The 121,896-nt window shown below is 43.8% G+C and overlaps 2 protein-coding genes across 2 annotated transcripts in view; both read right to left on the bottom strand.

Annotated features, from left to right (window-relative positions):
• LOC120926321 (leishmanolysin-like peptidase) overlaps positions 1–13,429 on the bottom strand; it is a 25,474-nt gene extending 12,045 nt beyond the window's left edge. The window contains exons 1-2 of the mRNA XM_040336132.1: positions 13,337–13,429; positions 10,392–10,489 (exon numbers count right to left, since the gene is read on the bottom strand). Coding sequence (XP_040192066.1) covers positions 10,392–10,420 — 29 coding nt within the window. The 5' untranslated portion in view covers positions 10,421–10,489; positions 13,337–13,429. The remainder of the gene's footprint in view (positions 1–10,391; positions 10,490–13,336) is intronic.
• A 31,686-nt stretch (positions 13,430–45,115) lies between these two features.
• On the bottom strand, positions 45,116–121,177 carry SLC15A1 (solute carrier family 15 member 1). The gene is made up of 23 exons (XM_040336133.1): positions 121,007–121,177; positions 109,727–109,746; positions 109,057–109,141; positions 107,823–107,964; positions 107,506–107,625; positions 105,999–106,098; positions 104,833–104,923; positions 102,039–102,122; positions 100,120–100,202; positions 99,763–99,849; positions 94,933–95,022; positions 93,856–93,900; positions 90,613–90,645; positions 90,031–90,119; positions 85,776–85,857; positions 82,457–82,597; positions 78,753–78,899; positions 77,399–77,445; positions 65,898–66,005; positions 61,075–61,171; positions 55,252–55,395; positions 53,086–53,193; positions 45,116–46,066 (listed from the first exon to the last, which is right to left on the bottom strand). The coding sequence occupies exons 1-23, from the start codon at positions 121,008–121,010 to the stop codon at positions 45,866–45,868; spliced, it is 2,148 nt and encodes a 715-aa protein (XP_040192067.1). The 5' UTR covers positions 121,011–121,177; the 3' UTR covers positions 45,116–45,865.
• Between the last annotated feature and the right edge of the window lie 719 nt (positions 121,178–121,896).

Here is a 121,896-nt window from a genome sequence, read left to right on the forward strand (position 1 = left end):
AAACTGCTTTTACAAGCAGTGGGAGGGAACATTCCCCCTCCCCCACCGTCTTCCATGGTATTCTCTGGCTCTCCTGTCCCAACAGGGAACCCGAGAATGCAGCCGGGGGTTCCGCCAGCTGACCATAGATTATACTGTAATGTTACTTTGTTGATCCAGGGAAAATCCGATTGCTTCTCAGGGGATCAGGAAGGAATTTTTCCCCCAGCTGTAGCAAATTGGATCATGCTCTGCTGGGGTTTTTCGCCTTCCTCTGGATCAACTGTGGGTATAGAATTGGGTATATGGGATTGTACGATATTTTTTATTTTATTCATTTTTTGGGTTAAACTAGATTGACTTGTGTCTTTTTCAACCTGACTAACTATGCAACTATGTAACTGTGTTTTATTGTTAACCATCATTTGCTTAGCAGGTACACCATTCAGCTGCAGCACTGATTTATTCATCTTGAGAGCAACAGCGTTTGCTCCCACGATACGTAAATTAGCGACTCCAGCACTGTAGAAGGTGATTTCACCATCACAAAAAAAAAAGAGCATATATGCCGAGGCATGGAGGCAGGGGTGGAGGGGCGATTTGGCCCTAACATTAGGGGCGGATTGCCCCCATGCTTCGGCATATATTTTTTAGACACAGATCGCGTCAAAAAATGTTTTATTGTATTTGCTTTGCAGGTATGGTATGTCTTACTGTTATACTGTAATGTTACTTTGTTTTATTGTTAACCATCATTTGCTTAGCAGGTACGCCATTCAGCTGCAGCACTGATTTATCCATCTTGAAAGCAACATCGTTTGCTCCCACGATACGTAAATCAGCGACTCCAGCGCTGTAGGAGGCAATTTTACCATCACAGTTAAAAAAAAGATCATATATGCCGAAGCATGGGGGCAGCAGGGGTGGAGGAGCGGTTTGCTCCTAACTTTTGTGGGAGGATGCCCCCATGCTTCGGCATATATAAATGGTGCATGTATGCCCATCATTAGAAGTGGGTGGATGAAGGGCGGTATTCTAATGGTGGGCATACCCACCAATCAATCTCTTTTTTTCGTTCAGCCCACAGGCTGCATGAAAAAAAAGAGCATTACAATGTATGCCCAGGGTAGCTGGACTTTGAGTGGTTATTCCAGAATGATGCCAGCGGGTTTAGGTATCATCTTGGTATCATTCTTTTCAGCCAGCTGTCAGCTTTCATGTAAAAGCAATCCTAGCAGCTAATTAGCCTCTAGACTGCTTTTACAAGCAGTGGGAGGGAACATTTCACCCCCTTCCATGGTTTTCTCGGGCTCTCCTGTCCCAACAGGGAACCCGAGAATGCAGCTGGTGGTTCCACCGGCTGACCATAGAGCTGATCAGAGACCAGATCCAATCATCTTTATGGCCTAAGAAACCGGAAGCTGCAAGCATTTCATGACTTAGGTTTCGCTGGATAAAAACAGCGCCATTGGGAAAGCATTTTATCACGCCAATCTTGGTCATACCCCATTTAAAAAAAGAAAAAAGGGGGAGTACCACCTGTCACTACCTATTGCTATCATAGGGGATATTTACATTCCCTGAGATAACAATAAAAACGAAAAAAAAAAAAAAAAGACAAAGGAACAGTTAAATAAACAAAAAAAGCAAAATAAATAATAATACTAAAAAATATATATTATAAAAAAAAAAAAAAAGAAGATTACCAAGCTTTGTTTACATCACGTCATCTGCTGTCATTGGCTGACAGCTGATCACGTGGTAAGGGGCCGGAAACGGCCCCTTATTCAGATCCATGATCAACCGAGTCTCAGGGACTCTGTGATCACAGCGTGTACCGCGCGCGAACTGCAGGGGGCGCGTGCAAAGCGCGGGCCCCTAGTGGTTAATCTGTAGGGCCATTGCTTTAAAAAATATATAGTGTTCGGGGGTTCAAACTAATTTTCTTGCAATTTTTTTTTTTTATGTAAACAAAAAGTGTCAGAAAGGGGTTTGTCTTCAGGTGGTTAGAAGAGTGGATGATGTGTGACATAAGCTTCTAAATGTTGTGCATAAAATGCCAGGACAGTTCAAACCCCCCCAAAATGACCTAATTTTTGAAAAGTAGACAGTCTGAGGTATTTAGTAAGAGGCATAGGGAGCTTTTTTTAATCTTAATTTTTTTAACCACTTGATTACCGAGCCTGTTTTTCAGATTCGGTGTTTACAAGACTAAAACATTTTTTTTTGCTAGAAAATTACTTAAAACCCCCAAACATTATATATATTTTTTTTCTAACACCCTAGAGAATAAAATGGCAGTCATTGCAATACTTTTTGTCACACCGTATTTGCGCAACGGTCTTACAAGCGCACTTTTTTTGAAAAAAAAAACACTTTTTTGAATTAAAAAATAAGACAACAATACATTTTGCCCAATTTTTTTTATAAATTGTGAAAGATAATGTTACGCTGAGTAAAATGATACCCAACATGTCAAGCTTAAAAATTGCGCCCGCTCGTGGCATGGCGTCAAACTTTTACCCTTAAAAATCTTGATAGGCGACGTTTAAAAAATTCTACAGGTTGCATTTTTTGAGTGACAGAGTAGATCTAGGGCTAGTTATTGCTCTCGTTCTAACGATTGCGGCGATACCTCACTTGTGTGGTTTGAACACCGTTTTCATATGCAGGCGCTACTTATAATTTGTTTACACTGAATTAAAAAAATAAAAAACATATCTCTTTCATTCCTATTACAAGGAATGTAAACATCCCTTGTAATATAAAAAAGCATGATAGGTCCTCTTATATATGAGATCTGGGGTAAAAAAGACCTCAGATCTTATATTTAGACTAAAATGCATGGTACAAATGGTACACATTGGATGGCTTTAAAGGAAGCCATCGATAGTTTACAACTGCCATGTGACCTGCTGTGATTGGTTACAGCGGTCACATGGTACCAGCAGTGATCAGTCATTGGCTGTGTCCAGTGGATGCAGCTGGTGACAGATCGCGCTGCTATGCAGCCCTGTGCGGGACACGATCGGGGAGGGGGGACTTCAATACACACACTTTGAAACAATGACATTCCCTTGAGCCAATCAGCTTGATCAGACAATAGAATTCAATTAACCTTTAAAACAATTATACACTCACACATAACAGCCTCCGTATTCTGAAGGGATTAACTAAACAACGGAGAGTCAATTAGCTATGTAAAGGGACTATTAGCATTCAACAGTGAAGAGTCCCTTGCATGATTAACCCTTTGAGCTCAGAATACAATGTGGTAAATCCAACTGTAACAAGTCCTGCAGTTATTATCAATGTCCAGGCAGAATAGTCCATAATCCGTTACACATGCTTACATGGCCTGAGAACTGGAAGTGACGTCATGACGTGCCTCCAGTCCTCCAAGGGCATAGAGCTGAGCGGTGGCCATCTTGCCATCACATATCTGTATGGGAAGACACTGCCAGCTCTCGATGGTTCCCGGGCTTAGTGATCGGTAACCAATGGGAAGTGGCAGGGGGAGGGGCACAGCTCCTGCTGCTTCTAAGGCTGGGTTCACACTGATGCGATGTGGGAACCTCAGCGATACCTGTGCAGTTCCCGCTTTGCATCCGAATCGCAGACCGTTCACATCGTGCTCTGCGAATTACTGCGAGTGTCAATATAAAGTTAATGACACCACTAAATGCGAACTGTGGAATAAGATGGAATCGGATCGAATGGGTCTGAACTAGGGCTGCAACTAACGATTATTTTCATAATCGATTAGTTGGCCGATTATTGTTTCGATTAATCGGATAATAGCCTTAAAAAAAAAAATTGCATTTTTACATCTTTTTTGGGCCAATTTGTTGTTGGGCAGATTACAAAACACAAATTGCCGCAAAAACACATTACATGCTTTTCTGCAGCTTCACCATTGAAGTATATTGAACCAAAAAAAAAAAATAGCACCGTTTTGCATTAAAAATAGGATTTTTGTACTCACCGTAAAATCCATTTCTCTGAGTTCATAGGCGGACACAGCCTTCTTTGACATTAGGGTTATGCTTCTTCCTACCAGGAGAGTTTAGGCAGAATTTAACAGCACTTAAAGTGTTAAAACCTTTCCTTCGTGCCGCTCCTCCCAGGGGGCGTGGCTCCCCCAGGCATAACCCACACCCTGCTCTAGGAGCCTCAGTCCGTAACAAGCAGTACAAACCAAGGAGGGGTGGGTGCTGTGTCCGTCTATGAACTCAGAGAAATGGATTTTACGGCGAGTACAAAAATCCTATTTTCTCTTCCGTTCATAGACGGACACAGCCTTCTTTGACATTAGGGACATCCCCAAGCAGTGTCAAAAAATTTGAAGGGTGGGAAAGTAACACAGCAAACCAGGTTACACCCCAAACAAAAACCGGAGTTGCTCAACAGAGAAATTCCAAACTTAAACTGCCGCCCGTAACACCCGCGGCTGAGGAAGGCATCAAAAGATGCACACACATCCACCTCGTAAAACTTTGAAACAGCGTGGATTGACGACCAGGATGCATCCCAACACCGCTGTAACACAGAGGCATGATGCCGGAAGCCCAAGAGGCCCCGATCGCCCTGGTCGAATGCGCCATAACCCGAAAGGGGGGGCGCACGCCCCTTTAGGGCATAGGCCTGAAGCACAATCCGTCGGAACCACCTAGGAACGGTGGCTGACGAGACTGCCAGGCCCTCTTGTAGGTCCAGCCACCGACACGAACAGTGAGCCCGACTTCCGGAACGGAACTGTAACATATAAGTACACTCGTAGGGCCCGAACCACATCCAGAGGATGCAAAGTGGCCTCCTCCTGGCATTTCGGCCGAGGACATAAGGATGGAAGAACAATGTCCACATCAATGTGAAAAGCCGAAACGACCTTAGGGAAAAAAAAAACGGCTGCGGCCGCAGCACCACCTCATCCTTACGGACAGGGCCATCTTTTCCATTGGGCATGCTGGGCAGTTGCCCGGGGGCCCTGCTTGCCTGGGGGGCCCTACCGGCTGCCCAGCAACTCCAGTAAAAAATTGTGGAGAGTGACGGGTTAGAACTGCTAATGCCCAGTTTGCGGAAATCACAGAGAAGATCCGATCCCCCATGAGTGCGGGGGGTTGCTGATGTAAGGGGGGAGTGAATGCAAAAATGTAAGGGGGCACTGATATAAAGGTTCCCCCTCCTATATTAGTGACCCCCCTTACCTTAGTGTATTTACTCTACGTGGTCTCTGGTCACCAGCGTGCCCCCCACATCAGAGTTCCCCTTTACATCAGAGTCTGCAGGATTCCCCCTTACAATGCAAGGGGGAACTCAGTCTGCGGACCCTGATGTAAGTGGGAAAAAGAAAGCAGTGGACTCTGATATAAGGTGGTCTCTGGTCACCAGAGCCCCCTCCACATCAGAGTTCCCTCCTTAGATCATGATCTTCAGCGTTCCCCTTTACATAAGAGTTCCCTTTCACTGTAAGGGGGATCCCTGCAGACTCTGATGTAAGAGGAAACTCTGTGCTGGCTGGGTTAGAGTAACCTGACCTCCATGTCAATGAAGACATTTTATAGTTTAAATACTGACATTTGCATTGTTCGGCACTGAAAACTGTAATTTTAGGTACTTTTTTTTGCACTGGCAGTAAAAAATGTGGTTCTGCCAGTAAATTTTATGATTTTTGTCAGTAAATTCTCGTGCGTGATTGTGTAGACAGGGCCCCAGTGCACTGGATTGCCCGGGGGCCTATAATGCTCTTAAGATGACACTGCTTACGGATGACCAAGCAGGGAGCCTTGCAAGACAGACCCGTCTGATCGAGGTAATCGCTACCAGAAATAAAATCACCTTTTGTGACAATAAAAAAAAAACTCCCGAATGTCCTCAAAGGGAGCATCCCGAAGCACTGAAAGGACTAAAATCAAGTCCCATGGGGGTAATGGAGGGCGCACCGGAGGGGCCACCTGCCAGACCCCCTGACCCAACGTACGCACCCAGGAGTGCAACGCCAAGGGTCGCTGCAAGTAAAAACAGCCAGAGCAGAAATCTGGCTCCTAACCGTACGTAAGGCGAGAGCCTGAACCACACCCTGCTGCAAAGACAGCAGAACCCTGTACACAACGCATGTACGAGAGTGCCAGTTCATCTCCCCACACACAGAGATGTAGGCCTTCCATGTATGAGGAAAAAACCTACGTGAGGTAGACTTCCGTGCACGCAGCACGGCAGAGACCACCGAGCCCAATAGGCCTCGGTCCCTAAGACCCTGGCTCTCAACAGCCACGCCGCTAAGGCCGGTGGCTGTGAAACAGGGTGGAAGATCGGACCCTGTAACAGAAGATCAATTCCTCAGGTCCGCGTACCAGAAGCGACGCGGCCAATCTGGGGCAATCAGGACTAATATAATCCCTACAGCTTCCACTCTGCGAGCACCTTGGCGAAAACCCGCCGAATGGGAAGGACACCAATTAAAAATGGTCCCCCCCGACCGCAAAGCACAGAAACTCTGGTGCTTTGAGGATACGCGAACATGTAGGTACACGTTCATGACATCCAAGGATGCCAGAAAAAAATCCCCCTGATGGAGTGCCGCTATTACCAAGTGAATCGACACCACCTGAAAGTCTGCACCTTGACAAAACAAACAAGGGACTTGAGGCCCAGGATTGACCGGGCCCCATCCTCCGTGGGGACACAAACAGAATGGAGTAAAACCCCTGAGACCGTCCCAACGAGGGAACTGGCACAATCACTCCCCTGACCAGAAGATCCTGGACAGCCCCTGACGGAGCCAACCGGCGAACCGGAGGAGGCCAGAGGGAAAAAACCTGTTTGGCAGTCAAGAGAGAAACTCAATCTTGTACCCCAAGGAAACCACTTCGCAACCCCAACGGTCGGAGAGGAGAGACCTCCACCGAGCCATGAACGTGCGAAGCCAGTCTCCCACCCGAGAGACGGGCAGGAGCAGACCTACAGGCAGAAGCAGGTATGTCCGCAGACTTGTTAGGCATGCGGTATCAGGTGCGCTGCTACCCCGCGGCGGGGATTTAAGCACCATGTAGACCTACCCCCACCGCACAGGGTGGGCGAAAAAACGCTCGGAGGTAGTCAAGGAGGGTCCTTGCACAGGGCGAGGTCCCTAGCCCTTCCCAGACTGTGGGAACAGCATGCGCTTAACACCCGTGGCATCCACAATGATGCCATCCAGGGAAGTCCCAAAAGGACCGTTCACCCTTAAAGGCCATCACCAAGGCCTCCTTAGAGGACTAGTCCGCAGACCAGCTCTTCAGCCACACAAGGCGGCGCAGAACCCTGCATAGACGGAAGCCCCGGAACGTATCCATGGCCGCCTCGCAGAGAAACTTCTGACCCTGAACTAATCGTTCAGCCAGGTCCCTAGAGGACTCGGAAGCGTCCCCTTCTTCCAGCTCCTGCAGCAGAAGCTTCGCCCTGTCAGTCGGGGCCTGACCAGGGCCCGGCCAGAGCCGGCCTCACTGCCAAACCCACCACCATGAATAGGGAGCGGGCCACGGCCTCCACTCTCCTATCAGCGGGATCCTGAAACGCAGGAGCCCCTTCCACAGGCAATGTGGCGGCCCTGCTCAGTCTGGACATAGGGGGTCCACTGGCGGAGGAGAGACACACTTTTTTTTTTTTAAGTCCCCCTCAAGGGGGTAACGGGTTGCAAAGTTATTTGACAAACTTTTTGCGGTGCATCCCATTCCTCGTATAACATATTGTTCAAATAAGGAACACAAGGAAACACTTCAGCGGTGCGTGGCGGTCTGCGGAATCCAAAAGGTACTGACACGGTGGTGTCTCCGCCACAACCTCAATTTTTAGAGTCCCACGCACCGCAGAAACAAGAGCTCCAACAAATGCAGCATAGACATCCTCACTATCCACGTGGGTCAAGCCCGCAGCCTCTGACAACCAGATTCCATGTCAGAGACATCCCCAGAATCAGGCTCAGGGAGGGGGCGCTTTTTAACCCCCCATCCGGGCACTAGCTGCTTCAAACCTGGCAAGAAACCCAGGATAGCCAACATAACAGATGTGGCAGGGGAAGGGGCGTTAAGGGTTAACTCAGGCCTAGTGGAGAGGGAGACCTGGCTCAGGTTCCATAGCGCCAGCGCTGAGTCACCCACCCTGCAAGGCAGGACAAAAAACCCCCACTGGTCACCTCCTTGCAGCTAATGCAGAGCATGGGGGCCCCTGGTACTCATCACCCCACCCAGCTGCAGAGAGAGCTGAAAACCTGAGGTGTGCTCTGATGTGCTGGCTGTGATGTGTCTGTCACCTCAGGGAAGAATCATCACAAGAGACCAGAGGCTGTGCTGTGTCTGTCACCTCAGGGAAGAAACGCAGCGTTTCACAGCACTAAAACTGTCCCACAGACCAGAGGCTGTGCTGTGTCTGTCACCTCAGGGAAGAATCACAGCGTTTCACAGCACTAAAACTGTCACAAGAGACCAAGAGATTTCCAAGATGGCCGCCGTCTGAGGTAAAAATCACCTCATACAACACAGCAGCACACAGCAGCACCCCCCAGAGTAACAACACAGTCCCCCAACAACACACGGGCCCCCGGTGGTAATAAAGAAAACCCAGGAGGCCCACCTTCACAGCCACCACCCAGTCAGGGGAAGGAGGGAGAGGAAGGGGAGAGAGGAAAGCAGGGCGGACCCTCAGTCGACCTCCCCAGGGAAAACATTCCAGCCAGACCACTTACCTGAGTAAGGGGCCACTACTTACCCATCCTGCGACTACCCGGCTGGAGGTATCCCAGACAGAACCAACGTCCGTAAACGGCATGGCTGTCGGCCAGACACACTGTGACACAGACATAGAGACCGGTCATATGTGAGCCCTAGAACCGAAGTTCCCCGGCCGCCCCTGGAGCAACGGGGCCTGTCGTGGATGTCCCAAAGCTGAGCTAAGGGCCGGCACACGCTCGATGGCCGAACATGGGGGGACTACAAGAGTCGAGGACCCAGCCTGTCACCCAGTCGGCTGTTGATAGAAGAATCGCAGGATTCAAAAATGCAGGAACAAAAAAATAAAAACGAGAAAAAAAATCGCCAGAAAAAAAACTCCAGAGTACAGGGACTCCAGAGTGCCTGACTCTCCTGTCGTTAGGCAGAAAAAGACTGAGGCTCCTAGGGTGTGGGTTATGCCTAGGGGAGCCACGCCCCCTGGGAGGAGCGGCACGAAGGAAAGGTTTTAACACTTTAAGTGCTGTTAAATTCTGCCTAAACTCTCCTGGTAGGAAGAAGCATAACCCTAATGTCAAAGAAGGCTGTGTCCGTCTATGAACGGAAGAGAAATGATCGTGTGTACACGGCATTATAGTGGTGACAATGAGCTACTCTGAAAAAAACTTGTAACGATAGAAAAAAATAAATGTTAAAAGAAGACAAAAAAAATGTTTCAAAACTAAAATATAAAATTCTTATTTATTTTTTTGCATGTTGTCACCAGTCAGTGTCCCCAATTCCTACCACACCAGTGGCGCTGTACTGCGCTGGTCACACTATGTACATTTTTTTTTTATAAATGTTTTTATTTTCCAAAAAATTGTGACAAAAAAAAAATGACAACTTGGAAAAACCCGCCATGCCTCTTACTAAAACACCTCAGAACTTTCCTACAGAATACATAATATTCATGGATTTGGGGGATTTTCACCCAAGAAATGGAGCCGAATACAATTTGGCCGCAATTGAAGAAATGACATTTTATTGGATATTTTGTATGGCGGTGGAAGCTCCTGTGGTCAGTGTACAGCGCTATGGTATAGGTGAGAGCCATGTGAGGTGAAAGGAAGTGGGAGATACACTCACTGGTCTATACAGGAAGTGGTGGACACACTCACTGGTCTATACAGGAAGTGGGGGGATACACTCACCGGTCTATACAGGAAGTGGGAGACACACTCACTGGTCTATACAGGAAGTGGGGGACACACTCACTGGTCTATACAGGAAGTGGGGGACACACTCACTGGTCTATACAGGAAGTGGGGGACACACTCACTGGTCTATACAGAAAGTGGGGGGATACACTCACCGGTCTATACAGGAAGTGGGGGGATACACTCACCGGTCTATACAGGAAGTGGGAGACACACTCACTGGTCTATACAGGAAGTGGGGGATACACTCACCGGTCTATACAGGAAGTGGGGGACACACTCACTGGTCTATACAGGAAGTGGGGGACACACTCACTGGTCTATACAGGAAGTGGGGGACACACTCACTGGTCTATACAGGAAGTGGGAGATACACTCACTGGTCTATACAGGAAGTGGGAGATACACTCACTGGTCTATACAGGAAGTGGGGGATAAACTCACTGGTCTATACATGAAGTGGGGGACACACTCACTGGTCTATACAGGAAGTGGGGGATGCACTTACTGGTCTATACTGGTGTCATAATGGATCATTACTCTAAGTTGCTGGTCGGCGTGTCTCTTCCACAGGTGGCGGCTCTTCTGCTGGACTTGGTAGATGATCTGAAAATGAGAGATGTGATCACCAATCTATACACAGATAACCAATGAGGAGGAGGATAAGGATGATGAGGAAAGGGACAATGAGGATAAGGATAGGGATGATAAGGATGGGGATTATGATAATGAGGATAAGGATGATGATGAGGATAGGGATGATGAGGATAGGGATGATGATAATGAGGATAGGGATGATGATGATAATGAGGATAAGGATAGGGATGATGAGGATAGGGATGATGAGGATAAAGATAGGGATGCTGAGGATAGGGATGATGATAATGAGGATAAGGATAGGGATGATGATGAGGATAAGGATAGGGATGGTGAGGATAGGGATGATGAGGAGGATAAGGATAGGGATGATGATGATAAGAATAGGGATGATTATAATGAGGATGAGGATAGGGATGATGAGGATAAGGATAGGGATGATGAGGATAAGGATAGGGATGATGAGGATAAGGATAGGGATGATAAGGATGATGAGGATAAGGATAGGGATGATAAGGATAGGGATGATGAGGATAGGGATGATAAGGATAGGGATGATAAGGATAGGGATGATAAGGATAGGGATGACAAGTATAGGGATGATAAGGATAGGGATGATGAGGATAGGGATGATAAGGATAGGGATGATAAGTATAGGGATGATAAGGATAGGGATGATGAGGATAGGGATGATGAGGATAAAAATAGGGATAATGAGGATAAGGATGATGATAATGAGGATAAGGATAGGGATGATGAGGATAGGGATGATGATGAGGATAAGGATAGGGATGGTGAGGATAGGGATGATGAGGATAGGGATGATGAGGAGGATAAGGATAGGGATGATGAGGATAAGAATAGGGGTAATGATAATGAGGATAGGGATGATGAGGATAAGGATAGGGATGATGAGGATAAGGATAGGGATGATGAGGATAAGGATAGGGATGATAAGGATAGGGATGATGAGGATAGGGATGATAAGGATAGGGATGATGAGGATAAGGATGATGATGAGGATAGGGATGATGATGAGGATAGGGATGATGAAGATGAGGATAAGGATACGGATGATGAGGATGAGGATAGGGATGATAAGGATAGGGATGATGAGGATGAGGGTAGGGATGATGATGAGGATAAAGGATATGGATGATGATGATGAGGACAGGGATGATAAGGATGATGATGAGGATAGGGATGATGATGATGATGAGGAGGATAGGGATGATGATGAGGAGGATAGGGATGATGATGAGGAGGATAAGGACAGGGATGGTGAGGATAAGGATAGGGATGATGATGATGAGGATAAGGATGATGATGATGAGGATAAGGATGATGATGAGGAGGATAGGGATGATGATGAGGAGGATAGGGATGATGATGATGAGTAGGATAGGGATGATGATGAGTAGGATAGGGATGATGATGATGATGATAGGGATGATGATGAAGATAAGGATAGGGATGATGATAGGGATAAGGATAGGGGTGATGATGAGGAAGATAAGGATAGGGATGATGAGGAGGATAGGGATGATGAGGAGGATAGGGATGATGAGGAGGATAGGGATGATGATGAGGATAAGGATAGGGATGATGAGGAGGATAGGGATGATGATGATGATAGGGATGATGATGAGGAGGATAGGGATGATGACAGGGATGATGAGGATAGGGATGATGATGATGATGAGGATAAGGATGATGAGGATAGGGATGATGATGAGGAGGATAGGGATGATGATGAGGAGGATAGGGATGATGATGATGAGGAGGATAGGGATGATGAGGATAAGGATAGGGATGATGATGAGGATAGGGATGATGATGAGGAGGATAGGGATGATGATGATGAGGATAAGGATAGGGATGATGATGAGGATAGGGATGAGGATAGGGATGATAATGAGGAAGATAAGGATAGGGATGATGATGAGGATAGGGATGATGATGATGAGGATAGGGATGATGACGATGATGATAAGGATAGGGATGATGACGATGATAGGGATGAGAATAGGGATGATGATGAGGTTAGGGATGATGATGATGATAAGGATAGGGATGATGATGAGGATAGGGATAGGGAGGATGATGATGAGAATAGGGAGGATAGGGATGATGATGATAAGGATAGGGATGATGAGGATAGGGAGGATGATGATGAGGATAGGGATAATGATAGGGATGATGATGATGAGGATAGGGATGATAGGGAGGATGATGATGAGGAAGGATAGGGATGATGATAGGGATGATGAGGATAGGGAGGATGATGATAGGGATGATGATGAGGATAGGGATGATGATGATGATGATAAGGATAGGGATGATGATGATGAGGATAGGGATGATGAGGATAGGGAGGATGATGATGATGATAGGGATGATGATGATGAGGATAGGGATGATGAGGATAGGGAGGATGATGATGAGGATAGGGATGATGATGATAGGGATGATGAGGATAGGGAGGATGATGATGAGGATAGGGATAGGGAGGATGATGATGAGGATAGGGATGATGATGATAGGGATGATGAGGATAGGGAGGATGATGATGAGGATAGGGATGATGAGGATAGGGAGGATGATGATGAGGATAGGGAGGATGATGAGGATAGGGATGATGATGATGATAGGGATAGGAGGGATGATGTGATGACACTTCCAGGTGTGTATTGCGCTGTGTGTGACATATGTACAGCCGGTATATAATCTATATACAGGAGAGGTCAGTCTATAGGGGGGGAGGGGCGGTATATATCAGAGTGAAGTATATACAGGGGGGAGGGGTCAGTACAGGTGAGGGGGTCACATGATGTCAGTGTGGCTCCTCCCCCTCACCTCCTCGGGTCCCGGTGCTCGGTGTCGGCAGTTGATGGCGGTGGTCGGTGATTGGCAGGTCAGGACAAGCAGGGCCCCCACAGTGAGCAGAGACCCCCCCTAACCGAGCTGCCATCTTCATCCATCCGTCACCCCGGCAACGTGACGTCACTCCTCTGTGCCCAGGAGCTGCTTCCGTACCACCTGACAGGTTACCCCGGCAACGGTCTTGTGACTATCTCTAAAGCCCGCTCCCTCCGCCATATTGCCGGAGCCCAGAGCGCTGGTTACACGGCTTCATCCGATCCGCCATATTGCCGGAGCCCCGCTAGTCCACAGGGCGTAGCCTGCGGAGTGTATGTTCTGTAGAATTCCTCCTGACCCGCAAATGACCCCGACTTCCTCCTGACCCGCAAGTGACCCCGACTTCCTCCTGACCCGCAGGTGACCCCCCGACTTCCTCCTGACCCGCAGGTGACCCCCCGACTTCCTCCTGACCCGCAAGTGACCCCCCGACTTCCTCCTGACCCGCAGGTGACCCCCCGACTTCCTCCTGACCCGCAGGTGACCCCCCGACTTCCTCCTGACCCGCAAATGACCCCGACTTCCTCCTGACCCGCAAGTGACCCCCCGACTTCCTCCTGACCCGCAAGTGACCCCCCGACTTCCTCCTGACCCGCAGGTGACCCCCCGACTTCCTCCTGACCCGCAAGTGACCCCCCGACTTCCTCCTGATCCGCAGGTGACCCCCCGACTTCCTCCTGACCCGCAGGTGACCCCCCGACTTCCTCCTGACCCGCAGGTGACCCCCCGACTTCCTCCTGATCCGCAGGTGACCCCCCGACTTCCTCCTGACCCGCAAGTGACCCCCCCCCGACTTCCTCCTGACCCGCAAGTGACCCCCCGACTTCCTCCTGACCCGCAGGTGACCCCCCAACTTGCTCCTGACCTGCAAGTGACCCCGACTTCCCCCTGACCTGCAGGTAACCCCCAACGTCCTCCTGACCTGCAAGTGACCCCAAATTCCTCCTGACCCGCAAGTGACCCCGACTTCCTCCTGACCCGCAGGTGACCCCCCGACTTCCTCCTGACCCGCAGGTGACCCCCCGACTTCCTCCTGACCCGCAAGTGACCCCCCGACTTCCTCCTGACCCGCAGGTGACCCCCCGACTTCCTCCTGACCCGCAGGTGACCCCCCGACTTCCTCCTGACCCGCAGGTGACCCCCCGACTTCCTCCTGACCCGCAAATGACCCAGACTTCCTCCTGACCCGCAAGTGACCCCCCGACTTCCTCCTGACCCGCAAGTAACCCCAACTTCCTCCTGACCCGCAGGTGACCCCCTGACTTCCCCCTGACCCGCAGGTGACCCCGACTTTATCCTGACCCGCAGGTGACGCCCGACTTTCTCCTGACGTGCAGGTGACCCCCCAACTTCCTCCTGACCTGCAAGTGACCCCAACTTCCTACTGACCCGCAGGTGACCCCGACTTCCCCCTGACCCGCAGGTGACCCCGACTTCCCCCTGACCCGCAGGTGACGCCCGACTTTCTCCTGACCTGCAGGTGACCCCCCGACTTCCTCCTGACCCGCAAGTGACCCCCCCGACTTCCTCCTGACCCGCAAGTGACCCCCCGACTTCCTCCTGACCCGCAGGTGACCCCCCAACTTGCTCCTGACCTGCAAGTGACCCCGACTTCCCCCTGACCTGCAGGTGACCCCCCAACGTCCTCCTGACCTGCAAGTGACCCCAAATTCCTCCTGACCCGCAGGTGACCCCCCGACTTCCCCCTGACCCGCAGGTGACCCCGACTTCCCCCTGACCCGCAGGTGACGCCCGACTTTCTCCTGACCTGCAGGTGACCCCCCAACTTCCTCCTGACCTGCAAGTGACCCCCCAACTTCCTCCTGACCCGCAGGTGACCCCCCAACTTGCTCCTGATCTGCAAGTGACCCCGACTTCCCCCTGACCTGCAGGTGACCCCCAACGTCCTCCTGACCTGCAAGTGACCCCAACTTCCTCCTGACCCGCAGGTGACCCCCTGACTTCCCCCTGACCCGCAGGTAGGGTGACCACATTTCCATACAGCCATTCAGGGACACCCCCCCCAGCAAGCAGCGGTCGGTGACATCACAAGTGACCCCCGACTTCCTCCTGACCCGCATGTGACCCCGACTTCCTCCTGACCCGCAGGTGACCCCCCGACTTCCTCCTGACCCGCAGGTGACCCCCAAATGACCGAAAATTTTGAAAAAATAAAGTTTTTTTTTGTTTCTGTTATAAAACATTGTCAATGGGACCTTTACTGATGGTACTGCACTGACGGGCACTGATAAGGCGGCACTGATGTGGTGGCATTGATGGGCACTGATGATGGGTACTAATATGCGCAACGGATAGGCGGCATGGATGGGCACGGATAGGCGGCATGGATGGGCACGGATAGGCGGCATGGATGGGCATGCCAAACAATAATGCCTGCCAATCAGTGATGCCCATTGTGGGCACTGATTGGCATCCATTGTGGGCACTGATTGGCATTCTTTTTTCGTGATTGTCATCCCTGGTGGTCTAGTGGCATACCCGGTGGTCCAGTGTGGGCATCCTCGGGGGGAGGGGGGCTGCGCTGATAATCGACAGATGCGAGTGAGGAAAAGCCGATTACGGCTTTTCCTGTTTACATCGTGATCAGCCGTGATTGGACACGGCTGATCACGTGGTAAAGAGTTTCCGTCAGAGACTCTTTACCTAGATCGGTGTTGCGGGGTGTCAGACTGACACCCTGCAACAACAATCGCCGCGATGCGCGCCCCCCAGTGGCTCAATATCCTGAGGACGTCATGTGTTGTCCAGTCAGGATATTCAAACCACTTTGCCGACGTCAATCTGCAATGGGCGGGCGGCAAGTGGTTAAAGGCACGCTGTGAATAGAAAGTTCATTTTTAGGGTGGAACTCCGCAGCTGCAGGATGTGTACAGGATGTGTAGCTGCTGACTTTTAATTTTTAAAGGGGCGGGCGGAACTCCGCTTTAAGAAAACCACTTTGTAATGCTTGCCAATGTAGCGTCTCCACTACAAATGGGAGCCATCTTGGCTGGGTCTAGATAAAGCCTGGAGGAGGATGGTGAGGGGAGGTCAGGAGTATGCAATGTACCACATCACTTACATACTTTAGGTTCAGGAGAATGTAATGTATAACATAGCGGAGTGGTCAGGAGTATGTAATGTACAACAGTGTATATTGCAGGCGTTAGGCATATAAAATGTACAATATAGTGTAGGGGTCAGTTGGATGCAATGTATAACATAGTGGAGGGGTCAGGAGTATGAAATGTACAACATCGCTTACACAGCTCAGGGGTCAGAAGAATATAACGTATAGTATAACATAGTGCAGGGGTCAGGAGTATGAAATGTACAACAGTGTATAGTGCAAGGGTTATAAATGTACAATATAGTGTAGGGGTCAGGAGAATGTAATATATAACATAGTGTAGGGGTCAGGAGAATGTAATATATAACCTAGTGGAGGGGTCAGGAGTATGAAATGTACAATGCAGTGTAGGGATCATAGATATGTACTGTGCTTGTGCAACATAGATTACACAGTGCAGGGGTCAGGGAAATCTATAACATAGTGCAGGTGTCGGCGTTATGTAATGTACCACACAGCTTACATAGTGTATATAGTGATGGGGTCAGTAGTATGTAATTTACCACATTGCTTACACACTTTGGGGTTCAGGAGAATGTAATGTATAACATAGTGGAGGGGTGAGGAGTATGAAATGTACAACATTGCTTGCACAGCTCAGGGGTCAGGAGAATGTAACGTATAAATAGAGGAGGTGTCAGGAGAAAGTAATGTATAAATAAAGGAGGGGTCAGGAGTATGTAATGCACAACATCACTTACCCAATTCAGGCATCAAGAGAATGCACATAATGTATAACATAGCGGAGGGGTCAGGAGTATGAAATGTATAACGTTGCTCACACAATTCAGACATCAAGAGAATGTACGTAATGTATAACATAGTGGGGGAGTCAGGAGTATGTAATGTACAACAGTGTATATTGCAGGCGTTAGGCATATGAAATGTACAATATAGTGTAGGGGTCAGGAGAATGTAATATATAACCTAGTGGAGGGGTCAGGAGTATGAAATGTACAATGCAGTGTAGGGATCATGGATATGTACTGTGCTTGTGCAACATAGATTACACAGTGCAGGGGTCAGGGAAATCTATAACATAGTGCAGGTGTCGGCGTTATGTAATGTACTACACAGCTTATATAGTGCAGGGGTCAGTAGTATGTTGGGGAGGGGTGAGGAGTATGAAATGTACAACATTGCTTACACAGTTCAGTGGACAGGAGAATGTAATATATAACATAGCGGAGGGGTCTGGAGTATGAAATGTATAACATTGCTTACACAGTGCAGGCGTCAGGAAAATCTATAACATAGTGCAGGTGTCAGCATTATGTAACGTACCACACAGCTTACATAGTGTATATAGTGCAGGGGTCAGTAGTATGTAATTTACCACGTTGCTTACACACTTTAGGGGTCAGGAGAATGAAATGTATAACATTGCTTACATAAGTGGTCAGGAGAATGTAATGTATAACATAGCGGAGGGGTCTGGAGTATGAAATGTATAACATTGTATTGTGCAGGGGTTAGGCATATGAAATGTACCATATAGTGTTGGGGGCAGGAGAATGTAATATATAACATAGTGGAGGAGTCAGGAGTATGTAAGGTACAACATCACCTACACAGTTCAGGCATCTCAAGAAAATGTACGTAATGCATTTCAAAGTGGAGGAGTCAGGAGTATGTAATGTGCAACAACACCGCTTACACAGTGCAGGTGTCAGGAAAATCTATAACATAGTGCAGGGGTCAGCATTATGTAATGTACCACACAGCTTATATAGTGTATATACTGCAGGGGGTCAGTAGTATGCCGTATACAACATAGCTTACAAAGTTCAGAAGTTGGCATTGACGAGGAAGAAACTTTAACTTAAAGTTCTTCAGTTACCCGATCAGCATGAATGTAATGTACAACACAGGTAACTGAGTGTATATAGTGCAGGGGTCAGGAGTATGTAACACAGAGCCCCTTGCATTACTGTAGTAGTGGTAGGTCTGGGGGGAGGGGGGGTGCTCCATCATTGGTGGGTAGGTCATCCTCAGTACTGTCCTCTTCTCTATGGTATAATCTCGGTAGATGCAGGGCTGTCTTAATGAGAGGGCACACATAGGCACGGCCCTGCCCTTTCCCCAAAGCAGCTGGTCCTTGAGCCCAGGCTGCCCCTCCACATCCCAGATATCCCCCCAGCACTCTGACCCCTCTACACCCCAGATATCCCCCCAGCACTCTGACCCCTCTACACCCTAGATATCCCCCCAGCACTCTGACCCCTCTACACCCCAGATATCCCCCCAGCACTCTGACCCCTCTACACCCCAGATATCCCCCCAGCACTCTGACCCCTCTACACCCCAGATATCCCCCCAGCACTCTGACCCCTCTACACCCCAGATGTCCCCCCAGCACTCTGACCCCTCTATGCCCCAGATATCCCCCCAGCACTCTGACCCCTCTACACCCCAGATATCCCCCAGCACTCTGACCCCTCTATGCCCCAGATATCCCCCCAGCACTCTGACCCCTCTATGCCCCAGATATCCCCCCAGCACTCTGACCCCTCTACACCCTAGATATCCCCCCAGCACTCTGACCCCTCTATGCCCCAGATATCCCCCCAGCACTCTGACCCCTCTACACCCTAGATATCCCCCCAGCACTCTGACCCCTCTATGCCCCAGATATCCCCCCAGCACTCTGACCCCTCTACACACCAGATATCCCCCATCACTCTGACCCCTCTACACCCCAGATATCCCCCCAGCACTCTGACCCCTCTACACCAAAGATATCCCCCCCAGCACTCTGACCCCTCTACACCCCAGATATCCCCCCAGCACTCTGACCCCTCTACGCCCTAGATATCCCCCCAGCACTCTGACCCCTCTACACCCTAGATACCTCCTACCTACTTGATTTCTGTTTACCTGCACTGTCTCCATCATAGGGGCCCCAGACCATTACTTTGCCCAGGGGCCCATGATACTATTAAGACGGCCCTGGGTAGATGGGGTGCTCTATCATTGGTGGGTAGGTCATCCTCAGTACTGTCCTCTTCTCTATGGTATAATCTCGGTAGATGGGGTGCTCTGTCATTGGTGGGTAGGTCATCCTCAGTACTGTCCTCTTCTCTATGGTATAATCTCGGTAGATGGGGTGCTCTGTCATTGGTGGGTAGGTCATCCTCAGTACTGTCCTCTTCTCTATGGTATAATCTCGGTAATCCAAACCAGACATGAGACAGACAATGCAGTGTGTGTGACTCAATAAAGTTTTATTGTAACCTAATACAAAGTACAATAGGGAATTTCAGAATACAGTGGCAGTCCCCAGGCAGTGCTACATATTCCCGGGAGGGGGGGGGGGGGGGGGGCTCTAACTTTTTATACTTCTGCTAACAGTTGATTGGTCTAGAACACCCAGAGTGGTGAATGCACGGTTCATGATTTCCATGTACAGGAGCTTTGCATGCTCCAGAGTTCAGTCCTCTTGATAGGGTGACCCCCCAACTACTGATCCTTACCTTCTTCTGCCTTCCTTGCCTACCATAGGAATGAGTGTAGTCACAGTGTAAGCTCGGTGTCAGAGCTTGCACAGATTTGTTGCCTTGCTCCCCTCCCCCATGTTACAGTGGTTGGGCTCAAAGGTTGGCCATTCAGGCCTGAGCAGTGCATTCTGGGACAGAGAGAATAAAATGTTTTTCAATTATATATTTAATACGTCTAAAGGAGGCAAATAAGAGAAAATTATTGTTGGCGTTCCTATATACTTTAACCACTTGACTGCCAAGAGACGATTATAAACGGAAAGCCAGCTACTGGAGTCAATGGCCTGGTATCGGGTTTAGTTCTGGTATCGGTTTAGGCCTGGTATCGGGTTTAGGCCTTGTATCGGGTTTAGGCCTGGTAACGGGTTTAGGCCTGGTAACGGGTTTAGGCCTGGTATCGGTTTAGGCCTGGTAACGGGTTTAGGCCTGGTAACGGGTTTAGGCCTGGTAACGGGTTTAGGCCTGGTATCGGGTTTAGGCCTGGTAACGGGTTTAGGCCTGGTAACGGGTTTAGGCCTGGTATCGGTTTTAGGCCTGGTATCGAAATTTCATGAACTCGGAAATTGGAAAATTCGAATTTCGGAATTTTGAAAATCCGAAAATTTATAAAATTGGAAAATCGGAATTAGGAAATTCAAAAATTCGGAATTTCGAGAATCGGAAATTCGAAAATTTGGAAATGACTGAATTCTGAATTTTCTAATTTTCGAAATTTTGAATTTTCTAATTTCCGAAATTCTGCATTTTCTAATTAACTTAATTTGGAATTTCCGAAATTTGGAATTTTCCGAAATTTCGAATTTCCGAATTTTGAAAACCCCTAAAATCAGAAATTTGAAAATTCGGAATTTAGAAAATCGGAAATTCGAAAATTTGTAAATTTTCTAATTACTGAATTCAGGATTTTCGAATCTGCGAATTCAGAATGTTCAAATTTCAGAATTTTCCGAATTCCCGAAAAAAAGCTAAAAAACGAATGAAACGAAAATGAACAAATTTTTCGGCAGTGCACAATGTCTAATGCCGCGTACACACCATCACTTTATGTGATGAAAAAAAACGACGTTTTTAAAAAACGCCAATTTAAATGACCGTGTGTGGGGGAAAACGTTGTTTTATGTCTTGTGAAAAACGACAAAAAAAAAATTGAAGCATGCTTAAATTTTATGTGTCGTTTTTCAAAACGTTGTTTTTTGTGTCACAGAAATTGACAGTGTGTAGCAAAAAACGACGTTTAAAACGACGTTTTTAAACCCGCGCATTCCCAGAAGCTAGTTATGAAGCGAGCTTCAATGGAAACAAGTGGTGAACGTAACCTCGCTTTGCTAGAGCATTGTGAAAAAACGATGGTGTGTAGGCAACGTCGTTTTTGAAAATTGAAGTTTCAAAAACTTCGTTTTTTACTTCACAGAAAATTTCGTTTTTTTCCATTGCATAAAGTGATGGTGTGTACACGGCATAATGGGGACGCCCTATCAAGAGAACCTGTCACTTTAACCCATTCTCTATAAACGGGTAACTTGCTATGCTTTGCTGCGGTCACTTGGTGAGGGTGATGAGGTACTCGGGGTAGGCCTGGACGTCATTAAATATGGCGAAGACGGTGGGATTGGTAGTGTCATCGGCTACGCTGTCATACAGGTCGGTGGGGTTGGCCTTATCCTTGCATGGAGGGACAATTATCTCTGAAGCTCCCTTACAGAAGACGCCGGTGAGGACCCGCGCCAGGTACATGTGTTTGTAGCCGCTGGATTGGTCAGGTATGGAGTACTGGTCATCTGAGGAATAAATTGCTTCAACGGCAAAGTACGTTCCCTTTCCGATCCTTGCATCTGTAAAATAAATAATCGTTACATCTGGTGAGTGTGTTATCCATGAACATCGAGCCGTCATCAGAAATTGCCACCGATACTCTCTTTGGTGCCCGTTCACCTCCCGCTATATTGCTCCCATGCTGCTCACCACGTGTGACATCTAGTTTCTCCTACTCTGGTCCTCCAGCTCTGCTGATCCTCTGCCGCTCAGTCCTCTCTCTCTCTCCGATCCCCGTTCACGTCCCGCTATATTGCTCCCATGCTGCTCACCACGTGTGACATCTAATTTCTCCTATTCTGGTCCTCCAGCTCTGCTGATCCTCTGCCGCTCAGTCCTCTCTCTCTGATCCCCACTCACTTCCCGCTATATTGCTCCAATGCTGCTCACCACGTGTGATATCTTCTAGTTTCTCCTACTCTGGTCCTCCAGCTATGCTGATCCTCTGCCGCTCAGTCCCCTCTCTCTCCGATCCCCGTTCACCTCCCGCTATATTGCTCTCATGCTGCTCAGCACTTATGACATCTTCTAGTTTCTTATACTCTGGTCCTCGAGCTCTGCTGATCCTCTGCTGCTCAGTCCCCTCTCTCTCCGATCCCCGTTCACCTCCCGCTATATTGCTCCCATGCTGCTCACCATGTGTGATATCTTCTAGTTTCTCCTACTCTGGTCCTCCAGCTCTGCTGATTCTCTGCTGCTCAGTCCTCTCTCCGATCCCCGTTGCTCCCATGCTGCTCACCACATGTGACATCTGCTAGTTTCTCTTACTCTGGTCCTCCAGCTCTGCTGATCCTCTGTCCCTTAGTCCCCTCTCTCTCTGATCCCTGTTCACCTCCCGCTATATTGCTCCCATGCTGCTCACCATGTGTGACATGTTCTAATTTCTCTTACTCTGGTCCTCCAGCTCTGCTGATCCTCTGCCGCTCAGTCCTCTCTTCGATCCCCGTTCACCTCCCGCTGCTCACTACATGTGACATCTGCTAGTTTCTCTTACTCTGGTCCTCCAGCTCTGCTGATCCTCTGCCGCTCAGTCCCCTCTCTCTCCGATTCCCGTTCACCTCCCGCTATATTGCTCCCATGCTGCTCACCACGTGTGACATCTTCTAGTTTCTCCTACTCTAGTCCTCCAGCTCTGCTGATCCTCTGCTGCCCAGTCCTCTCTCTCTATCCGATCCCCACTCACTTCCCGCTATGTTGCTCCCATGCTGCTCACCACTTATGACATCTTCTAGTTTCTTCTACTCTGGTCCTCGAGCTCTGCTGATCCTCTGCTGCTCAGTCCCCTCTCTCTCTGATCCGCGCTGAGTCCTCTCTCTGATCCCCGTTCACCTCCCGCTATATTGCTCCCATGCTGCTCACCATGTGTGATATCTTCTAGTTTCTCCTACTCTGGTCCTCCAGCTCTGCTGATCCTCTGCCGCTCAGTCCTCTCTCCGATCCCCGTTCACCTCCTGCTGCTCACCACATGTGACATCTGCTAGTTTCTCCTACTCTGGTCCTCCAGCTCTGCTGATCCTCTGTCCCTTAGTCCCCTCTCTCTCCGATCCCCGTTAACCTCCCGCTATATTGCTCCCATGCTGCTCACCACATGTGACATCTGCTAGTTTCTCCTACTCTGGTCCTCGAGCTCTGCTGATCCTTTGCTGCTCAGTCCTCTCTCTGATCCCCGTTGCTCCCATGCTGCTCACCACATGTGACATCTGCTAGTTTCTCCTACTCTGGTCCTCCAGCTCTGCTGATCCTCTGTCCCTTAGTCCCCTCTCTCTCCGATCCCCGTTCACCTCCCGCTATATTGCTCCCATGCTGCTCACCACGTGTGACATCTGGTAGTTTCTCCTACTCTGGTCCTCCTGCGCCCTTTATGGACGCACCACCGCTGGTTACAGTCAGCCCCCTACTTTTGCATCACAGTCCTCAGTCAACCCATTTGCACCATGGAAACGCATGGCATTGTGCAAGAATATGGGATGCAGCGCAAAACCGCACCCCTGAAGAGCCAAGAAAGGCACCCCAGGGTGTCATGGGAAGCGCTGGGTTAGGGGACTTGTGTAAAGGTTCAAACCTCTGATTGGCCCTTCTCTGCGCAGGCCACAAAGCGGTTGCATTAGGTTTGGATCAGCCGAAAAACCCAATTTAGTTCCCTGAAAAGCTGAAATTCACACAAAACCAACAACTTGTCTATTGTGGTGAAATGCTGAAATCAAATGGCAACTTTGTATCCGTCACTCACAAGCAGGGCCGCCATCAGGCATGTGTACATGCCTGTGTGTGTGTGTCATATTTACACATGTGAAGGGGGGCTGAGAGCGTACATGTGTGAGGGGGGCTGAGAGCGTACATGTGTGAGGGGGGCTGAGAGCATACATGTGTGAGGGGGGCTGAGAGCGTACAGGTGTGAGGGGGGCTGAGAGCGTACAGGTGTGAGGGGGGTAAGAGCATAGAGGTGTGAGGGGCTGAGAGCGTACAGGTGTGAGGGGGGCTGAGAGCGTACAGGTGTGAGGGGGGCTGAGAGCGTACATGTGTGAGGGGGGCTTAGAGCATACATGTGTGAGGGGGGCTGAGAGCGTACAGGTGTGAGGGGGCTGAGAGCGTACAGGTGTGAGGGGGGTAAGAGCATAGAGGTGTGAGGGGCTGAGAGCGTACAGGTGTGAGGGGGGGGGCTGAGAGCATACAGGTGTGAGGGGGGCTGAGAGCGTACAGGTGTGAGTGAGGCTGAGAGCGTACAGGTGTGAGTGAGGCTGAGAGCATACAGGTTTGAAGGGGCTGAGAGAGTACAGGTGTGGGGGGGCTGAGAGCATACAGGTGTGAGTGAGGCTGAGAGCATACAGGTGTGAGGGGGCTGAGAGCATACAAGTGTGGGGGGCTAAGAGCATACAGGTGTGAGTGAGGCTGAGAGCGCGTACAGGTATGAGGGGGGCTGAGAGCATACAGGTGTAGGGGGGGCTGAGAGCGTACAGGTGTGAGGGGGGCTGAGAGCGTACAGGTGTGAGGGGGCTGAGCGTGTACAGGTGTGGGGGGGCTGAGAGCATACAGGTGTGAGTGAGGCTGAGAGCATACAGGTGTTAGGGGGGCTGAGAGCATACAGGTGTGAGGGGGGCTAAGAGAGTACAGGTGTGAGGGGGGCTGAGAGCGTACAGGTGTGAGGGGGGCTGAGAGCATACAGGTGTGAGGGGGGCTGAGAGCGTACAGGTGTGAGGGGGGCTAAGGCACTGAAGGACTTGGTGGGACAGCCAGTGGGCGGGCCCTGGGGAATATTGGTGGTCAGGCTCGGGGGGGCCCAAAGCTGTGTAAGGGGCCCCACAATTTCTGATGGCTGCCTTGCTCACAAGTTGACGTTCATTGATCAAATACCACCAAAAGAAAGCTCTATTTGTGGGAAAAAAAGGACGCCAGTTTTTTTTAGGAGCCACGTCGCACGACCGCCCAATTGTCAGTTAAAGCGACGCAGTGCCGAATCGCAAAGACTGGCCAGGTCCTTTACCTGCATAAAGGTCCGGGTCTTAAGTGGTTAAAGGGGACGTACATGTACACCCTTGTGCCCAGCCGTGCCATTCTGTCGACGTATATTGTCGTGCGTTGGTCCTTAAGGCCACTTTCACACTGAGGAGTTTTTCAGGTGGTACAAAAATAGCGCCTGAAAACCTCCTGCCCCGCCTTCTCAGTGTGATACCCCCGAGGGCTTTCACACTGAGGCGATGCGCTGGCAGGAGAGAGAAAAATCTCTTGCCAGCAGCATCTTTGGAGCGGTGAGAGGAGCGGTGTGTATACGGCTCCTTCACCGCTCCTTCCCATTTAAAACAATGGGAAACCGCGGTAATACCGCCCGCAATGCGCCTCTGCAGAGGCGCATTGCGGGCGGTATTGACCCTTTTTCGGCCGCTAGCGGGGGTTAATACCGAACCGCTAGCGGCCGAATCCCACGGCAATTCCGACGGTATAGCGCCGCTATTTTTAGCGGCTTTATACCGCCACCGCGCCTCCACTGCCCCGTGTGAAAGGGGCCTAAGTGGTTATGCAGCCATTGTTACACTTGCTGTACACGGACAATTGCTGAACGATCCTTTAGATATAATGTATTATATTGGAGCTTTCCCATACTTAGAAAACGAATGTAGCCATTGCATCAATTTTTTTTAGACTTTTTTTCCTTTTATTTTCTGGTGATCTTGTACACACTTCCTGTCCTAGGATGATAACACTTCACTGTGATTGTGCCATGGCCTGGCATCCCATTAGTTTGGCTGAACTCCAAACAGCTAAAATTGGGACCAAACATGGGTTGTCTAATCCTGAGGCTCATCCCTTCTATATGCATGATATATATGTAGCGCCACCCCCGCAGGAGCCGCTGGTGAATAAGGGCTCAACCAGGCACACATCATTTTCCACAGCACTCTTGAATCAGGAAACTTGTAGCTTTGATTTTGTATTTTTATTAGGGTTATTGAACTTGGATGGGGTTAAGGGTATTATAGGATGTTCACTTGACTTTAGACAAACTTTTCAGGGACAACTTCTTCTCTACAGACTACTTACACCCTCCTCACCTCCTCCAGCACAACACTTGCTTGAAGCACAACAACTCCCAGGACCAGCTGGCACATTGTTAGGTGATCTGACAATAGGGTTCAGTCAGATTGGTAGAAAATGCCCTTTACAGGCAGGGACCGTGGGCCCCTTTGGTAGTGTAGACAAGTCCTAGTGCCCAGCTGTCCTCCTGTGGCTACTGATCCCACAACCACCTCTTCAGGCACTGCCAGCCCACCTGGCTGCAGCTGCCCCTTTTCTCTATCCCTCCTGGCTAAGCTTATACAGTCCTCCCAAATTGACTCTGCATCCATCTCAGACTGCCCTCACCCAGTCCTCTCATACCGCCTCTCAGTTCTCCCTAACTGTACCACTCACCAGCCCACTTGGCTGTGTTTTCCTTGGAGATCTCACTGGCACCTGTTGTCCTCACACATGCTCCTGTATCACTGGACAGGATTCCTTTTTGGGTTTTTGGAGGAGCTCCCAGACCTGGGCACCCAGACCCAAGGTCACCCCCCCAAGACTAGGGGATTACCCTCAAGGGTCCACCGACAGCCTCCTAGCACTCCATCTCCAACTTTCACCTGAACTCTCCTGCCCTGCTGGTATGACCCTGATTATTTGAGGGGGCCTTCCCCCTGCTAACCCATCTGTTGGGAATCGATCAGGGCCCTCATGAATACTCCAGGCAGCTCCTCCTAGCCTCCCCCCATTCTTCTGGAAGTTTCCAGCAGGTGCCAAAGGAACGGGGGAGGTACCAGACAGGGAAGATACCTTTAGGGCAGCCATACAGTATCCTAATAACACATAGCTTCAAAAGACCCAGCTACTGTGGCAAGCACGTCTCCAATTGCTACCAGAGGATTCTATTTCCAGTGGGATGCCCCCCTGTTACCTGGAGCTTTGGATTCCTCCATATATTCACCTGTATTACCAGAGATATCCCAGACTTCACTGAGAGGGATGCTATTAATTAGAATTAATGCAAGTATTTGTTTGTGTTGTAAACTATTTTACTGTACTGGTGACTCTCAGCTAGACTCTTTGTTGCTCTGGAGTCCATGTTTGTGCAGCTTTCATAAATTGTTTTGTATTCTGCAGAGTATGCATGCTCTTTGCCACCCTGAACCTGTTTTGCATTATTGATTCTACATTTGCAAGTGTTTAGTAAACTGTTATTTACCATTAGTTCCTATCTGATCATTCGGCAGAGTATCTACCCTGGTAAAGTTGTACTGATTTATGCTGCTTTATATTAATATCATATCACTCTGGCTATATAAAGTAATTAAAGAGTTGTGCAAGCACACTTGCATGGCTCTTCTAAACTTACAAGCCCTGTTCGTTGGCGGTGGCAAGCAGCACACAGGCAGAGATGTATTATGGCCTAGGCCGACAAGGCCCAGGCCTAGGGCGGCACTTTGCGGGGGGCGGCGAAAAAGCTGTCCCCCTGTGCTCATCCCACCCTGTCCCCCTGTGCTCATTCCACCCTGTCCCCCTGTGCTCATCCCACCCTGTCCCCCTATCCTCATCCCACCCTGTCCCTCTGTGCTCATCCCACCCTGTCCCCCTGTCCTCATCCCACCCTGTCCTCATCCCACCCTATCCTCATCCCACCCTGTCCCTCTGTGCTCATCCCACCCTGTCCCCCTGTCCTCATCCCACCCTGTCCCTCTGTGCTCATCCCACCCTGTCCCCCTGTCCTCATCCCACCCTGTTCTCATCCCACCCTATCCTCATCCCACCCTGTCCCTCTGTGCTCATCCCACCCTGTCCCCCTGTCCTCATCCCACCCTGTCCCTCTGTGCTCATCCCACCCTGTCCCCCTGTCCTCATCCCACCCTGTCCTCATCCCACCCTGTCCTCATCCCACCCTGTCCCTCTGTCATCATCCCACTGCGTCCCTCTGTCCTCATCCCATGAAAATGACAGGACGGGTCTTAAAAAGGAAGGGGTGCGTCATATATAGTAAGTAGGGGGTGCGCAAGTTTCACCAGGCCTAGGGCAGCACAAAACCTAAATACACCCCTGCACACAGGACAGAGAAAGAAGAGCTGGAGCAGCATGCTCTGATCTCAAGGCCACACCTTTTTTTCTATATGGAAAATGTATGGAAATCTGCCAAATTCCCTCTGATAATCTGTGCTAGTTTTTGTTTCACTTGTAAATAGAAGCTAGCGCCGGTAGACCGGAAATGGGTCTATCTGCTCTGTTAAAATGGCACTCTGTTAATTCCCTGGGAGGCATGAAAGCCAAATCACTCCTAGTAATGAGCCCAACAAGTGTGGGTCACTTGTCCATCTCCAGTAAAGTAAATTGTTTGTAAAGAGAATCACCTAATCAATGATATGTTCGATTTATTTGATTCTTCAAATTGCAGGCAAACTGTTTGGTCATCTAGAGTATAACGTTTACTTGACAGCAGGACGCTGCATGGAGTTTGTATATTATATCCTTATAGTTTCTCTTCATGCTTATATGGGGTTCCTCTTCATTTTCTAGATCTTTTCCCAAACACATAATTGAACTGTATGTATACCGAGTATTTTAAGTCTGACAGACACAACAAACTGTACATTCCTTTATGGACACTGGCTTGTGGCTACTGTTCTAAAAAGGTTGTGACCAGTTTTTGAATGCTAAATATGTACGTTTTTATTATGCTTTGTACCAGAATATTTTAATGTTATGTAAATGGGAAAAATTGCAGAATAAAATTTGTACTTTATAGCAATACATTTTTTTTTTAAATGTTTTTAAAAACATATTGGGGCAGATCCACGAAGAAGTTACGACGGCGTATCTATTGATACGCCGCGTAACTTCCATTTTGCTCCGGCATATCTTTGTTTTGTATCCACAAAACAAGATACGCCTGAAGCTGGGCTAGATCCGACTGGCGTACGTCTTAGTACGCCGTCAAATCTAAGGTGCATATTTACGCTGGCCGCTAGGTGGCGCTTCCGTCGAATTCCGCGTCTAGTATGCAAATTAGCTAGATACGCGAATCTACAAACGTACGTCCGGCCGGCGCATTTTTTTACGTCGTTTCCGTAAGGCTTTTTTCGGCGTAAAGTTACCCCTGCTATATGAGGCCTACTCAATGTTAAGTATGAACGTCGTTCCCGCGTTTAAATTTTACGTTGTTTGCGTAAGTCGTTCGCGAATAGGGCTTTGCTTAGAATGACGTTCACGTCGTAAGCATTGGCTTGTTGCGGGTTAATTTTCGAGAATGCGCACTGGGATACCCCCATGGACGGCGCATGCTCCGTTCAGAAAAAACTTCATTTACGCCGGGTCATGTAAAATTAACATAAAACACGCCCACATCTTTAACATTTGAATTCCACGCCCATACGCCGGCAGATTTACGCTACGCCGCCGTAACTTTAGAGGCAAGTGCTTTGTGAATACAGCACTTGCCTCTCAAAGTTGCGGCGGCGTAGCGTTAATACGATACGCTACGCCTGCCGAAAATTACGATCCGCTACGTGGATCTGGCCCATTGTGGCATTAATAGCCCTATAGCTGAAATGTGAAATGGTTCTGAAGTTTAGCGGTTAAAATGTTCAAAGTGCTGAAAATACCTCTATTGGGCTAGAGAACAGAAGTCTGTATGTAACTGAATTCATTAAAATGTTGCACATATTTGTAAATCTTACTAGTCTATCATTTACTTGTAGTGATCTTGGTTTAAATAAATTATTCTCATAAACAGACTATTTTTGTTCACAAAGTAGTATCTCTAATAAAGAATGATTTTGCTGCCACCTCATGGTGAAAGCTGGAACATTATCAGTCAACTTTATCAAATGTCAGATGTCCTTTTCAGAATGAGCAAGGGGGCATTATTAGTGCCCACAGCATGGGATTGTGGCCATCCCAATAGTAAATAGTCATGCAGTGGAGGTAGTTTGGGCGGGAAGATCACGTGTATTTGAGCGGGAAGCAGGTGTTCTTTGAGCGGGAAAAACACGTGTACTGCTTGCCTCATGCACGTGCAGGGAGGGGTATATAAACCCCCCTTGTGAGGGCAGGTTCAGGTCACTTTACCTTATAGGTTGAAGAGCTATCTTTGATGGTCTTAGTTTGGTGTTATTATTTATTAAGGTATGAATTGGTATGGCCTACATTCCCATGTCCATAGGGAAAAAAACAGGTGACATCATTCTTGCCTAGGCACAGAATGAGGATGTGGGAGCAGGTAGAAGGCAGAAAACCTACCAGTATGTTTTTGATGGTGGTATGATGATGGAAACCTGCACGACAATGTTGAAAAAAATGTAAATGCCGGTAGAGTCTATCCCTGTTTGGGTTCAAAACCATGACATGAATTGTAAGGAAAAGGTACTAAACCATTACCAGTCTTTTACAGATTTCATGCAAATATGTATATGTAGGGATGTGTTCTTTTGTACACCGCCTGTGAGGTTGTTTACATTCATGCCTATCATAGAGTTCTTATTACAAACGGATTCTTCCTGCTAAGAAGTTGTTTCCTGCCCTTGCTTAACCACTTGCTGACCGCCGCACACACATATATGTCGACAACTTGGCACAGCCAGGCAAATGGGCGTACCTGTATGTCCCTTTAACTTTGCCGCCCAGTGGGTGCACGTGCGTGCCCGCCGCGTGCCTCGCGAGTGTGCTCGATGTTCCAGGGTGGCCCGCGATTGCGGTCGGCAAAGGCAGAACAGGGGGATGCCTTTGTAAACAAGGTATTCTCCTGTTCTGCCTAGTGACATGTCACTTATCTCACCGCTTCCATGATCGGGGACGGTGATCAGTGATGTGTCACTGGTAGCCACGCCCCCTAACAGTAAGGCCACGTACACACGACCGGTCCAAACCGATGAAAACGTACCGAAGTCCAGTTTCATCGATCCAAACCGACCGTGTGTACGGCCCATCGGACTTTTGTCCTTCAGACCAAAGTTTTAGAACTTGCTTTAAAATCGAACCGAAGGACGGCTGACCATCGGTCAAAACCGATGCTTAGTACACAAAAACATCGGTTCAAAACCCGCGCATGCTCAGAATCAAGTCGACGCATGCTTGGAAGCATTGAACTTCGTTTTTTTCAGCACGTCGTGTGTTTTACCTCACCGCGTTCTAACCCGATCGGTTTTTGAACTGATGGTGTGCACGCACATCAGACCATCAGTCTGCTTCAGCGGTGAGCCGATGAAAACGGTCCGTCGGACCATTCTCATCGGATGGATCGACCGTGTGTACGCGGCCTAAGGCCCCATACACACGATAGAATCCATCCGCTGAAAAATCCCAGCAAATGGGTTTCAGCGGATAGATCCTATGGTGTGTACACTCCAGCGGATCTGTTTCCGTGGATATTTCTCCCCTGGGATGGATTCCAGCAGATCGAATATTTGCTGACATGCTAAACAAATCTATCTGCTGGAATCCATTCCAACGGATGGATCCGCTCGTCTGTATAAACTCACCGGATCCATCCGTCCGAAGGGATCCCCCGCATGCGTCGTAATGATTCGACGCATGCGTGGAATTCCTTATATGACAGCGTCGCGCACGTCGCCGTGTCATAATCGCGGCGACGGCGCGACACGGCATCGCCAGAGGATTTCGGCGCGGATTTCAATGCGATGGTGAGTACACTCCATCGCATGGAAATACGCTGAAATCCTCGAGAGGATTTATCCGCGGAAACGGTCCGCTGGACCGTATTCGCGGATAAATCCTCTCGTGTGTATGGGGCCATAGAATCACTCCCTAGGACTGACTTAAAGGAGTTGTAAAGGAAAAAAAATGTTTTGCTGAAATGACTGTTTACAGGGTATAGAGACATAATAGTTAACTGATTCCTTTTAAAAATGATTCAAAATAGATAAAAAATCAATCGTATATTGTACCTGTAGTCTCAGTTTCGTTTATGCATCTAGTTTCATGCTTCTGTGAAGTACAGAGCCAATAGAGGACAGTGATGGTTTTTTAAAACGAAAGTGATTGGTTCTGAGGGGTTTAAGACACACAGTAATCACACCTCCTTGATTGGTGCCACAGAGAGAAAGCTCCCATGACTTTTTTCATCAGGAAACAGACTGTTCAGAATAGAGAAGGATTACAGCAACATCATAGCAAAAACGAACAATGAGAACATGAAAACAGGACTGCAGTAAGGTAAAGGAAGCTATTTAGCTAAAAAGATTTTTTCCTTTAGTGATCCTTTAACCCAGACCTGGGCAAACTACGGCCCGCGGGCCGTATACGGCCCGGCGGACCTTTTAATCCGGCCCACCCCCGCCGCCGCAACCTACTGTTATCACCGCGGCGGGGAACATAACAGACAGCGTTCGTTTGAACAGCTGTTTTCCCCGCCGCGCATAGACACTCCCCCTTGGACGGATCTGTCCAATCGCGAGCAAGGGGGAGTCACATAGACACTCCCCCTTGCTCGCGATTGGACAGATCCGTCCAAGGGGGAGTGTCTATGGCATAGACACTTCCCCTTGGACGGATCTGTCCAATCGCGAGCAAGGGGGAGTCACATAGACACTCCCCCTTGCTCGCGATTGGACAGATCCGTCCAAGGGGGAGTGTCTATGCGCAGCGGGGAAAACAGCTGTTCAAACGAACGCTGTCTGTTATGTTCCCCGCTGCGGTGATAACAGTAGGCAGGGCCGGGAGGGGTCACTGTGCCCATCACACGCAGCACATGCAGCCACTTGTGCCAACACATGCAGCCACTTGTGCCAACACACGCAGCCACTTGTGCCAACACACACAGCCACGTCGCCACCATAAATTGTCGCCACTGTGCCAATCACACGCAGCCACTGTGCCAATCACACGCAGCCACTGTGCCAATCACACTCAGCCACTGTGCCCATCACACGCAGCCACTTGTGCCAACACATGCAGCCACTTGTGCCAACACACGCAGCCACTTGTGCCAACACACGCAGCCACTTCGCCACCATAAATTGTCGCCACTGTGCCAATCACACGCAGCCACTGTGCCAATCACACGCAGCCACTGTGCCAATCACACGCAGCCACTGTGCCCATCACACGCAGCCACTTGTGCCAACACATGCAGCCACTTGTGCCAACACACGCAGCCACTTGTGCCAACACACGCAGCCACTTGTGCCAACACACGCAGCCACTTCGCCACCATAAATTGTCGCCACTGTGCCAATCACACGCAGCCACTGTGCCAATCACACGCAGCCACTGTGCCAATCACACGTAGCCACTGTGCCAATCACACGCAGCCACTGTGCCAATCACACGCAGCCACTGTTCCCATCAAACGCAGCCACTGTGCCAATCACACTCAGCCACTGTGCAATCAATTGTTGCCACTGTTCCCAAAGACAGCCACTGTGCCAATCACATGCAGCCACTGTGCCAATCACATGCAGCCACTGTGTCAATCACACGCAGCCACTGTGCCAATCACACGCAGCCACTGTGCCAATCACATGCAGCCACTGTGCCCATCAAACGCAGCCACTGTGCCAATCACACGCAGCCACTGTGCCAATAACACGCAGCCACTCTGCCCATCAAACGCAGCCACTGTGCCAATCACACGCAGCCACTGTGCCCATCAAATGCAGCCACTGTGCCCATCACAAGCAGCCACTGTGCCATCACATGCAGCCACTGTTTAATCAATTGTTATTGATTAAACAGTGGCTGCCTGTCCCCAGCCTCTGTCCCCCTCCTGTGTCATGTCCCCAGCGTCTGTCCCCCTCCTGTGTCATGTCCCCAGCCTCTGTCCCCCTCCTGTGTCATGTCCCCAGCCTCTGTCCCCCTCTTGTGTCATGTCCCCAGCCTCTGTCCCCCTCCTGTGTCATGTCCCCAGCCTCTGTCCCCCTCCTGTGTCATGTCCCCAGCCTCTGTCCCCCTCATGTGTCATGTCCCCAGCCTCTGTCCCCCTCCTGTGCCATGTCCCCAGCCTCTGTCCCCCTCCTGTGCCATGTCCCCAGCCTCTGTCCCCCCTCCTGTGCCATGTCCCCAGCCTCTGTCCCCCTCCTGTGCCATGTCCCCAGCCTCTGTCCCCCTCCTGTGTCATGTCCCCAGCCTCTGTCCCCCTCCTGTGTCATGTCCCCAGCCTCTGTCCCCCTCCTGTGTCATGTCCCCAGCCTCTGTCCCCCTCCTGTGTCATGTCCCCAGCCTCTGTCCCCCTCCTGTGTCATGTCCCCAGCCTCTGTCCCCCTCCTGTGTCATGTCCCCAGCCTCTGTCCCCCTCCTGTGTCATGTCCCCAGCCTCTGTCCCCCTCCTGTGCCATGTCCCCAGCCTCTGTCCCCCTCCTGTGCCATGTCCCCAGCCTCTGTCCCCCTCCTGTGTCATGTCCCCAGCCTCTGTCCCCCTCCTGTGCCAGGTCCCCAGCCACTGTCCCCCTCCTGTGTCATGTCCCCCGCCTCTGTCCCCCTCCTGTGTCATGTCCCCAGCCTCTGTCCCCCTCCTGTGTCATGTCCCCAGCCTCTGTCCCCCTCCTGTGTCATGTCCCCAGCCTCTGTCCCCCTCCTGTGTCATGTCCCCAGCCTCTGTCCCCCAGTTTTCCAACAATGATATTTACTGCTTTTTATAAAGAAATACAATTGATTTTATGCAGTATTGAGTTTAGCCTTTTGGCCCGGCCCTCCAAAATATTTTTAGGTTCTCATGTGGCCCCATCGAAAAAATAATTGCCCACCCCTGCTTTAACCCCTTTAGTGCCACCTAGTGGTGTCCGATATTTTTGCCATAATGTCACAGTCACAATAAAAATCGCTGATCGGCCTAACCTGAGGAATTTTTTTTTTTTTATATATATATTCATTTTTGGGGGATATTTATTATAACAAAAAGTAAAAAAATATTGAATTTTTTTCAAAATTGTCGCTCTATTTTTGTTTATAGCGCAACAAATAAAAACTGCAGAGGGGATCAAATACCACCAAAAGAAAGCTCTTTTTGTGAGGAAAAAAGGACGTAAATTTTGTTCGGGAGCCACGTCACACGACCGCGCAATTTTCAGTTAAAGCAATGCAGTGCCAAATCGCAAAAAGTGGCCTGGTTTTTGGCCAGCAAAATGGTCCGGGGCTGAAGGTGTCAGGAGACCCTTCAAGGCTATGTATATGGATGTCTTACAGGAAGAGGAGGAGAGAGTGGCCAGACACATGCTTTGCAGGCCAAGAGTTGCTGCAGGCTGATTATTTGCTGTATCCATCCATCCATTCAGTCATCCTTCCAGACTGAAAAGGGACAATACAATATAGGCAAGTGTTACTGTGTAGCTCAATGTTTGTTATATTACTATCACTCCTCTGTGGGAATCAGAGATACTATGGGGCAGATCCTTAAAGAAATTACGCCGGCGTATCTCTTGATATGCCGCGTAATTTCAAATTTTGCGCGTCGTATCTTTGTTTTGGTATCCACAAAACAAGATATGACGGCATCTGTGTTAGATCCGACAGGTGTACGTCTTCGTACGCCGTCGGATCTTAGATGCAATTTTTCGGCGTCCGCTAGGTGGCGTTCCCGTCGTAATCCGCGTCGAGTAAGCAAATTAGCTATTTCCGACGATCCACGAATGTACGATCGGCCGTCGCATTTTTTTACGTTGTTTCCGTTCGGCTTTTTCCGGGATATAGTTAAAGCTGCTATATGGTGGTGTACTCAATGTTAAGTATGGCTGTCGTTCCCGCGTCTAATTTTGAAAATTTTACGTCGTTTGTATAAGTCGTCGGTGAATGGGGCTGGACACCATTTACTTTCACGTTGAAAACAATGACGTGGAGCAATGCACCCTGGGAGTTTTTACAGACGGCGCATGCGCAGTTCGTTCGGCGCGGGGACGCGCTTCATTTAAATGAAACACGCCCCCTACCCGCACAATTTGAATTCCGTGCCCTTACGCCGCGAGAGATACACTACGCCGCCGTAACTTACGGCGCGAATTCGTTGAGGATTCAAACCAAAGCCAAGTAAGTTACAGCGGCGTAGCGTATCTTACATCTGCGCCGGGCGCAGCGTATGTATGTGGATCTGCCCCTATATCTGTTGAGGCTTCTCAGATTCACTGAAACTTTCTATTTGCAGTGGATATAAAAAATCTACACATCCCTGTTAAAATGTCAGGTTTCTGTGATATTAAAAAATTAGACAAAGATAAATCATTTCAGAACTTTTTCCACATGTGGTACATGTGACAACAATCTCCCGTATTCCTCATATGTCTGGGTTATGGGGTAGAGTGGCAAGACAGATGCATTTTCTTACAAAGAAAAACATCCAAGCCCAGCTAAATTTTGCAAAAACACATCTGAAGTCTCCCACAAGCATGTGGGAAAATGTGTTACGGTCTGATGAAACCAAGGTTGAACTTTTTGGCCATAATTCCAAAAGATATGTTTGGTGCAAAAACAATACCAAAAGAACACCATACCCACAGTGAAGCATGGTGGTGGCAGCATCATGCTTTGGGGCTGTTTTTTTCAGCTGTGACAGGGGCCTTAGTCAAGGTAGAGGGAATTATGAACAGTTCCAAATACCAGTCAATATTGGCACAAAACCTTCAGACTTCTGCTAGAAAGCAGAACATGAAGAGGAAATTCATCTTTCAGCATAACAATGACCCAAAGCATACATCCAAATCAAGAAAAGGAATAGCTTCACCAAAGAATATTAAAGTTTTGTAATGGCCCAGCCAGAGCCCAGACCTGAATTCAATTGAAAATCAGTGGGGTGATCTGAAGAGGGCTGTGCACAGGAGGTGCCCTTGCATTATAACAGATTTGGAGTGTTTTTGCAAAGAAGAGTGGCCAAATATTGCCAAGTCAAGATGTGCAATGCTGATAGACTCATACCCAAAAAGACTGAATGCTGTAATAAAATCAAAAGGTGCTTCAACATAGTATTAGTTTAAGGGTGTGCACACTTCTGCAACCATATCAGTTATTTTTTTTATTTTTACTTCCCTTCACCTAAAAGATTTCAGTTTGTTGTTCAACTGAGTTGTATAGTTTGTAGGTCACATTAAAAGTGGGAAAAGTTCTGAGATTTATCTTTGTCTCATTATTTTACATCACAGAAACCTGACCATTTAAATGGGGGCGTGTAGACTTTTTATTACCACTGTACTTGGGCTATTCTCAAGTGTATTAGAGCAAAGCTCATTTAATTATAACCTATCAAGTGATTGATTTTGTGTTATCTCTCACTTCATTATTTAAAGCAACAGTGTCCCTTTTTTGGTCGGGGTTCCTAGCTAGTATTAGCCTAGGGGACGATAAACAACTCAGGGTAGCGATAACCTAGGCTTCCGATGGCGACTTAGATAGGTAGCGGTCCAGTAACATTGATAGCCCATAGTCAGGTTAGGGACCAAGAGATAGGCCGGATTTGCCTTGCAGGTAGCATGTTCCAGACTTCTTTGCCATTGCTGTGTTCGTCTGTACAAGCGTCCCCAGGAAGCCACCACTCCATAGATGCATCAGTGTTCGTCCTCTCAAGCCGGATTGTGTTACCTCTTGCAAGCCAGCTCATCAGGGGCCCCTGATGAGGTATTATTGTTGAAGGCCTTTAGTTATATATCCGGATATATATAGATAGATAGATATATACACTGTTCTTCTCTGAAAAAATGTATGTACATTCTTCCTGTTATTGCTTTGGTTGTATGGAATGCCATCACTTTATCATATATAAAGTTACACTAATCACCTGCTGGTATGTCTGCATATCTTTACTCTTATAAATATATGCTGAGTGTATTAGTACTACTGCTGTTAGTTATTTTTGTTGAGTTACTAGTTATTGTCCTAGAAAGGGATCATCTCTACATACACTGGAGAAGTGGCAGCTGGTGGGTTTTTCTTCTGAGGGGGCGGCACACAAAAACCACCCCCTGATGGCGCAGCACTGACAGCACTACCCCACCTGCCACCCAGTGGCACAGCATTCACAAAACCCCCCATGGGCGGTCTGGCACTTACCTGTTTGCCGGGCTGTGGTGTCCCCTCCTCCTCTCCCAGAGTGTGGGCAGCGATGGCGCCATTGTCTGCTCCTCCATCATACTGTCTCCTCTTCCGCCTAGTGTGAAAATAGCGAAAATGAATTCGCTATCATCACATAACTGGGTGAGATCAGGGTGCAGTGCCTCTGGCTCTAATCACGTGCTTAAAAAAACACTCCCCACTCCAGGGGGCCGGATGCATGGACAGGGGGGGAGGCGGTGCCCTGCACCCCTAATGCACGGGCCACCACTGCACTGCAGCCCTGTTCTAGATGGAGGCACTGCCAATTATATATTCGTAGTCCACTTTTCCTTTAGAGAAGGCTCAGTTAGTTACCTACAGGTTAGCCCCATAGCCTGTGTGGAGAGGGCAACTTCATATGACCCCCACCCCATAACAGGGCTACATATATGTAAATTTACTGAACAAATACTATGGTTTCTGAATCGTGTCCTATACATGCTTGCCAGTTAAAATGTCCAAATGTAGATAAAGGCAACATTATATTAAATTATAGTTACTGAATTCACAGATGAAATTGTATCCCTGGGAAAAATTTTAATTAAAAAAGTTTGGGGCATACCTGCAGATAAAGTTGAATAACTGCATTCAGTTTAGGGCAATCCCTACAAAGGATAACCAATTCCTGGGTTGTATTAAATGGTCCCTTGTGAGACAATATTCGAGAATATATCTACAAGCTGAATTCAGGGGAACCTAAGGAGGTCTAGAAACAGACACGGTTACTAGTATGAGGAGTGAGAACTTTTACTGTGCTGAAAGGTTATTAAAACTGGAAGTGTTTGCTTTGCAAAGCAAGCTCCATACAGGAGATCTAGCTTTTTGCTCATAGGGTTGAACTAGTTACAAGGGGACATTGACTTGAATGTATGGAACAAGCATTTTTGAGCATCAGCATTAAAAGTGATTTCACTGCAAGTGATTTGAGTGCTCTGCCAATGGAGTTTGTGATGCCCAAAACAATTTTAGGTGTTCTATATGCATCTCTTACTAGGAATGGCATCTCTGGATAGGTTATCAGTGGAGTGATGGATCCAGGCAATTAAAGTGATTGTAAAGGTATACATATTTAGAAAAATGTTAAACGTGTCTGTAGGCAGGTAGAGTTTAAGGCTGCCCCAGCTGGGAAGGTTAGCATTAAGTGTGTTTTTTTTGTATTGGCAGGCATTCCTGGGTCCGACCCACTGGTTCTGTCTATTTTAAAAAGGGACAGCAGTGGCCTATACCCAAACTGCTGGAGGGCTCACACTCACTCAAGAAGCTGTTGGTACCATTGCCAGACTCCACCCTGTTGGTCGGCTAAATATGCCAAGTCCGGAATGACCATTAAGGCACACTTGCCCTCAGGACCCAGCTATTGCCATGAAGATGCCAATCCTGGATACTACCGTCATGCCAATAATGGACTCTTTCCTGTGCAGGTATGCTGAGGCAGCCACAAGCTAGGTTAGGGACTATGGATGTTAGGAAGACTACATTTTATTTTGTTAACTTATTCTTTAGTAAAGCTTTTGAAACCTTGACTCTGGACCACAGGTATGGAAGAGTTAATTGAAGCGCACTCATGGAGTCAGTGCTTGATGCACAGCTGGGTCCAATACCTCTACTGGGAGTGAGGTAGTGGTGATATGCTGGAAGCTGGAAAGGGCAAGGTGGTGGTGTACATTACATCAAAAGAGTTTATTAGAGTTCAGTTGTCTGTGCAACTAAAGGTACCCCATGTATAAGGCAGTAACCCTGTACAAAGTGCCTAGCATAGCCCAGAAGAACCTACCCTAGGGTAGGCCTCTCATGTGACCCTAGCTTGGCACCCACCAAGGAGGGAAATATGAAGGACGTGATGACCACCCAATCACCCTACCCTTACATGCCATAAGTACTTGCTTTGTAAAATGCATTTGCACAGAGAAGCCTGGGTCCTTCTTCTAGGGTCCCCCACTGGCACTCCTGACTCCTTCGTCCCTTTTGTTTGAGCTTGATCCCGACCTGTTATGTGTCCATCTATTGACACACACAGCACAGCTTGGCCTAACCCCACCGCTCCCTTCCCAGTAGATTTGATTGACAGCAGAAGAAAGCAAATGACTACCACTACTGGCTCAATGTCCATTAAAGAGACAAAGTGCAGAAATGCTCAAGCACAAGGTTGGACTGCGATTGGTTTCAGGGGAATATATTTGGGGGGGGGGGGGGGGATGAGCACAGAAGTTTTTTTTACCTTAATGCAGAGAATGCATTGAGGTGAAAAATGATTTTGCCTTCACAACCACTTAAGTCTGACAGCTAAAGAAGAAATCCAGGTTTTTACATAAATTACATTGATCCAGCTTGGACCAATGTAACTGTGCATATGTTATGCCTCTGCGATCCCTTCAAAACACAGGTGTCAAGCACAAGGCCCGTGGGCCGAATCCGGCCCTCCAGGCCATTTCATGTGGCCCTCGCACCTCTCCTGCAGCTGCAGGAGAGCTCCAGCCCTCCTCTGGTCCTTCTCCAGACCCTTATTTTCTGCTTTCAAGCACTGTATGCAGCTTCTTCCCAGCAGCAGCATAAGGTAAGGGGGGTGCACTGTGATATAAGGGAGAGTGGGGGACTCAACTTCTGATGGTGGGGTGGCTCTTGACATCTAATGTAAGGGGACGGGGTTGCGCTGGACATCTAATCTTACAGATACAACTGGCCCTTTTAAGGACAATCATAATGCTGATGCGGCCCACAATGAAATTGAGTTTGACACCCCTGCTCTAGAAGATGAAAAATCACTGTAGTAAATACTGCTACTACAGTGTTCTTCACTAGATTATGGGTCCTGTGCTGAGCAGCTGTCCTGCTGCATTCTGATCAGACATTTGGTCCTTTGGTGTTCATACAGGCACCATTCAGAGAATGTGACAACATGAACTAACAGAAAAGTGTGAAGCATACATTTTGGAGTGCTGGTTACCTTTGTATTACTAATAATTGGGTTTGTTTTTAGCTTATTGACCTATTGCTTTGTAATTGCCTTTGAATCCCTCTATCCCCCTCTTGCACACAATCTTGCACACTAAAAATGCCTAATGTGGCTGTTGAAAAAAAAAAGGTGTAAAGTAGGATGGTTGACCTAAGATCATATATGTTTTGTCTCCTATTTCTAGCTAATCAGTATTTTATCGCACAAACATGTGGCAAATGGGGCAGTTGTTTAAACAGCACTTAAAAAACTAAGCAGAAGTCAGAAATGTGTCAGAAAACAGACCTAAAAACCCCCTAAAGTCCTAAAGAAATAGATATTGATTAAGAAAAAGGATCTCCTTCGTCTCTTCCTCTGCAAACCGTTATCAGGTAGCACTGTTCTCCGCTATATCTACTATAAAACACCTCCCTCTATGTTATGGAGAGGGGGCGGTGCTATATAGTTCTCCCACACACACTCCCTTCTTGGGTGTCAACACTGTTCCTCCTAGATACAGCACCCTGGAACAGGATGTGTGTTTCTGGCAAGATCACCAGATAAAATAAATAAATAATAATAATAAAAAAGGTAAAATTAACGCAGTCATCACATCAAAAGAAAGGCAGGCTGCAATACATTCTATTTTTGTTCTAGGGTTTAGATCTGCTTCAAGGTAAATTAAATATGGTATTGGGAAACCCCAAACTGAGATGTCTTGTATATTAGTGTTCTAAGGATGCGTTCATCTAAATATACAGCTTAAGCAAACCAATTCTCTGACATACCAGATCAAATTGATGCCTGGGTGCAAAAAATGCCAATTTTTTCTTGTCTAGAAAAAAACTTAACCATTTGACTGCTGCCTATAAAGGCATACATTTTAAACACAAACGTTGTTATATTATTTTCAGCCGTAGCTGGCTTGGCTACCAAAAGGCTATAGCAACCTTCCTTTCCTAAAACTGAAGAGCCTACCATCCTGGATGCCTGCCACAAAGGAACTACAGGAACCATCAATCCCAGGCTGGAAACCATCCTCTCCTGCATCTGCGCTGCACCCTCTAAAGAGATCTTCCTACAGGACAACCTACACTACGGAATCCCTTGTTGTCTACATTGAAGCCCTGCAAACGGATACGTAGCAATTGTGTCACTTGTAGTTCTATAGAAACATCTGCTGCATACTTACCACCTAAAACAATTGCTGATATCTATTATGACTTGTGGCTATTAACATACTTCTTGGGACTGACTGGTGTGTCTTTAGCTGTCGCTGCAGAGTATCTTAAAGGGACATACACTCTCAAAATACCTGTGCTATAGATGCCCTTTATATGCAATTACTAGTTGCTATCGCCAACATTTACTCTCAAATTACCTCAGCTATATTTGCCTCTCAAATGCAACTATTATTACCTGATCTATGGTTGCCACTCTTATGCAATTATTGGTTGTCGCTACAACTCCTATTTACTACGTGTACTCTCAACGGACTTGAGCTATATTGCCTCCTAGATGCAACTATTAGTTGTCGCTACAACTCCTATTTACCATGTGTACTCTCATAAAGTACCTGAGCTATATTGCCTCCTAGATGCAATTATTAGTTGTCGCTACAACGCCTATTTACTACGTGCTGACATAAGTGCTACTTGTTTATGGAGAAAAAGAGGGGGAGGGTGGGAACAGGGAAGTAGTTGCTGGGACTAAGCCTGCCCACCCAGTTGAATGAAGGGACTATCTCGGTACTGATAGAACACAATAAACATAATTGTATTTAAAAGATTTATTAAAAATTTAAAATTTAAAATTATAGTATGTACTAAAGATTTTAATGCACAACTGTACGCTAGTGATTATCAGTATTACATAGCGTCGTGCATTAGGCGACTAAGGGAGAAGGTATGAAATACGCCAACCCTTAGCATAGGAAGGTTTAGGCGAACATGTTCCGCAACTTAGGGCATAGGCCCATAAACAAGTGGCATGAAAAAGGTGTGAGTATGGCCTCAAATAAAATTAATAATAAGGCATAAAAACGTACCATCATGCCGGTTTGAAATGGAGAAAAAGGGGGGGAGGGTGGGAACAGGGAAGTAGTTGCTGGGACTAAGCCTGCCCACCCAGTTGAATGAAGGGACTATCTCGGTAGTGATAGAACACAATAAACATAATTGTATTAAAAATATTTATTACAAATAAAAATGCAAAAACAAGCAAATGTACACATCAACGATGTGTCCAAGTTTCGACTAGTTTCGCGGATTACCGCTTCATCAGGAAAAACCCATCTTCAAAATTGAATGATACAATAAGAACATGTAATATGATTCAGTAATAGGGTATGTAAAACATAAGAACAGTAAGCTTACCCGAATGAGCAAATTGCTAAGGCGCAGAGCCGGGCGGACCCATTGGTTCCCCCCGCGGCAGACAAGGGGGTGTTTTGGTCGTGGAACTGTAAAAATAGACATGTATAAACCCCATGAGACCCATACCATGGCAGGGGGGGGGAGGAAGGAAGGAAAAAGAAGGGAGGGGGGTTTGGGAAGGAGAGGGAGGGAGGGGGGGGAGGAAAAGGAGGGGAGGGGGGAAAGGGGAAGGAGGGGAGGGGGTTGAGAAAGAGAAGGGGAGTGGGCCACCTAATGAAGAAATGACGAGAAAGGAGGAGAACCAAATGAGAGGAATACATACAAACCAAAGAGAGGAGGGATGAAGAGGGATTTTGCTCATTCGGGTAAGCTTACTGTTCTTATGTTTTACATACCCTATTGCTGAATCATATTACATGTTCTTATTGTATCATTCAATTTTGTAGATTGTTTTTTCCTGATGAAGCGGTAATCCGCGAAACTAGTCGAAACTTGGACCAATCGATGTGTACATTTGCTTGTTTTTGCATTTTTATTTTTAATAAATCTTTTTAATACAATTATGTTTATTGTGTTCTATCAGTACCGAGATAGTCCCTTCATTCAACTGGGTGGGCAGGCTTAGTCCCAGCAACTACTTCCTTGTTCCCACCCTCCCCCCCTTTTTCTCCATTTCAAACTGGGATGATGGTATGTTTTTATGCCTTATTATTAATTTTATTTGAGGCCATACTCACACTTTTTTCATGCTACTTGTTTATGGGCCTATACCCTAAGTTGCGGAACATGTTCGCCTAAACCTTCCTATGCGAAGGGTTGACGTATTTCATACCTTCTCCCTTAGTCGCCTAATGCACGACGCTATGTAATACTGATAATCACTGGCGTACAGTTGTGCATTAAAATCTTTAGTACATACTATAATTTTAAACGCTAAGCTCTGGTCGCATGTTGTAATGCGTCCAAGCTCAGTAGCTCAACGCCTATCTTTATGTGAGAGAGAGATGATGTAGAGAACCCCAAAACTCCTGTTTGTGTGGAGTAACACCTGGTGCTTAATACTGAATTCTCACATAAGGAAGAGCATTGAAATCCTTGCATCCGCAGTTGTGGTTTACTCCCGTTCCCTAGAGCTGTTACAAGGGGATATTGTCCAATGAGGACACTATTTCTGATGACCTGGGGGTCCCCAAGGGATTCCGTAAATTGCAGGAATTACCTCTCACTTCCTTTTTTGGCTATGAGACAGGAAGTGAATGGAAATCTCCCCAATGGGACACAGATGGCAAATAATAAACTGACAGAGGTTATGTCCCTCCCTTACTCTATCCAAAATGCAAAACAAAGTATATAGTTCTGTGAACTGCATGCAATTGGTAAAGTAATAATATATTAATATATAATACAAGAAGCATAGAAGATTATGTATCTCTCTTTTACAGGTTTATCTGAAATAATTCATACAACTGATGAACTTTAAAGGTGCAATAAACATAAAACACAAGTTAGTGTAGAAATCTAATCATAACTTTTACAAATCAATGTTTTTTTTTAAGCTTGTTGAAATGAAGATATTTGACATAAAACTGTACAATGGGAGTTTTTTTTTTTTTACTTACACACAACAGACTTCCTTTTAAGAATAAGAAATAATTTTTAAGAAAATCATACTAAAGGACATAGGCTGGTAATACAGAAAATTAGCTATCGGCTGGCCAAAGACAAAAACAATTGTACATGGTTCTTTATTGTATCTTTATTATATCTGATTCTTTTTTCCTATAAGTGACATATAAAAACTATATTTTTTTTCTTTAAGAAACAGAATGTGTAAATAGCAATAACCACTAACAAATAATCTCTAGTTTATCTGACAGCAGTGAACAGAAATGTGATTGGCTGATGTGTACACTTCATCTTTGTTCTGCCCTACTAAAAATATTTTCTGAATCAACACTTGATTTGAATAACACGACTTGCGTTTAATGTTCAGCAGCCTTTCAATCTCCAGAAGTAGGTTGTTTCTCTTAAAGCAACTGACAAAGGATTGGGCAGCTTCCATCAGTTCTCCTTACTGTAAACAAATCTTGAGCAGCATCTGCCAAGGGTGTCATAGGCTTCTGTCCAGTGTCCTGAATGAGTACAACATTTACATAGCCAGACAAGGGCAAAGTCAAATTACATTTTCGTTTGTGACTGAGGTCCATCTCCAATTTCATAACCTAAAGCTTCTTTTTCCTTCTCCTTCTTTTTTTTCCCATCAGAATCAAACTGGGCTTCGATTTCTGCAGGATCAACATATGTGTAGAAATAGGCCATAACAGCAAAGATGATGCATACTGCCACTAACAGAGCAGCAAAGAGTACATACTCTGCCCACTGTAAAAACAACCAGAAAAAAATGAGTTAAGAAAGAGTTGAATATATCATAAACATAAAAAAAAACAGTGCCTTGAAAAATTATTCATACCCCTTGAAATTCTCCACGTTTTGTCATGTAACAACCAAAAACGTAAATGTATTTTATTGGGATTTTATGTGATAGACCAACACAAAGTGCCACATAATTGTGAAGTGGAAGGAAAATAATAAATGGGTTTCAAAAGTTTTTACAAACAAAATCTGAAAAGTGTGGCGTGCATTTGTATTCGGCCCACCTTACTCTGATACCCCTATCTAAAATCCAGTGGAACCAATTGCCTTCAGAAGGCACGTAATTAGTAATTAGTAAATAGAGTCCACCTGTGTGTAATTTAATCTCAATATAAATACAGCTGTTCTGTGAAGCCCTTAGAGGTTGTTAGAGAACCTTAGTGAACAAACAGCATCATGAAGGCCAAGGAACACACCAGACAGGTCAGGAATAAAGTTGTGGAGAAGTTTAAAATAGGATTAGGTTATAAAAAAATATCCCAAGCTTTGAACATCTCATAAAGCACTGTTCAATCCATCATCCAAAAATGTAAAGAGTATGGCACAACTGCAAACCTACCAAGACATGACCATCCTCCTAAACTGACAGGCTGGGCAAGGAGAGCATTAATCAGAGAAGCAGCCAAGACGCCCATGGTAACTCTGGAGGAGCTGCAGAGATCCACAGCTCAACTATTAGTCGTGCGCTCCACAATTCTGGCCTTAATGAAAGAGTGGCAAGAGGAAAGCCAGTGTTTAAAGAAAGCCATAAGAAGTCCCATCTGTTAGAGTCTTCAAAAGACTTGAGACTAGGGCGGAGGTTCACCTTCCAACACCCTAAACATACAACCAGAGCTACAATGGAATGGTTTAGATCAGGGATATGCAATTAGCGGACCTTCAGCTGTTGCAGAACTACAAATCCCATGAGGCATAGCAAGACTCTGACAGCCACAAGCATGACGGGACTTGTAGTTTTGCAACAGCTGGAAGTCCGCTAATTGCATATCACCGGTTTAGATCAAAGCATATTCATGTGTTGGAATGGACCAAAGTCCAGACCTAAATCCAATTGAGAATCTGTGGCAAGATTTGAAAATTGCTGTTCACAGATGCTCTCCATCCAATCTGACAGAGCTTGAGCTATTTTGCAAAGGACAATGGGCAGAAATTTCACTCTCTAGATGTGTAAAGCTGATAGAGATATACCCCAAAAGACTTGCAGCTTTAATTGCAACGAAAAGTGGTTCTACAATGTATGGAAAACCATTTATCATTTTCCTTCCACTTCACAATTATGTGCCACTTTGTGTTGGTCTATCACATAAAATTCCAATAAAATACATTTACGTTTTTGGTTCTAACATGGCAAAATGTGGAAAATTTCGAGGGATATAAATACTTTTTCAAGGCACTAAACATACCAGTGATTTATACTACAGTGTGACCCAAGTTTTTTTATTTTTAAAGATGGAACATTTTTAGGCTGCATATTACAGGGATTTTTTAAGTTATAGTGCATGTAAACCCTAACAACAAACTTATGCATGTTCATTAAATTATAAATGTAATAAATCTGCTCCATTTTAAACTGTTAAAGTGGTTGTAACCCTGGAAAAAAAACATGCTACAGACATACAGTAGGGATCGAAAGTTTGGGCACCACAGGTAGAAATTTGTATTAATGTGCATAACGAAGCCAAGGAAAGATGTAAAAATCTCCACAAGGCATCAAAATACATATTAGACATTCTTATAATATGTCAAAAAAAGTTAGATTTTATTTCCATCATTTACACTTTCAAAATTACAAAAAACAAAAAAAAGGCATCTGCAAAAGTTTGGGCACCCTGCAGAGTTAATATCTTGTACTGCCCCCTTTGGCAAGTATCACAGCTTGTAAACACTTTTTATAGCCAGCCAAGAGTCTTTCAATTCTTGTTTGAGGTATCTTTGCCCATTCTTCCTTACAAAAGTCTTCCAGTTCTTTGAGATTTCTGGGCTGTCTGTCACGCACTGCTCTTTTAAGGTCTATCCATAGATTTTCAATTATGTTGAGGTCAGGAGATTGTGAAGGCCATGGCAAAACCTTCAGTTTACGCCTCTTGATGTAATCCCCCGTGGATTTTGAGGTGTGTTTAGGATCATTATCCATTTGTAGAAGCCATCCTCTCTTTAACTTCAGCTTTTTCACAGATGGCATCAGGTTACCATCCAAAATTTGCTGAAATTTTATTGAATCCATTTTTCCTTCTACTCGTGAAATGTTTCCTGTGCCACTGGCTGCAATACAAACCCAAAGCATGATTGATCCACCCCCATGCTTAACAGTTTGACAGAGGTTCTTTTCATTAAATCCTGTGCCCTTTCTTCTCCAAACGTACCTTTGCTCATTCCGGCCAAAAAGTTCTATTTTAACCTCATCTGTCCACAGAACTTGTTTCCAAAATGCACCAGGCTTGTCTATATGTTCATTTGCAAAGTTCAAACGCTGATTTTTGTGGTGAGGACATAGAAGAGGTTTTCTTCTGATTACTCTTCCATGAAGACCATATTTGTACAAGTATCTCTTTATAGTGGAATAGTGTACCACAACTCCAGTGTCTGCCAGATCTTTCTGGAGGGATCGTGCAGTCAAATGTGGGTTTTGAATTGCTTTTCTCACAATCCTGCAAGCTGTTCTGTCTGATATTTTTCTTGGTCTTCCAGATCTTGTTTTAACTTCCACAGTTCCTGATGACTGCCATTTCTTAATTACATTCCGAACAGAGGATATTGACATCTGAAAATGCTTTGCTATCTTCTTATAGCCTTCTCCAGCTTTGTGAGCATCAACTATTTTCAGTTTCAGTTTTCTAGACAACTGCTTAGAAGAACCCATGGTGCTGATTGTTGAGGCAGGGTCAGATGAGTCTGGGCATTTAAAACCTTTGAGATTGACATCACCTGGTCTTCCCAGACGATGATTGAGAACAATCCATGACACTGGCAGGTCTCAGCTTTGCAAAGGGGGCAGTGCATGCTATAAATTCTGCAGGGTGCCCAAACTTTTGCAGACGCCATTTTTTTGTTTTCTGTAATATTGAAAGTGTAAATGATGGAAATAAAATTTAACTTTTTTTGACATATTATAAGAATGTCTAATCTGTAATTTGATGCCTTTTGGAGATTTTTCTTTCCTTGGCTTCGTTATGCACATTAATACAAATTTTTACCTAGGGTGCCCAAACTTTCGATCCCCACTGTATAGCACAGTGCTTTTGCCATCTCAACTGTCCCTTTCTATGTTGTACATTACCTGGCTCATCCTGCCTGGTCCTGTCTACCCCTCTGTAAACTGACCACGTTTGTTATGACTGCTGAAATCTGATAGCGTGGTCAGCTTACGCGCCTCTGTCGTTCAGAGAGCTATCTCCTTAGCGTCTCTGCATCGTTCTTCTCCTCTCCTCCCTGTGTAATTATATTACCTGCAGCTGCTCCAGTGCTTGTAAAGTAAAGAAACATGTACTGTATTAATTATTTTGATCCTCTCTGTTTTATGTCCCTGTTCGGTACAGTGCAGGGCTGGACTGGGACAAAAATTTGGCCCTGGACTTCATCCAGACTGGCCCACTTTAAAAGGTCTCTCCCACAGCGGCCGGACAACTCCCGCACCCCCCGACCACCCAAGCCCCCTCTCCCTCTTCACTAGCCACTAGCCGTTTTACTTTATTAGAGTAAAACGGCTGGTACTGGTACTCTTATAGGCAGTACCAGTGGGGAAGCTAGACATTATTTCACCCGGGGCAAAGAATCAGTTTGGTGCCCCCCCCTTATGGGACAAAATTAGGCAGAAGTGAGAAACTCTCAGGCCATTTGAGTCAGCTGTCTGTCCCCTCCCCCATGCTCCTCTGTCATCCCCCCTGCTCCTCCCCCTGCTTCTTTGTTCCCCCCCAGTTGAGCGCTGTGGGCAGGGTGATGAGGTGAGCGTTGCGGGAAGGGAGAGACAGAGGAGCGGAGGGGGGCGGCGGTCCGCTGTCACTGAAGCCGGCCTACTGAGCCATCGTCCCACCGGGAAACTCCCTGTAGTCCCAATAGCCAGTCCATCCCTGGTACAGTGTGTGTTTTTCCAAAATTATAATGCTAAATACCTTCTTTTCAGAGAACCCTGTTGTGCAGACACGTGACCTCCCTCTGCTAGCTTGCATTCATCAGAGGGACATCTCAGCCCCTCCCACTGTACTCACTTATTCGGGAAGGGAAGTAGAGGGAGGTCACATGACAGGACAGCATGGCTCTGCAAAGAAGGTATTTAGCATTATAATTTTAAGAAAAACACACACACACTGTACTGATCAGGGACTTAAAACAGAGAGAGCCAAATAATTAATTAATACATGTGACTTTGCAACCACTTTAATTATACAATTGAAAGTGTTTTGTTATATATGTTTGATTAGTGCAAAAATAACCGCTTAAAGGGGTTGTAAAGGAACCATTTTTTTCCCTAAATAGCTTCCTTTACCTTAGTGCAGTCCTCCTTCACTTACCTCATCCTTCAATTTTGCTTTTAAATGTCCTTATTTCTTCTGAGAAATGCTCACTTCCTGTTCTTCTGTCGTAATGCGAGGCTTTCTTCCTGGTGTGGAGAAAGCCTCTTGAGGGGGGAGGGGGCGAGCAGGATGCCCACTAACACACAGCTCCTTTCTCTATTTGCAAAGTAGATAGTGTCCTGACTTGCCTGCTTGCCCCCTCCCCCCTCAAGAGGCTTTCTCCACGCCAGGAAGAAAGCCTTGCATTACGGTGTTGAGTTACAGACAGAAGACCAGGAACTGAGCATTTCTCAGAAGAAATAAGGACATTTAAAAGCAAAATTGAAGGATTAGGTAAGTGAAGGAGGACTGCACTAAGGTAAAGAAAGCTATTTAGGGGAAAAAAAATAAATCCTTTACAACCCCCTTAATTTTGCTAGAATGTTAGCTGACAACATCCGGTGCTCTCTGCTGCACTGTTATCAGTTAGTATTGTTCTTATTTCTCTCATTTAGCTACAGAACACTCCCCCCTAATTTTACAGAGATGAGAAGGGAGATGCTTTCTGTAGTCTGGAGGAAAGAAGGGAAAGGGGGGACATGGTTGTAACCAGGGGTCAAGTCCTGGGGAAAAAAGTGTGGGAACTCCCACCCAAGATCCACTCCCCCACCAAAAAATAAAATTATACACTCATATGCATAATTACTAAACCGCATGTTTTTTAAAGCAAGTTCTTTCTAAATCCCGCAATAATTCGCGGCAGACCTCCGCAATGTCTCCTGGGAACAATGACAAAAGCTCCCAGGAGACATTGCGGCATCCAGGAAGTGACGGAATACCCGCACACTACCCAATGAATCCATATACAGGAAGCGGCCAGTAACATAAAGGATTACTAAGGTTTGCCTACCCCTGACAGTGACTTGAGCTGGGCATCGCCGCTTGGTGAAGGATTGGCTTGGGCGGCTCGGCTGCTCTCGGCTGCTCTAGTCCTGCAAAGGGAACTGCGTTCCTGCTGTGAAAAAAGTGCAGGAACTCCGTTCCCACGCGTTCCCGCAGGACTAGAGCCCTGGTTGTAACCTTTTAATTACATCAAGGAGGTGAATAAGGCTCATAAGGGCACAATTTTCAATATGAAGGTAAGATCAAAAACACAGGGACATGAGCTCAAACTAGCAGGAAGAAAGCTCAAAACTAATCTTAGAAAGTATTGTTTTACTAAAAGAACAGTTGATGCTTAGAATAGACTTCCAGCAGAGGTAGTGAGTCAACAGTAAACGGACTTAGATCTATACTTATACTATAGACAAAAAGTTAAAACAAATGTATAAATATAAAAAGACTAGATGGACCTCTTGGTCCTTTTTCTACCATCACTCTTCTGTGTTTCTGTTCATAACACTTCCTCTCCTAAGGTGCTTTTCTATAGTCGCAGTACCATGAATGAATATAATGACCACCATAAAGCCCTGTACACACGATCGGTCCATCCGATGAAAACGGTCTGATGGACCGTTTTCATCGGTTAACAGATGAAGATGACTGATGGTAAGTCGTGCCAACACACCATCGGTTAAAAAAACGATTGTGTCAGAATGCGGTGACGTAAAACACAATGACGTACTGAAAAAAACAAAGTTCAATGCTTCCAAGCATGTGTTGACTTGATTCTGAGCATGCGTGGACTTTTAACCGATGGACGTGCCTACAAACGATTGTTTTTTTTATATCAGTTAGGTATCCATCGGTTAAATTTAAAACAAGATTGCTTTGTTTTAACCTATGGATAAATAACCGATGGGGGGCCACACACGATCGGTTTGGACCGATGAAAACGGTCCATCAGACCGTTCTCATCGGTTTAACCGATCGTGTGTACGCGGCCTAAGACAGGAAGTGTGCTACTGGCAGGATCACTAGGTGAAAATAAAGGCAAAAAATCCTTAAAAAAGTAAAATGAATGCAGCCACCACATCTAAGGACTGGTAAGATGCAATATATGACATTTTATGTTCTTGGACTTGGATACCTTTTATTGATGCAAAACTCTACCATTTCAATGAAACTGACATTGAATTCTCCCTTGAGAAGAGATAATCAGGAGTCAAAATTAGATATATTCATAGCTGAAACCTGCTAACATAAATGTATCATCTCACTGTGTCCATGCTAATGGTACTACAGATGTTGGAATACAATTACCCCCTTGCATTGGAGTTTGGTGACTGAGCTGTATCATAAACATCAATAGCTGTCTACATGGAAGAATAGATAAAGAAAAATAGGAAGATCTTTGATTTGCCTTTCTACAGATTTAGCTCTGATTATTGTTTGTGGATCGAAAAAAAAACTGCTTTTTAAGTATCTTCACTATCTGAACTAAAATCTACAGTGGGAAAAAAAGATAGAATATTAATTATCCAGTACATTTTGTGGTTAAATAAAATATATAATAAATGCAAATGGATTTCTTACTTGTTCACCGAGACCTGCAGCTCCAGCCACAATAAGGACAATAATATTACCAACAGCCACTGTTAGTAGCCATCCTGCCTGGAGCACAGATTTCATGTTGGATGGAGCCTGCCCGGAAAAGAGAAAATGATCAGAAACCTTTCCATGGCACCCTGAAAGCCCAGTCAACGTGCCAGTAATCAGGGAATTGGTTGTGAGCTGTATATTGTATGTAAGTAATAACTACTTTTGTTTGTTGGAGATAGTTCTACTGTTCTATTTTAATTCAGTGGATAAAACAAAGTGCTGTGTTATAGTTACTTGTAGACAGAGCTTTTTTTCTCAGAAAATAGGTGCAGGAACTCAACCACGACCCCGTTCAGATTTCACAAACAGTAGAAGGGTCTTAAAGGGGCATTAAATACCAGGATTGCATTACATACAGAGTGCAGAGTTCAGGGGGATTACACACAGAGTGCAGCGCTGTCACTTATAAACACAGAAACCAGACTTCTGTGTTTACAAGTGATTGTGGTGAGCAGGCACCAAAAGGGTCTGAGCCAAAGGTGGTGGAACTGAGTTCCCCCAAGTTCCCCCTGAAAAAAAGCCCTGCTTGTAGACAAATATTTGTAGAGTGGCCCCCTCACTGGTGTGTTTTGTCATAGTTTACATTTAGAAACTGCAGGAAAAAAGGAAGGCCAACTTCATTAAATGAAACTGAATCCAAATGCAGATGCCTGCATTTAGCCTAAGACAGAGGGGTAACTAGAACCTTAAAGGCCCCGGGCAAAAAAACAAAAACACGAGGGGGCCCCCTAACCCCCAACCGGAACCCATCTTCCTGGGACCGGGGCCCTTCCCACTTATCCTCTGGCCCTTTTTCTCTACAACAGGACACCTTCACATGTTCTGCAGCAGGCCTCCTTCCTGCCGCCACTGGTGTCAGTAGTTTTTTTTTTATTATAATTTTTTGCCTTTTTTATTATTATTATTATTATTATTATTATTATTATTTACAATTTATGTTAGGAGCCCCATTTGGGAGCTTTGGTGAAATGTCAGGGGTTTAAACAGACCTTCATCTTTGGGACAGAGAAAGAAGATTGAGGACACAATCTCAATCTCCATCTCTGCAACCTCAGCTGCATAGAATGAATGGACAAGAACAGCTCTGCACAGAGCTTCTCATTCAGTCACAAACTTAAGTATAGTAAACACAATTTCAGTTATGAATGGACAGAGTCAGTAAATAGTACTGATTACTGACTCTGTACATTTAGAATACTAAGGGGCCAGTAAATGACATATTTAATGGTCCCTTGCCTCCATTTCCCTCCTGCAGCCACTGAATATCTGCAGGAGGGAGAGGAGAAGAAGCAAGCTTTCAGTAGCTGCAGGAGGAAAATGGAGGGGATTGGTTCCTCTATATGCCGCCTCTCTTATCAAGGTGTACAGGGGAGCCACATGGGTCCCACTAATATGGGCCACTATTCCTCTCATTGATAAAAGGAACCATTCCTTTCACTGACACCAACAGTGGTGAACTATTCGTCCCACTGACACCAACCCTAGGGTTCAGTTCTTTCCACGGACGCCAACAGTGGAGTACTTTTCCGCCCACTGACATCACCACTAGGGCATTGTTCCTCCAACTGACACTAACATTGCAGTACTGCTCCTTCCACTGACACCAACAGTGGAGCACTATTCCTTCCACTGACACCAACACTGGTGTACTAGTCCTTCCCTGACATCAATAGTGGGGTACTTCTCCTTCCACTAACACTAGTGATGGGGCTTTATTCCTTCCACTGATACAATGATGACCAAAGGCGCTATGTAATCTTTTTTACTCCCGCTAACCACCAAGCCTGAGGCACTGTCTACTCCTACTAATGCTGGGCAGTTTCTACTCCCACTGGCCACAGTCTGACCCTTCAAAAGTCTGAAGGACTGTGACCTTTTTGTTCAGAAATTTTGGAGACTCTTTTTTTAGGCATATGTATTTGTTGTATCAAAAAGGTTAACCGCGCCCCAAAGATGTATTTGTTGCTTTCAAACAGCACTTTAATTTCAACAATACACCCCTACAGCTATTTTTCTTCAGATAAATATTGCCGTCCTTATGCTTGTGTTCATGGGCACCACTTAATAATAATAATAATCATATAGGTTATTACTACCCACCTGAGAGTATGAAAACTCCAGCCCAGTAACCGAGAAGACTACCTCCCCAATAGTAATGAGGAAGTACTGTGGAATCTGAAGGGCCATGTGAATTGTGTTGGGTTGAATATCTTCAATGTACTTTAGGGTTGTGGATTGCGTACACTAGGTAGAGAAAAAAAAAAATATTACCTTATACTGTAACACCTAAATGCGCTCAGAGATTGCTTCTGTACACTGCCCAAGCAAAGAATTGCAAATAAAAAGGAAACCATCAATTGGTTGCATGGGTGGCAGCCACCCACACAACCAATTGTTGGTTTCCTTTATGCCTCCAAATATTTGATTGTATTTAAATTAAGCAAACCTTATTCCTACACGTCGTGCCTACTTCTTTTACATTTCCCCAAAATAAAAATAAGGAATCAGTTTCTTTTTCCACATTTCCATAAAAGAACATCTTTTTTAATACCTTATAGATTTTGTAATAAATACTTCATTGAATAATAAAATACTTGGCAAAATACATTTGGGTATACACACTCATTGTTATAGAACATGTTAAATAAAAAGCAAATAATACAAATGGAAAATAACCTTTGTATATGTACAGTATCTCACAAAAGTGAGTACACCCCTCACATTTTTGTAAATATTTTATTATATATTATATAACACTAAAGAAATTACCCTTTGCTACAATGTAAAGTAGTGAGTATACAGCTTGTATAACAGAGTCAATTTCCTGTCCTCTCAAAATAACTCAACACACAGCCATTAATGTGAATACTAAGCTGCGCTGCATGTGATCAAAGTGAAAAACAAAAGACTGAATCACCAAACGTGTACACAGATAGCCTGTGCAAACAAGACACTACACCTAAAAACATAAGTGTCTGTGATAATTATAATAAGTCCATATAGGGGTCCAAATTCCTGTGATGTTCCAATAAAACTCTTATGGAATAAGTGCAAAACCAGATCCAAGGAAACCGTGCCAGAAAGTGGGATAGATGAAACCTCCACCTCTTATCTCTTATCTGCTTACCGACTTAAATAAGATCATAGGCATGTATGGCTAGCAGCCCTGTTTGTAGTTTCCTGGGACCTCCTGTTCGGTAATCACCTGTGCGTTCCACCTTAATATTCACAAGGAACTCTCCCCATTGAAGATTTACTGACATAGTGTAATAACGTCTAAAAAATGTATTGAGTAAAAAACAAGTTGCACTCACATGGTAGTAGAATAATAATAGTGTGTAAATTGCTGAAGCCGGCCGGCTCTCACTATCCGCCCGCCCTTCCGGATAGCAGCGAGGTAAACTGTGGTGATGTCAGCACGCCGCTCCTCCCTACGCCGTTTCGTCAAACAACTGACTTCTTCCAGGGGCCCCTTGTTATCACAGACACTTACGTTTTTAGGTGTAGTGTCTTGTTTGCACAGGCTATCTGTGTACACGTTTGGTGATTCAGTCTTTTGTTTTTCACTTTGATCACATGCAGCGCAGCTTATTTTCTATTATATTGCTCTAATGTTCATATCTGACATTTTTGCTGAAGCAGCATGATCTGTTTCGTTTGAATAAGTTTTGCATTTCATGTCATCACTGTTATTTGTGACCAGCGCAGTATTTTTCCACATTAATGTGAATACACTCAATGTCCAAATTGGGGCCAAAGTGTCAATATTCAGTATTTTGTGTGGCCACCATTATTTTCCATAATATATAAATATATATATTTATATACACACACACATATATGGTGCATTCATAAAGTATTTAGCTGCTAATATATATAAATGTTTAAAAAAAACACAGTCCCCTGACATGACATTAAAAAAAGTATATGAAAATAATTATCACAGAAGGACAACCATCACTGCAGCTCTTACACTGATCTGGGCTTTCTGGCAGAGTGGCTAGACAGAAGCATATTCATGTGTTTTGCATGTGCAAAACACATGAAAGCCCGCTTGTAGATTAAAAAAAAAACACCTGAAAGACTCTCAGACTGTGAGGAACAAGATTCTCTGGTCTGCTGAAACCAAGATTCAACTCTTTGGCCTAATTTCTAAAAATTTTGTCTGGAGGAAACCAAGCGCCACTCATCACCTGCTCAATACCATCCCAACACTCAAGGTTGAGGGAACGCTGAAAGGAGCAAAGTACAAGAGATATCATCAATGAAAACCTTCCACAGCGCTCAGGACCTTAGACTGGGTTAAAAATGTTCAACTTCCAACATGAAAACAATCCTAAGCACAAAGCCAAGACAACACAGTAGCTTAGGGACAACTCTATGAATGTAGAGTAACCCAGTCAGAGCCCTGACATGGAGCCTATAGAACATCTCTGGAGAGACCTGAAAATGGCTGTCCACTGATGGTCTCCCCCAAAGTGTGCAAAGCTTGTCATGTCATATCGAAAAAGTCTCAAGGCTGTAATTTCTGCCAAAGGTGCTTCAACAAAGTACTGAGCAAAGGGTCTGAATACTTAAAGTGATTGTAAAGGCTTGTTTTTTTTTAATAACAAACATATCCTACTTACCTCCACTGTGCAGCTCATTTTGCACAGAGTGGCCCTGAACATCTTCTTCTGGGGTTTCTCGGCGTCTTTCGCAGCTCCTCCCTGCATCAGACAACCCCCTAGAAGAAGTGCTCTCCTGGGGGGGGGGGGTTACCTTGCAGGCACGCTCCCAAGTCCAGCATTTGCGTCCATAGACACTAATGCAGGGCTCGGCCCCACCCCCAGCGTTTGCGTCATTGGATTTGATTGACAGCAGTCAATGGCTGGCCTGCTATCAATCTATCCAATCAAGAGCCGGGACCCTGTGGAGAGAGGGACAACGCGTCCCCACAAAGGGAAATACAGGGCTCAGGTAAGTAAAACAGGGGGGGGGGGGCTGGGAGGCCGGTCACTGCCAGGTGTTTTTTCATTAAGTACATGTGATATTTCAGTATTTTATTTTTAATAAATTCACAGAAATTTCTAAGATTCTGTGTGTACATTATTTAGAAAAAACATATATATATATATATACACAATTATATATGTATGTATGATTGGTCACAGAAATCACATGGTACAGTGCCAGTTTCATCAGCCCTGTACCCCGATCTGTGATCCACTGTGTCCAGTAGCAATCACAAGCCATGCACAAGTGGAGCAGTAGTTCATCCTCCCAAATCCAAGATGCCACCACTTGCCCGTTTTTTTGCAGTTGCCGGGTGGGAGGTGGTTAACCAGTTAGCAACCGCCCTATAGACAAAATACGTCTACAAGGCGGTTGCTTAACTCTGGGAGGGCGTCAATGTACGTCCTCCCAGAGTCGCGCTCCCGCGCGCCCTATGGGGCGCGCACACGGGAGTCTCCGTGACCGCCGGGTCCTCCGGACCCGGCTGATCACGGATCACGGTAAATCGCCGCTGATAGCGGCGATTTACCACGTGATCGCTCCGTCCAATGACGGAGCGATCACTAGTAAACAAACCGGCGTCATGTGATGACGCCGGTTCCTCCCTCTCCTCTCTGTACCGAACGGTACAGTGTGAGAGAGGAGAGGGGAGAGAGCGGAAGCAGCAGCAGCTGCTGCTGCTGCTTCGGGCTGGATCTGTGACACATGCAGTCACAGATCCAGCCATCGATCCTTCCCTGTGCAATAATCTGCAGTACCAGCCATACTCTGCAATGCCCCCACACTCTGCAATGCCCCCACACTCTGCAATGCCCCCACACTCTGCAATGCCCCCACACTCTGCAATGCCCCCACACTCTGCAATACCCCAAAATACTCTGCAATGCCCCCACACTCTGCAATGCCCCCACACTGTGCAATACCCCAAAATACTCTGCAATACCCCAAAATACTCTGCAATGCCCGCAATACTCCGCAATGCCCCGCAATACTCCGCAATGCCCCGCAATACTCCGCAATGCCCCGCAATACCCCGCAATACTCCGCAATACCCCGCAATACTCTGCAATACCCCGCAATACCCCGCAATACCCCGCAATACTCCGCAATACCCCGCAATACCCCACAATACTCCGCAATACCCCACAATACCCCGCAATACTCCGCAATACCCTGCAATACCCCACAATACTCCGCAATACCCCACAATACTCCGCAATACCCCACAATACTCCGCAATACCCCACAATACTCCGCAATACCCTGCAACGTCGTCTATGGGGATTTTTAAGTAGCGAAGTTTGGCGCCATTTCACGAGCGTGTGTAATTTTGAAGGGTGACATGTTGGGTATCTATTTACTCGGCGTAACTTCATCTTTCACATTTATGCAAAAGAATGAAGAAAAAATACTAAATTTGCCAAATTTTATAACAGAAACAAAGAAATTTTTTTTTTTTTTACAGAATTTTCAGTCTTTTTTCTTTTATAGCGCAAAAAATAAAAAACCCAACGGTGATTAAATACCACCAAAAGAAAGCTCTATTTGTGTGAAAAAAAGGACGAAAATTTCATTTGGGTACAGTGTTGTATGACTGAGTAATTGTCATTCAAATTGTGAGAGCACCGAAAGCTGAAAATTGGTCTGGTTATTAAGGGGGTTTACGTGCCTGGTGGTCAAGTGGTTAAATACGTTTCTGTGTCATTGTGACCATCTGAGCACTAGAGGCTATGGAAGATGTTTATTCTTTTGAGACTTGCCTAAAACTTTGTTGATATGCCTCCTTATGACAACAAGGTTATTTGTTGAAAAAGTTATGTTGAAGTAAAGCTGTTAAATCGCTGGACATTCTTTGTAATGTGCTGGGATGAAGAGTGAGTGAGGTGGCTACTGGTTTCTGCATAGCTCCCAACTGTCCATGATTTCGAACAAAGTCCCTCTGTCCCTGTTTCCTCCTCATTTGTCCCTCATTTTGGTTTGCTCTATATTGCTGTATATAAAATGCTTGTTATTTTTCAAAAAGTGTTTCCCAGTGCTAAACCTTTTTATCCAATTTCTTAATTGCCGCACCTGTAAATTTCAAAATCCAGTATAAAGGAAAAGTAGTGGTATAATGCTCCTTTAAGGGGGGATGGCAGGGGTGTGTCCTATGCCTACATACGTTTGTTTATAGGTGTCCCTCGTTCCCATCGTTCCCAAATTTGGGAGGTATGGTTTCTGCAGACAAGAAGCAATTGATCTATATAAGAAAGGGCACTGCAGCACCATGGAGTAAAGCTCTTGGGTCTTTCATTAGTTGAAGTGGATGGAGCATTCATGGATGCAGCATCTCACTGGACTGGTAGAGCATTGGCCCCTTGTACAGTGCTGGAGCTCTCAGAAATACAAAGCCTTTTCGAGTCAAGGAGTTTTCCTTCTGATGTTGAACTATGTAATGGTGGCAGATATGACCTAGGTTACCGACCCTCTTGTATCTGGACTTTCTGGAAAGCCCTTAAGGGATTCTGAGGCTTAGCCGAACCTGCCACGAGGGCAGTTGCACTTCTAATGCCTCGCACTTCTAATGCCTCGTACACACAATCAGTTTTCCAGACAGAAAAATTGTGATGTGAGGTTTTTGACAGGAAAACCGACCTTGTGTCACACTTTTTCTGTCAGTTTTCCTGCCAAGAAAAGATTGAGAGCAGGATCGCAAATTACGACGCGCAAAAAACGAGCATGCTCAGAATCAAGCAGAAGATCCGAACTGCCTATTGAACTTCATTGATCTCGGCTTGTCTAACGTGTTGTAAGTCAACTCGTTCTTGACAACCGGAACGTCAGCCAAGATTTGAGTGACCGTTTGTATGCAAGACAATTTTGAGCCGTTTTCTTTTTTTTGCTCTACAAGATAAAGGTATATCTACTCAAGAAATGTAAGTTACTTACTTCATTAATGATTATTGTGTAAGAGCTTCCAAAACCAAACTTTATAGAGTCCACAGAGCAGCTATTCCCGATTTCGGTAATAACGTTTATTTGTTTTCTGTACAACAAAAACACAGCCAATTTAAGCACAAAAAATATGATATAAAACATTAAATCATAAGTAATGTCCCAGTTTTTCTTAAAGTGTAAATATGGACATGTATGCTACAGTATAATATTCTACACAGGATGGTTATTTGTGGTTTAATTCTTATGGGTAATGTTGACCTCTGGTGTCTGTTGTATGTTGCTGCAGTTCAGCTATACTGATATCATATATTGTATAATCAATCCTAATGGATTAATTTTACTCTTGGGGGTAGATCCTCGTACAACGGCGCATTATTGCGCCGGGCGTAGCGTATCTAAGATACACTACGCCGCTGTAACTTACTTTGTTTTCTTTCGAATCCTCAACGAATTTGCGCCTAAGTTACGGCGGCGTAGTGTATCTCTTGCGGCGTAAGGGCGCGGAATTCAAATGGATGTAATGGGGGCGTGTTTTATGTAAATACGTTGTGACCCGAAGTAAACAACGTTTTTTTTTAACTGCGCATGCGCCGTCCCTGGGGGTATCCCAGTGTGCATGCTCGAAATTTAACCGGAACAAGCCAATGCTTACGACGGTGACGTCATTCTACGCAAATTCCTATTCGCGAATGACTTTCGCAAACGACGTAAAAAATTCAAAATTGTACGCGGGAACGACAGCTATACTTAACATTAAGTACGCCACCATATAGCAGCTTTAACTATACGCCGGAAAAAGGCAAAAGCAAACAACGGAAAAAAATGCACCGGGCCGACGTACGTTCGTGGATCGCTGTAAATAGCTAATTTGCATACTCGACGCAGATTTTGACGGGAACGCCACCTAGCGGCCGCCGAAAAATTGCAGCTTAGATCTGACGGCGTACTAAGACGTATGACTGTCGGATCGAGCACAGATGCCGTCGTATCTTTGTTTTGTGGATACAAAACAAAGATACGACACGGGAAATTTAAAATGACGCCGGCGGATCAGGCGCCGGCGTAATCCTTTTGTGGATCTACCCCTAGGTGTGTAAAAACGTTCTATTAAATCCAGTCACATAACATTAAAACATTGTTAAATACAGTATATTTGTACATAGAATTAGTATGAGTCGTTTTGTGATGGATTAGGGTAAAATTTATATTTTTGAGTTAGGCTAATTCTTTATTAGAACCACTAAAATGTTTAATCTCTTTTATATTTTCATATTGTTTCTAGATTTTTTATTTTTTTTATATTCACTATCTATATATGCATGTGTGAAAAATATGTATCACAATAGTGTTTTATTATCCTTACATGAAGATTTGTCAGATATGATATTACGTTTTAAAAGTCTGGACCCAGATGTATTGCTTAGCTGCCTTTTCTGCAGAGAAGTTAAGAAACTGGCTGTGCTGTTGTGCTGTTGAGCTGGCTGGAATTCTGATTTAATTAACCTTTTCTAAATGTTTATTTATTATACATTCAGAAAAAAATTATAATATATTTTTGCTGAAATAAATGTGTGACTCTCAGCATTTAAGGTTAAGACTGTAGACTTAAAAAGGTCACTATAAACAACTACACAAATGAATAAGTACAAGCTCATATATGATTTAAAAAAGTTATTTAACCCCTTCATGCCTATGGACAAAACAAATCTAAATGCCTGAGCCAAATTTTGTCATTTTGACATGTGTTAGCACTTCTTTGTGCATCCAGGTGGATTATACCTTGTTTTTTCAAGACAAATTTTTTTTTTTTATTTGGTTGTAAATGGTAATGGATAGCTCCTGATTTTTTTCTTATTATAAAGATAAAATTGGGCAAAAAGAGCAAAAAAAAAAAAACGAATTGTTTGTTTTAAATGTAAGGCCGAGTACTCACGAGCAGACATGTCCGATGAAACCGGTCCGCGGACCGTTTTCATCGGACATGTCTGCCCGGGGACTTCTGTTCGATGGCTGTACACACCATCGAACAGAACTCCGCGCGTAAACAATACGCGGGGCGTGTCCGCGGTGTCGCCGCGTCGATGACGCGGTGTCGCCGCGACAATGACGCGGCGACGTGGGCGGTCCTGCCTTTTAAATGCTTCCACGCATGCGTCGAAGTCATTCGACGCATGCGAGGGATGGCGGGCGGCCGGACATGTACGGTAGGTCTGTACAGACGACCGTACATGTCGGGGGGACAGGTTTCCAGCGGACTGTTTTAAAGCAAGTCCAGGAAACAGTTGTCCGCTGGAAACCTGTCCGATCCGCCCGAAAATGGTCCGCTCGGGCCTACACACGGCCAAACATGTCTGCTGAAACTGGTCCTCGGACCAGTTTTAGCAGACATGTTTGGTCGTGAGTACGGGGCCTAACTGTATATTGCTTGCTACTATCATAACCTACCACCTAAAATATATTCTCCTGCTCCTGACGATTGCAGCGATACCACATATATGTAAATGTTAGTTGTTGTTTGTACCCGTAGTACAGCCCAGAATCATTAGTGTGCATTTTTCTTTTTTTAAATCCTACACACTGACACTAACTGGCACTGATACTAAATTATTATTATTATAATACAGTTTGCCAACAGTTTGCGCAGCGCTTTACAGCATAGGGGCAAACACTACATTTACAATACAAATCAATACAGGAGGGATCAGAGGGCCCTGCTCGTCAGAGTTTACAATCTAGAATTAAAAAAAATCCTGTCCAAAAAATACCGACCCCAACCGTTGACCTTGATCCTTGACTCTGACCTTGACCCAAACACTAACCCTGGCATTGACCTAGATAAAACCTTGATTTAGGTATTTTTTTAAAGTATTTTTTTATTTTATTTTATTTTTGTAATTATTCTTATTTTATTTCTTCTTTGCACACTTTTTTCCCCTCTATCTTTGCAAGGACAGAGTGATACAATGTATCTCTCTCGTGCATTCACAGAGACAGAAAACACAGGGGGCGGGCTTCACAGTGACTGATCACTGTGATAGCCAATCAGAGGAGAACACAGCAAACAGGACCTGGACCCAGCTGTTCTGGGTCCTGATTGTTAGAACGGGGTGTGGGGCTCTCGTGAGACCATGGTCACTGTGCTGGGGGCGCGCTCCCAGCACAAAGGGAGGTATGCAAATATTTGCAAATATTTTAGTTTTGACCAGATATACCAGTGTTTTTCAACCTTTTTTTTACCAAGGCACCCTTTAAAATCTGTCAGAATCTCAAGGCACACCAAACCAAAAATGTATAAAAAAAATCTCCATAAGCAACGCTTTAAAAAAACCTTTACAGGTTACATGTTTAGAGCTAAAGAGAATGTCTAGCACTAGTATTATTGCACTCGCTCTAATGTGCGGTGATACCTCACATGTGTGTTGTGAATACTGTTTACATATGCGTGTGCGTATCCACTTGGGGGGGTGCTTAAAAAAAAAATATTGTCTTATTAAACTTTTTTTCTTTTCACTGTGCCTTTTAAAAAATGTTTTAATATAATATACATGGGCTATGTGGGTTAATATTGATAATGATAACTGTATACTTCAATACTGCAGTTTGGCCACAGTGCAGGTGTAGCGCAGTGTACCTGCGGTTTTCATGTGGTTTCTCATAAACTTCTATTATGTAGTACATTTTTGGTACATGTTCTGAAAGCACACCAAAAATGAGGGACATAATAGAAGTCTGAGAAACCACATGAAAACCGAAGGTACACTGCGTTACACCTGCACTGTGGCCAAACTGCAGTATTGAAGTATACAGTTATCATTATCAATAATAACCCATATAGCCCATGTATAAAATATAACATTTAAAAAAAAATCACCATGCCTGCAATGAAATGAGGCAATGTGAAAGTGCCAACAGGTGTAATGTAGTTTCTTTTTTTTTTATAAACAATGCCTGCAGCCTGCAATAAAACTATTAAACATGTTTCACATTGAAAATGACAGTAAATAGACAGAAAATACTGTACCCGTGTCTCCTCACTGTTCTTCCACCTCTACTTTACTTGCGTTCTTCTTCCCCTCAGGGAAAAGCGCGCCAGCCAGAGTCCTCTAGCTGCCGCGGCTCACACGTCACACATAGCAGTGCGTGCGTGCGCCCGACCCTCCCATAGCAACCGATGACGTACTCGGTAGGCAAGACGCTTTCGGGAGGCCCGCACAGCCAGCACAGCTTCCCGAGTGCCTGTTGCAGTGGCAAATGAGCTTTACACAGCGGACCGGCACCGCTGTAATAACGAATATTAACCAAGTGGCTAGAAGTAGTTGTGACATCAGATAGCTGCCATAGCTGACATATTGGGGGTCATTTTGCCTCGGCACACCTGGGGACTCTTCACGGCACACCAGTGTGCCGCGGCACACTGGTTGAGAAACGTTGAGATATACCCTTTAAATAAACCAAATGTTATTTTATCTCTACATGTTCTATTGCTAAACTAAATCTCCTGCGCTCTAAAAATGATGTGACGACGGTGGTTGTTCCCCTCTCGGGGTCAGGGCAAACCCAATGTTAATACTGTAGAAAAAGATTGGTTTGTGAGTATATTTCCTTTCTTTTTATACCAATAAACAATACTTGGGTATGGTGCAAGGTTGGTGCGCCATCTTTTTTAGTTTTTCCTACAGTTTGTTCTATTGCTAGCATGGAGACTGCCATGTGTATCTTATTATTTTATTGTGCAGAAAAAAAATTATCATTTAACAAAAGAAAACTATTTTACATAGCTTTCAGTTATGCAGATCTAAAATGAATGTACTTACATTCCCAAATTTTGCATAGTGTAATTGGAAAAGCTGAACGGTGAAATGTCACCAATGCTTGTTTCACCCACTGTTATGTTGATTCTTTCATGAAGATTATTAATAAACCTGCAAGAACAAATTGTGAACATAATCTGTTAGAGGTGCTGCTTTAATTCCAGTAGGTACCAGAAGTTGTTCAACTGACATGTCCATGCAATGTAGTTCGACTTTTTGAGCAGAAAACCTATACATTATGATAAATGGCATATAACTGAACCTTTGTTGTAGATGTTATCATGTTACACATACATTGCTGTTTGTTTGCCTTTAAAGAATTGTGTCCGTTCCTCACTCCGTAGCTAGCAGATGCACTGTACAGTTAATGCCACTCTCCTTTGCTGTGTCTTTAGTTTCAGTTCGATGTACCTGTAATTGCTGAAGCTATACATATATGTTTTTTTGACCTATCTGATGTTCATTTGTCAAGATCTGCACAAGTTTTTGATTAAAGCTTTCTATGATCTACAAGATGTCATTTGGATTGTGTAAATGTCTGTCAATGCTACTAAGATTGTAAGTTATAGCTATAACAAAACAAGAACATAGAGATCACACTTGCAATATTAAGCCTGGGGAAGCAGAGCAGATGTAGTGAAGGAATATGATATTACCGCGCTACCAAAGAAGTGAACAGGGAAATGGGAAGGAAAGAGGAGGGAAGGGAAAAGTGGAAGTGGAGAGAAGGGAGTACTGCTGCAGCACTAAAGGTGTATCAAACCCAAAGTGATATGAAAGAATAGGTAGCGCTTTCCGCTGTAAAAATGGGAAAAATTTGAACATACAGAGGAAGTGTGATGGGTGGAACTCTATATGTGGAGAGGTGTCATAAGTGAAGACTGATAGTCACAATAAACATCAGAGTCCAATCAAAAATAAATTGTCATAGAAATCCAAATAAAAGTGCTGGGGTGCAAATATAAACAATAAGCATTAATTCAGAATAAAAGTGCTGGTATGTATACTAACATCAAAATCCTAAAATAGAGTGCTAAAGTGCAACTCAATAATAAAATCGTGCCCTGCTACCAAAGTAAGCATACAACGTGAAATGCACAACACACATATGTGATCGTGATGGACTAGACTGTCAAAAATGTCCATGCAAAGAAGCTACCAAAAAATAAATAAATAGAAGCTACCAAAAGTAAAATAAATGCTTAATGCAGAAAAAACATTCCAAAATAAAGTGCTGGTGCTGGTGCCAAATATCAACGTGAAGGTGGGTAGGGATTCCAATTTTCTTTTCAAAAGTGAGGATGTCCCCTTACCTTACTGCTGTAAGGTAACAGCATGTAAAATTACAACCAAGCGCGTTTTCCTATCGTATCCACATGTAATGTATCCAAATGGACTGCAACTGAAGAAAAGATCCCTCTCGGTTGTCACCTCCAATGGACGACAGTGACTCTCACCCAGGGAGATAAAAGTGCCAATAGTGCAGTATTGTATAAAATATTTATTATTTAAAATAATACACTAAGGTACTCACAAATCTACGATAAAAACAGGCATATAAAGTAAAAAGAGATTTTTAATACAGCTTACCTGTAAAATCTTTTTCTTGGAGTACATCACGGGACACAGAGCGGCATTCATTACTATATGGGTTATATGGAGTACCTTCAGGTGTTGACACTGGCAATCTCAAACAGGAAATGCCCCTCCCTATATAACCCCCTCCCATAGGAGGAGTACCTCAGTTTTGTAGCAAGCAGTATGCCTCCCAAAATGGTCCCCAAAAGAGGGGTGGGAGCTCTGTGTCCCGTGATGTACTCCAAGAAAAAGATTTTACAGGTAAGCTGTATTAAAAATCTCTTTTTCTTTATCGTTACATCACGGGACACAGAGCGGCATTCATTACTATATGGGATGTCCCAAAGCAATGCTTACAATGAGGGGAGGGAGAACATCTCCAAGACAAAAGGATTTAATTTAGAGATATACTCAAATCATAATAAATCCAACTTAGTTGAGAAAAAATAATCTTTAAATTTAACTCAAAAGGGAGCCCCCCGGAATCCGAGGGTCTCAAACTGCAGCCTGCAGCACTGCCTGCCCAAAGGCTGTATCAGTATTCCTTCTTACGTCCAACTGGTAGAATTTTGTAAACGTGTGGACAGAAGACCAGGTTGCCGCCTTGCAAACTTGAGCCATAGAGATCTGGTGATGTGCTGCCCAGGAGGCGCCCATGGCCCTAGTAGAATGAGCCTTTAATGATACTGGAGGAGGCAACCCCTTCAAGCCGTAGGCCTGAGTGATTAACTGCTTAATCCACCTAGAGATGGTGGACTTTGCAGCTGCCTGCCCTTTCTTGGGCCCATCCGGTAAAATGAACAACACATCCGTTTTCCGGATCTTCTCTGTAGCTTTAAGATAGGCCTTCATGGCCCTGACAATATCCAAGGTATGCAGCAACCCTTCCTTTCTGGAAGTAGGTTTAGGGAAGAAGGATGGTAATACCAAATCCTGGTTTAGATGAAAACTGGATATAACCTTCGGTAGGAAGGAAGGATGAGGGCGGAGAACGACCTTGTCCTTATGAAAAATAAGATATGGTTCCTTACAGGATAAGGCCGCCAGTTCCGATACTCTTCTTGCGGAAACTATGGCGACCAAAAATACTAACTTCCTTGTCAGTAAAACCAAAGGAATTTCAGCCAACGGCTCAAACGGTTGTTTCTGCAAACTTGACAGAACAAGATTTATATCCCACGGACAAAGCGGGGATTTAACTGGAGGTTTAATACGTAAGACCCCTTGAAGGAAGGTCTTAACCAGCGAGTGGGTGGCCAGCGGCCGCTGAAACCACACTGACAGAGCTGAAATCTGTCCTTTGATTGTGCTTAATGCCAATCCCTTATCCACTCCTAGCTGGAGAAAACTTAAAACTCTATCGATGGTAAACTTGCGAGAAAGCCATAGCTTGGACTCACACCAGCCTACATAGGCCTTCCAGACCCTGTAATAAATCACCCTAGAGACCGGTTTCCTGGCTCTGATTAGGGTAGAGATTACCTTCTGAGACAGACCTCTACCCCTGAGAATCAGGGATTCAGCTTCCAGGCCGTCAAATTTAGATGCCGTAAGGCAGGGTGGAGGATCGGACCTTGCGATAGTAGGTCTGGCCGTAGAGGAAGAGTCCAAGGGTCTCCTACTACCATCTTTAGGATTAGTGAGTACCATGCCCTTCTGGGCCATGCTGGAGCTACCAGAATGACTGGTATGTGCTCCACCCTGATCCTGCGCAGCAGGCGGGGTAGTAACTGGAGCGGGGGAAAAGCATAAAGAAGTTTGAACTGATGCCAAGGGCAAACCAGCGCATCGGTTCCGCAGGCCATCGGATCCCTTGAGCGGGATATGAACCTGTCTAGCTTCTTGTTGAGTCTCGATGCCATGACATCCACGTCCGGCACTCCCCATCTTTGGCAGAGTGCTTGAAAGATTTGTGGATGCAGAGACCATTCCCCCGGCAATAGAGTCTGGCGGCTTAAGAAGTCCGCCTGAAAGTTGTCCACTCCTGGAATGAATATTGCCGATATGCAGGGCACATGAGCCTCTGCCCATAGGAGAATCAAGCTCACCTCTCTCTGAGCGGCTTGACTCCTGGTTCCCCCTTGGTGATTTATGTATGCCACAGCCGTGGCATTGTCTGATTGAATTCTCACCGGGAACCCCTGTAATTTCGACGTCCAAGCCCTGAGGGCTAGTCGAGCAGCTCTGAGCTCCAAGATGTTGATGGGCAACTGCCTCTCTGGCTTTGCCCAAGTACCTTGGCGAGTGCAACCATCCAAAATTGCTCCCCAGCCCGTCAGGCTGGCGTCTGTGGTCACTATCTTCCAAGCCACTGGGCTGAAAGACTTCCCCTTCAGTAGATTCTGAGGGTCTAACCACCAACACAGACTTTGTCGGACTCTTGATGAGAGCGGCAACGGGATATCCAAGGCCTGTGGCCTTCTGCTCCATGCTGACAGGATGGCTGCCTGCAGGATGCGAGTGTGGCTCTGGGCGTACGGCACCGCCTCGAATGTGGCCACCATCTTGCCTAGTAACCTCATACATAGGCGAATAGTCGGTTCCTTCTTGCTTAGAACCAGTAGGATTAATTCCTTGATGGCTTTGACCTTCATCAGAGGTAGAAACACCCTTTGTTGTTCTGTGTCTAACCTCATGCCGAGATATTCCAACTGCCTTGTGGGCTGGAATGCTGACTTTTCTCGATTTAGGACCCAGCCGAACCTCTCGAGGTATTGAACCGTGAGGGCCACTGCTCGCTCCAAGCCGGGAGACGAGTGATCTATGACTAGGAGGTCGTCCAGGTATGCTAGGATCGTGACCCCTTGGATCCTTAGCTTGGCTAGGATTGGAGCTAGGACCTTCGTGAACACCCGGGGGGCCGTAGCCAACCCGAAGGGAAGCGCCACGAATTGGAAATGACGCGAAGCCACCATAAAGCGTAGATATCTTTGATGTGGCTGAAAAATTGGAACATGAAGGTAGGCATCCTTTATGTCTATGGACGCCATGAAGTCGTCCTTTTGGAGTGTGGCAGCCGCTGACCGCACGGACTCCATCCGAAATGAGCGGATCTTTAGGTAAGTATTTACCATCTTTAGGTCCAAAATTGGCCTGACATCTCCATTGGACTTTGGGATGATGAATAGGTTGGAGTAGAAACCCAGCCCCTGTTCCAGGACTGGTACCTCTACTATTAATTCCTGGGAAAGTAGATGATTTAATGCCGACATTAATGCGGCTCCCTTCTCCGGATCGTTTGGAATCCTCGACTCCTGGAAATGAGGAGGAGGAAACCTTAGGAAATCTAATTTGTAGCCCGTGGCCACGGAAGACCGTACCCACTTGTCGGGAATGCTTGCTTCCCAAACCTCTGAAAAGAGTCGCAGCCTTCCCCCCACCTTCGTGGGTGGGGGCGCCCCTTCATAAGGTCGACTTGGGGGCTGGTTTTGCTGGTTTGCGAAACCACTGCTTTCTGCCTCTAGCAGCCTGTCCCTGCGACCTGCTGTTGAAGCTGAAGTTTGCTTTTGCAGGAGGCCGTCGATACTGTTTGGCATTAGAGGGCCCCTGCCCAGGGGAGCACTGTCGTTTAAACGCAGGCCCCTGAAACTTCTTCTTTGTTGGCAAGAGAGTACTTTTGCCGTTTGAAATGGTCTGAATGTATTTATCTAGGTCTTCTCCGAAGAGTCGTCCTCCATGGAAGGGGAACCCTACCAGGAGCTTCTTGCATGGGGGCTCGGCCTCCCAGCTTTTTAACCATAAGAGTCTTCTCATATGGATAAGGGATAACGATAAACGTGACGCTTGCTGGATAGAATCCTTAATCGCGTCTACCGTAAAGCATATGGCCCTAGGGACATCCGAAAACTCTTCTGCCTGCTGGGCAGGAATAAGTTTAAGCATCTGCTTAATTTGATCCGATAATGCTTGAGCAACCCCAATCGCAGCCACAGCTGGCTGCACTACTGCCCCTGCAGTAGTGAAGGAGTTCTTAAGTAGTGCTTCCAAGCGTTTATCAACCGGATCCTTGAACACCTGTATGTTTTCTACAGGGCATGTTAACGATCTGTTAACACATGAGATGGCTGCGTCCACTGCAGGAGTAGCCCATCTCTTGGAAAATTTATCTTCCATAGGATATAGGACAGAGAATCTTTTAGGTGGTAAAAAGATTTTATCTGGCTTGCTCCAGTCTTGGAACAAAACTTCCTCTAGTAGAGGATGGATCGGAAACACTGCATTGCTTTGAGGCGCCCTTAGTGAGCCCAAAGCTGAAACCGTCGACACTTGGAGATCTGGTACTGGCAAGTTAAATGCACTATGGACCAAGTCCGTTAAGGCTTGGATCCACCAGCTCTCCCCTTGGGAGACTGCTCCAGACTCCTCTGTATCCGGGTCTTCGATCCCCGAACCTACTTGGTCCTTGTCCAAGAGGTCGTCCAATTCCCCTGAGGAAAGGACCTCCTCTTCTGAGGGTCCACGCTCGGGCGACGGAGATCTAATCCGCTTACTGCCCCGCATAGCTGTGGCTATCATTTTTCCCATTCTTTTCTCCATCTCTCTTAAAGAGGTGAGTAATACCTCGTCCGTGACCATCTTAGGGTTGGACTGGCCCGCGCCAGCTCCAGCCCCAGATCCCGATGGCCCCAAGGCTCCCTCTGGGGAAAGCAGCGGCATAACTTTGTCCGAGACCTCAGACTCTCTGGGGGAATCCCCACCTCTTGTACCCTCTGACCCGGATGCCATGGTACAATACCGAGGTACACCTGCTAGCTTATTGGTACTTGGAACTATAAATAGTTAATTGCCCAAACACCTGTTTGGGGGATAAAAAATGCCTCCTCTCCCCTTGATGGATTTTTTCTTTTTTTTTTCAATTCTTTTCCTTTTCTTTTTTTTTTTTTTTTTTTTCAAATCCAGGAAAGAAAAAGCATTCTGTCCCCCTGAGTAGTATTGCCAAGAAAAACTATTGAGATGGAAAAGAACAGCCTATTTCTAGGCTTGAAAACAGTCTTCTGAAGACTGTAATATCCTTTCTGGCCACTGTGTGTCCTCGGCGCCCCGTGCTGCCGCTCTGGTCTTTTCCTCCTCAGTTCCAATGTTAGAATGAGCTGTTGGAACGAAAAAAGGAAGGGCCGCCCCTTCCTTAAGCAACTGACCCGCCCTTCCCCCCTCAGCTAAACGGCGCGAATTGCGCCTATAACACGGGGACGCGCGCGCGCGCCGACAGGGGGGGGGGGGTTGGGGGGAAGGGAGCCTCTCTGCTCCAATCCTGGAACCACGAGGAGGTCAGCGTTTTGCCTGCTTTGCAGGATCTGAGGAGGAAGAACCGATGGAGCATCGCCTGGAGGCTTGCAGGTCTCATAGCATAGCATAGCTCTCTGACACACACATTATTTTACACAGGCCCCACTCAATGCTTTTCCAATACTACAAGGGAGGTCACTTTTTATGGGGAATAATACACATAGAGCCATCCTATCATTAAGATATGTGACTGGTTTGCCAGATGCAGCGCATAACTTTAGGCATGTCCCCTGTGACCCCCCAGAAAAAACCTGCTAAGATCCAAGTTCCGCAAGTTTTCCCCTCACTTACCTGCTCCATGCCGCAGGACTTTGCCAAGCAAGAGGCCCAATCTTCCCCCATCTCCGTGGGGCTGTCTAGACCTTCAGGCCCTGGGTTCCTATGAAGGATCCACTGTCCTGGGCCCATATAGCACTCTGGCAACAGAAACATTAGGCCCCCAAAGGTTTCTAAGTTCTGGGCCCAGGGTCCAGCTCTCTAAAAAGAAAAGCATTATGGGCTATACCCCAAGGGTTTGGGGTCCGGTTACTGACCACTTTAGCACTGAGGCCTTTGGACAGAACCGGTTAGCTCACCTAATCCCAAGGATGCGGAGGCAAGCTAAACCATGACCAACACCTAAGACACTGGCGTAAAAACTGAGGTACTCCTCCTATGGGAGGGGGTTATATAGGGAGGGGCATTTCCTGTTTGAGATTGCCAGTGTCAACACCTGAAGGTACTCCATATAACCCATATAGTAATGAATGCCGCTCTGTGTCCCGTGATGTAACGATAAAGAAATAGTACGTTCGCCAACGTCACCTCCGGTAGCTCTTGGTGGACTCTGGTGGACTCGTACACGTATTCGTCACTTCTCGTGACTTCTTCAGGAGTGGTAGCTTCTTTGCATGGACATTTTTGACAGTCTCGTCCATCACGATCACATATGTGTGTTGTGCATTTCACGTTGTATGCTTACTTTGGTAGCAGGGCACAATTTTATTATTGAGTTGCACTTCAGCACTCTATTTTAGGATTTTGATGTTAGTATACATACCAGCACTTTTATTCTGAATTGATGCTTATTGTTTATATTTTCACCCCAGCACTTTTATTTGGATTTCGATGCAAATTTATTTTTGATTGGACTCTGATGTTTATTGTGATTATCAGCAAGTCTTCACTTATGACACCTCTCCACATATAGAGTTCCACCCATCACACTTCCTCTGTATGTTCCCATTTTTCCCATTTTTACAGCGCAGAACAGATGTAGTAGTCCTAATTTTTAAAAATGATGGAATTTAAATTCTTACTTCAGTGACAAATGTAAGAACAAAGCTATCCTAGTGTTAGATATATTTTTGATGTTAAGTGCATGCATGCTAAGCAATGTGTAAAACGTAGTCATGTATTACCTCTTAGGCCCCGTACACACGGTCGGACAAAACCGATGAGAATGGACCGAGGTTCAGTTTCATCGGTCCAAACCGACCGTGTGTATAGCCCATCGGTCTGTTTTCCTTCAGTCCAAAATTGTAAAACATGCTTCAAAACCGAACCGATGGACCACTCTCCGATCGGTCCATATCGATGGTTAGTACAGAAAGCATCGGTTCAAAACCCGCGCATGCTCAGAATCAAGTCGACGCATGCTTGGAAGCATTGAACTTCGTTTTATTCAGCACATCGTATGTTTGACGTCACCGCGTTCTGACCCGATCGGTTTTTGGAATGATGGTGTGTACACACATCAGACCATCAGGCCACTTTAGCGGTGAACCGATGAAAACGGTCCGTCGGACCATTCTCATCGGTTTGGAACGACCGTGTGTACAAGGCCTGAGAGAGATAGCAGTCCTCCCTCTAACAATGTCTTCATCCAATTTTCTGTGCAGAATTATGGTGCTATCATTGTTCAGCCATCATCCATGGTCAACATCTGCATTCTGGATTAACAATCTGACCTAGAGATAGGCTTGTGTAGTTCTTTTCTATATGCACTTTACTAAAGGCAAATAGGCTAGTCACGTTGCAAGGTAATTTTCCCCAAACCTTACTGAACGTGGTGAAATTAAATTTTGCAAAAAATACCCAATCACATGCAAAGAAAAAAAATACAGCATATTTGCTTGCACATGATCAGAGCTTCAACTCATTTACTAAACTCTGGGGAAAATTCCCTTGCAAAGTGCAACTTCACTTGCAAAGTGAATAGTGTATTTGCCTTTAGTAAATCAACCCTTAATATCTCACCCAGACTGGCCACCCTCTGCTGCAACTCCCCACGCTCTGACTGCTGTAAAGTCACAGGGCCAGATTCTCGTAAATCGGCGTATCTTTGTTCCGGCGTAGCGTATCCTATTTACGCTACACCTCCGCAACTTAGACGGGCAAGTGCTGTATTCTCAAAGCACTTGCTCCGTAAGTTGCAGCGGCGTAGCGTAAATAGGCCGGCATAAGCCTGCCTAATTCAAATTTGGAACAGGGGGGCGTGTTTTATGTAAATAACTTGTGACCCAACGTGATTGACGTTTTTCACGAACGGCACATGCGCCGTCCGTGGAATATCCCACTGTGCATTGCTCCATAGTACATCGCAAGGACGTATTGGTTTAGACGTGAACGTAAATGACGTCCAGCCCCATTCACGGACGACTTACGCAAACAATGTAAAATATTCAAAATTCGACGCAGGAACGACGTCCATACTTAACATTGGTACGCCGCATGTACGCCACCATATAGCAGGGGTAACTTTACGCCGGGAAAAGCCTAACGTAAACGGCGTATCTGTACTGCGTCGGCCAGGCGTACGTTTGTGAATTCGCGTATCTAGCTTATTTACATATTTCTAGGCGTAAATCAGCGTACATGCCCCTAGCAGCCAGCCTAAATATGCAGTTAAGATCCGACGGCGTAACAGACTTACGCCGGTCGGATCTACTAGAAATCTATGCCTAACTGATTCTAAGAATCAGGCGCATAGATACGACCACGCAACTGAGAGTTACGACGGCGTATCCGGAGATACGTCGTCGTAACTCCGTTGTGAATCCGGGCCACAATGTTGAAGCCTGATCAGTGGTGGAGAGGAGACAAAGGATATTCTCTGTATCCTGCAGCTGTCTGATGTCTTAAATGACACAGATTTCACTTCTAAGCTTAGGTAAAACACTTGACTGGAGCTTTAGCACTGCTTTTTAATGATAAGCAGTGTAACTCTTGCTGTATATTGCATAACCATATTCATGCAGTCCTTTTTTATTTGCACTAACAGTTAAATTTTCAGGACAATTTTCAGGGTATGCAGGTTATTTTAAGGTCCAAGCTGTTGTAAGATGGCTTTTCCAAAGGAGATAGTGTAGGGTAAAGTGTGCTAAAAAGTACCTAGGGCCAGATTCAGGTAGAAGTGCGGCGGCGTAACGTATCGTAGATACGTTACACCGCCGCAAGTTTTCATCGCAAGTGCCTGATTCACAAAGCACTTGCGATGAAAACTACGCCGGCGGCCTCCGGCCTAAGCCCGCGTAATTTAAATGGGCGTGTGCCATTTAAATTAGGCGCGTTCCCACGCCGGACCTACTGCGCATGCTCCGTTTCGTAACTCCCGCCGTGCTTTGCGCGAAGTGACGTAATTTTTTCGAACGGCGACGCGCGTATCGTAATTCCGTATTCCCGGACGGCTTACGCAAACGACGTGAATTATTAAATTTCGACGCGGGAACGACGGCCATACTTTATACAGCAATACGTTTGCTGTGTAAAGTTAGGGCACCAAAAACGATGACTAACTTTGCGACGGGAAACTAGACTAGCGGCGACGTAACTAACGCGAAAATCCATCGTGGATCGCCGTAACTCCTAATTTGCATACCCAACGCTGGTTTACGACGGAAACTCCCCCCAGCGGAGCCCGCGGTACTGCATCCTTAGACGTGACAGTGTAAAACAATTACACCTGTCGGATCTTAGGGATATCTATGCGTAACTGATTCTATGAATCAGTCACATAGATACTCTGAGAGATACGACGGAGTATCTGAGATACTTCGTCGTATCTCTGCTGTGAATCTGGCCCCTAGTGCCTACCACAATTCACACAGCTCTAATGCTATTAAAAAAATTGGAAAGAAATACAACTAGTATGGTAATGCATTATATGGTGGAAAGTTAAAATATTTATAGCAAAACAAAGGTAGAATTGGCTTTCTAGACAGTATATGAAAAAGGATTTGAGAATTATTAAGAATCTTACTGTAAAATTAAATGATTTAAAAAAGAATATGGCGTATCATGACTGGACTTTATTGTAGTCATTAGAACTGAATAATACAAGTGGGGATAGTAAATGAGCTACCCCAAAGTGGTCTACATTACCACTGTGCAAAGTCAGGACAAGGTCCTTTATCGCCCAAGGTGAAAAGGCCAATGTGCACCGCCTTGCCCTTTTTGTTCCTCCTCCTGTTTAAGCTCCCAAGGCAGCCACCTCTTTTGTTTACCCCTCGGCCCTGCCACTGTGTGAAAGAGGGTCCTAATCCTGCTGTATGGCATAAAGTAGGAATCATCTGCAGCAATTTTTAGCATACAGTATACCATGTTCTAACCTCATTCTTATGGCATTGGTAATAGCTATATAGTAGTTTTGAAAATCTGACCTTATAGCATTGCCTCCTTGTTCTGGTTTGCTGGTTACGTCTTCAGCCTGCATTGAACAAAAATACACAATTTTAACATATAAACAGTATAGGCCAGATCCTCAAAGAAGTTACGCTGGCGTATCTATTGATACGGCGCGTAACTTATATTTTGCTCCGGTGTATCTTTGTTTTGTATCCACAAAACAAGATACGCCTGAAGCTGTGCTAGATCTGACTGGCGTACGTCTTAGTACGCCGTCGGATCTAAGGTGCATTTTTACGCTGGCCGCTAGGTGGTGTTTCCGTCGATTTCTGCGTCGAGTATGCAAATTAGCTAGATACGGCGATCCACGAACGTACGTCCGGCCGGCGCATTTTTTTACGTAGTTTCCGTAAGGCTTTTCGGCGTATAGTTACCCCTGCTATATGAGGCGTACTCAATGTTAAGTATGGCCGTCATTCCCGCGTTGAATTTTGAATTTTTTACGTAGTTTTGCTTAAGTCGTTCGCGAATAGGGATTTGCGTAGAATGACGTTCACGTTAATTTCAAGCATGCGCACTGGGATACCCCCACGGACGGCGCATGCGCCGTTAAAAAAAACGTCATTTACGTCGGGTCAAGACGTATTTACATAAAACACGCCCCCATCACATCGATTTGAATTGCGCGCCCTTCTACCGCCAAAGTTACACTACGCCGCCGTAACTTACGGCGCGAATTCTTTGAGGATAAAAAAAAAAAGCTGTAAGTTACGGCGGCGTAGTGTATCAGAGATACGCTACGCCGGACGGATAGAAGCACCGCGCTTCGTGGATCTGGCCCTATATTTTGAATAAAATGTTATCAAGAAATATGTCTAAAAATCTAACACACATTGAAACATGTTAATACACACAAATCAAATCGCAGCCAGCATATTTCTCTCTTCTCAGTACAGGTTGTTTATTATATATTTATAATAGTGCAACACTAAAACACAAATACCTTATGTCAAAAAAATTGCTAAACATATTTGTGAATACATAAATGCGACCCATGTAAAGCTTCACTAATCTTCTAAAAAAAATGTTCCTTTCAAATATAATTCTTTATCAGTGCTAAAAAATAAGAAGTGTGTTACAAGAAACAACACCAGATTTCATATGACCCCTTATAAAAATAAGAAGTGTGTTACAAGAAACACCACCAGATTTCATATGACCCCTTATAAAAATAAGAAGGGCCCTAGCACTTTAAATTTTTATATACTTCTGCTCCTCCATGTATTCCTCTGTACACTGTACGGGCGTACAGCAACTTATTATGTTTAAAAAAAGAGGGACACCACAAGAACAGAGTTTTTTCTTTTTGACAGGTTGTTTACTACTTACCCAGTTTGTGGACAATCCATTTTGATTTGAGATGATATAGGTGTATCTATGCTCCCCTAGTAAGTTAGCAAAACTTAAAGGCTTGGTGCCATTTCCATAGCCCACATCCATTTCACTAGACAACTGGAGAGTCTTGTAGTCACCTGCCTAAATAAAAATGAGAGATTTTAAGACATTTTGGGGAAATGTGTAATGGTGGACAGCAAAGAAAAAGCTTCAAGTTGTCATTTAAAATGATACAATTCAAGGATTATTCCAAGATTTTATGTATTTTTTAAGCTGCAGCCAATGTTAAGTATGGACGTCGTTCCCGCTTCGAAATTTGAATTTTTTACGTTGTTTGCGTAAGTTGTTAGCGAATAGGGCTGGACGTAATTTACGTTCACGTCAAAACCAATACGTCGTTGCGGCGTACTTGGGAGCAATGCACACTGGGATATGTACACGGACGGCGCATGCGCCGTTCGGCAAACATGTCAATCACGTCAGGTCATCACACATTAGCATAAAACACGCCCCCCCTTCCACATTTGAATTACGCGGGCTTACGCTGGCCCCATTTACGCTACGCTGCCGTAAGTTAGGAGGCAATTGCTTTGTGAATACAGCACTTGCCTCTCAAACTTACTGTGGCGCAGCATAAATACGATACGCTGCGCCGCCGTACGAATGGGCGCAGCTACGTGAATCTAGCCCCATCTTTATATCATATAAAAATACACTCATAATACATGGTTGAGAAGTAGGTATGAAATACAATTCTTTATTAGAATTAAGTGAGCTTTAGATTTGTTTATGTCACATGGTTAGAATATAAATTGATTTATACATTTGCTATTATTTACTGAAAATGATCACACAAATGTTTTGTTAAATATATACAAGGGTTCTTAAAAAAGTTTCCCCACCTTTTTTTAAATTATTTTTATTAAGAATTTCAAAAACAAAATGCATCACTTTTACTAAACTGCAAGGTGAGCCGGCTTCCAGGTCTACTAGTCACATGACACTCTGACGCGTCCAATTGCTACTCCTCCCGCCTTCACCGTTTCCAACGAAAATTTAAATGTGTGGAAACATTTTGAAGACCAATCGTATTTTAAAATGTATACCCACAAAATAAAAGTGGACGTGTCATTTTTTTTATGTTCTGTAGATATGTTGTCTGTGTTCAATATAATATTCTGTTCTCGTAAATGTTTATTTCTACAGAGGGTTATTTAATAGTCCTAACTATTGTCTTAGGACACGTTATAAAACCTAAGAAATGGAAACATGACCTGCAAGACATAAATACCATACTGGTGACCCCACAATGGGGATAAAACGTTTTCGCGGAAGGGAGTTTAACAAGAAACCTGGCCACTCATTAAAATTAGAAGAAAGGAGGTTTAACCTTAAACTACGTAGAGGGTTCTTTACTGCAAGAGCGGCAAGGATGTGCAATTCCTTTCCACAGGCGGTGGTATCAGCGGGGGGGGCATCAATGGTTTCAAGAAACTATTAGATAAGCACCTGAACGACCACAACATACAGGGATATACAAGGTAATACTGACATATAATCACACATATAGGTTAGACTTGATGGACTTGTGTCTTTATTCAACCTCACCTGTTATGTAACCTACTATGTAAGACATGAAGGAGATTTCTAACAGTAGGATTTGCTACAAAAAAGACAATTTGTGTGCCGTATTTTTCTGAAAATCATATTATTTTATTATAAATTTCTTATTGTTCTAAGGAATTATCTGTTTAACTGCTTGCCGACTACCCGCCGACCGCCGCCCAGCCGACCAGCCACCGCCCAGCAGCCAATAGGGGCACGCACGCGCTGCCGGAGTCGCGCACGCGCACCCCCCGCTCGCCCCCGAATCCCTGCGCGTGCCCAGCGGGCGCGATCGCCGCCGGGCACCCACGATCGCTCGTTACAGAGCGGGGACTGGGAGCTGTGTGTGTAAACACAAAGCTCCCGGTCCTATCAGGGGAGAAATGCCTGACCGTCTGTTCATACAATGTATGAACAGTGATCAGTCATTTCTCCTAGTGAGTCCACCCCCCTACAGTTAGAACACACCCAGGGAACATACTTAACCCCTTCCTCGCCCTCTAGTGTTAACCCCTTCCCTGCCAGTGGCATTTTTATAGTAATCCAATGCATTTTTATAGCACTGATCACTATAAAAATGCCAATGGTCCCAAAAATGTGTCAAAAGTGTCTGAAGTGTCCGCCATAATGTCGCAGTACCAAAAAAAAAATCGCTGATCGCCGCCATTACTAGTAAAAAAAAAATATTAATAAAAATGCCATAAAACTACCCACTATTTTGTAAACGCTTTAACTTTTGCGCAAACCAATCAATAAACACTTATTGCGATTTTTTTTTACGAAAAATATGTAGAAGAATACGTATCGGCCTAAACTGAGGAAATTTTTTTTTTATATATTTTTGGGGGATATTTATTATAGCAAAAAGTAAAAAATATTCAATTTTTTCAAAATTGTCGCTCTATTTTTGTTTATAGCGCAAAAACTAAAAACCGCAGAGGTGATCAAATACCACCAAAAGATATCTCTCTTTGTGGGAAAAAAAGGACGCCAATTTTGTTTGGGAGCCACGTCGCACGACCGCGCAATTGTCAGTTAAAGCAACGCAGTGCCGAATCGCAAAAAGTGCTCTGGTCTTTAGGGTTAAGTGGTTAACATAAGTTCCCAGAGGCCACCTCTGGAACTGGAGTTGCTTAGCTTTTAACAATCAGGCAAAAGTGACCTGTATACTCCTTGGCCCAGATTCTCGTAGGGCGGCGTAAATGTAAGCGGGCGTAGCGTATCGTAGTTACGCTACGCCGCCGCAACTTAGAGAGGCAAGTGCTGCATTCACAAAGCACTTGCGTCCAAAGTTACATCGGCGTAGCGTAAATGTGCCGGCGTAAGCGCGCCTAAATCAAATGAGTAACAGGGGGGCGTGTGTTATGTAAACTAATCATGACCCCACGTAAATGACGCTTTTTTCGGACGGCACATTCGCGCGCATGCTCAGTATCACGTCGAATTTTCAAATTAAATTACGCCCGCTCAATGCCTAGTCGACGTGAACGTAACTTACGTCCAGCCCCATTCATGGACGACTTACGCAAACGGCGTAAAATACGACGCTGTTCGTACGTTTCCGACGTCCATATCTAACATGACTTACCCCTGCTTTATGAGGGGTAACTTTACGCCGGCGTATGTCTTACGTAAACGACGTATCTTGATACACCGGGCGCACGTACGTTCGTGAATCTGCGTATCTACCTAATTAGCATATTCAACGCGGAAATATACGGAAGCGCCACCTAGCGGCCAGCGTAAATATGCTCTCCCTTTGCACCCTATGATACGACGGCGTAGGAGACTTACGCGGCTCGTATCTAGGCAACTGTGAGGTGTATCTGATTCTATGAATCAGGCGCCGAGTTGCGACGGGGCGCAGAGTTACGACGGCGTATCTGGAGATACGCCGGCGTAACTCCTTTGAGAATCCGGGCCCTTGTGTTAAATAGAACTAGGACAATAATACAGACCACCAAAACTCTATAGTAGGAAATGTCCTACTGACCTATATATAAGGGTTATTCAGTATTCAGAAGTCAGAATTTGCGAACATCAATTATATTTGTAATCTCTTATAGGAGTGTAAAATGAAAGTAAAATCATACCTGTAGTGGGTCCACAAACATGAAGCTAGGAGCTTGAGTAGGAGTTTGAGTTTCTCTAAAACTAACAGTCAAATTTTGAGTTCCCAAATTTATAACTTTAACTTGTATCTGAGTGCTGGTTGGAAATGTTGGAAGAGTTTTCTGTAAGCAAAAGAAGACAATTCTAATTGATCAGATTTTACTGATTATTTCGTCTTTGGTAGAAGCTAAAACATTACACTAGCTAATGCTTTGTTTTTCTTTTAAAATTCAAGTTTTTATTAAAAATATATAGTTGCAGCTCAACCTTACAGGTCACAGGGCAGACAGTCCAAAGAAACGAAGATAGTGCTACATAGTTTATGGTTATAGAGACCAGACATTGATAGCAAAGATAGTGGTACATAGTACATACACTAAAATCAGCTCATTTAGTAGTAATGTTTAACAGAAGCTGTCATGTCAGTCTAGAGAGGAGCATGGGCATGATGTCCTGTTGTAGAAGAGAGGTCAAGAGTGAAGAGAGGGGAAAAAGTAATACGTGGGATTAAGGTCGAATCTTGGTGCGGTGCTGGGGTGGGCTTCATCCCCTCCTAGATTTCAATGGCAAACCGCAGGTTGCTTTGGATGCTGTGCAGCGCTAAGGCCGCGTACACACGGTCGGACGAAACCGATGAGAATGGACCGAGGTTCAGTTTCATCGGTCCAAACCGACCGTGTGTATAGCCCATCGGTCTGTTTTCCTTCGGTCCAAAATTGTAAAACATGCTTCAAAACCAAACCGATGGACCGCTGCCCGATCGGACCAAACCGATGGTTAGTACAGAAAAGCATCGGTTCAAAACCCGCGCATGCTCAGAATCAAGTCGACGCATGCTTGGAAGCATTGAACTTTGTTTTATTCAGCACGTCGTGTGTTTGACGTCACCGCGTTCTGACCCAATTGGTTTTTGGAACAATGGTGTGTACGCACATCAGACCATCAGGCCACTTCAGCGGTGAACCGATGAAATAGGTCCGTCGGACCATTCTCATCGGTTTGGAACGACCGTGTGTACGGGGCCTAAGAGTTCCTACTCCTCCCCATCCTGCTAGCCGCCCCACTGCAGAAGCTTCCCTGAGACCCAGGGCCAGGAGCGATGCTATTGCTGGCATCCAGTACACTTTGCCTTACATTTCTCGACTGGTTCCCTGTGTGTTGACTCTTCCAACTGGCCAGGCTTCTTTACACACTGCTAATGCATGAGAGAGGCAGAGCAGTGAAAGTGCTGTTTGTTGAAAAAAAAAGAGTTGTAGATAGGGGTCCAAAAGTGAGCTGTGAAGGGGGTGCAGAAGGGAGATGTGGAAGGGGGCATAATTGTTTGTGGAATAGCTGCAGAGGTGATTTGTGGACATGCAGAGGTGAGCTGTGGATGGCAGGTGCAGAAGTAAAATGTGGACAGGGAATGAGAAGGTGAGGGACAGGGACAAAGAGGGGAGTTGTGGACTTGGACACAGATGTGAGCAGTGGACTGGGGACACAAAGAAGATCTGTAGACGGGAGCACAGAGGACAGCTGTGGATGGAGGGTGCACAGCTTAGCTGTGGTGGGGGGATAAGATAAGACGTGGATAGGGGACATAGAGGTGAGCTGTGGAAGAATGGTGCAGAGGTGAGCAGTGAAGGATTAATGCAAGGCTATACATTACATAATCCTCTCCACTCTGTATGCTCAAACTGCAGCAATGTGTGTGTAAAGTACACAGAGCTCTGAAGTCATAAGTATGTAATCAGGGCCGCCATCAGGGGGGTACAGGCAGTACACCTGTAAGGGGCTCGGAGGTCCCCAAGGGCTGGCAACCCCCTTTTTTTAGGGGTCCGGAGGTTCTCAGGGGCCCGAAGATCCCCAGGGCCCTGGATGACAACCCCCCTTTTTTATAAAAAAAATATCTTTTTTTTATATATTTATATTTATTATATTATTATTAAAGGACCCAGAGGGCCCCGGATGGCAACCCCCCTTTTTTATCAATTTTTTTTATTTATTTTTTATATTATTTTATTTATTTTTTATATTTTTATATATATACATATATATATATATATATATATATTTTTTTATTATTAAAGGGCTCAGAGGTCCCCAGGGCCCCATGTGGCAGACCCCCTTTTTTTTATTTATTTTTTATTAAAGGGCCCAGAGGTCCCCAGGGCCCCAGATGGCAACCCCCCTTTTTAAAAATAAATACATTTAAATATACATTTTTTATATATTTTTTTTTCTTTTTACTAAAGGGCCCAGCCAGAGGTCCCCAGGGCCCCGGATGGCTACCCCCCTTTTTTATATATATTTTTCTTTAATTCTTATTTTTTTGTAAAGGGCCCCCCCCCCCCCCGGTTCTCAATTCGTCATGGCAGCCTCCCCGCTTCTCAATTTCAGGCGGCAGCACCCCCCCCCCCCCCCGGTTCTCTTCTTCTCTTCTCCAGGGGGCCCATGCCTCCTGAAGCTGTGTAAGGGGCCCCATAATTCCTGATGGCGGCCCTGTATGTAATGTATGGCACAGATTGTAGACAGCAATGGTCAGGAGTATGTAATGCACAGCCTATTGTAAAGAAAGTAGAGGTAAAAATTATATCATGTAAAGTGCAGCATATAGGGTAACGATTAGTAGAATGCAATGTCAAACACAGAATGCAGATTTTGGAAGCATTACATAATGTAAAGCACACATTACGTGCTCCTGACCAAACTCTGTATGCTGTGCTGTGTGGTGCATGTTAAATCTTGTGTACTCATGGCCTTTGCATCTGTACTCTTGAATGTACAATACATACCTGCTAACCACAGCGCTCTGTACGCTGAGCTGTACATAACATAATTATGACCCCTGTACTTTGTACATTATATACCCTTGACCCCTGTATGCTATATTGTAATTACATACTGTTGACCAAACTGTTCATTGTCTCAATAGTTGCTGGTTGCTAAGCAGTCCCTAACTATTTTAAGTTCATCTTTAAAGTGAATGTAAAGGTAAAATAATAATAATAAAAAAAACAAAAAAAAAACATCTATACTTACCTGCTTTGTGCAATAGAATTTCACAGAGCGGCCGTAACCCTCCTCTTTTCCGGTCCCCTGACCCCTCCCCCCTGTCCAGTGCCCCCATGGGAAGCGGCTTCCCATGGGGGCACTCGTGCGTGCTCGCACCCAAGCCCCGCTGCTGTGTTAATTTGTTTTCAAAATGCCCTGTTGGCGAGGTCTAAGGACATGATTGAGAGCCCCTGCCTGAATATGAGAGTACTGCAAATAATATTCCTGTATACATTTCATATTTCTTTCACACCACACATTACTTACATCTATTGATAGTTGCACGAGTGCAGCAGCAACAAAAGCCATGGCAGCAAAGAACATTCCCACGGTCATCCTCTTTAGAGGGCTGCAGAAGCGATACAGAAATATAGCAATACAATGTTAGGACATAAGCATTCACAAATAAAGTGATTGTAAACCCTCTCCTTGTAAAACAACACATTCAGTTTAAAATAGAAATGAAAGGTAGATAGAAATGAAAGATAGATATAAAAACAAATACCTTTTTTCACCCTTTCATATAAGTGATCACATCCCTCTGTTCTCAGCTGCATAAGAGCTGGGAGAGAATAAACAGCAGTACACTGGTCTTCCCAGTGAAAGGATGTGTAGCGAGGATTGGTCAGGATAAGTCTAATTATTGGAGCAGAGCAGGCTTAGTTCCCAACACAGCTAGAGAACTCATTGTGTGGTGCTCTCCTGCTTAGTATGGTCAGTTTTTAATAGGAAAGCAGGGGGACTGACAGGAATACCAGGAATTTCACACAAGGGAAGCAATACAAAGAGAACAGGATACTTTTTCATACAAGTATGTGGTACAGCAGGCACATATCAGGAATATGAAATGTTGGGTTTACATATTCTTTAACATAGTTGAATCTGCTGCTGATATCCAGCTATTGTCTACCCTGTTGGGTGTTAATAAGCTTTGAGAACTGTAATTAACAGCAGAAAAGGTCCTGTGTTTCCAAGATCAATGAACACAGCTAATTGCTAGAATCTGAATTGGATGAGAATTTAGAAAGAGACCTGACATATACAGCATTGTATCTGGCAAATGCTGCAGGAAACACTATACAAATCATTTGACATTTACTGGAATGTCACCCTTTATGAAAAAATATTCTGCATTTATTTGTTACCACAGCAATACTATTAACAGTAACTCTCCTCATCCCTCCCTCTCATATACCAATAAATTGAAGCATGCCCAGCTGAACCTTTTCTTTCCTTACTGCTGTAGAACTAAGTATGCAAACAAGTTCCCTTTACCTGGCATTTTTACATCTATGACTGTTCTGCCAGGTAGCTTCTCCTGGGTGAAGTCCAGGGGTGGAATCTAAGACAATTGGCAGCAGAGGCGGCTCTTTAATTAGGCAAATTAGGCGGTCGCCTTAGGCCTCACCCCCACAAGGGCCTCGCGGCTGCCTAATTTGCCTAAAGATTTGGTTAGAGAAAATTCTATAAACAGTGAATTCATAGTTCATAGAATTTAAAACTCTTAATATATGCAATTTATACAGTTAATTTTATCGCTTGAATTATTTTTCCTATTATGAATGTGAATGGGGCCTCATGTCTCAGATTTGCCTAAGACCTCACAAAACCTAGAGCCACCTCTGGTTGTCAGTAAGCACTCATTGCTAAAAGCCTGGCAGTGACTGAGTGAGCAGTAAGAGCATGGAAGCCTCTGGATGTAGTACATTGGCTGCATTGGGCACACACCTGTGTGTTCCAGTAGGATCTGCCATTGGTCCTGAAGTATCTTTCTTAACCTGCTTTCAAAGACAGACAAAATTGCACTTTGTGGAGTCTGACCCTCCAGACAGCTTTCCTGATGGTTACTTCTGGAAGGGCAGTATCAGAACTAAAGGTCTGAGGCTGTATAGAACTATTTGTTCCTTTTTTTTTGCACAGAGTTGTCCTAGTACCTATGTTGAACTTTTTACCAAAAGTGACTTCAGATTTTCATTTAGAATGAGAATTGGTCTTGCCTACATTTATACAGTAGATACAGAGATGCAACACGTGAATCCTTTGGATAAAGGAGTTCTACATGCTTTTATCTAGGGCAGTGGTCTACAAAATGCACCCCGGGGGCCAGATGCGGCCCTTTGCTTGCTTTTATTCGGTCCTTAGGGCACTATTTAATCCACTGACACCAATAATAGGGCACAATTCATGTTGCCGACACCAACAATAGAGCCCTTTTCCTCCTACTGACACCTTCAAATGGGTACAATTCCACCCGCTAATACCAACGATGGGGCACAATTCCTTCCATTGACACCAACTGTGGGGCACAATTCCTTCCATTGACACCAATAATGGGGCACAATTTCTCCCACTGACACCAACAAAGGGGCAAAATTGTTTCCATAGACACCAACAATGGGGCACTGACATTAATGATGGGCTCTAATCCTCCCACTGACACCAAAGACAGGGCCTTGTTTCCTCCTACTGGACGCCAGGACATTTTCTACTCCCACTGGCCCTAGTCTATCTCACTTAAAGTCTGGAGGACAGTAAACTGGCCCTTTGTTTAACATTTTTGGAGACCCCTGGTCTACGGAACAGGTGAGTTCTGCTTCTAAAGCCTCGTACACATAACCGAGGAACTCAACGGGCGAAACACATAGTTTTCCTCGTCGAGTTCCTTGTTAGGCTGTCAAGGAACTCGACAAGGCAAGTTTCTCCATTCCCGTCGAGGAAAAAGAAGACATGCTCTCTTTTTGGCTCGACGGGATCCTTGACAGTTTCCTCGTCGAAAAATGTACACACGACCGGTTTCCTCTGCAAAAAAAAAAAACCAGCAAGTTTCTTGCTGGTTTTTGCCGAGAAACTGGGTCGTGTGTACGAGGCTTCAGACCAACTGTTTGTTATTTCTTATGGGAAGGACAGAGGAAGAGAAAACCTACATTTATTCCAGCATTTCCTGGAAAGCCAAGGTCATACAAGCAGCTTACAGGTATAGAGGATTGGCACTACATGAGGTGACAGTGCACTCTATTAGGAGTGTTGCCTCTTACTGGGCATAATCTTCAAAGATCTCACCAGAGATAATCTGCAAGGTGGCAAAATGTACATCTTTAAATTAGTTTGTTTCATTATTGAGTAGAGCCTACCTCTAACCAAAGTTAAATGTGGGATAAGACAGCTGGTAACTGTACAGCGTGTTAAGTAAAATGATTCTTTCTTGCAACCAGCAAAACTTCGGCTAGTTATTTCCCATGTTTATGCTACCAGAGTCAGAAAAGAGGAACATTTTTGATAAATATATAATGCAAATTTTCCTGTCCTCAATCTCCATAGCAGTATACTTTCCATTCCAGAAAGTGTAGCAACTAGTTACAGAACAGAGGTCAGCTGGGCAGGCTTAGGTTTATTGGGTATATTGTCCTATGGGAGCTCGGAGGGTGGAGATAAGTCAGGAAAGGAAAATTACTGTATGTATTTGTCTACAATGTTCCATTTGTTACAGCTCCCCATGTTTCTTGTGGATAGATTTACCCTCACTTCCTGTTTTGTTTGATATCTGCCAAATAAACAGGAAGTGAAGATATTTTACCTTACTTCCTAGTCTGTCAAATCGAGGAGGACACAGAGACAGACAACAACTCCCTACTGTATCTAAATGTTCATGTTTAGGATTTAAGTCCATGGATTTGCTATTCTTTTAAATAATGTTACGCCCAACATTTCTTATTCCTGGTGTAGCATCCTCTAGGTTGCTAGATAGTTGTAAATAGTTTTTTGGCAGGGTAGGAAAATGTAGACAGGTCTAGCTGGTAGCTAGGCCTGTATGTTTTGATCCGGGTTGGGAGTGGCCCAGTGTAGAGCTGGTGACTCACAAGCAGCATCATTAAGAACTCCCACTTCTTTCCAGAATCTTTCCAGAATGTTCTAGTACTTAGGTGGAGGGGAGGTGGAGCTGTTCGGTGTGTTTTAAGGAACCTTGATTAATCTGCAACTTGGATTGGCAGGGAGCAGACCTTCTTAAATACTTAGGGTCCATCCATACCTTATGAGGGTACCGCTACACTATGTGTATGTTGTACAATGTTCTTGTGTTAAAAAGTATCCTGTTTTCTTTGTATTGCTTCCTTTGTGTTAAATACCTGGTGATCCTGCCAGTCCCCCTGCTTTCCCCCTTAAGCACATCCTTCCCAATGTGGTTAGTTTTCTGGCTATGCTAGAAGCACAGCTTGCATATCCTCCATTGATCAGACTTGTGCTGACACACACCCCTGCACAGCCATTCACTGGGAAGATCAGTGTGCTGCTGTTTCTCCATCCTTAACTCTCGAAGCCCCTTATGCAGCTGAAAATAACTTATATAAAAAAGAGAAAACAGATATTTATTGTATGTACACACACAAATGTTCTGCCTTTCATTTCTTTTTAAAACTAAATGGGATGTTTTACACTGTAAGGGTTCACATATATTTTAACATACTTTTCCTAACACAATATTATATAAATGACAGGTTATTTCTATATTCAACCATTCACTTACGTGAAGTTCAGCTTGCATTTTTTTATTAAAGGATAAACCACAACATCAACAATGGGGACGAGAACAAGGATCAATATTGCATTGATAGTCTAGAATAAAATGAATTAGTTTTAGTACATATAATATTAGTTTTCCTAATAGATATTTAAATTAAAGTATAACCAAAGGCAAAACTTTTTTCTAGCTTTGGATATAGTGGAGATGGATTAGAATCCCTAGTCAGTTTGTATTGCCGTCTTTTGTATTCACCCTTTCTATTTGTCCTGTTTACCATTATTTTTGAAAGTGAACGTAAAATAAAATCCCACATTTTGGGTTGCCCCCAGAAATGTAATGAGGGTGGGTCTTCCTATGAGGACACTAGTTCTGATGACCTGGGGGTCCCCAAGGAATCCCTTTACAGGGATTTATTTTCACTTCCTGTTTGGCTATGGGACAGGAAGTGAAGGGAAATCTCTGCAATGGGACACAGATGAGGAAAAATAATCTGATTTGGGTTATAACCCTCCCTTGCTCTATCCAAAATGAAAAAAATTCAGTTTTTCCTATAGTTCTACTTTAATAATTGGAATAATACCTTACCTGCATTTGATCTGGTTGAATTTGCAAAGCCCCCTAAAAAGAGATAAGGAGTACACAGTAAATGTTTTGCTCTTTTCATGTTACATTTATAACATTTAATGTTGTTCATAAAGAAAAGTATACTGAACAAAGTGAGGGGCGTTTTTAGAAACAATCCATTAACCTGTCACGATGCACATATTAATTACAATTTATGACACATTTACTCTTCTAGTGCCAATTCTGTTAGAGTCAGTTGCAGAGGAAAACTGTCACAATCCTGTGACACTCAAAGAAAATGTTATATATATATATACCTGTGTGTATGTATGTATGTATGTATGTATATATATATATATATATATATATATATATATATATATATATATATATATATATATATATATATATATATATATATATACACCAACACAAAGTGGCACATAATTGTGAAGTGAAAGGAAAATGATAAATGGTTTTACATTTTTTAACTTTAAATATGTGAAAAGTGTGGGGTGCATTTGTATTCAGCCCTCTTTACTTTGATATCCCTAACTAAAATCTAGTGGAACCAATTGCTTTCAGAAGTCACCTAATCAGTAAATAGAGTCTACCTGTGTGTAATTTAATCTCAGTATACATGCAGCTGTTCTGTGAAGCACTCAGAGGTTTGTTAGAGAACCTTGGTGAACAAACAACATCATGAAAGCCAAGGAACACACCAGACAGGTCAGGGATAAAAGTTGTGGAGAAGTTTAAAGCAGGGTTAGATTATAAAAAATATCTAAAGCTTTGAACATTTCACACTGCACTGTTCAATCCATCATCTGAAAATGGAAAGAGTATGGCACAACTGAAAACCTACCAAGACATGACCGTCCACCTAAACTGACAGGCCGGGCAAGGAGAGCATTAATCAGAGAAGCAGCCAAGAGGCCCATGGTAACACTGGAGGAGCTGCAGAGATCCACAGCTCAGGTGGGAGAATCTGTCTACAGGACAACTATTAGTCGTGCACTCCACAAATCTGGTCTTTATGGAAGAATGGCAAAAAGAAAGCCATTGTTGAAAGAAAGCCATACGAAGTCACGTGTGCACTTTGCGAGAAGTCATGTGGGGGACACAGAAAACACGTGGAAGGTGCTCTGGTCAGATGAGACCAAAATTGTACTTTTTAGCCTAAAAGCAAAACGCTATGTGTGGCGGAAAACTACACAGCACCCTGAACACACACACCATACCCACCATAAAACATGGTGGTGGCAGCATCATGTTGTGGGGATGCTCAGCAGGGAAAGGGAAGCTGGTCAGAGTTGGTAAGATGGATGGAGCCAAATACAGGGCAATCTTAGAAGAAAACCTGTTAAAGTCTGGCAGGACAACGACCCTAAACATACAGTCAGAGCTACAATGGAATGGTTTTGATCAAAGTATATTCATGTGTTAGAATGGCCCAGTCAAAGTCCAGACCTAAATTCAATTGAGAATCTGTGGGCAGGACTTGAAAATTGCTGTTCACAAACACTCTTCATCCAATCTGACAGAGCTTGAGCTATTTTGCAAAGAAGAATGGGCAAATATGTCACTTTCTAGATGTGCAAAGCTGGTAGAGACATCCCCAAAAAACCTTGCAAATATAATTGCAGTGAAAGGTCGTTCTACAAAGTATTGACTCAGGGGGGCTGAATACAAATGCACACCATATTTATCACATATTTATTTGTAAAAAAAAAACATTTATCACCTTTTATCCAATTCACAATTATGCGCCACTTTGTGTTGGTCTGTCACATGAAATCCCAATAAAATAAATTTACGTTTTTGGTTGTAACATGACAAAATGTGGAACATTTCAGGGGGTATGAATACTTTTTCAATGAAATGTGTGTGTATATATATATATATATATTTATATAGTGAAAAAGACGACAGGACACGAATATTCAGTAAAAAAGGCGATGGGACAGAAACTCCAATGCGATTCATTTACTGGTTGCTTCTTCACAGACAGAAAATATGTAGCGAGAAGATCACCGCTCAAGGTAGGTCTATTGTAGGGTCGTTTCAAAAATATAGGACTCCAAGGGTGCAGGCAATGCACTAAGGCAAATATTGGTAAAAAGATGAGGGATGGACAGCCGCACTCCAAACCAAACAGGTTGTCTTTATTCAAATCAACAGCAAGAACACAGCAGATCACAGCAATAGGAACAGGAGAATACCGACGTTTCGCACTGGCTTCAGTGCTTATTCATGGCTGAATAAGCACTGAAGCCAGTGCGAAACGTCGGTATTCTCCTGTTCCTATTGCTGTGATCTGCTGTGTTCTTGCTGTTGATTTGAATAAAGACAACCTGTTTGGTTTGGAGTGCGGCTGTCCATCCCTCATCTTTTTACCAGAAAATATGTAGCCTTGCATTACTACAAATTTTCTGTCTGAAAAAGCAACCAGTAAATGAATCGCAATGGAGTTTCTGTCCCATCGCCTTTTTAACTGAATATTCGTGGATTTTTGGGAACCCACCCTGACACTGCTCCAGAAAAACAAAAGGAGAGGAGGATGTAACCCACCCTATTGTTTGAGATATATATATATATATATATATAATATTGCGACTATTCTGTGTATAAATTCAGACAGAAAGGGAAGTCCCAGGTTTAGTATAAGTAAAAATGCAACTTGTCACTATTTGTACGCAAAAGGTTGCAAATAATAAGCTGTTGCAATTGTGGAAGTGGTATAAAAGTGCAAAAGTGGTATAAAACATCTTTGGCATACATTTTATCAGCTGCGACTGAATAAAATATATAGCAAGCACTTTAAGGCCGGATTCACACTAGTGAGGTGCAAATTTCAGCTCTCTTATCTCTGCAGAGAGATAAGAGAACTGTTCAGCAGATCATCTCTGTTTTAGCTGCGAATTTGGAGACCTGGGAGAGGGGGAGGGGGGAAGTGTATTGAGTAGAATGAGAGAAATCCTGAAGAGAAATTAACACATCTGCGTGCCCATAGAAGATAATGGGCCTGAATTCGCACCTGAGCCGCACTGCAATGCCTAGAAAAAGCACAATTTTTTTCGGCAATGCGCAGTGCGAATGCATCGCACATATGTGAACCAGCCTCATTGAAAACAATGTATTTTATAATGTTATGCGAATTGGATGCGGTTTAAGCCGCAACCAATTCGCATAGGTGTGAATCCGGCCTGATAAACGTCCCCCAGTGACTAAAATATGACAAAGATCAAAATGTAAGTTACTTACAAAGTTTCCATCCATAGTGGTAGCTTGCAGAGTCCATCTTGAGCCCTTCAAACATCAGATCAACAGAGCAGACGTTAGAGATGTTGGAGAACACATTGCATAATGTATAAAACTGTCAGCAACACATTTCATATAACAAACATTGTCCCTTCTTATGTAAACGGCACTGTAAGTTTGATGAATGCATCATTTGTAGGTATGAGTTTTGGGTTCAGACCAAACACGTTTGGCCATAATTTTACATGTTTGGAGTTTGTGAAACAGCTAGGCTAAATGGGGTGGCAAAATGTGACAGCTTCCCACTCAGGCTGGTTGTTAGAGAGCCTGGATGCACCAGCATCCCAACAACCAGCCTGAGTCACTCCCACCTGGTCCATTCAGGTGACTGCGTAATGTAAACAATGGGTGCTCAACCTGTGGCCCTCCAGCTGTTGCAAAACTGCAAGTCCCATGAGCCCTTGGAAGGCTGACAGATACAAGCCTGTCTTCCAAAGGCAGAGGCATGATGGAACTTATAGTTCCACAACAGTTGGAGGGCTAAAGGATGGGCAAAATTCATGCCAGATCCTCAGGTCTGTTATGTATTTTAAGGGGAACCCCACAAAAAAAAAAGTGTGGGGCACCCCAAAGTCCATACTAGACCTGTATCAGTAGTTGTGGGGGTCTGAGGATGGGGGCTTATTGTAGAGATGTTAAGCCCTACCCAGTAAAAAAAAACAGCTTTATTAAATATACAAGGGAATTTTGTATGCTTAATAGTTCACTGTAAACATTAATAAAACATCTGCTCCCCGCCACGTGGAATTTAAAAAAAAAATTTCACAGTGCACTGCCCAGAATCCCATACCCTTTCTTATACAGTCCCTTGTCAATTAGCATAAAAAATAGTTATCACTGATTTCCAAGCTTTGATATCTATTGATGGTAATGGCATTAGGATTGAACATCCGACCTCCAGTAAAGTTCATTGAATGTACCATGAACCAAATTCAGGTACATTACGCCTATCACTAATCATTTGTTGCCACAACATTATGGTTTAACTGACACAAATTATTATTTACTTTGATAAATTACCTGTTGATCAAAAAGAGCCCAGAACATTGGAAGAGGGATGTACAGGAATAAAACCTTCACTACCATCTTTATCTGAGCAATAAGAAGATCCTAAGAGAAAAATAATTACATATATATTATACCAAAGAGTAAAGTATTAGTCCATTGTATGGCAACACAATCTCCACTTTTTAAAAAGTAAGAAAAGTTATTAAAGTTAAACTCCAGGCAAACAGCTAAATATATAGGGCCAGATTCACTAAAGAGATACGACGGCGTTTCTCCTGATACGCCGTCGTATCTCTGTTTCTATCTATGCGACTGATTCATAGAACCAGTTACGCATAGATATCCATAAGATCCGACAGGTGTAATTTGATGACTTGTATCACTTGCAATTAAAAATACATAAAAAAAAATTGTATAATGAATACAGATGTGCATTAATTTGTGTCTTTTATATTTGCTCGGAGTTCAAGAGTAACACAAAATAGTGAAACGTAAGATAGATAGAGAGAGAACAACAGACAGATATAATGTAGTTGTTTAAAAGTAAACCCTAAAACAATGTCCTCTGGCATCCGACTGGATGCAGATACCTGATGTGTGCTCATAACAACCAATCTGATCTCAAGTAAGTAATGCATGAACTCTTAACAGATTCACTTTGCATATGCTGTTATCATGCTTTAGGTTAGCCGTATACGGGCAGATGTTCCCCCAATAACAATGGGTGATGAACCATTTGCCCATCGCTAACATGTAAACCCACTCTCATCCTTGCTAAACTACTGCCATAGTGCTGATCTATAAGGATATACATGCCTCCTGCATGTATCCTTACCTGTCAGATGTCTTCCCTCTGTCTGTTATGAGACCCGAAAAACTGCAGATTGTGTGGGTGGGTCTGTTGTCTGGAGCTCGGTGGGTGGAGTCGTGATGTCAGTAGACTCTCCGCCCACCTCTACACTCCCCTTGTCAACATGCATTTTATCCTGTGTATTCCTTAGGCCCCGTACACACGACCGAGTTTCTCGGCAGAATTCAGCCAGAAACTGGATCGGAGCCGTATTCTGTCGAGAAACCCGGTCGTGTGTACACTTTTGGCCGAGGAAACCGACAAGGAACTTGTCGAGCCAAATAGAGAACATGTTCTATATTTCCTCGTTAGTCAATGGGGAAACTTGGCTCGCCGAGATCCTCAGCGGCTTCACAAGGAACTCGACGAGCAAAACTATGTGTTTTGCCCATCGAGTTTCTCGGACGTGTGCACGGGGCCAGACACTGAACTTCTGCTATGATCTATAACACCCAGTCAAAACCCAGAAAAGTTACCACATGACTTCAGCATGCCCAATCATGCTGAGGTGTGGAGCAGCCAATCCTGGGAGAGCTGGAGAAGAAAGGGGGAGGGGATCTGAAGTACACTGAATGTCTATCTCAGGCTTGTGCATGAGATATGTAAATCACCTGTCACTCACAGAAAGGGGGAAGAACTGACTACTATTTCTGTGTCAGTTTTTATTTCACTGAAAAAAGATAAGAGGACTGCTCAGAGCTGGATTAACTCTTTGTGGCAAGAGTGGGCACAGATGGAATGAAATCCTATACTGTACAAGGTGCAAGCCTTAATTTAAATAAATAAATTGGGTTTACATCCACTTTAAATGAGCTGCATACTACAGAGGCATTCATAGAGAATGATTCCAGATTTAGCCAAAAACATATATAAGCTAAAAGCGCCACAAAAATGTTGTAATCACATGTCAGTCAAAAGGAGATTTATTCCAGTGATCTGACCTGCTGATTACAGTACTCCTCTCATATGACCCTATCATTACAAGATTGCATCAGTTGCTTTCCTTTAGCTGGCCATGGTTCTCATATGGTTAGTAATTTGTCATCTCTCATAATTTCATACTATAAGGCTTTATTCAGACTGCTATAAAAAAAAAGAAAAAGTGTTTTTTATATACGGATCTGAGCATAGCTGCATTGTTTTCAATGGAGACATTCATACTGGTGCCTAAAAATGCACTCTGTTCCGATCCAAAAATCTGCATCTGAGGACACATGTATAGACATACTTTAAGTCAGATTCCGGTACTGGAAAAAAGGAAACGACTCAATTTTACATATGTACTTGCTGATCATTACGCAGGATTGTACTAGAAAGAAAAACATGCATAATAAGATCAGTAAATTTTTTATGCCCATGGTAATGTAACCTAAGGCCTCCTGCACACGCATGTAATATTTTACTGGTGTTTATATATAGAATCTTGCTGCTAGAAAAATCTGGAGTAAAATGTTCCATAAAGACCTTGCACGTACAATCATATAGGTATGTAAACGTGCGTTTGCGTATACATGCAAAAAAATGCGTAATGAGACCAGTAGAATTTTTACGCCCATGGTAATGTAACCTAAGGTCATGTAATATTTTACTGGTATAAGAAAAATGGCTGCGCTGCAATATAAAATTAGATGTGCAAAAAAATGATAAAAAGTGAAAAATTGGTATTGGAACCAAAAAAAAAATTGTGTGTGTATGTTAAAAATCACCTACTCTTCCCCTTAAGAGAAGACATAGGTGAAAATGATTAAATTAAAGGAATTCCTAAAATCCAATAAGACAATACCTGTCAGTGGAATGTCTGGATGACACTAACCACTCGCAAGAACCTGTCACGTCTATGTGCAATTTGTAACAAAATAAACAGAAAATAGAAATATAGTCCAATGTATCCAGTGCTCATAAGTTCCTTTCCAAACGTGAAATGCTGTGGTGATAAACGAAACACCCAAGGAAAATGTGATAATCCCCAATGGATAGAAAGCCGCCACCACAGAAATCACTGCCGCTTACCAGATTTCTTGATCTCCCTTGGGAGGAGCGGCGTGCTGGCGATACCGCATACCGCATACTATATCCCGGAACGTACAGGCTGTGGAAGCCGGCCGGTTTTTCTACAATTTGACACGCTATTTTATATCTACACAAATGTGAGTGGATTTCTGTTTTTAAAGTTTAATAAAAGTGCTTATAAGCGGTTTTACGCTATGTGAGCCTCTCCCTCTCTTTGTCATACCTTATGTTGATTGATTGGCGGATTGAGTTTCCATTCTTACTGGGATCCATTTGCATGGGACAAGAGAGGAATTGGTTTGGGAAGACCGTGACTGGGTTATATGCCATAAGCTGTTTTGATCTCGTTCATGAGATCAAGTAATCTGGTAAGCGGCAGTGATTCCTGTGGTGGCGGCTTTTCTATTCATTGGGGATTATCACATTTTCCTTGGGTGTTTCGTTTATCACCACAGCATTTCACGCTTGGAAAGGAACTTATGAGCACTGGATACATTGGACTTTATTTTTGGACTATATTTCTATTTTTTGTTTACACTGTCATTTATTTGCATATTTTGTTACAAATTGCACATAGAAGTGAGAGGTTCTTGCGAGTGGTTAGTGTCATCCAGACATTCCACTGACAGGTATTGTCTTATTGGATTTTAGGATTTAATCCATCATTTTCACCTACTTCTTCTCTTAAGGGGAAGAGTAGGTGATTTTTAACATACACACCCTGTTGTGTTTTTTTTGGATTCCAATACCAATTTTTCACGTTTTATAATTTTTTGCACATCTAATTTTATATTGCAGCGCAGCCATTTTTCTTATACATATATTCTTCCAAGATCTATCTTACTTGTTTCATTGCAGCAGCACATTATGTTTCAACACACAATAACCTTTTGTTTCACACTTTGAAGACAGCGCAGTATTACACACACTACAATATTTTACTGGTGTTTATATATAGAATATTGCTGGCAGAAAGATCCAGAGTAAAATATTCTCTAAAGAGCTTGCACATACACGCGTATAGGCACATAAACGTGTTTATACAAACTTCTTCATCCTCTTCTATGTGCCAGTGTTGCAGTATACATGCATATACATATGTATACATGCAGTAGTGTATTTCGGTTTTGTGCTGCCCTAGGCCTGACTAAATTTGTGCACCCCCTAATTTAAATATGACCCTTCCCTTTCTGTCAAGGCCACACCCCTTGCTGTTTAAGGCCCGCCCTGACATTTTCGAGTGGGGAGTTCTGAGGGCCTGGGGGGGAATGAATTCCCTTAATTTGCATAGATTTCCTCTCACTTCCTGTTTGGCTATGGGGCAGGAAGTGAAGGGAAATCTCTGCAATGGGACAGGGATGGTAAAAAATAAACTGACAGGGCCCATAACCCTCCCTTACTTATCCAAAATGAAAAAACAAAAGTGCTGCCTATAGTTCTACCTTAAGCACAAATTTCTGATAATTTTATGGAGAGGAAGATATAACCATGATTGGACGGTCAAAATTAGAAGCAGCACCTGCCGCCCCCCCACACACACACACACAGACAGTTTGCGAAATTTGACGTCCGCCTGCATACCGGAAGCAGTGTGGCCGCTTTATGGGGACTAATTTGCCTCTCAGCCCAGTCCGCCCCATAAGACTGGCGCTACACTAACAGTGTAGCTCAAGCCGGCGGGAACTCTTTCCGTACTGCCCTCCTGAAAAGTGCTGCCTAGGCCTGGACCTACTGTATGTGTGTAAATGAATGCATACAAACATAATTTTCTAGTTTTATTTTACGCTCTGAACTCATCGCTGTATTACTGATCCTTATACAGCATGTGAACTGTTCCATGGACAACATGATGCACCTGTGTTCAGATCAGTACAAAAAGTGGAATTTTTTCATCCGTGTGCAAGAGGCCTAACTTGTATATCAAGCTTTGAAAGTGTTTTTATAAATAAGTGTCTAGAATATCTAGAAGGTTATTTTCTTACATCATACTTTTCCTTTGCCCAGTCCATCCAGTGCTCCCTCTTAGGTGTTGACCTGCTTCGGTTTCTGAATCTATTACTGATGGCAAACTGGTAAGAGGTTTGACAGATTAGTGTTCTATAGAACAGATGATAAAGCACATTTAATTGTTTTTTGGAAAATATACATCAGGAATTACTAGAACAGGAGAAAGTAGTGGATTTTAGCACAAAGATCAATAATGAAACAATATAAGTTACAAATCTATAGATCAGTGTCATATGAAACAAAAGCTAGGTGTAATATAAATCATGCATACTAATAAATATGTCATTATGTGGTTTGGAGATCACTATTATAATTAACTTGAATTTACTTACAGAAATACACTTGAAAACTTTCACCATGATATTACCCTGAGGAGAGACTTTCTTGTACATTCCACTGCCAACAACAAATACAACTGGAAGAAAATGAACAGATTTTATCAACACAAAATCCAGATAATAAGATTGTATTGTCATAGCATTGAACAAATACTAGTACCTTAAAATGCTGTGCAAACATACATCACAATTACATTTTTATCAGTAGGCAGGGCAGAATGGATCAAAAAGAAACAGAAATAATGACAGGGCTTTTAACCATTACCTATTCTACCTAAAACGAAAAAGTACGTTTTAGTTTTAGAAGCCTTAAATTCTTTAAACAAAGACGAGGTTTGATTTAGGCAACCCATATGATGTGGGTTATGTTTAATATTTGATTTGAAAACTGGGGAAATGTAGAAAGGAGATACGTCCCATCAATTTGTAGGATTGATAATTTTACATGGTAAAGCTCTGTCACCTGAGATTATCCAGTTAAATGTAATGGGGTAAATATGCCAGGGTTTCTCAACCGGGGTTCTGTGGGTTCTCAAGCAAAATGATTGCCGTATTTATTGGCGTATACCACGCACTTTTTTCCCCTTAAAATCAGGGGGAAATCGTGGGTGCGCGATATACGCCGATACTGTTGCAGCGGTGTTTGTTATTTGAATTAGGCACCGAGCGCCGCAGCCTAGAGCCGAGCTGAGCCGATCCGAGTGTACTGCGCACTCGGCTACGCCCGCAGCCACGCAAGAGGAGCCGAACAAACAGGAAATCCGGCTCCTCTCGGCGCCTAATTCAAAAACGAACACCGCCACAACCCCGGGCAACGTGCGGATGGAGGACTGGACGGACCCCGCAGACGGACACTTGGACGAACCCTGCGAGGAAGCCGCAGACGGACACCTGGACGGATGCCGCGAGTGAAAGCTAGACGGACCCGCGCACGGCCGCAAACGGACGCCAGACCGAACAAGGCCGCCGATGGACGCCGGGCAAGACACCAAAACTGTAAGTAATTCATTTTTTTTTTTTACAGGAATTTCCCTTCTAGATTAGGGGTGCGCGCTATACGCCGATGCGCAGATAAATACGATAATTGGTGACATTTACTAAAAGTGCAAAATTTGGTGCAGCTCTGCATTGAAACCAATCAGCTTCTAACTTCAGTTTGTTCAATTAAGCTTTGTACAAAAAAATGGAAGCTGATTGGTTTCTATGCAGAACAGATTTTGCACTTTCAAGTTTTAGTAAATCAACCCCATTGTCTTTTATTGCAAAAAATTCCATATAGAAACAATTCCTTCACTGAAATCATTGTTATATTAAATGTTGTATTGCAATAACAATATGATTATTTAATATTAGTACGCAGAGGTGGCTCTCTAATTAGGCAAATTAGGCGGTCGCCTAAGGCCTCACACTCACAGGGGCCTCGTGGCCGCCTAATTTGCCTGTGATTAATACCAATGTCTGCGTCATCGGATCTCTCTATGACCCCTCTCTCTTTCTCACCTTCCCCTCTCTCCCACCTCTTGCATTGGCTGAATATGTCTGATGGGTGAGGAGGGTGCCCTGGAAGTGGTGCTGATCACCTGTATGCTAGATGCGTGTATTTTCTGCAGCCGTTTTTCTTGCTTGAATTATTTTTCGCATTATGGGCGTGAGTGGGGCCTCACGTCTATGTTTTGCCTAAGGTCTCACAAAGCCTAGAGCCGCCTCTGTTAGTACGTCTATAAAACGATCATACCTGCCAGAACTTTATAGCACTAAACTGGTTATTTGATCAGTAAATTATAATTGTATTAAGTTAGTGAACCGTTTGAAACTGTCTTCACTTAAATTATTCAATCTAATGCACAAAAAAATCTAATATTTTTTGTTGTTTATTTTCCCAAGTTTGAACCATTTGAATGTGCATAACTTACCAAGAGCAACCGCCATGAGAGCAGCAGGCACACCAAATGCTAAAGGATAGCACTTCTGCTGACTGTGGATTCCACATTCTTGTCCTAAGAACACAGATAATAAACGTGTTAAAAATGTAAGCACAATCTGCATTCCATCAAAATTTTGACTTAAAATGCATTTTTCATATATAAATTTGGTATATGGTAGCAGTTTGCCTGTTCAATAAAGCTGCTGAGTCATGTGACATACATGCATTCATAATAAATACGGTATATACATATATAAATCATTTAATAGAGCTCTAACAATAATTGTATATTTAAGCGAGGAGTCATATTCGGCTCATACCGTCACACAAGGTTTGTCAGATATCTCTTTTCAAAGTAATTTTGGAATATTAAAATTGTGTTACAGACTTGGGTCACTGAAAGCCAGCATGGGCCCTATGCCAGGCATACTTCCTAGGCAACCTGCAGCATTTGAGATTTAATTTTTTTTTTAATTTCTCCACTAATACACTTTCATTAGTTATAGCCTAGATTCATGGTGGCTAAAGCAGAGTCAGAAACAGGTCTTATAACCCACAAGGAACTACTTTTACATAATGTAAGTTACACCCTGAGCCCTGAGAGGTCTGTATCCTTTAACCTGCTAGTATATAGCCGGTTTTAAATAGAAAGTTAGTTCCTGTGCCCTAAATAGACTTGATTCTCTAGGCCACTGTGATTTAGAACTACCTTTTTATTAAAGCAAACCAGAACACGGAGCATCATCCAATGCAGAACTGTACAGGGACTTTGAAGTTTAGTGATTTATTAATTTATTAAAAATTTTAAACCCAGGGATGGTACTTACTTGAATGACAAGTGTCTTGTGGGCTGCTGGCTGCTCTGTTCCGTGACAGTTTCTGCTCCCTAGGTACATCCACGGCTATGATCTTCTGATACTGCAGGGGGTAATATGAGCAGCTTCAACTGTCACAGGCACTAGTGTCAATTGCCGACAATGCTCTTCTTTTCCACCCACCCTCCCTCCCCAGACCCCCGGCTCCATATGTAGAAGCTGTATTATTGGTTCTCACAATAAAAAGCAGTTTATGAATGGAAGATGGGCATATGAATGACAGATCCACCACTTCCATTGAGCTCCATGAGCACTTTTCATCATGGGGACTGATAATACAGCTTCTTTGAATGGAGCATGAGAAGGAAAGGGGCTGGGCAGGCATAGTTGTCACTTTTGATGAGTTTCTGGGACAGGTGCAGTTGATTGTATTAACCCCCTCAGCACCAAAATATCAGAGCTGTGGAGGTATCTGGGGAGAAGATGATGGGAGATTTCAAGAAACAGAGCAGCCACCAGCACATGGGACACTTGTCATTCATGTAAGTACCATCCCTGGTGCTGATTAAAAAATAAATAAAAATAAAAATCACCAAACTTCAATTTTAAAGGCTAGTGCATAAATGTTATCCCCTGTACTTTATTTGAAATGTGACCTTAGATAATATCATCATTCACAGGGGCCAAAAAGAGAAGGATCACTGGATCACCTATACATTCCCAGTACCACTCTGAAATGGATGAATTATTTTCAGACTAAAGTAACGCAAGGCTAGACCTCTTCAGTGACCAAGGGTCCTGAAGTTACCAACTACCAGTTACCCGCCTTGACTCCCCAGGGCTGAAGAGTATTATGATCATCTTGTAGACACGTCGAGGTAAAGTGGTTTAGTGTGAGCAAAATTTTAAATTATGCTTTACATTTGACTTTTATGGTTCTCATTTTTCTTAGGGCTATTGGGATATACAGTATATATTAATGTTAGAGAAATAAGGAACAAAACTTGGTACTCAAATGACTAGAAAGCATTTACAGTATCACAATATAAAGCACACATTTTGAAAGATCATTCATGAGGCACCCATAACAACGGTTTATTTGTATTCTAAAATGACTGACAAGATTTTAATCTTTATATATAGTGACTGTTCAATCACAACAAGATAATGTAATGATAGAGTTTTAAATGAATAAAGTTAAGAAACAAAATAAGCTGTGTTTTTAAAAGTTCATTAACATGATGCATAAAACTTAGATGAAATACTAATTACATTTTTCTCAAAATATTTCAAAGTGTACCTGTTGTTAAATATGTTCCACTCAATCTCTATAATAATCCCTTCCAGTTGGCTGCATCCAACTTACCGGTAATTGCATTTCTAGAGCACTCAAAAGCCTACAAACCTAGGTGGTCTCTTTCCTGCAATTTTTGACCAGTGCTAGGAAAGGTGCAGGTGTGTTCCCTTCCTTCCTGACACCTCTTGTTACCCAGTGAGGAAACCCAGAACCAATCTGGATAGGCCAAATCTTAAATTATGCACAGAACGTGCATAACAGAGTGGCATTGGTTGCATTAGGATGTGCCTCCAATGCATGTAGAAGTTTAGAACATTTTAAGTCACTACAGGTTTGCTTTCAGGAAGCTTGGTTAAGGAGATTCGGTGGTTCTGTCCATCTGAACTCCCATTTCTAAGCTTTTTAAGTACAGAAAATGTATAAAATATCTTGTCTTTCCACATGTGTAGTATTTTCTATATGCAATTACTCAGTGAGCATTTGGGTATATAGATGTGTACTGTCCCATATCATCATATTGTGTATTTTGTCTTAAGGAACCCTGTCTTGTACTAAACTCACAGTTTTATTATTTGTACATCCATTTTGTGTCTATTTTTAACATCCCTTTCTGCCTATCACAATTACTAGCTGAGGTTAAAACTCTGCATGCTAAAGATTCATGAATATACCTCTGAGAATAGGAGTTATAATGGTTGACAAAAGACTTCCAGCATTAATTGACAAATAGAAGATGGAGAAGAAGCGACTTCTCTGCTTATCCTGCCAAAAGAAACATATTTTGTTCAGTGTGTTAGATATGATGAAAAATGCATTACATGTAAATAGTATTTTATATTTACATATATATATATATTTTTTATCGTTGAGTTTCATAAATCTGGTGCATTCTGGTACCAGTCTCTCTGCACCCAACAGAATATATTTCCCTTCTTGTGAAACGGCTCTGGAAGGGAGGCAAACCTTTTTGGGTTTTACCCAGCATGTCATTGAGATGGCGTTCTTTCCTCAGTGGCAGAGAGGTTCTGATCATGTGTAGGCAGTGAAACAAGAAGCTTTCACTGATATCAAAGAGAGAAACGTAAATAAAAAGTGAAATTTAATTTATTTTCATGGCACAGACTTCTAAACTGCACTAAAAAGGGGTCTAAAGGATCTCTTTACTAGTTTACATAATTTCTACCTGACTTGCAGCCCCATGTGCTCAATACAGCTTTGACACACTGACTATGTCAACCACCATAAGCCATGGAGGAGACAAAGTTGCCATTAAGCAGAAAAAATGCCCAGCAATTTGCTCTTTGTTACATTTACAGGGAAGTAGATAAGGGGAGAGGGGAGTATTCCTAGCTGATGGCTTCTTTAAGCCATGGGAGGCCGGGGACAGTGTGGGACAATGGAGGTAATTGTAAGGACCCATGGCAGACAGCAGCCATTGTTGGGAGACCACAGAGAGAAAAGAAATAGCCCACATGAATGGACTATTCAGGAGGAGGATCATTTTTAATATAAACTACTCACTATTTGGGTACAAGGACTGTAGCATCCAGTACGTTACTGTGTACACAGTGAGTAGGCTCAAGTTTTAACCCCCCACGCTGTTAGTATATTTCTGCCATAGCTACTACCTATGGTTATGTACATTTAGATCATACTAACACATCAAAATTAATCAATTCTAGGGAACACCAGCATGTCTCTTGTTAACCCCAATAATTTCACCTTTCCAGCCATTTACAATATTTGTATAATCCCATGAAAACATGAATTCTGGTTTCTAATTGATTTAGATTATACAGAAGGAATTAAAATCAATTTTTCAACAGGGTTCACATACTTGGCTTTCCTCAAACTGGTCTCCTCCAAAGGCCGCCACGCAGGGCTTAATCCCTCCAGTGCCAAAAGCAATCAGGATGAGTCCAAGCATTGATAATACACTACAGAAATACAAAATGTAATTTTTTAGACCAGGTAAACAATACGCTCATAAATTTTTCTTGTATAAAAACCACAAGCATTGTGTAATTTTTTTCTGTCCTGGTAAAGTACATAGAATAGAAAATGCTTTCACGCTTTGCAAACTTATCACAGTACTGCGTGGCCTATTATGTTTGTAACGCAAGACAATACATGGTTAAACCAACTTGTCCTCCAATGCATTAAAATAATAATTAAAAAAATTAGAAACGTATCCTGATAAAATAATCTTTGGCTGTATCAAATAAAAGACACGGTAGTTAGCAAAGCTTCCTAGATGTCTAACTGAATATTATTTTCTGCTCTTTTAATTTATCACTCGTTGACTTTGATTTAGAAATATGGACATGGAGCTTTGAAAGTTCACTTTCTTCTACTTTTGGCCAAACTAACTCTAATGCTGCGTACACACGATCGGACATTCCGACAACAAAACAGTGGATTTTTTCCAACGGAATGTTGGCTCAAACTTGTGTTGCATACACACGGTCACACAAATGTTGTCTTAAATTCAGAGCGTCAAGAACGCGGTCATGTACAACACTACGACGAGTCGAGAAAAATTAAGTTCAATGATTCCAAGCATGCGACAAATTGGTTCCGAGCACGTGTAGGATTTTTGTACGTCGGAATTGGCTACGAACGATAGGAATTTTTTATCGGAAAAATTGAGAACTGGCTCTCAAACATTTGTTGTCGGAAATTCCGACAGCAAATGTCCGATGGAGCATACACACGGTCGGAATATCCGACCAAAAGCTTGTTGTCGGAAATTCGGACCGTGTGTATGCGCCATTAGAGCATGTAGCTATGGTACAGTGCAATGGAGTGGACCAAAATAAGTTTAATATAAATGAATATATCCACATGGTTAACAACCTGTTCCTGCAATGTTCAAAGAAACATGCGTATTTTTTGTTACTGTATTTTGTTGGAAACTTGTTAACTGATGTAAACTTATGCAAGCACATTTAAATGTATGAAGTAATCTGATGTAAAAATAAATACAAAATTAACATAAACTGAAATAGGGGAATACATAAAAACTGCGATAAAAAGAAGCACCTTTCTTTCACATGCTGCAAAAATTGCACATATACACTGCTAGTGTAAATGAAGCCTTAAAGTATCTGACATCATTATGCCAGCATATTAGGTGTGTCACTGCAAGTAACATTCTCATTATTTTGTTATCTATCTCTCACTTGAAGATATAACTTGCCCATTTGTCCAGCCTATAAAATATAGGCCACACCACAAATGAAAAAAAAAAAAACTATGCACTGTTCTTCAACACACTGAAAATATTATAGATATGACTAGCAATAATAACAAGCCTTATATGCCTGATGGATCAAATAACTTACACGTGAACAGTTATGTTGTCTGGGGTTCCATCTCTGTTCCCATCAGTTAGATCATGAATGGCACTTACAGACATAACGACCTGGCCTACAGCGTAAACAACGGACAGGTAGATGATGGTCCTATGTGTAAAGAAAACATATCCATAAATGCAAAGATTCATATATTACGATCTGTTTAATATTCGTACAGTAATAGATTTGTAAGCTATGAAATGAAGGCTTACAATTTTGAGAAAATAATGCTTAAAAATATAACTAATCCATTTAGGTAAAATAAATATAGCGAATATCATCCATATCATTATATAAGCACTTACTTGAATTTTCCCAACCAAGAGTCAGCAATGATAGCACCAAGAATAGGGGTCAGGTAGCACACAGCAACAAAGGTATGATAAATCACAGTGGCAAGGTTATTGTCCCATTGTAGAAAGTATTTAAAATAAAGTACCAGCACCGCTGCAAATAAGATATAACAGTTAAGTGATCACACTATTCAAATATTAACTGTACATTTTATTGACTTTCCCTAACTATCTTTGAAGGGAACATGTACTCTTTGTCAAAGTGTCAGATCATATAAAGCCCCCTCCCCACACTCTATATAATTACCTTACCAGCCATAAAACAGCTTTGTATAAGACAGGACCTGGCAACTGGCTTCTCGGGTACCCAGTGCTATATCAAGAGAGGAGAGGAAATTCTCCCCCATACTCAAAAATACCGGGTATTTCCCTTTACCACTATCTGGCAACACAGGCTGGTAAGGGAGTGAACAAAAGGCAATTTTAAGAAGTGGGGGCGAACTAAGGGTATTAGGCATAGCTCCCAATGCTAAACTTTTCATTCAAACTCAGTGCAATTGCATTTTTTTAAAACCAGTATTAAGGAAACATATTAATCATAGGCGTGCGCACAGGGTGTGCCGGATGTGCCCAGGCACACCCTAATCACCCCATGCGCATTAGTGTTATCGCTCTGTGTAGCAGCAGGAACATGGGAAAGATCTCCCTCTTACCGGCTCTGCCATAAGAGAAGTGTTTATGCTCTTCCCTTTCACTGTGCCGGCAGGGAGAACAATGTTCCGAGGTCAAATATATGTAGACACATACACATGCATATGTGTTTGAGCTTAAGGGTGCACAAACTAATGCAATAGGATGCGCACATATTAATTATTTATGAGCCACATGCTTGAACTTTGCCTAAATACTTTGTTCTAAAAGCTGACCCACTTTCTAATCTCAGAAGGTTGTGGGATATGTATTATGTGCACTTGTTACTTTGTCCTGAATGGTTCCAGTACAACTTACTGGTAAATATGAGGTGGGTGAACACCTGTCAACATCTGCCATTATGACTTGGTTTCCTATATTGGTCTATTCTGACAAGATACAAATGATTCTAAAATAAACCATGGACTGCTAAATAACCTTTTTTCAACATCTTAGCCTCTACTGTTTTCCAGAATTCTCTAGCTACGCTTAAAGCCAACATATATACAGTGCAAAATAAAAGCGTAGATTCGTCTGATGATATGAAATAACATACCTCGCATGCCATAGTAGGAGAATCGTTCGCAGAATTCATTGACGACAATAAAGAAGATACTTATTGGATAGCCAAAGCAACTCGGCTGGAGCAAAAGAAAGAAAGAAATCTTATCAAGGGTGTAAACATCTTTAAAAGGTGATTTCAGTGTTCACTGTCAGAATGTTATATCATAATCATGTTGTAAATGTTGATGAACAATAAAGTGTCAGATAATCAGTATTTCAGACCCCCATTAATAATTATAATGGATGACACACTTTGCCTTTATAGTCTCTAAACAGTAACTAATACTAATAATTATTAAAACTGTTTACAAATTTAGTAAGTTGAAAATGTATGTCAGTTTGAGGGCCCAAAAACACTTCTGTGATGCTTGTGCATTGCATTAAGGGCACAGAAACGGACCGAAAAATGGACATGCAACCATTTTTCCAACACATTAGTACAGTACTGTGTGTTGTGGTGCACTACAATTCATGTGCATCCAAGCTGTGTTGCCTTAGTGCATTGGAGTGCCATTCAAAATGAACGTACAATACGGTAACATGTGCATTGATGTGCAAATTACTACAATGCACCTGATCGCAAAAGTGTGTTTCTGCCTTGAATTAAGCAATCTGAATTACATTTGGTGATTGGTAAAGATGATGATTGATAAAGTACTTACCGATGATTTTTCACCCTTCCCTGTGTAGGAAAAAGAAGATTGGTTATAGAAAGCAAAATCAGCCATATGTGCATATCTTCTCACATTAAGTATGTGTTGTAAATGTATGAGCACGATAAGAAATATTTTCAGATTATGAATATAACTACAGTAAAACCTTGTATTGCGAGTATAATTTGTTCCAGAAACAGGCTTGTAATCCAAAGCACTTGTATATCAAAGAAAATTTCAAAGAAAATTTCCCCATAAGAAATAATGGAAACTCAAATGATTCATTTCACAACCACATATTCATAGGTCCTGTAGTTTATAGTCCATATAAAAAGAGTATACCAACGTGACCAGGTTGTGTAACCATATGATGTCCATCCACAAATGTAAGCCTCCACAAATGGATTAGAAGTAAAATCCAGCAGGAAGCTACAGAGTATTAAAGAGAAGAGAGGCGCATCCAAGTGTAGCAATATGTTGCTAAATGTTGTACATTCATTAAATGTAACCATATTGTTACATTTAGAGGTGCCTCTCTTCTCTTTCATACTCAGATGTGTCATGACGCTACTTGTATATCAAGATATTGCTTGTATATCAAGTCAAAATTTATAAAAAAAGATTTACTTGTCTTGCAAAACGCTCTCAAACCAAGGTTTAACTTTATTACTAATGCCGCATACACACGATCGGGCTTTTGCCCAGCCAAAAGCACATCTGAATTCCGACGGAATTCCATTGGAGTAAAATAGAACATGTTCTGTATTTAAACTCTGATGGAATTCATCGGAATTTTCGATGGAATTTCTCCGACAGGGCATACACACGGTCGGAATTTCTGATGAAAAAAGTCCGTCTGACTTTTTCTATCGGAAATTCCGATCGTGTGTACACGGCATAAGAGAACTCTACTTACTGCCATTAATAAGAGTACATTATGACAGAGGTCATGACTGTTTATGGGGAAATGTGGGGTAAGGGAAAGGAATTGGGAAAGGGTTAGAACCTCTGACAGATTTGTATTGCTGTCTGCATACATGTTACAGAGTTTTCTCCAATGACACCTCAGGAGGTAATTAGAAATCTCCTAAAGTAAATGTAAAGAACACACACACACACACACACACACACATCCTGCATGTCTTTATTGATGGGATAAAACATGGATATGCAATTAGCGGACCTCCAGCTGTTGCAAAACTACAAGTCCCATCATGCCTCTGCCTCTGGGTGTCATGATTGTGGCTGTCAGAGTCTTGCTATGCCTCATGGGACTTGTAGTTCTGCAACAGCTGGAGGTCCACTAATTGCATATCCCTGGGATAAAACATCAATGAAAACCTTAAGTTTGGATGACATCTGAAATGGGATCTTATGCCTCGTACACACGACCCATTTTCCCGTCGGAAACCTGCGATGAGAGCTTTTGGCCGGGAATCCTGGCCGTGTGTATGCTCCATCGCAGTTTTTCCGGCGGGAAAACTGCGGGACAAAAAAAAGAGAGCAGGATCTCTCTTTTTTTACCGTCAGGAAAAAATCCTGGCCGGAAAACCGTTCGTCTGTATGCTTTTCCGACAGGAAAAAACGTGCATGCTTGGAAACAATTCGATGCATGCTCGGAAGCATAGAACTTAATTTTGTCGGATCGTCATAGTCTTTTATGTCACCACGTTCTTGGCAGTCAAAAGTTCACCGGACTTTTGTGTGACTGTGTGTATGCAAGGCAGGCTTGAGAGGAATTCCGTCAGGAAAACCGTTGTTTTTTTATCCGATGGAAAAACCGGTCGTGTGTACGAGGCATCAGAATCCTCTTCAATCCATATGTTAAAGGCATTTTTCACCTTTGCCATCTAAAAACCTCTAGAAACGTGGTGAAAGCAATACATTTCTGAGGATCAATAGTTTTGGAAGTGGAGTATCAAATGCTCTACTATCTTTTTGAGTGATGCTGTGGTTCAAGACAAAGGCCCAGCATTACAGGGTTTACATATGGGTAGTGCTTCAACACAAAATGTACCTTTTCTGAGGATGCTGCTGACTTGCATAGAAAGGACAGAAAAGCTAAAATAACTTGATGTTTCAATCTCTATGGTACTCTTGACATAGGAATTGATGTAGTGGAAAGTGGGGGGATAGGTACGCTATCAGGTTCATAAGGTGGGCACCTTCCTCCTTTTCATTTTAGTGACAAGCCCACTACATGATGTCCAGAGGGCTCAGTGGTAATACCAGACATGACGCCTCAGGGCTCAGTGGTAATACCAGGCGTAGCACCTGTCATCTTTCCTGTATATAATTATAGAAGAACATTCATGGTGGTTCGCTCTGTTCCAAAATTATTAGACAGCTGGTTATGGCATCAAGTGTAATGCCCTTAGGTAAGACCCACAAGGCATCCTATAAAATGAGCTTGACAGAGAGAACAAGTAGAATCTTCTCTTGACCACTGGTTTTGGTTTTGGGGTGTGAGTAGGAAGTCATAAGTGGGTCTGATGACAAAATGTATCCACATCTAACCATAGCACAGAGTTACTCATATCTCATCTAACCTCAGGATAAGACTATCTATTACTGATATTCTAGAATCTAGATGGTTACTGTGTAAAGTCATAATTCTCCATTAAAGAGTTGACATACAGCATAGGACTGCTGAAGACAATTACCCGAAAACACTGTCACACAAATAAATACATTTGAGGGAGCTTGTGTATCAATCAATATTTTGTAAAGGGACAGTGTCAGAGCAGGCGATGCATTAAAACGCCAGGATATTCCACGTGGGACTGAAAAATGGAGTCTATACAAACATACACTGGTTATCTGGTTATTTCTGATTCAAAGCTAGTTAATCATTAAATCAATGATTTAATATCAGTTGGAACAAACTGACCCCTTTATTCTTCTTGGAAAAAATAGGTTGTAATCGTTCATATTAACTTATAACTTACACGCAAGCTTCCCTGTTCAATAATAATGGAAGAGGTGGTGACAACTACCCGAGAATCTCTCAGGCCTCTTAGGCCCCATACACACGAGAGGATTTATCCGCGAATACGGTCCAGCGGACCGTTTCCGCGGATAAATCCTCTCGAGGATTTGTGCGGATTTCCATGCGATGGAGTGTACTCACCATCGCATTGAAATCCGCGCCGAAATCCTCTGGCGATGACGTGACGCGGCGACGTGCGCGACGCTGTCATATAAGGAATTCCACGCATGCGTCGAATCATTACGACGCATGCGGGGGATCCCTTCGGACGGATGGATCCGGTGAGTCTATACAGACCAGCGGATCCATCCATTGGGATGGATTCCAGCGGATAGATTTGTTTAGCATGTCAGCAAATATTTATCTGCTGGAATCCATCCCAGGGGATAAATATCCACTGAAAAAGATCCGCTGGAGTGTACTCACCATAGGATCTATCCGCTGAAACCCATTCGCTGGGATTTTTCAGCGGATGGATTCTATCGTGTGTATGGGGCCTTACACACGATAGGTTAACCAGAGGATAACGGTCTGACGGACCGTTTTCATCGGTCAAAACCGATCGTGTGTGGGCCCCATAGGTTATTTAACCTTCGGTTAAAAAAAAGCAAACTTGCTTTAAAATGTAACCGATTGCTAAAAATCCATGCATGCTCAGAATCAAGTCGACGCATGCTTGGAAGCATTGAACTTCATTTTTTTCAGCAAGTCGTTGTGTTTTACGTCACTGTGTTCTGACACGATCGGTTATTTAACCTATTGTGTGTAGGCGTGACGGACCATCAGTCAGCTTCATCGGTCCTTCAGACCGTTGTCCTCTGGTTAACCTATCGTGTGTACGAGGCTTTAGCGAGCCCTGGCCTGATTTTATTTCCTAATATCCTACAAATGCAAAATACATTCATTATATAGGTGAATGGATATTTATGGCTTAAGTACATTATTTTTAACCTGGAAGGATATTCTACAAGTCTTCCAATTCAGATCTCTATCTCCCTTGCACAGACGGACACAGCCTTTTATCTTGCATAGAACAATCTGTACACCAGAATTCCTTTCTAGAATTGGGCTACACTATGGCTTCTGCTGCTCCCCCACTATAGAAGAATATTTACAAGAACTAAAAAAGTGTATAGCATATGAAAAACACACTATCTGCAAAACACCATGTGAAAATTTGACTGCATCTAGTCCGCTGGTTTGATTACTCAATCTCTATAGACATCCTTTTAGTTTAATAATGACTGTTCCATGGTTCTAACCCCATGGACTCCTTTTTTATCTACTCTCATTAAAAACATTTATTTTATGGACTATATATTACTTATCTGAATGGTCATAGCAGTATGGGAATGTATATTTCCTTCTCTGTGTCTTGCTATGTTGTGTTTATGTCTCAAATTTAGAAAATTCAAGACAATAATCAAAATTGGATTTATAAAAAAAAAGGTACATTATAGTTCATTCTGTTATAAAATCCATAGATATATCAGAAACTGACGAAACGGAAAAAAAACTTTCACTAGAAAAATTGCAAGCTCAAAACATGTGATAGAGCATCACCAAACGATGGGTGAGATGAGTTAGTAAGGGAATGATTAGTCTTTTCTTTTGGATATACATTAAAATCCAGCTGGGTGTAAATAATCTTACTGATATGGGATAAACTTTTTAAAACTATTGTTTGTAATTATATAATGGGGGGAGACATATTTTTTCATTACATGCTGCAGTTCTGTCTCCTGCTTTGCAGTGCTTTACCACAGTTGTGCTTATTGCTCCTTCTCACAATTCTCCCAAATGCAAGAGTTGGCTGACTCGTTAAGCCAATGGGGCCCACACACGATCGGTTTGTCCGATGAAAACGGTCCATCAGTCTGTTTTCATCAGACAAACCGATCGTGTGTACAGGGCTTAAGTGTTAGTTTATCAACCCTTATTAATGTAAAAGTCAATTTACAAATATTATAACACCGGTTACCACCATTAAAAGTGAGAGTTTAAACTATTGTGCTGCACATGGGGAGGGAAGGCTGGCCCATGTAGTCTTATCCAGTAAAAGAGCTACTGTAGCTTAAATTGCTGAAAAAGTTAATGCTGGTTCAGATAGAAAGGTGTCAGAACACAGTGTATTACAGTATGTTGTGTATGGGGCTGTGTAGCTGCAGACAAATCAGGGTGCCCATGTTGACCTGTGTCCGCAACCAAAAGTGTCTACAATGGGCACCTGAGCATCAGAACTGGATCACAGAGCAATGGAAGAAGGTGGCCTGGTCTGATGAATCCCATTTGCTTTTACATCATGTGGATGGCCAGATAAGTGTGCGTCACTTACCTGGGGAAGAAATGGCACCAGAGTTCACTATAGGAAAAAGGTAAGCTGGTGGAGGTTTAACGAATCTGCTAGTGATAGCTTGGTGCCAGATACCACAGCATGCCTTCAGGGGTCTAGTGGAGACCATGCATCAATGGGTTAGAGCTGTTTTGGCAGCAAATCGGGGGACCTACTTAATATTGGGTGGTTGGTCATAATGTTTTGGTGGGTGGTCATACTACATTATGCTCATCAGTGCATAGGCAATTTATATACCTTGCTTAAATTTCCTGTGCCTAGGGAGCTACAGGTTTCACATGTAGACTGCCATACAAGTGGATGGCTTTACAAGGCCACAATCATGTATAAACCTTAATGTTCTTCGGACAGTGAAAATTGGACAGATTGAGGTAGAGCATTCCAGAGGAGGGGAGAGGCTCTGGAGAAGTCCTGAAGGCGAGCATGGGATGAGGTGACAAGGGAGTTAGAGCAGGAGGTCCTGGGAGGAGCGACAAGAATGATTTGGTTGGTATTTGGAGACTAGGTTAGTGATGTAGCTGGGGGCCAGGTTGTGGATGGCTTTGTAAGTTATAGTTAGTATCTTGAATTTAATTTGTTGGCTGCGCGGCAGCCAATGGAGGGATTGGCAGAGGGGTATAGCGGGCGCTGAGCGGTTTGTGAGGTGGATAAGCCTGGCAGTAGCGTTCATGATGGATTGAAGTGGAGATAGTCTATTTAGAGGTAAGCCATAGAGGAGGGAGCTGCAGTAGTCGAGGTGAGAGATGACAAGTTAGTGGATTAGAAGCTTTGTGGTGGCATTGGTTAGAAGGGGGCGTATCTTGGAGATGTTGCAGAGGTTGAGGCGGCAAATTTTGGATAGCGTTAGGATGTGGGGCCGAAAGGTTGGTTCAGAGTCCAGGATGTCCATGTACATGAACCCTAATGCCGCGTAGACACGATCGGAAATTCCGAAAAGAAAAGTCCGATGTGAGCTTTTGGTCGGAAATTCTGACTGTGTGTAGGCTCCATCGGAATTTTTCTGTCAGGAAATTTCTTACATTTTCCGACGAGAAAAGTTCTTGTTGGAAATTCCGATCGTCTGTATGCAATTCCGAAGCGCAAAAAAAACGTGCATGCTCAGGATCAAGCCAACACATGCTCGGAAACTTCATTTTTCTATGGCTCGTCATAGTGTTGTACGTCACCGTGTTCTTGACGGTCCGATTTTTGTGTGACCGTGTGTATACAACACAAGTTTTAACCAAAATTCCATTGGAAAAGAATTTCCGATCGTGTGTACGCGGCATAAGACAAGAATGTGGACAGTAAATATGTAAATTGTAAATGTAGATGTGATTAGAGAATTGATGGATGAAAAGAGCACTGTAAATTGGGTACATTACAATGAAATTCAAAACATTTATCTCTGGTCAGTTTCACAAGATGGAGATCACATCACTCATATGTGAGCACTTTACCTGCACTCTCCTTATCTATCACAGCTGGGTTATCTTTTGGAAGTCTAATCAAATGTACTTTGAGTTTCAATTATGTGCAGTAAACACATTTTAAGCAGATTGCAGATTGTTTATGAGCATAGTTGCTCATTGTTTATCTAATCTTTGTTCTGTCACTAATGGCAATAAAACATATTTCTAAAATAAGCAATAATGGTGGTAATTTTGCACTGTTAGTTTATGTAGAAAATAACAGACCATGGGGGTTATTTACTAAAGGCAAATCCACTTTGCACTACAAGTGAAAACTACAAGTGCAAAGTGCACTTGGAAGTGCAGTCGCTGTCGATCTGAGGGGGGGACATGCAAGGAAAATAAAAAGCAGCATTTTAGCTTGCACATGATTGGATGATAAAATCAGCAGAGCTTCCCCTCATTTCAGATCTACCCCTCCGATTTACAGCGACTGCACTTCCAATTGCACTTTCAGTGCAATTTAAAGTGCACTTTGCACTTGTAGTTTGCACTTTCGTAAATAACCCCCCATGTGTCTTTGATCTGAGAATAGCTAGCACTCTGGCCATGCAGCACTAGATCTTGGTTTCAAATCCCACTATGGAAGCTGCATACAGTGCATAGAGTCTGTATGATCTCTTAGTGCTTGTCTGGTTTCCTACCGCACTGTAAAAATATCATGTCAGTTTATTGGCGCTCACCCATCATGTGTTTTAGTGTGTAAGAATACCATCTATGAATCACTGGTCACTGTACTCCAATGGACTCAACAGGGCCTGATCCACAAAAGGGATACGCCGGCGTATCTACTGATACGCCGTCGTATCCCTGTTTCTATCTATGGAACTGATCCACAGAATCAGTTTCTCATAGATAGGCAGAAGATCCGACATGTGTAAGGGACTTACACTGTCGGATCTTAGGATGCAGTACCGCAGCCGCCGCTGGGGGCATTTCTCGTCGAAATCCAGCGTCGGGTATGCAAATTGGCACTTACAGAGATCCACAAAGCTTTTACGCTTCGTTTTTTCTCCGTAAGTATTAGTTTGCCGTCGTAAAATTAGGGCTGCTTTTACAAAGTGTAAAGTTAGTACACCATGTAAAAGTAGACCCTTCTTTCCCGCGACGCTGTCAAATTTCTTTTTAAAAAATTTTTTTCCCCGCCGCATCTTTTTTTTTTCCCGACGCAACTTTTTTTACCCGGCGCGATTCACAAAACTCGGCGTAACGTAAAACCGCGCAAAGCACGTCGGGAAAATAACGTCGGGAGCATGCGCAGTACGTCCGGCACGCCTAATTTAAATGGGACTCGCCCCATTAGATTAGAAACGCCTTGCGCCGCACGGATTTAAGTTACACCGCTCAAAATTTCTAGGTAAGTGCTTTGTGGATCGGGCACTTAGGTAGAGATTTTGCATCGGCTGTGTGCAATCACAGCCCAGAGCTCTTGTCAAACAACACAAAGGTCTGAAGGAAGGGAGCAATCTGTCAGTTCTCATGCACACTTTTAACCCCTTGATCACCCTATATGTTAATCCCTTCCCAGCCATCATGTCATTAGTACAGCGACAGTGTATAGTATTATCACAAATTACTGTATTAATGTCAGTGGCGATTAGTCAGTTCCCCCCAGCATCAGTTAGTGTCAGATTGACCGCTGCAGTTTTGCAGTCTCGTTATAAGTCACTGTTTGCTGCCATTAGTAGTATGTATATAAGAAAATTTCAGTATATACATTGCCAGTATATGAATTATTCATACCCCTTGAAAATTTTCCAAATTTTGTCATGTTACAACCAAAAATGTAAATGTACTTTATTGGGAGTTTATATGTTAGACCAACACAAAGTGGAACATAGTTGTGATGTGGAAGGAAAGTTATAAATAGTTTTCAATTTTTTTTACAAATATATATCTGAAAAGTGTGGTGTGCATTTGTATTCAGCCCCCTTTACTCGGATACCCCTAACTAAAATTGAGTGGAAACAATTGCCTTCTGAAGTCTCCTAATTAGTAAATAGAGTCCACCCGTGTAGAATTTAATCCCAGTATAAATACAGGTGTTCTGTGAAGCCCTCCAAGGTTTGTTAGAGATTATTGTGACCAAACAGCATCATGAAGGCCAAGCAACACACCAGACAGGTCAGGGATAAAGTTATGGATTTTTAGGGTTAGGTTTTTAAAAACATATGCCAAGCTTTGAACATCTCACAGAGCACTGTTCAATCCATCATCTGAAAATGGAAAGAGTATGGCACAACTGCAAACCTACCAAGACATGGCCGTCCACCTAAACTGACAGGCTGAGCAAGGAGAGCATTAATCAGAGAAGAGCCAAGAGGCCCATGGTAACTCTGGAGGAGCTGCAGAGATCCACAGCTCAGGTGGGAGAATCTGCCCACAGGACAACTATTAGTCATGCACTCCACAAATCTGGCCTTTATGGAAGAGTGGCAAAAAGAAAGCCATTGTTGAATGAAAGCCATAAGAAGTTCAGTTTGCAGTTTTCCATGTGGGGGACACAGAAAACATGGAACAAGGTGCTCTGGTCAGATGAGACCAGAATTTTACTTTTTGGCCTAAAAGCAAAACGCTGTGTGTAGCAGAAAACTAACACTGCACATCGCCCTGAACACACCATCCCCACCGTGAAACTTGGTGATGGAAGCATCATGTTGTAGGAATGCTTTTCTTCAGCAGGGACAGGGAAGCTGGTCAGAGTTGATGAGAAGATGGAAGGAGCCAAATACAGGGCAATCTTAGAAGAAAACCTGTTATGCCACGTACACACGATCGGTTCGTCTGATCAAAATGGTGCGATGGACCATTTTCATCGGACGAACCGATCGTGTGTGGGCCCCATCGTTTGTTTTCCCCATCGGTGAAAAAACTCAGAACCTGTTTTAAAATTATTTGATGGTTAAAAAAACGATAGAAAAAAACGATCGTCTGTGGGCAAGTCCATCGGTTAAAAATCCATGTATGCTCAGAATCAAGTCAACGCATGCTCGGAAGCATTGAACTTCATTTTTCTCAGCACATCGTAGTGTTTTACATCACCAGGTTCTGACACAAACAAATTTTTAACTGATGGTGTGTAGGCAAGACTAATGAAAGTCAGCTTCATCGGATATCTGATGAAAAAAATCCATCGGTCCGTTTCATCGGATGGACCGATTGTGTGTACAGGGCATTAGAGTTTGCAAAAGACATAAGAATGGGGCGGAGGTTCACCTTCCAGCAGGACAACAACCCTAAACATACAGCCAGAGCTACAATGAAATGGTTTAGATGAAAGCATATTCATGTGTTAGAATGGCCCAGTCAAAGTCCAGACTTAAATCCAATTGAGAATCTGTGGCAAGACTTGAAAATTGCTGTTCACAGACACCCTCCATCCAATCTGACAGAGCTTGAGCTATTTTGCACAGAAGAATGGGCAAAAAATGTCACTCTCTAGATGTGCAAAGCTGGTAGAGACATCCCCAAAAAGACTTGCAGCTGTAATTGCAGCAAAAGGTGGTTCTACAAAGTATTGAATACAAATGCACACCACATTTTTCACATATTTTTTTGTAAAAAAAATGAAAACCATTTAGAATTTTCCTTCCACTTTACAATTATGTGGCACTTTGTGTTGGTCTATCACATGAAATCCCAATCAAATACATTCACTTTTTGGTTGTAAAATTATAAAATGTGAAAAATTTCAAGGGGTAAGAATACTTTTTCAAAGCACTGTATACACCATAGTTGGTAGGCGCTATACCTTTCATGAAAACCAATCAATAAGCACTTATTGGGATTTGTATTATCAAAAACCATGTAGCATAATATATTTTGGACAAAACATTTTTTTGTTTTTCAATTGGATATGTTTTATGACAGAAAGTAAAAAATATTGTTTTTTTTCCACAAATTTTCCACCTTTTTGTTTTGTTTATATCGAACCACAGTGGTGATCCAATACCACCAACAGAAACTTCTATGTTTGTGAAATAAATTATATACATTTTGTTTAGGTACAGCGTTGCATGACCACGCAATTACCAGTTAAAATAGCGCAGTGCTAAATAGCAATAAATGGCCTTGTCATGAAGGGGAGGGTAAATCTCCCTGGGCTCACTTAGATATATATATATATATATAATCAAATTGTTTTCTGTACCAAAATCATTATTGTCAATAATCATTGCAAAGGCCTGTGTTGATGGGCTTTGAATGGGCCCACTTGAAGAAGGTCAATTGCATCTGTCAATTAATTCTGAATTGTCTCAAACTGATTTCAAATTGATGCCATCAACACAAGTCCAAGAACGCAGGTTTTAATAAACATGATATAATATTACACTGTACTCAACAAAAAACAACAACTTTTTAGCAGCTAGTATTAGATGTGATCTCAGTATATTACAGCAGTTTCCTATACAATGTACCCAGTGATTTCATGATTTCTCTGGCGTGTTCTCTAACAGCTGCTATCACACTGGTAATAAGAGGACAGGGTTACGTACCCATGGTGTTCAGGATAGAGGGTGATGATGGAGTGGAGGCTGTATCCTTCGGAGACTGGGAAGAAGTTGCAGGTGTACGCTTTTCTTTTAATGTCCCAACACCTGGCTGAGGCTCAGCACTAGCTATTTATTAAATGTGCACAGTGCATCTCTCCTCCTCCAACTTGGTTGAAATATTTAAGTATCAGGGGATCTCCTCTACTGTCCAGACAGCACAGTCCAAGGGTTGCTTAAAGGAGGATAAGGAAATGAAATCTGTGGGCTACAGCACAGAAAATCAGATAAATGTCAGTTGTTTACAGTGGCTGCAGGCAATATTGTGCAGCATCAGGTGTGCATGTTATCCGGATCATAAGACTTTCAGTACACTGTAAAGGGAGGCTAGAACACAGACTTGTCTGACACTTAAGCATATCAAAAGATGTTGCTGGTAAGATTTTGAAGAAAGCACTTAGAATTAGAATTGTGTCGTCTGACATGCATATTTACAGGGTTTTGTGGGGTTTACCCATATCTACTATATGGGCTAGTTACAATGTTGGGAAGTAATTGCAAGCTACGTTGTTTACTATCTTGTTAAAACCAAAACCTTTTTAGGGCAGTTCTGTTCTTTTGGAGCACAAAAATAATCACAAAGCATTTACTTTTTTTAATAAAATGTATACTTATTTGCAATTTTTGTTACATGGCATCTACTGCATGTACTGTGAGTGCAATAACTAAGCATATAGGCAATATAGTCCCTCTTGTAAAATGCAAAGTCCCTTTTCAAACGTCTTTAGTGTCAACAAAACATACATTAATCATCTTGGTGGTCATTGTAAAAACTTAGTACAATTACATACATACTGCATGCATTACCTGCAGGGCTGCCATCATAGGCGTGCGCA

The sequence above is a fragment of the Rana temporaria genome, chromosome 2 (genome assembly GCF_905171775.1).
Source record: "Rana temporaria chromosome 2, aRanTem1.1, whole genome shotgun sequence".
NCBI lineage: Eukaryota > Metazoa > Chordata > Amphibia > Anura > Ranidae > Rana > Rana temporaria.

Bases quoted from the DNA above. Each gene is read 5' to 3' on its own strand.
- SLC15A1 (XM_040336133.1), bottom strand. The intron at 107,965-109,056 runs GTATGTTATTTC...TCTTATTTGCAG, and splicing joins CTCCTACTATGGCATGCGAG to CGGTGCTGGTACTTTATTTT. The intron at 93,901-94,932 runs GTAATTTATCAA...TGATGTTTGAAG, and splicing joins GGGCTCTTTTTGATCAACAG to GGCTCAAGATGGACTCTGCA.